Here is a 144,179-nt window from a genome sequence, read left to right as displayed (position 1 = left end):
ACATCCAAAGAGATTGATGCCTGCCTTTCCATTACTTAGGGACAAAGGTGGTGCTTCAGGAATGAACACCGTGGTTATGGGACGTGGGTTTGGTGGGCAAAGGACAGATGAGGCAGTGGACTTGAGCCCTTTAGGTGGCTGTATCCTGGACCAAAGCCCAGGAACACTGTCCTAGTAATATCTCTCATTTAAGCATTGGGAAGAAACTCAGTCTTCCATTAGGAAGAATGAAATGTCCTATCTATTAGATAGTTGGTTTGAGGGAGTGAAAACTTCTAGGACCATTCCACCAATGCTTTTAAGCTCTGATTCCCATTCATGTCTCTATGGAACACATTCCTACTTAATCTTTGTATCAGACAAGCCAGACTATTTATTCTATGGGGGCTTTGATTACATTCTGGGGTAAATGGTGGCATGGTGCTAAAGCACTAGAGCTGGAGTCAGGAAGAACAGAGTTCAGATCTGGGGTCTCAGACACTTATGAAATGGGAGAGTCTGGACATGTCACTTCCCCCTCTTTAGCTAATTCAGTTTTCTCATCTATAAGGTGGGAATAGTAGAATACCTTGCCACCCAAAGTGTTGAGGATCAATGGTGATATTTATAAAGGACTCAATCTGGGAACTGGAACTTAAGTGAAGACTTTTCCCTTTCCTTCCCTTTCTAAATTCTATGTAACAGGGGCCCAAAAGGAATGTCCCTCCAGGAGTGTCTCTGAATCCTGCCCTCGGCCCTGCCCCTCCCATTTCTTCAATAGCTTCCTAAGGAGTGACCATGGAGAAGGAGGTATCAGAGGCATTTGGGGAAGAGGGGGATCCAAGCGAGTGGGAAGATAGGAAACAGTCATTAAATCCTTCCTCTGGGCCAGACCCTGTGCTGACTGCTATATAGATGTCATTTGATTCTCCCACCAACATTGTAAGGGAAGTGCTATTGGAATCCTCATTTTACAGATGAGGAAACTGAGTCAGGCAGGATTGAAACTTGTCTAGAGTCACATAGCTAATAGGAGTTGGAGGCCAGATTTGAATTCATGAAGATGAGTCTTCCTGACATCAAACTGAGTGTTCTAGACACTGTACCACTTCAGGAGAACAGAAATCATATCTTCCTCAAGCTCTCCATCTTCTGCCAGTGCCCTCCAGAGAGCTCTTAAAGGCAGTAAGGGACTTTTATCATCTCAAAGCCTGAAGTGAATTATTTTTACACTTTTGGCTGATAGTTTGCTGGACACTGAATTTCAAGTTAGGAAGATCTGGGTTCAAATTCTACCTTAGGAATATCTTCACTTTGATGTGAAACAAGTCCTTTGACTTTGGGGTACCTCATATTCCTTGTTGGGAAATAGAGGAGGCTGGACTTGATGGCTTCTAAGGGCCTTTACAGCTATGAAGAGTTGAGCTTACCTCTAGAATACACTGGATTTCTGTTATTGTTTCTCCTTCAGTCCAGAAGAGGACATCAGGAAGGTGATGTAAGACATGCATATGAAACGAAGTGAAGTGAAGTCAAGCTGTGCAGTCTCCAGCCTCACTTTCTCCTCTGGAACCCTCTGGCTCCTGTACCTAGACAGAGATCAGTAGGACCGGGGATGGCCCGGGTTGCAGTGGGACTTCGACTTGGACCTCTTAAGCTCAGGTTTTCCCCAGGTCTCAGTTTGTCTGAGGCAATGTCCAGTCAGTGATTATTGCTGAGACAGTTGAGCAGCCAAGAATCCTTTACAAACTTGCCCTCCTCTACCTTTCCTTCTCTCTTCTCTTCTCTCTCTTTTCTCTCCTTTCTTTCTTTTTTCCTCTCTCCCTTCTTTGCTATCCCTTCTTCACCCATCTCTCCATATAAATCCAAACAAACAACACACTGAAATATATAATAAACATCTTAAAAGAAACTAATGTGTTTATTCTGCTCTTTAGTGTACTCTCACCTCACTAGGAAAGTCAAACAACAGACAAATCCTAGGAAACTTAATTTGCTTTCATGTCTTTGATTTCACAGACATCAGCTTGATAAAAAGACGGGTGGTAGACCATGACAACTTGAAGATAACGATTAAAAAAAGAGATGATATGATGACTGTCGAATCTAGTGCATTCCGAACAGTGGATATAGAGTTTCAGTTTGGAATCCCATCTGTGTACATCATGGATGTTGGACTAGAACTCAAGATAAGTAGCTTATTCCCAAAAACAGCACCATATTAACCTAAGTCCCACAAACTCTTCTACTTTCCCTTCAAACCCTTCACAGTCAGCCAACCCTATCTGTTCAATCCCATTCTTTCCTACTCCCTTTTTTATGGAGTTTATTTAAAATTTCTCTTGTTTCAATTAATAAGCATTAAATATTACTCTGTCATACCCTAAGAAATAAAGACAATCCAAGATATAGGAGGAATTGGAGCCAATTTCATTTGTTCACGAAATACTCATAAAATTCTCATACAATAAAATTTCCCTCCTAGGATCCCTGGTTGTGGTGATACCTTGAAATTACATTACTTTTGAAACGCACTAAATTGACTCTTATCTCCTTCTATTCACTGCATGTTTGTTGAGTGTGTTAGGGTTAGTGTGCTGGCTATGATGCATAGCACCAGAGATACAGACAAAAATGTCAAATTCTGCCCTCAAACAGCAGCCGCTCTTCTGAGAGAATGCAGCGTTTACCTTGACAGGAAGGAGCATTGGAGGATTCTCCCTCCATTCCATGGAAACCCACTTCCTTGTTCCCCTTTATGTTACTGAATCCATCAGGTAATCCCATGGACTCTCTTATCAGGCAGAAGCAATCCTCATTTGGAGGAGAGCCAAGTCAAAGGTTTCTTTGTAATTAGCAAACAGCTAAAACCATGGAACCATATTCTTTACTTCCAATTATGCATTTTAAACCCTCAGAAGAGTTAGTTTCTCTTCTGAGTGTGATCTTTTCCAGATTCTTCTTTTGGGTATCTTCCCATGGAAACATCAAATTGTGCCCCTCAGAGAATCCCAGCTATTCAAGAAAGCATTGAGAGACTTGGGGAGGAAGTCATCTGCTTTCATCCTGTGAGGAGCTTTCCAGGCTTCATTTGAACCCCAGGCTTCTCTATATATGGCAGAGTCATCCAGATTGAGTAAGAAAAAGGCATGTCTAAGAACACAGAATGGTCAAACTGGGCCTCAGACTGAGGCCTCCCAATTTCTAGTTTAGTGTTCTTTCTAGGATGCCCCACTATTCATTTCATGGAAGTATGTGAAAAGAACTCAGTTTTCATTCACCAGGAAATTCTATTTACTCTTCCAATATTTTATTTGCAGGATCAAAGATATTACTGTATCAGAAATATGAATATTTGCAGTGAAAAACTAGCTTCAGTGTTGATTCTCCATGATTCTCCTTGAGTTTAAATAGAAAGTATTCCATCTACTTTCTAAAGTTTTATATACTTTTTCTACCTTTATTAAATATTATTCCATTTCTAACGCTCTCTGATATAGCCAAACTTCTCTTCTCTCTGCTCCTGACCTAAGACACTCTATCTTCCCTGTGTGCACCTCTGGATTCACCTTTCCCTATACAAGGAGTGTACTTGCTCCTTATCTCTGCCTCATAGAAACCTCCCTTCCTTAACTTGAATGATTTATTAGATAAAACACTTGACATGCATTCAAAAACATCAGAGTCCAAATCTTGATTCAGACTCTTAAAAAGTTGCTTTCTCTCCTACATAATAGGGAAAATAATAATGGTTCTGCCTTGTCAGGGTCATAAGGGGGATGAAATGAATCAGTTCTTTGTAATGCTTGGTAAATCTTAAAACAGTAAATAAATGACAATGATTACCCATAGAGGTAGCTCAAGCACCAGCTTCTGCATTGGGTCTTTCCTGATTTCCCCAGCTACTAGGACCATCTTCCAACTATGTTTCATCTCTCAACTTTGTATTCATTTTGATTTATCTACTTGATATTTGTGCTTATATGTATATATGTGTCTGAATATAGGTGTATTTGTGCATGCAAAAACATTTATTGCTTGTCGCTTCCATTATCATGAAGGTTTCTTGGGAATAAGAACTGATTCACTCTGTTTGTTTTCCCAAGATTTAGTGAATGACAGACACTTGATAATTCTTTGTTGATTAATTTATTAACCTCATAATAATATTTCATGGGCAGCTAGAAAAGTTACTGTCTTAATTTCTGAAATAAACCTGGGACCAAACAAGAACATAAACTTGTAGGTGACTTTATTTGAATGGATAATAAAAATGAGGTTATGATTAAGCAAGAAATTATATATGAACTAGTCCAGGTGAGTTATTTTAAAAGTTTGTAATACTCTAGAGAGAACAGAGAAATCTTACCAACTGGAAATCATAATGCTCATGCATGGTGAATTGATTTATTCTTTAAGAGTACCTAATAAGGGAAAGTCTTCTCTGATTCTTCACTGGGTTATAGTAATTCTGTATTCTTGAGGGCCCTGGAAAGTCTTTACTTTTGTATGTAACAAAGTCTAGCTACCAATCATTTGCAGCTCAACCAGAGTGTCTCAGTGAGACTAACTGTAGATGAATTTTTCAACCATGAAGACTCTTCAGAGTAATTAACTAATGGGATCTATGCTCATCAAAGTAGTGCCCACCCTGACAAAGCCCAGGAGACTTGGAAGTCACGCAGGATTCAATGGAAGTGATGGTTTCATCCATAAAAAGTGTGAATTAATGCAGTCATTGCATTGTGTCTGGTCTAAGAACACTTATTTGCTAATAACACCACTCAAAATATTTAACTTTTACCTAATTCACTTTTGAATCCATCAGGCCCTGGAGATTTTTTCTCAGGGAGCTCAATGATGGCTTGTTGAATTTCTTTTTCTGAGATAGGGTTGTTTAGGTATTTAATTTCCTCTTCATTTAACCTGCGCAATTTATATTTTCATAAATATTCAGCCATTTCACTTAGATTGCCAAATTTATTGGCATAGAGTTGGGCAAAATAATTCTGAATTATTGCTTTAATTTCCTCTTCTTTGGCGGTGAGTTCACCTTTTTCATTTACAACACTAGTAATTTAGTTTCTTCTTTCTTTATTTAAAATCAAATTGACCAGAGCTTTATTAATATTATTGTTTTTTTTTCAAAAAAATCAGGTCTTGGTTTTATTTATTAGTTCAATAGTTTTCTTGCTTTTGATTTTATTAATTTCTCCTTCAATTTTTAAAATTTCTAATTTGGTATTTAAATCAGGGGAGGATTGATTTGTTCTTTCTCTAATTTTTCAGTTGCAAATTTAGTTCATTTATTTCCTCTTTCTCTAATTTATTCATGTAAGCATTTAAAGATATAATATATCCCCTGACAGCCACCTTGAGTGAATTCCATAGGTTTTGGTATGTTGTTTCATTATTGTCATTATCTAGGATGAAATAATTCTTTCTATAATTTGTTGTTTGATTCACTCAATATTTAAAATGAGGTTATTAAGTTTCCAATTAGTTTTGAGTCTATATCTTCCTGGTCCAATATTGCATATGATTTTTATTGCATTATGATCTGAGAAAGATGAATTCACTATTTCTGCCTTTCTGCAATTGATCATTAGGTTTTTTTAAAACCCCAGTACATGGTCAATTTTTGTGTAAGTGCCATGTACTACACAAAAAAGTATATTTTTCCTCTATCCTTATTCAATTTCCTTCATAACTCTATCATTTCTAGGTTTTCTAACAATCTATTTACCTCCTTAACTTCTTTCTTGTTCATTTTATGATTATACTTATTTAAATCTGAGATTGAGTTCTCCCACTAGAAGAGTTTTGCTGTCTATGTCTTCCTGTAGCTCTTTCAACTTCTCCTCTTAGAATGTGGATGCTATACCATTGGGTGCATGCATATTTTGCATTGAAATTACTTTAATGTCGTAGATGGCGACATGAAGGGATCAAGTCTTAGGAGCTCTCTGATAAAAACTCATAAACTAAGGACTCTAATTAAACTTACAAGAGACAGAACCGACAAAGGGACCCAGTGAGGCAATTCTACTCAAGGTAACCTGGAAAAGAGCAGAAAGGCTCTGCTCCCCAGGGTCGGAGGGGTGGCCCGCCAGAGGGGTGGCCCACCAGAGCCAAAGAACTTCAGCCTCCTGGAGGCAGCCCCAGGGTGCTGGGAGCCATGGCTCACAGCAGCGGGGCATTCTCCTGAGTTGCACCCCAGGGAGCACCAGGCACAAAGTGGGGGAACAGCGGGGGACCTCTGCCAGATCGAAGAGATGGAGCCCAGCCCCCAGGACAAACAGCAAGCAGCTAGACCTGGAAACAGAAGCAGGCGGAGCCAGTAAGCAGGAGCCCCCAGGGCATGAGCCCATTGAGCTGAGGGAGGGGAGTGAAGAGAGAGAGACTGCCTAGCTCTGTCCTCTGCCTCTGGACCAGGACTCTGGGGCTCTGAACACATTCAGATACTGATTGCAATCTAGGACCCCCCCCACAGAACAGCAGAGCCCCCTCTACCTCAGCCCCGTGGCAGAGGGGGGGGTACTTATGGTCATTCACAGACCAGGAGGGAGGACAGAACCTCACACACTGAGACCCTTGTGGGAGTGTCACAAAAGCTCAGGAAGCACCCCAAAAAACAGGCTTAGGTTGGGAAAATGAACAAGCAAAGAAACAAGAGGAAGACCATTGAGAAATATTTTACGAATGAGCCCAAGAAGGATCAAAATACTCGGTCTGAAGATGAGGAAGCACAAGCTCCTGCATCTAAAGACTCCGAGAAAAACAGAAATTGGGCTCAGGCTATGATAGAGCTCAAAAAAGACTTTGAAAATCAAATGAGGGAGTTGGAAGAAAACTGGGAAAAGAAAGGAGAGAGATGCAGGAAAAACATGAAAATGAAGTCAGCAGCTTAGTCAAGGAGATCCAAAAAAATGCTGAAGAAAATAGCATGCTAAAAACCAGCTTAGGTCAAATGGACAAAACAGTTCAAAAAGTTATTGAGGAGAAGAATGCTTTAAAAAGCAAAATTGGCCAGATGGAAAAAGAGATAAGAAAACTCTCTGAGGAGAACAAATCCTTCAGACAAAGAATAGAATTCAGGGAGATTGATGAATTAAACAGAAATCAGGAATCAATACTTCAAAACCAAAAAAATGAAAAATTAGAAGAAAATGTGAAATACCTCATTGAAAATAAACTGATATGGAAAACAAACTTAGGAAAGATAATTTGAAAATTATTGGAATACCTGAAAGTCATGATCAGTAAAAGAGCCTTGACATCATTTTGAAAGAATTACTACAGGAAAATTTCCCTGATATTCTAGAAGCAGAGGGCAAAATAGAAATGGAAAGAATCCACCTATCCCCCCGAGAAAGAGATCCAAAAAAACCAACCCCCAGGAATATTATAGCCAAGTTCCAGAACTCCCAAGTCAAAGAGAAAATATTACAAGCAGCCAGAAGGACACAATTAAAATATCATGGAGCTGCAGTCAGGATCACACAGGACTTAGCAGCAACTACATTGGAAGTTCATAGGGCTTGGAATACAATATACTGGAAGGCAAAAGAGCTTAGAATGCAGCCAAGAATGAACTACCCAGCAAGGCTGAATGTCCTCTTCCAGGGAAAAAGATGGACTTTCAATGAACCAGGGGAATTTCAAAGGTTCCTTTTGGAATGGCCAGAGCTGAACAGAATGTTTGATCTTCAGATACAGGACTCAGGTGAAGCATAGAGATTGGAGGAGAGGGGGGAAATATGAGGTACTTAATGAGGATGAACTGCATGTATTCCTGCATAGAAAAATGACACTGATAATACTCATATGAACCTTCTCACTTAATAGAGCAGGTAGAGGGAGCTTTTATTGTTGAAGCACAGGAGAAAGCTGAATTTGAAGATAAAATATGGTATAAAAATGGAGTCAATAGGAAAAAAGGGAAATGGAATGGGAGAAAGAAAAAGGAGAGGGGGAATAGTCCAAGATATTTCACATAAAATAAGATTTTTTTTATTACAATGAGCTATTGCAATGATATGGAAGGGGGGAGGCAAGGGGGAATGAGGGAACCTTTGCTCTCATCAGAGATGGCTAGGAGAGGACACAGAAAATATACTCAATGGGGTATAGACAACTGGAGTAAGAAGGAGGGTGGAGCAGGGGGAAGGGGTGGGGATATGAATAAAGGAGGAGAGGATGGACCATGGGGGAACAGTGGTCAGATATAACACATTTTCTTTTTTACTTCTTGCAAGGGGCTGGGATTAGATGGCCTGCCCAGGACCATAGGGCCAGGTGGATTCTGGGCCTAAGGAGTGGTATGGGGTCTCAGGGCTTCTTGGCCCCAGGACCAGGGATCTGTCTGCTGTGCCACTCAGCGACCCTACAGCAGAGTCAGAGTGAAAGGAGAAAGAAAATATAGTACATGGTAGTGGAGAAATATGAAAGGAGAGAGTTGCGATCAGCAATGGCAATGTTGGAAAAATATGGAAGTAACTTTTGTGATGGACTTATCATAAAGAATGGGATCCACCCACAACAGAGTTGATGGTGTTGGAACAAAGACTGAAGCACATTTTTTGTTATTATTATTTGGGGGAGGGTACAGGGCAAGTGGGGCTGGGTGGCCTGCCTGGGGCCACACAGCAGGGTGATCTTTGGATGTCTGGGGCCGGATTTGGACACAGGTGCTCCTGGCTCAAGGGCCAATGCTCTGTCTGCCACCCAGCCACCCCTACTATTATTACTATTTTATTCTATTTTGGGTCTTTTTTTTTCCTTCTTCTTTTTGGTTCTTGTAGGGCAGTGGGGATTGGGTGGCTTGCATGTCACATGGCTGGGTGATTATTGGGTTTACGAGGCTGGATATGTACTCGGGTGCTCGTGGCTCCAGGGCTGGTGCTTCATCCATTGTGCCACCTGGCCATACCTACAATTATTACTATTATTTTTTTAATTTTAATTTTTTTTCTCTCCCCTTTACTTTTTCACCCAAGCAAGTCCATCTATATTCATGGGGGGAGGGGTATTTTGTTTACTTGTAAACAAGTATATTTTATTAATATAAAAAAAACCATTTGTACAAAATGAGAATAAAAATAAATTAAAAAAGAAAAAAAGACATGCTATAAAATTTTTTTAAAAAATTTAAAAATAAAGAAATTACTTTAATGTCTATGGTACACTTTAGGAGGATATAGTTTCCTTCCTCATCTCTCTTAATAAGATCTATTTTTGAAGCTGCTTTGTCTGAGATAAGGATTGCTATCCCTGCTTTTTTTCACTTCAGCTGAAGCAAAATATATTTTGCTCCACCTTTTACCTTTGCTTTATATGTATCTCTGTTTCAAATGAGTTTCTTGTAAGCAGCGTATTGTAGGATTCTGGTTTTTAATCCACTCTGCTATTCAGTTATGTTTTTAAGGGAGAGTTCATCCCATTCACATTCAAAGTTTTAATTACTAACTCTTTATTGCCCTCGATGCTATCTTCCTTCTGTTTGTATTTTTCCACTTTTTTTCCTTTAACCACATTGCCCAGTGATTGGTTCTGAATACCACCACCTTCAGTGCATTTGCCCTCCTAAATCAATCCCATCCCCTTTCTTTCCCCTTTACCTTTTTCCCCTTCTTCCTTCCCTTCCTTCTGTTAGTTCCCCTTTTTCTCCCCTTCCTTTCCCCCTTCCCCTTTCCCCCTTTTAATACTTGAAAGGTAAGATAAGCTTCTTAACTTAATTGAGTGTGTGTAAGGCAACTTTAAGCCAAGTCTGATGAGAGGAAGGTTCAGGTGGTTCTCACCTCCTCCTTTCTTCCCCTCTATTATAATAGGTCTTTTCTACCTGTTAATATGAGATTTACCCCATTCAGTCTCCTCCATCATCCCGTCTCCCTCCTGTCCCCCCTTTTTAAGGAGGTATTGTTTTTAAATTGTTCAATCTGAGTCACAGAAAAGTCATGAGTGACCAACACTTCTGGCTAAGTATATTCTCTCTAATATAGTTATAATTCTCAAGAGTTATAAGAATCTTTCTACCAGGTGAGGATATAGCCAGTTTCATCTTATTGGATAGCAGTTTTTTTTCTTTACCTTTTATTTTTAACATTTTCATGTGTCCCTTGAGCCTCCTGTTTGATGTCCAGATTTTCTATTTAGCTCTGGAGTCTTTTCATCAGATGTTGAAAGTTTCCCATTTTATTAAATGACCTTTTTTCCCCCTGTAAGAGAAGGCTCAGCTTTGCCAGATAGTGGATTCTTGGCTGCATTCCAAGTTCCCTTGCTCTCTGGAATATGTTATTCTAGGTTCTTGGATCCCTTAATGTTGATCCAGCCAGGTCCTGGGTAATCCTTACTGTGGCTCCTTGGTATCTAAATTGTTTCTTTCTGGCTGCTTGCAGGAATTTCTCTTTTATCTGATAGTTCTGGAATTTGGCTACAACATTCCTTGGTGTTTTCATTTTAAGATCTCTTTCCTAAGGTGATTGTCGTATTCTTTCACTAATTATTTTGCCCTCTGGTTCCATGATATCAGGGCAGGTTCCCTACACTAAATCCTGTAATATTAAGTCCAGACTTTTTTTTCTCTTCAATGTTTTCAGGAAGACCTATAATTCTCAGGTTGTCACTTCTAGATCTGTTCTTGAGGTCAGTGGTTTTGCTGATAAGGTATTTTACATTTTCTTCTATTTTTTTTATTTTTTGGTTTTGTTTATCAAGCTCTTGCTGTCTCAAGAAGTCATTAGCTTCCACAGACTCCATTCTTTTTTTTAGAGAAGAATTTTCTTCATTTACTTTTTGGAACTCCTTTACCAATTGGTCAATTCTATTTTTGAAATTGTTTTCTGTTTGACCAATTGAGATTTTGAGAATATTATTTTCTTTTTTGCATTAGTCCAATTGTATTTTCCAAGGATTTGTTTTCTTGTTGCAAGTGTCAATTTTCTCTCCCAAATTTTCCAATTGATTTTTAAACTCCTTCCTGATTTCTTCAAGGAAGTCTTTCTATTCTGGAGATCAAATCATATTCTCCTCAGTGGTTCTAGTTCTCTCTGAGTTAGGGTCTTTGACTTCTAGGAACTTTTCTATGAGCCCTCCTTTCTGCTGGTCTTTCTTCAGTTTCCTAAGACCTTGTTTGGGGGAGGGGCTGGTTCACAGAGGGTTGGTATTGAGATTCCCTAGAGGCTTTACTCATTGGGTTTAGGAACTCCAAATGGGTCAGCCAGTAGGCTGTTTTTGTTGCTTTCTCTGGAGTGTCTGTGACCTTGATTTGAGTCCCACTCCCTTGACCTGGAAGGGGGTGGGGTAGTTGATGCTGCTGAATACTTTCATCTTTGAATAATGGTGGGCTATGCCTTAGGGCAAGGTAATTACTCTCCCTGAGGGAACTCTGCTGCTCACATCTGAGGCTGAGGAGGAGATGGGTTATAATTGTTTATGCTCTGGAAAATGGCTTCCGCTGAGATCAAGGTATGGACTCAGAATTCCTCCATACCAGAGGAGCCCAGAGCTCAATGTCTGCAACTCTCCCACATTGGAATTCACACTCCAGTCTTGCTGGTAAGCTCCAGACTGACAGTGCCACAACCAATGCCTCTGTTCCCCATTTGGCTCATGCCTCTGATACTGATAAGGTTAGTCCTGCTCTCAGGCTCTAACCCCATCCTGTGCTCCTGTGCTGTCTTGAATGTTGTGTAGATGCCATTTGATTCTTCCACCAACACTTAGAGAGAGGTGCTATTGTAATCCTCATTTTACAGATGAGAAACTGAGTGAGGTAGGATTGGGACTTTTCCAGTCACACAGCTAATAGGAATTGGAGGACAAGTTTGAATTCATGAAGATGAGTATTGCTAACTTCAGACTGAGAGTCCTAGACACTGTACCACTTCAGTAGGAGAAGAGAAATCACATTTTCCTCAAGCCTTCCCCCTCTGCCAGGGCCCTCCACAGAGCTCTTAAAGATTATAGGGACTTTATCATCTCAGAGACTGAGGTGAATTATTTTTACATTGTCAGCCAAGAGCTTCCTGGGCACTGAATTTCAAGATAGGAAGATCTGGATTCAAATCCTGCCTTAGCAGCATCTTTGCTGTAATGTGGAACAAGTCCTTTGACTTCTATGTGCCTCAAGTTCTTTGTTGTGAAATAGAGAAGGCTGGACTCAATGGCTTCTAAAGGTCTTTCCAGCTGTAAAGAGATGAGCTTATCTCTAGAATACAATGGATTTCTGTTGCTGTTTTTCCTTCAGTCCAGAAGAGGGCATCAGGAAGGTAAAGTCAGACATGCACATGAAATGAAGTGAGTTAGGCTGTGCAGTCTCCAGCCTCACTTTCTCCTGGAACAGTCTGGCTCCTGTGCTCAGATAGAGATCAGGAGGACTGGAGGTGCCCCGTGATGCAGTGAGAAACCTTGGCCTTCTTAAGCTCAGTTTTCCCCAGGTCTCAGTTTGCCTGAGGCAATGCCTATTCATTGATTACAGCTGGAAAAAACAGCTGAGCAGCAAAGAATCCTTTCCAAACTAGCCCTCCTCTCCCTTTCCTTCTCCTTTCGTCTCCTCTCTCTCTCTCTCTCTTCTCTTCTCTCAATTTTTCTCCTTTCACTCTTTTTGCTCTCTCTTTTTTCTGTCCCTTCTTCCCCATCTCGCCATATAAATCCTACCAAACACACACAATGAAGAGTCTAATAAGCATCTTATAGGAAATTAATGCCTTTATTCTGCTCTTGAGAGTACTCTCATCTGACTAGAAAAGTTGAACAATATACAAAGCCTAGGAATTTTAATTTGGATTCTGTCATGTCTTTAATTTCATAGGAGTCAGCCTGACCATAAGGCAGAAAATAGCCCACGAAAAATTTGAGATGATGATAACAATGACAGATCATGGGATGACTATCCGTGAATCCTGTTCATCCCAAACAATTGAGATTCAATTTGGAATCCCATTTGTGTTCATCATAAATGTTGGAATAATACTCAAGGTAAGGAGTTTGTTCCTGAAAACACATCCTTCTTTCTGGACCCTATGAGACTAACTCCCACAAACTCTTCTACTTTGCCTTCAAACTCTTTCAATTTCAATTCACCCCCACCATATCTGTTCAATCTTACTATTTATTATACCCTTTTCATTGAGTTTATTTAAAATTGAACTTGTTTCATTTAACAAGCATTAAATCTTCCCCCATCATACCACAAGAAATAAAGGGAATCCAGGCTACAGAAGGGTTTGGTACAAGATTCATTTGTTCCTGAAATACTCATAAAATTCTCATACAATAAAATTTCGCTCCTAGGATCCCTGGGCATGGTGATACCTGGAAATTATATTACCTTTTAAATCCACTAAATTGATTCTTATCTCCTTCAATTCACTGCATATTTGTTGAATGAGTCAGGGTTAGTGCGCTGGGTATGATGCATAACACCAGTGATAGAGACAAAAAATGTCAAATTCTGCCCTCAAACAGCAGCCACTCTTCTGAGAGAATGCAGCATTTACCTTGACAGGAAGGAGCATTGGAGGATTTGCCCTCTGTTTCATGGAATCCCACTTCCTTATTCCTCTTTATGTTACTGAATCCATCCATGAATCCCATGAATTCTCTTATAAGGCAGAGAAGGTAGTAGGCTCTGTTATTATCCTCAGCTTATAGATGAGGAAACTGAGTTAGAAAGATGAAGAGACTTGTCCAGGGTTTCCCAGTTCATAATTGTCTGAGACCATATCTGAACTCTGATCTTCCTGAGTCCAGGCCCAGTGCTCCATTTGGAGGAGGGCCAAGTCAAATTTTTTTTCAATTAGCAAACAGCTGAAACCGTGGAACCATATTCTTAATTTCCAATTACGTTTTTTAAACCCTCAGAAGGGTTAGTTTCTCTTCTGAGTTGTGTCTTTTCTGGATTCTTCTCTTGGGTATCTTCCCTTGGAAACATCAAATTGTGCCCCTCAGAGGGGCCCTCAGCTATTAAAGAAAGCACTGAGAGACTTGGGGAGGAAGGCATCAGCTTGCATCTTCTCAAGCAACTTCCAGTCTTCATTTGAACCCCAGGCTTCTCTATATATGGCAGAGTCATCCAGGTTGAGCAAGTAAAAGGCATGTCTAAGAACACAGAACACATACACCATGCCCCTGATTTCCAGTTCAGTGTGCTTTCTAGGATGCCCCACAATTCATTTCATGTAAGTATGTAAAAAGAACTATGTTTTCATTCTCCATTGCTATCTCAATATTTTATGTAAGGGTGGAAAGATAATTACTATAATATAAATATGAACATTTGCATTGAAAAATAGCATCAGTACTGATTCTCTGTGCTTCTCCCTGAGTTACCATAGAAAGTATTCCGTCTACTTTCTAAAGTCTTATAATCTCTTTCCACCCTAATTAAATATTATTCCATTTCCCAAGCTCTGTGACTCAGACAAACTGATCTTCTCTCTGCTCCTCACCCAAGATACACTATCTCCCCTATTTGCACCTCTGTACTAACTTCCCCATACAAGGGATCTACTCCCTTCTTACTTCTGCCCCATAGAGACCTCCCCTCCTTGACCTGAGTGATTTATTGGAAAAAGCATTGAACCTGGATTCGAGAAAACCTGACTCCAAATTTGGATTCAGACTCTTAAATAGTTGTATGACTCTGGACCAGCTACCTAAACTTTTGTAGCTTCCTCTCCTATACAATAGGGATAATAATTATAACAGTTCTGCCTTTTCAGGGTCATAAGGAGGATGAAATGAAGTAGTTCTTTGAAGTGCTTGGTAAATCTTAAAACAGTAAATAAATGACAGTGATTACCCATAGAGGCTTAGCTCAAGCACCAATTTCTGCATTGAGTCTTTCCTTTTTTCCCCAACTACTAGGACCCTCTTCCAACTATGTTTCATCTCTCAACTTTGTATTTATTTTTATTTATGAACTTGATATTTGCACTGAAATGTATATATGTGTCTGAACATAGGTGCATATGTGCATGCAAAAAACATTTATTGCTTGTCACTTCCATTATCATGAAGGTTTCTTGGGTATAGGAATCAGTTTATTCTTTCTGTTTGTATTCCCAAGATTTAGTGAATGACAGACACTTGATAAATCTTGGTTGAGCTCATAATGACATTTCTTAGGCAGGAAGACAAATTACTGTCTTAATTTCTTAAATAAGCATGGGATGCTGTTTTCGACAATATCCCAAATGCATTTTGTTTTTTGTTCAGGGGACCTGGACCAAGCAAGTGAATAAGCTTGTTGGTGACTTTATTCAATTGGATAATAAAAAGGAAGTGAAAATTGTCCAAGAAATTATAGGTGATGAACTAGTCCAGGTGAGTTATTTTAAAAGTTTGTAATACCCTATGATGAATAGAGAAATCTTACCAACTGGGTAATCATAATGCTCATGCATGGTAAATTGAATTATTCTTTAAGAATATATAGTAAGGAAAACTCTTTTCTGATTCCTCATTGGATTATAGTAATCCTGTATTCATCAGGGCCTTGTAAAGTGTTCGCATATGGATATGGAAAATTCTAGCTACCAATCATTTGCAGATCAACCAGAGTATCTTAATGAGGCTAATTGGGGATGAGTTTTTCGGCCATGATGATTCTTTAGAGTCCTTAACTAATAGGATCTGTGTTCATCAAGTAGTGCCCACCCTGAAGAAGCCCAGGACACTTGAAGTCCCCAGCATTCAATAGAAGTGTTGCCTTCATGCATAAAAAGCCTGAATTAATGCATTCATTGCATTCTGGTCTCAGAACGCTTATTTTATGACACCACTCAAAGTATTTAATTTCTACCTAATTCAGCTTCCTCATTCATGAAATGGGGATGGTAACACTGAACTAAAAATAAGACAATAATTATTGAACTTTTAGTTTGATTCCCAACACATTGTACATGTTTTCCTAAAGACTTCTTTCCTTTTTCCTTTCCTAATCAAGGTATTTTGGAGTTCAGGTGTCTATTACATTGGGCATATTAATTAATATCTAAATAAAACCAAAGACAACAAACCATTAATCATTTAAGAAATGAATTTTCTTTAGTAATATTCATTTTAAAAAACTTTTCAGTGCAGCTGTATGGTACAGTGGATAGATAGTGGAGTCAAAGAGGAGCTGAGTTCAAATCCGGTCTTAGACATTTAATAATTACCTAGCTGTATGAACTTCAGCAAGTCACAACCCCACTGCCTTGCAATAAATAAAAAAATAAAAAAAAGTTTTAAAAAAAACCCTCTTTTCATAAAGACTAACAGACTGCCATCTATGAGGGTGGGGGGGAGGGAAGCAAGATTTGGGGAAAAATTGTAAAATTCAAAATAAATAAATAAAAACTTTTCTATGTTGAGCTACTTCCACAAAATTAAAAGAGAAGTTTGACTATTAACTAACTTTTAAGAATTATGATCAATATTGACTTTTCCCTTCACTTGTTAAAATGCAAAGTTTTAGAAGAGTCATTTCCATATTTGTTAACTTTCAGATCTACAATTATGAAGGAGTAGATGCCAAGAGAATCTTCAGGAAACTTGAAAATTCCACATTTAAAACTAGATAGTTCCTGTTTAACTCTTTGTCCTGTATGCATTGGCTGACTATTGTGAGGTCCAATATCACCAAAGGAAAAGAAGCACAAGCCAATTAGACTGGACTGGATTTTGCTCACATACTCCCAGACCTCCCATTGGCTCAGTTTATCAAGGAAATATGTCGAATTTTCTTAAGAAAATAAAGACATCCAAATTCCTTCCATTTTGACTTGAGTGCCACAGAAACACACGGGGGCCATGTTCAATATGTGAAAAAATGAAAAAATATTATATTATATATCTACAATATTATACCATATTATATATGGTATAGGCCATACCAAAGCATATATAGTATAGACCAAATATATCATATTATATACTGACATACCTTCTTCCCCCAAAATGCACCTTTACCCTCACCCAACCCCCACCTTTGCTCATTCGTTCCCTATAAAAACAATATTTTGCCTCCCCTTCTCTACCTGCTGAATCCCAATCCATTGTCCAAAGGCTGCCTCCGATGGCATTTCTTTCAGGAACTCACAAGGAAGGCACCAAGAAAAGAAACATTCATTTCTTAGTATTACTCATCAATACCTTAGATCCTGGGAGGGAACCAGCCAAACAGCAAAACTCTGCCAAGAGCCTGAGGACTCCTCTCAGGGTTATTAGACAAGCACACAGCAATAGTCATGTGATTCAAGCTATCGCTGTCACTGCTGGAGAGGTAGAATCAAGGGGATGAGCAGACTGGGAAAAGGAAGTTCTCTCCTCCCACTCCTGATATACAGTCAGTTAGTCAACAAACATAAAGTAAGCACCTTAGCACTGTCCTAAATATTGGGACCATAAAGAATAGTATTTGACCTCAAAATCTCCTATTCTATTGGAGGATACAGGAAAATGACATACAAGATGTGAGCTTGATAGATGTCCTAGTTTGATAGGAGAAGTACTAACAGCTGGAGAGGGACTGTGAAAGACCTCTTGCCCAATGTGTGATCTGAAATGAAGCTTGAAGGGAAATTAAGAGTACTCCAGGCATGAAAAACAAAACAAAGGCATGGGAATGAGAGAGATAGCAAATAGAATAGATATAACAAATAGGATAATATAGCAAATAACCTTAGCAACCAAGGAGGTATGAAAAGTGATGGAAGCTTAAAGAAAGAGTGGAAGTGAGCAGGGGGAATCCTGCTGAGGAGAAGGAAAGACTATGAACAAGGAAACATGTACAGGCTTTTACCTTGTCAAGGAAGATGACCAGCTCATAATGCATGGCAAAAGAGAAGGAAGAGACAAGGGGAGAAGATGTCTGAGTGATGTGGGCCAATTAGAAAAGAAGATAGAATTCTCAATGGTCTCAATCTTTTCAATGAACTATGAGACAAACTTTTCTGTTACTGGGGTGGGAGGAATGGAGAGGGTGCTGTGAGAGGCTTCAAGAAGGAGGGGAAAATATTCACTATGAAGCTAGGGATAGCAAATCCAAGGTGAGATGAGAAAACAAGTTTAGTGAAATCAGTCGATACTCTTTTGGGATTTCTTCCAGTCCTGTTCAGAAGTATTGGAATAGGCCTGAAGGAGGAGCATAGTGTGAATGATCCAAGATTGGAGTATGATAAAGGGAACCAGCAATAGGACCAGGGTTCTTGCAGTTCAAGATGAGAAGGGAGAAAAGCATAGCCTGTTTAGGAAGAGGGACCTTGGAAAGAAATGAGAGATGGAGAGATTGGAGGTCATGTTGAAAAACAAAGAACAGGATTGGGGGGTTGGGGGAGGGTTATGGCAAAAACATAGTATGAATAGAATTATAAATGATTATAACTTCCAAATAAAGGGATTGTGGAGTTAGTGAACAGGAAAACAAAGCACTCAGGAAGACTGAAAGAATTCCCAAACTAAGTCTACATCTGTAGATCTGAGATTTAGAATCCATCCTCCTTTGACATAACTTCTTTGTTATTTGGACCATCCCATTCAGAGTGTATTCCTTAGCAAAAGATATGGTATCCAATCTAGGAAATCAGGTGGTCAACTTGTACATCCCTCTTTAATTGCCAAGAACTACGGATATTCATTGATTATTCTTCCTTCTCTAAGGTACACCTCTCTACCCTCCTTTGATATAGGTAAGAATTCAATCTGCCCCTTCATATCAGCTTTCTTCTTCTATTTTCTTGCAATTACATCTTCTAATCTTACAAAAAATTTCTTCTTTTCCCTAATACCTTAGAGAAAATGTATGCATAAAATATTCAAGAAGACTGGCACCTCTAGCATGAAGGATTGCTCAGGCTTGTTCATGTTTTTTTTTTAGGTTGGTTTTTTTTTTTGCAAGGCAGTGGGGTTAAGTGGCTTGCCCAAGGCCACACAGCTACATAATTATTATGTGTTTGAGGCTGGATTTGAACTGACTCCAGAGCCATTGCTCTATCCACTGTGCCACCTAGCCTCCCCTGTGCCACTAAGCCGCCCCCTGTTCATGGTTTTTAATGACTACCTATGTGTCAATCACTTAACTCTCACTATGGCTCCAAGAAGTTGTAACATGTGTAGTAGCCATACCCTGGAAAACAGTGTCAATAGACAGATTTACACAGGTTGAGGGTAACTAATGATCTTCAAACCTGTCAATGAGTTAGGGGGCTATCTAGCCTAAACATTTGAAGACTTCCCCTGTTGGAATAGGTGGATGAGAGCAATTTGTTCCAACAGTTGCAGCAGACACTGTGGAATTTGGTAAGGCATTAAAGACACAAAGGTGCATCCCAGGCATGACTAGTCACCTTGACTTTTGTCTTGTCATTGGACTTTGATGACTCTGTAAGGGAAAGCGAGGCTGATGACTTTGTGAAATTCTACCTCACTTAAGTCCAATCCAGACACAAGTCAAGACATTTCCTCATGATGGCATTGGTCCTTTAATAAAATGAAGGATAAACGAACAGAGGCTTTCTTCCAGGCCTCATTCCTCCTTCAGCACTGATGGAGACCTCCTGTACATCTGACTCTTTTTTTTTAACATAAAGAAAGATTTATTAGCAATTAAAGGTGTTCCTAAGTAGAATGAATGAGAAGACAGCAAATAGATTATTATTCTCATCAAGGCAGGTTTTTAAGTAGAAAAGAAGTCTTATCGTCACAGTTCTGTCATTTCAGTTGTGATTGACTTTTATTTTTAGAAAGATTTTATTTGTTTTGAACTTTACAATTTTCCCCCATTCTTGCTTCCCTCCCCCCCCTACACAAGGCATTCTGTTAGTCTTTACATTGTTTCTGTGGTATACATTGATCTCAGTTGAATGTGATGAAAGAGAAATCATATCCTTAAGGAAGAAAAATAAAGTATGAGATGGTAAAATTACATAATAAGATAATGGGCTTTTTTTCTAATTTGATGGTCTTCGTTCAAAGTCCATAATTCTTTCTCTGGATACAGATGGTATTTTCCATTGCAGATAGCCCAGCATTGTTCCTGGTTGTTGCACTGATGGAATGAGCAAGTTCATCAAGGTTGATCATCACCCCCATGTTGCTGTTAGGGTGTACAAAGGTTTTCTGGTTCTGCTCATCTTGCTCAACATCAGTTCATGCAAATTCTTCCAGGCTTCCCTGAATTTCCATTCCTCCTGGTTTCCTAATAGAACAATAGTGTTCCATGACATACATATACCACAGTTTGTTAAGCCATTCCCCAAATGAAGGACATTTTCATTTAATTTCCAATTCTTTGCCATCACAAACAGGGCTGCTATAAACATTTTTTGTACAAGTGATGTTTATACCCTTTTTCATCATCTCTTCAGGGTATAGACCCAGTAGTGGTATTGTTGGGTCAAAGGGCATGCACATTTTTGTTGCCCTTTGGACATAATTCCAAATTGTTCTCCAGAAAGTTTGGATGAGTTCACAGCTCCACCAACAATGTATTAGTGTCCCAGATTTCCCACATCCCTTCCAACATTGATCAACGTCCTTTCTGGTCATATTGGCCAGTCTGAGAGGTGTAAAGTGGTATCTAAGAGATGGTTTAATTTGAATTTCTCTAATAAGTAATGATTTAGAGCAATTTTTCATATGACTATGGATTGCTTTGATTTCCTCAGGTGTAAATTGCCTTCGCATATTCTTTGACCATTTGTCAATTGAGGAATGGCTTGTTCTTTTGAAAATTTGACTCAGTTCTCTGTATATTTTAGAAATGAGTCCTTTTGCTAGTTGCAAAATTTTTTTCCCAATTTACTACATTTCTTTTTATCTTGGTTACAGTGGTTTTGTCTGTGTAAATTTTTTGTAATTTAATGTAATCAAAACTATCTAGTTTGTTTTTAATGATATTCTCCCATCTCCCAAAATTTTTGTTGCACTCTAGGAGGCAGGAGACATCCTGGGTCATAAACTGCTTCCCTTTCCATAGATCTGACAGGTAAACTACTCCTTGATAATATTGATTTTTATGTCTAGATCCTGTATCCATTTTGATCTTATCTTGGGAGGCAATGATTGCTTGTATTCCCCCAAGCCAAAATGAAAACAACAGAAGGATGCAAGAGGAAAGAAGCTCAGGCTAATCATGCTCCCAGAAGTGTACAGAGTCCAAAATTAACATAAAGTCCAAAGTAAAGAAATATATTGGAAAGTTGAGCAAACCAAGAAATGAACATGATCAGCAAAAGCTATTAAGACAACTAGGAAGTTCACAAATACAGAAGAGAATGATTAAAAACATCTATTAGTAAAATATGAAAGAAAAATGAAACCTGATATCTGGGAGGTGACGCTATGACAAGCAAGTATACTGAATTTGAGTGAGGGGGTAGTCACCAGCCTCACTTTCCCCTCCAGAGACATCTGGATCCATTGTAGGGCTTGGAATAGTATATTCTGGAAGGCAAAGGAATTTGGATTGCAATCAATAATCATCTACTCAGAAAAACCAAACATACTTTTTCAGGAAAAAAAGATGGACATTCGATGAAATAGGGTATTTTCATACTTTCCTGATGAAATGACCAGGACTGAACAGAAAATTTGATCCTCATACCTGAAAAAGATAAACAGGAAAGACAAATCATAAGTGACTTAATGAAGTTGAACTGCTTATGTTCCTACATGGGAATATGAAACAGTTACACAAAAGGCACAGGTGGTAGTTGAATTTGAAGGTATAATATGATGGTGATGATGATAATGATGTTTGTCCTGCATTCTTTTTGTTTGTTTGTTTTTGGTTACGTGACTTACTCAAAGTCAAACAGTATTAAGTGTCTGAGGTCAGATTTCAACTCTGGTCCTCCAGACTCTAGGAGCAGTGCTCTATCCATTGCCCCACCTATTCACAAGGTACCACTGCCCCTTGTCCTTCATTCTTAATGAGGCCAATGACATTAGAGAGGTGATGCCATAGCTTGGTGAACCCAATATTATCTCCTCAGAATAATATCTTTAAATGAATAAAAATGAAAAACATAGGATTACAAAGGAAATCAATAATATTTAAATAAAGTGAAAAGAATCTTCAATAACACCAGGTTCAAAATATCTGAACACAATTTTAACAGAGTTTTGGGGAAGAAAATGGAGAAATAGAGATTAAATGATAATGCAATCAAATGGTTTCAGACCCAATTGGATAGCTGGTTTCAAAGACCAATTGTTAATGGCTCAGTGGTAAGTGGTATAGGACATTTCAAGTGGAGTGTCTCAGGCATCTGATCTTGATCTGGGTTGGTTAATAATTTTATTAATGGCTTGGATAAATAGATTAGTATATATTGCATGCAATTCAAGCTCTTGTCTGACAAAAAAACTGGGAGGGATAATTAGCACATTGGATGACAGAATCCACAAGCATCTTGACAAACTAGAGCATTGGGGTAAATCTATTAAATTAAAAATACAATCTATATGAAGTCTCATACATGTTTGCCAAAAAGTCATGGCAGAACCAGAACAATGCATGAAAGTTGCATCATGGACTACCCAGAGAAGCAGTGACCTCTCCCTTTTTAGAATTCTTCAAACACAGTTGTGCAGTATGTTGGGTCTTAGTGATTCCCTTTTGTTTAACTTGGACCAAATAACTAATGAAATCATTTCTCAAATTCTGTGATGCATTTTAGCACCATGCCTGAGTCATAGCTTCTGGTTTGTAAAATACTGGCTGAAATGAAAGAAATTGAATTGTAAACCTTCAGAATCTTTTCTCTTTCCCCCTAGTAGTTCTAGTGTGGGATAACTGAAATTACAATAGGATATGGGGGGGGGTGGATATAGGCAAGGCTATATTAAGCCAAATAGTGCAAAAAATCATTGCTTTCTGATTTTCAAGTTGTAAATGCTCATCCTAAAATATTACCAGTTAGCCATTATGGGGTAGTTCCCTGGTTCCAGCATATTCCTGGATATAGGCATTTTCTATTGATGAGGGAATATCCCATCATGTTCTAATCAAAAAAGGCTATTGATCTTTGACCTTCATTTCCTTCTTTCCATTCACATTGGACAGAAACTACTCTAAATTTGCAGCCAGAAGACCCCCCCAAATTTCAAAGCTCCAACAAAATACCTTTAACTTAAGTGACCTTGAGTAACCAATAACCTTCTTTTGCTCTCCATTCCTCTACTTACAAAATCAAAGAGTGAGACTAGATGTATTCTGAGGTCCCTTCTCAACACTACCTTCCATGATCCCATGATCCTTTGAGGCAGAAAGAAGTTCCCCAAAGGAGTTAATAAATAGTGACCAATTCCAAGCACTATAAGTTCTTTTGAGATTGATGCCTATGTCTATCCTTAGTCTGGTTCCATATCTCTAGGTCTGACCTAGAAGCAAACTCTCCTCTGAAACATACGATTAGAGACAAGATTAACTTGGAGAACAGTGTGATGGGACATCTCCCAAAATTTTTGTTGCACTCTAGGAGTCAGGAGAACTGGGGTCTTGACCTGCATCTGCACCTAATTAGTCATGCTCATCCCACCTTCTGCAAGAAACCACTGCCTTCTGTACCTCATTCACTCCTCTGAGAATATCATTCCTTTAATCTGAGATCTTGTTTGTGACTAGTTGTTTGTATGTTATGTTCCTCATTGGATTGTAAGTTCTTTGAGGGAAGGGAATGACTTTTGTCTCTTTTTGTATCCCCCAGAGCTTAGTATAGGCTCAACACCTTAATGCTTATTGAGTACCTGGAATATTCTCCATCTCCCTCTTCATCTCTACCTACTAGCTTCTCTGACTTCCTCTAAGGTGACATAAAATCCTACCTCCTACAAGAAGCCCTCCCCAGCCCCTCTTCATTCCAATGCCTCTTCTCTGTTCTTTGCTTTAATGTCTTCCCCCATCAGATTATAAACTCCTTGAGTGCAAAGACTTGAGTTTTGCCTCTTTTTCTCTCTCCAGCAGTTTTAATACAGTGCCTGGAGAATAGTAGAGACATAATAATGGTTTATTGACTATTTATTGACTGAATTCCCAAGATAGAATTTTTATGTCTCCATGAATTGGTGTTGCCAGCAATTCAATCCTTTGTTTAAGCAATTGTAAAACAGCTAGTGGGAGTTCCCTGGTAAAGAGGCCCATCAAGGGAAAGTGCAGTGACTGGATTCATAAAAGATGGTATCATAACCTGCCTCTGACACTATCTCTGTGTCCCTGGGTCAGTTATTGAGGCATCTTGGACCTCAGTTTCCTCATCTGTAAAAAGTAGAGCTTTGATTGATCCTCTCCAGTTCTAGAGCTATGAGCTATGTAGGTATGGGCAAGAGCTGAGAGAGCTAAATAGAGGCAAAAAGCCTGGAATTTGGAGCCCAGAGGACCCACATTACATTGACATTGACCTCCCTCTCTGTATCTGGGCCTCACTGTCCTCTGCTATAAAATGAGGAGGTTTTCTAGGTTTCTGGGGCCCTTTCCATTTCTCTATTCTGTCCTGTGTGCATATTATGTGGATTCTGGAAGCCAACAAAAATGTCAGTTTTCTCTAGAGCCCTCTGCTGTCTCAAACTGGAATTTTTCCCTTAGAATTGTTGGATAGAAATGCCATCTCCTAACCAAACAACATAATTGGAAAAGCCTTGTAAAGCTTAACAAGTCAATCAATTGACATCCATTATGGATCTATTGCACATCAGACATTTTTCTAACTGCTGGGGGTTCAAAAGAGTCAAAAGAAAGTCCTTGACTTCAAAGAGATTAAAGTCTAATGGGGGAGACAACAGACAAACAAATATATATGCAAAGTGATCAATATACAGTATCAATAGAAAATAATGAGTAGAGAGAAGTTCCTGAAATGAACAGAGGTTGGGGAAGGCCTTCTGTATGAGGTGAGATTTGGGGTCTTCAAGGAAGCCTGAAAGGACACTAGTTGGAGTGGAGGAAGGATAGCATTTCAAATATAGGGCATGACCAGATAAAATGCCTGGAGCCCAGAGATGGAAGCTTTTAGTTGTGGAACAGTTAGAAGGTCCATGTCACTAGATCCAAGATTACACATGGATATTAAGGCATAATAATATTTTCACAGAGGAAGGGGCCATGTTATGAAGGACTTTGAATGCCAAACAGAACATGCTGTATTGAATAATGAAGGCAACAGGGAGTCCCAGGAGTTTATTAGTAGTGGACTGAGGGTGATGTGATTGAATCTGCATCTTGGGAAAATTTGGTGACTGATTCTACTGTACTAAAGTGAGGAGAGACATGAGAGAGGCAGCCTCCCTGCCCCAGCACCTATTCCATTAGTCCATCCATGAAGTGAAGTGGGCCTGTACCAGGGTGGAAGCCATGTAAAGGAAAAGAATGAGGAGTTTAGGTGAGATGTTGCCGATGTAAAAATCAATAGGTTTTTTTTTTTTGCAAGGCAAGTGGGGTTAAGTGGCTTGCCCAAGGCCACACAGCTAGGTAATTATTAAGTGAGTCTGAGACTGGATTTGAACCCAGGTACTCCTGACTCCAAGGCCAGTGCTTTATCTACTACACCACCTAGCCACCCCTAAATCAATAGGTTTTTAACAACAGATTAGATAATGTGGAGAGACAGTAAGGAATCCAGGAATAGGGAATGTTGGGCCAGCATGCACACTATTTCATTGCTGGAACTTTGAATTAAATTCCAATTTGGTATAATTCATGCAAAGTAATTAATCTGCAATAATGCTGTGCTATAAGAAATGATGAGCTAATTCATTTTAGAAAAATATGAAAACACCTGTATGAAAAAATCATGAGCAGAGCTAAGAGAACATAGCTGTACATAGCAGAAATGATTCCCTAAGGACAACTTTGAATGACAAATTCATCTAGAGTATCATAAATACTAAAACTGAGTATTAGTGATTTATGAAGGAAAATGCTATCCACTTCCAGAGAAATAACTAAGAAATAGAAGTGTGTATAGTATTCTTTTGTCCATATATAATATATAAAACCACATATATACATAAACATTTATTTGTATTCAACTACAACCTTCTTTAGCGTGGCATGAGGAGGGAGGGAGAAAGAAAATTAAAAGAGTACTACAGAGAATAAAAGAAAGCTTAGATGGAATCAGAGAGAAGCAGGGGAGCATAGTTTTGCTTTTGTTTTCATTTTTTCCTACTACTTTTTAAAAATGTTTAAAAAATATTTGTTTATTATTCCAACTACATACAAAGATAGTTCTCAACATGTATTTTCTTGTAAGGTTTTGAGTTCCACATTTTTCTCCCTTCCTCCCTTTTCTCTCCCTCCCCTTGATAGCAAGTAATTTGATATAGGCTATACATCTCTAACTATATTGAACATATTTTCAAATTAGCCATGTTATAACAAAAAGAATCAGAACAAAAGGGAATTAAAAATCCTTGAGAGGCCAAAAAAAATAAAACAGCAGCATAAAGCATGAGATGAATTTTTTAAATGGAACATAGTATGTTTTAGTTTGCATTCAGACTCCATGGTTCTTTCTCTGGCTGTGAATGGTATTTTCTATCACAAGTCCTTAAGAATTGTCTCTTAACTTTGTACTGCTGAGGATAGCTAAGTTCATTCTAACTGATCATCACACAATGTTGTTATGAATGTAATATTCTCCTAGTTCAGGTCACTTCACTCAGCTTCAGTTCATGTAAGTATTTCTAGGCATTTCTGAAATCCAAGAATTCATGATTTTTTTTTATTATTTAAGGCAGTGGGTTTTAAGTGACTTGCCCAAGGTCGCACAACCGGACAATTTTTAAATGTCTGAGGCCAAATTTGAACTCAGGTCCTCCTGACTCCAGGGCTGGTGCACTATCCACTGTGCCACCTAGCTGCCTATCAATTCATGATTTCTTACAGTATAATAGTTCTCCATCCTATCATAATTTGTTCAGCTAACCCCCAATGTTGGACATCCCCTCAATTTTCAATTCTTTGCCACTCTGAAAGAGAGATGCTATGATTATTTTTGTACTTATGGTTCTTTCCCTCTATTTTATGATCTTTTTGGGACACAGACTTATTAGTGGAATTGCTGGACCAAAGGGAATATTTTATTGTCCTTTGGGCAAAGTTTCAAATTACATTCCAGAATGGTTGGATCAGTTCACAACTGCACCAACAATGTTTCCAATATTCTAGTCCACATTCCCTCCAACACTGATTACTTTACCTTTTATCATATTGACCAATCTGACTGGTGTGAGATGGTACCTCAGAGTAATTTTATTTTGCATTTCTCTAAACAATAATAATTTAGAACATTTTCCATATGAATATAGATCACTTTAATTTCTTCATTTGAAAATTGCCTATTCATAATCTTTGATCATTAATTAATTGCAGAATGACTTGTATCCCAATCAATTTAACTCAATTAGTAAATATAATTAAATTATGTAATTAAATATATTTTTAAAAAGAGTCCTTTATATATTTTATCAGAAACAATATCTATATAAATTATTTCCCAACTTTTGTATTCCTTCTAAACTTGGTTCCACTGGTATAATTTGAGCAAAATCTTTTTTTAATTTTACATAATCAAAATTAACCATTTTGCATTTTATAATGTTCTCTATCTCTTGTTTGATCATAAACTAGTTTCCGTTCCATAGGTCTGATAAATATATTATTCCTTGTTCACCTAACTGGAACATGGTATCACCTTTTATATCTAAATCCTCTACCTATTTCAACCTTATCTTGGTATAGGGTGTGAGATAGTCTATGCCTAGTTTCTGCCATACGATTTTCCAATATTTCTCGCAGTTTTCGTCAAATAATGAGTTCTTATCCCAGAAATTACAGTGTTTGGTTTTTATCAAGTATTAGATTACTATAGTCATTTCCTACTGTTTCTTTTGTACATATTGTATTTCTCTGAAACACCACTCTATTCCTTAGCAAGTACCAAATAGTTTTGATGACTGTTACTTTATAATATAAATAAATCTGATGCAGCTAGACCACCTTCCTTTGCATTTTTTATTAGATCCCTTGATATTCTCAATCTTTTGTTCCTCCAGATGAATTTTGTTACTATTTTTTTCTAATTCAAAATAATTTGTTGGTATTTTGATTGGCATTGCACTGAATAATTGACTTTATTTAGGCTAAATTATCATTTTACTTGGCTTACCCTTGAGTTATTGGCAATTTTCCAATTATTTAGATCTGATTTTATACCTGGGCAAAATTATTTTTTAATTGTGTTCATATACTTCTGCTTTTGTCTTGGCAGATAGGCTACCAAGTATTTTCTGTTTACTTCAGTTAGTGTAAATGAAATTTCTTTTTCTGTCTCTTGCTGCTGCACTTTGTTGATCATATAAGAAAAAGCCCATGATTTATGTGGCTTTATTTTTTATTCTGCAATTATGCTAAACTTTGTTTCAAGTAGTATTTTAATTGATTTCTATAGTTCTTTAAATATAGTATCATATCATCTGAAAAGACTGAGAGTTTTCCCTTCAGTATTCTAATTCCTTCAATTTCTTTTTCTTCTCTTTTAGCTAAAGCTAAAATTTCTATTATAATATTGAATAACAGTGCTGATAACGGACATGCTTGTTTCACCCCTGATCTTATTGGGAATACTTCTAGCTTGTTCCTACTACATATAATGTTTACCAATGGTGTTAGAAAAATACTGCTTATCATTTTAAAGAAAATTCCATTTATTTCTGTGTTATTTTGTGTTTTTAATAGTTCTATATTTTACCAAAGCTTTTCAAGCATCTATTGAGATGATTTCAATTAATTTTGCTATCAGAACAGTCATTTATGCTGATAGTTTTCTTTATACAGAACAGCTCTATATTTTTGGTATAAATCTTCCATGGTCATAGTATATTATTCTGGTGACAAATTGATATAATATTTTTGTTAATATTATATTTAAAATTTTTGCATCAACATTATGGAAATTGTTCTATAATTTTCCCCCTGTTTTGATTCTTCCTCATTTAAGTATCAGGAATATATTGGTGTCATCAGGAGAATCTGACAGGACTTCTTCAATTTTTTTTCAAATAGTTTATATAGAATTGGAATTAATTTTTCTTTAAATGTTTAGCAGAATTCACTTGTAAATTCATCTGACCTTGGAGGTGTTTTGTTTCTAAATTAGATCACTGATGAATTGTTCAGTATCTTTTTTTCTAAAATGAGGTTAAATATTCTATTTCCTTTTCTTTTAATCAGGAAAATTTTTATGTATGTAAATATTCACCCACTTCACTTAGATTTATTGGCATACAGTTGAGCAAAATGGCTGCAAATTATTACTTTACTTTCATTGGTGGTTAATTCACTCTTTTCATTTTTGATACTGATATTTTGATTTTCATCTTTCTCTTTATTAATCAAATTAATCAAAGATGTATCTATTTCATTGTTTTGCTATCAGTTGTATTTATTAATTCAGTAATTATCTTACTTTCAATTTTATTAATTTCTCCTTTCATATCTAAATTTCTAATTTGGTATTTAATTGGAGATTTTAATTGGCTCTTTTTCTAGTTTTTTTAATTGCATGTCCAATTCATTAATCTCCTCTTTCTCTATTTTATTCATGTAGCAATTGGAAATATAAAATTCCCCCCAAAAAACTGTTTTGGCTACATCCCATAAATTTTGGTATGTTGTCCCATTGTCATTGTCTTGGATGAAATTTTGATTGCTTCCATGATTTAATTAACCTATTCATTCTTTAAAATTAGGTTATTTAGTTTCCAATTAAATTTTAGATTATTTTTTAATGATCCTTTATTATACATAATTTTTGAAGAGGTTATTCCCCCAAGAATTCAAGGATGCCTCCATTGTTTATCTCTATAAAGAGAAAAGAAATAGATTGTCTTGTGACAATCACAGGGGTATTTCTCTTTTAGTTATTGTTGGTAAGAATCTTGCCAGAGTCTTCAACTGACTGATCCTTGACCTGAAAGGTGGTCACCTCCCTGAGAGCCAGTTTGGCTTCAGAAAGGTTTGGGGAAGAGTTGATATAGTGTTTGCTGCCTGACCACTCTAGGGAAAATGCCAGAAAACAGAACAGAGGTCTGTTTACATTTGTAGATCTGATCAAGGTCATGAGGGTTTATTGAAAATTATGTCAAAATTTGGTTGCCTGGAGAAGTTCATCAGTATTCTATGTTGATTTCATGAAAGCACTCATGCCTGGGTTCTGGATAGTGAATGATGCTCTCGAGATTTCCCAGTCACCAATGGAGTGAAACAAGGATGTGTCCTTGCTATTATATTTTTTAACATGATGTTTTCAGCCATGTTATCAAATACCTTCACCGAGGATGAACATGGACCTAATGGCAAATTCTTCATCTTGAAAAGACTGTAAGCTAAGACAAAAGTAGAGGGAATATTAGTGCATGATCTTCTGTTTGCAGATGATTGTACACTCAGTGCAGCCTCTGAAGCTGAGATGCAGCAAAATATGTATCGATTCTATGCTGCTTGTGTTAATTTTGGTCTAACAATTAATGCCAAGAAAATAGGTGCTCCATCAGCCAGCACCACACATTCCATATGTGGAATCTTCGATTATAGCAAATGGAGAAGTTTTGAAAATTGTGGACAGATTCACTTACCTTGGTGGTGTTCTTTCTATTGCTTTATGCCTATGAAACTTGGACAGTCTACAAGCACCATGTCAGGAAACTGAATCACTTCCATTTAAATTGTCTTAGGAAGATTCTGAAGATCACCTGGCAAGAGAGGATATCAGACACTGAGTTCCTTTCTCAGGTTAAAATGCATTCAAACATTACTACAGAGAGTGCAATTATGGTGAGCTCGACATGTTGTTAGAATGTTAGATGTACACTTGCCAAAAAAAAATTATTTTATGAAGAACTCACACAGGGAAAGCATTCACAAGGGGGTCAGAAGAGAAACTGAGACACACTAAAGGTCTCATTGAAGAACATTAGAATTGATTGTACAACATGGGAGACTCTGGTACAGGATCATCCAACATGGTCTACCCTCATCAGTGAGGGTGCTGCACTCTTTGAGGAAGGAGGAATTGAAGCAGCTTAAAAGAAACATGACATATATAAGTTTAGTATACCCACTCAAGGTGTTCACATGGACCATCTGAACCTAACCTGTGGCAGAGCATTCTGAGTTAGTATTGGTCTGATCAGCTGCAGTTGGACACACTGTAATTTGTCTCAAACAAAGTAATGTCATTTTGGTCTTCTTTGATAACAAAGGACAAGAACCAGTCAACCAATCAACCAATCATTTAGTTTTCAATTAATTTTTAGATTATCTGTCAGTGGTCCTTTATTACATGTACACTCATTTAATATCTCTGCCTTTTGATTTTTTGTGCCCTAATACATGATCAATTTTTGTGTATGTGCCATGTATATTCCGTTCTGTCCTCATTCAATTTTCACCAGAAGTCTATCATATTGAACTTTTCTAAAATACTATTCAGCTCCTTAACTTTTTTTCTTGATTATTTTGTGGTTAAATTTCTCTAATTCTGAGTGTGGGAAGTTGAGGTTCCCTACTAGTGTAGTTTTGCTCTTTATGTCTTCTTATAATTCATTTAACTTCTCCTCTAAAAATTTGAATGATATACTACTTGGTACATATATCATTAGTACTGATATTACTTCATTGTCTAAAGTACCTTTATAGCTTTTAGTACTTTTTTCTGTTTTTCTTATTTTTCTGTTTCTTTTTCCGTTTCTTATTCATTAGCCTAGTTTGTGGTTTAAAAAAAATCTATAAAGGTACTATATAATTTTTATATATGTTTTCTTTCTTATCTCTTTTAAATAGCTCTCTCCAATTTTGCTTTTGCTTTGCCTGAGGATTGCCTCAAGGTTACTACTCTTGCTTTTCCCTCCTAATACCCCATGAGGTAAGATAAATTTCTTAACACAACTGAATGTATATGTTTTTCTGTCTTTGAGTAAAATTCAGTGAGAGTAAGATTCAAGAAATTCTCACCTATTCTCTTCTTTCACTTTACTGTAATAGGTGCCTTATGCCTCTTCATGTGTTGTAATTTTCCCTATTCTGCCTGCCCCTTCTCCTTTATCCCCACAAAATCCTATTAATTCAGACTTTAATTTTTTATGTCATCACATCAAAATCAACTAATACCCACATACTCTGTCTAAGCATACTCATTCTAATACAGATACATGGGGCAGCTAGGTGGTGCAGTAAATAAAGCACCAAGTCTGGAGTAAGGAGGATCTGAGTTCAAACCTCACCTCAGACACTTAATAATTACCTAGCTGTGTGACCTTGGGCAAGTCACATAACTCTATTGCCTTGCAAAAACCTAAAAAACAAAAACAAAGCTAATACAAATACAGTTCTCAATAGTTAAAAATATCATTCTATCCTATTTAGGAGATATAAAAGTTTAGTCTTACTGAATAACATCTTTTTTCTTTTCTGTTTATCTTTTTAATGCATCTCTTGAGTCTTATGTTGGAAGATCAAATTTTTGGTCCAGCTCTGGCCTTTTTATCAAGAATGCTTGATAGTCCTCTATTTCAGTGAATGCCTATTTTTTCCCCCTGAAAGTGTATGTTCAATTTTGCTGAGTACTTGATTCTTGGTTGTAATCCAAGTTCCTTTGCTTTCTGAAATATAAAATTCTGGGTGCTCCAGTCGTTTAATGTTGAAGCTGCTAAGTCTTAACTAATACTGACTGTGGCTCTTCAGTGTTTGAATTGTTTCTTTCTAGAAACTTGCAGTATTTTCTCTTTGAACTGATAATTCTGGAATTTGTTTAAATTGGGGATCTCTTTTTTGGAAGTGATCAATATGTTCCTCCAATGACTATTACTTCTGTAATAGAATATCAGGGCAGTTTTCCTTCATAATTTCTTGAATGATATTGTATAGGTTCACTTTTTGATCACTGCTTTCATTGCTCAATAATTTTTAAATTATCCCAATTGGATCCATTTTTAGATGAGTTGTTTATTCAATGAGGATTTTGCATTTTCTTTTATTTTTTCATATTTTAATTGTCTTTCATTGATTCTTGATGTGATGATAGTCATAAGCTTCCACCTAACCAATTCCAATTTTAAGGATTTTCTTCAGTTATTTTTTATCTCCTTTTCCATTTGGCCAATTCAGTTTTAGAGCAGTTTTTTTTTTTACCCAGCAGGTTTTTGTCCCATTTGACCAATTATAATTTTGTTATTTTAGGTTTTTGCAAGGCAAATGGGGTTAACTGGCTTGCCCAAATATGGCTAGGTAATTATTAAGTGTCTGAGGCCAGTTTTGAACTCAGGTACTCCTGACTCCAAGGCTGGTGCTCTATCCACTGTGCCACCTAGCTGCCCCCAATTATAGTTTTGTAAGAGTTATTTTCTTTTTCCATTTGGCCAATTGCAATTTTGTTGAAGTTGTTTTCTTGAGTCAATTTTTGTGCTTTCTTTTCCAACTTATTGACCTCCTCTTACATAACTCATTTGTTTACCCAATTTTTCTACTTGATTATTAAAATCATTTTTGAACTCTTCCAAGAGAACTTTTTGGACTTGAGATCAATTCACATTCATCTTTAGGGCTTCACACATAGACCATTTTTGACTGATTTCTTCTGAGATGCTATTTTGGTGTTCTTTGTCACCATAGCAGCTTTCTCTGGGCAGGGCTTTTTCTGTTTCTTATTTGTTAGCCTAGTTTATGGCTTTAAAAGTTGAGTTCTGTTTTTGGAGCAGAGGGGGCACTGAACTAATATTCTTATCTGCTGGGAGTCAGAGACATACTGACTGAGTGTCTGAGCTGGGGACTCAGATGCTACGAGCTTGCCCATTGGACTGGAGTTTCCCAATCTATTCAGGCAGGTTGTGCAGGATTAGAATCAGGTTAGAATTAGTCATGCATGTATAGAATCAAATTCAATAAAGGGGGGGGATAGTGGAGTTCTCTAAACCTTGAGAATTCCCTAAAGAATAAGGACTTTTTTCCCTAAATACTTCAAGTTAATTAAAGTTCTCCAATTCATGAATTGCTACCCAATTTTTAAAACCAAACTCCTTGCTCCACTTTCTTAGGTGACTTGTCACCTTTACCCTTCCCTACAGGCCAAGACAGATTGCAAGAATACCACAGCAGTACCACCCCAAAACCTTTTTTCAAGTGGCATGTTAGCACAATGAAGTCCTTGTCATGACCTAATAGACTAAATGAGAGTAAATGACTTTGTATTTAATAAATGCAAAGTTCTTTGAATTCCACTTCTTGCTAAGTGTGCAATTTTTGTACAGAAAAGACTTAACAAATGAATTACTATGGGGAGTATAGATGGAATGGAAAGGTTAATGGCAATCTCATTGCCAAGTTTCCCTGACTTATACTGGAAATTATGCTAATTTGCTTACAAAGGTACAAAACTTGGATAGCCACATCTGGTAGTAGAAAAATATGACTCATACAAAACATTATGTTGAGACTCAAAAAAGTGCTTCCTTTTTAGGTCTAGAAGAATACAGGAAGTCTGTGATGTATATATGTATTATAAACTATCAGCTGCTTTATACAGAGGATAGAGTGCTGAGTCTGAAGATGGAGGCCCTGAGTTTGGATTCTGTTTTTTGAAACTCATTAGTTAAGTGACATGAGAAAAGAACATCAGATTCAGTTTCCAAATCTGTAAAATATGAGTCATAGATTTAGAACTAGAGGGTCATCAAATCTGACTCCCTCACTTTACCAATGAAGAATCTGAAACTCAGAGAATTGTTTTAGCATAATCCTTTCTGGTCATATTGGCCAATCTGAGAGGTGTGAGATGGTACCTTAGAGATGCTTTGATTTGCATTTCTCTAATCAATAATGATTTAGAGCAATTTTTCATATGACTATAGATACCTTTCATTTTTTCATCCAAGAATTGCCTTTACATATCCTTTGACCATTTTTTACTTGAGGAATGACTTTTGTTTTAGAAATTTGATTCAGTTCTCTATATATTTTAGAAATTAGTGCTTTGTTATAAATGCTAGTTGTAAAAATGTTTCCCAAGTTAGTACATTCCTTCTAATCTTAGAGTGGTTTTGTTAGTGCAAAAACTTTTTAATTTAATATGATCAAAATTATCATTTTTTATAATGTTCTTTATCTCGTTTTTGGTTATGAGTGCTCCCCTTCCCATATATCTGAAAAGTAAACTATTCCTTGTTTTCCTAATTTGCTTATAATATTGTCTTTTATGTCTAAATCCTGCACTTATTTTGAACTTTTCTTAGTATAGGGTGTGAAATATTGATCTAATCCTAGTTTCTGCCATCCTATCTTCCAGTTTTCCGATCAGTTTTTATCAAAAAGTGAGTTTTTATCCCAGAAGGTGGACTCTTTGGGTTTATCAAATAGTAGATTACTAAAATCATTTCCTGCTGTCTCTTTTGCACCTAATCTTTTCCATTAACCCACCACTCTATTTCTTAGCCAGTACCAGACATTTTTTTTTTTGTAAGGCAAACAGGGTTAAGTGGCTTGTCCAAGGCCACACAGCTAGGTGTGTCTGAGATCGGATTTGAACCCAGGTATTCCTGACTCCAGGGCCGGTGCTTTATCCACTATGCCACCTAGCCGCTCCCACTACGCCACCTAGCCACCCCCCCCCCAGACAATTTTGATAACTGAGACTTTATAATATAATTTTAGATCTAGGATGACTAGGCTTCCTTCTTTTGCATATTTTTTCATTAATTCCCTTGATATTCTTGATTTTTTGTCCCTCCATATGAATTTAGTTACTATATTTTCTAGATCACTAAAGTAGTTTTTTTGGAAATTTGACTGGTATATCACTACACAAGTAGTTTAATTTAGGGAGAATTGTCATTTCTATCATATTAGATCAGCCTACCCATGAGAATTTGGTATTTTCCTCAGTTATTTAGAGCTGATTTTATTTGTGTGAAAAGTGTTTTAAAGTTGTTTTCATAGTTTTTCTGAGTCTGCCTTGGCAGATAGACTCCCAAGTATTTTATGATGTCCCAAGTATTATAAACGAGATTTCTTTTTCTATCTCTTGCTGCTGTATCTTGTTAGTTATATATAGAAATGTTAAGAATTTATATGGGTTTTTTATATCCTACAACTTTGCTAAAGTTGCAAACTGTTTCCAGTAGTTTTTTGGGTGATTTTTTAAGGTTCTCTAGACATACCATCATATCATCTGCGAAGAGTGACAGTTTTGTTTCTTCATTCCCAATTCTAATTCCTTCAATTTCATTTTATTCCCTTTCTGTTAAAGCTAACATTTCTAATTCAATACTGAATGAATGATTGTGGTGATAGCAGGCAGCGTTATTTCACCCCTGATCTTAGTGAGAGTGCTTCTAGCTTATCCCCATTGCATAAAATGCATGTGGGTGGTTTCAGAGAGAATCTGCTCATCATTTTAAGGAACAAGTCATTTATTACTGTGCTGGCTAGTGTTATTAGTAGGAATGTGTGCTATATTTTATCAAAACCTTTTTCAGCATCTATTGAGACAATATTATTGAGATAACCATATGATTTCTGTAAAGTTTGCTATTGATATAGTCAAATATGACAGTTTTCCTAATATTGAACTAACCCTACATTCCTGGCATAAATCCTTCTTGATCATAATGTATTAAACTAGTGATAATTTTCTTTAATTGCCTTCCTAATATTTTATTTAAAATGTTTTTATCCCTATCCATTAGGGAAATTGGTATATAATTTTCGTTCTCTGTTTTGACTCTTGCTGGTTTAAGTATCAATACCATATTGGTGTCATAGAAGGAATTAGTCAGAGTTCCATCCTCACCTATTTTTTCAAATAGTTTATATAGAATTAGAGCCAATTGTTCTTTGAATGTTTGATAGAATTCACTTATGAATCCATCTGACCCTGGAGATATATTTTTTTAATTTAAGCAATGGGGCTAAGTGACTTACCCATGGTCACACAGCTAGGCAATTATTAAATGTCTAAGGCCAGATTGGAACTCAGGTCCTCTTGGCTCCAGGGCTTGTGCTCTATCCACTGTGTCACCCAGCTTCCCCATGGAGATATTTTTTTAGGGAGTTCAGTGATGGCTTGTTGAATTTCTGTTTCTGAGATAGGGTTATTTAAGTATTTAATTTCCTCTTCTTTTAACCTGGAAAATTCATATTTTTTTCAAATATTCATTCATTTCACTGAGATTATCATATTTATTAGCATACAGTTGGGCAAAATAGTTCCAAATTATTACTTTAATTTATTGTTCACTGGTGGTGAATTCACTTTTTCATTTTTGATATTAGTAATGTGATTTTCCTCTCTTTTTTAATCAAATTAACCAAAGGTTTATTTATTTTATTGTGTTCCCCACCCCCCCAAACCAACTTGCTTTTATTTACCTGATCAATAGTTTTCTTGCTTTCGATTTTATTAATTTCATCTTTAATTTTGAGAATTTCTAATTTGGTATTCAACTTTTTTAAGTGCATGCTCAGTTCATTGATTTCTTCTTTCTTTATTTTAATCACAGAAGCATTTAGAGATAGAATTTATCCCCTTATAACTGCTTTAGCTGCAACACATAAGAATTTGTTTGTTGTCTCATTACTGTCATTTATTGGATGAAATCATTAATTCTGTCTATGATTTGTTGTTTGATCCACACATTCTTTAAAATTAGGTTATTTGATTTCCAATTTGTTTTAGATCTATCTCTTCATGGCCCTTTATTGCACATAATTTTTATTGCACCATGATCTGAAAAGGATGCCTTCAATATTCCTGCCTTTCTGCATTTGATTATAAGGTTTTTATGCCCTAAGTGCTATAAACTTCAGGAAAATTTTTTTCCCTTTCTATGCCATTCAGTTTTATCCAGAGGTCTATGTTTTATAACATTCTATTCACCTCCTTAACGTCCTTCTGGTTTTTTTTATGGTTAGATTTATCTAATTCTGAGAGAGGGAGGTTGAGGTCTCCCATCATAGAATTTTGCTGTCTATGTTTTCTTGTAACTCATTCAGCTTCTCTTCTAAGAATTATGATCCAACACAACTTGGTACATACATATTTAGTATTGTAATTACCATGGTACCTTTTAGGAGTATACAGTTTCCTTATTTCTTTTTTAAAAATTTTTTTAGATTTTTGCAAGGCAAATAGGGTTAAGTGAATTGACCAAGGCCACAAAGCTAGGTAATTATTAAGTGTCTAAGGTCAGATTTGAACTCAGGTACTCCTGACTCCAGGGCCGGTGCTCCATCCACTGCACCACCTAGCCACCCCTCTTTATCTCTTTTAATGGGATTTTTATTAATCAAATTAAATGAAATTTTATTTTTACAGCTGCTTTTTCTGAGATAGGGATTGTTACCCCTGCCTTTTTCACTTCACCTGAAGCATAATATATTCTGCTCCAGCCTTTTACCTTTATTATGTATGTATCTCTCTGATTCAGATGCATTTCTTGTAAGCAATATAGTGTGGGATTCTGGTTTTTAATACACTCTGCTATCCACTTCCACTTTATTCACATTCACATTTGAACTTATAATTACTCTCTTTATTGTCCTCCATACTATTTTCCCTCCATTTGTATTTCCCCCTTTTTTTCACCTTTTCCCTATTCCCCAGTATTTTGTTTTTGAATATCACCTCCTTCAGTGTGTTTATCCCTTCTATCCAATGCCCTCTCTTTTATTTCCCCTTTCCCTTTACCCCTTCTTCCTTCATTTCCTTCTATCAATCTCTCCTTCCATCTTTCCCTTTCCCCTCTTAATCCTTGAAAGGTAAGATAAATTTTAAAACTCAACTGAGTATGTGGGTTAATCCCTCTTTGAGCCAGATCTGAAGAGAGTATGATTCAGGTAGTTCTCACATCCTTCTGTCTTCTCCTCTATTGCAATAGGTTCTTTGCACTCTTCATGCGATGCATTTATCCCATTCAAGCTCTCCCTTCCTCCCATCTCTTTACTGTCTTCCTTTTTTAATGAGATATTATTTTTAAATCATTCCATCAAACTCATGGATATATCTTAAATGTCCAGTTCTTCACCATAAGTACATTCCCTCCAATAGAGTGACAATTCTCAAGTTATGAGAATCTTCCTCCCAGGTGGGAAAGTGTTCAGTTTAATCTTATTAGATAATAGATTTTTCTTCTTTTCCTGTTTTCCTTTTCATGTATTTCTTGAGTCTTCTGTTTGAAGACCAAATTTTCTGCTTAGCTTTATTCTTTTCAACAGAAAAGATTAATTCTCCTATGTCTTCAAATATCCATTTCCCCCCCTGAAAAAGAAGACTCAATTTTGCTGCAGAGTGAATTCTTGGTTGGGATCCAAGCTCTCTTACTTTCTGGAATATTATATTCCACATCCTTCAGTCCCTTAATATTGATGCAGCCAGGTCCTGTGTAGCTTTGACTGTGGCTCCTTGATATTTGAATTGTTTCTTTCTGATCACTTGGAGGATGTTCTCCTTGATATACTGATGACAATATTCCTTGGTGTTTTCATTTTGGGATCCCTTTCAGGAGGAGATCAAAGTGTTCTTTCAATTTCTATTTTTGCCTCTGGTTTTAGGTTATCATAACAATTCTCATTAACTATATTCTGAAATAAGGAGTCCAGGATTTTTTCACTTCGAAGTTTTCAAGTAGTTCTTTGATTCTTACATTATGTCTTCTGGATTCATTTTCCAGGTCAGTTGTTTTGTCAATGAGGTATTTTATATTTTATTCTATTTTTTCATTTTTTAAATTTTTGTTTAACAGATTCTTGGCATCTCATGAGGTCATTAGTTTCCAAAGATTCCAATTTTTTTTAAGAGAAGAGTTTTTTTCATTTACCTTTTGTGTCTCCTTTTCAAATTGGTCGGTTCTATTTTTGAAGGAGTTGATATCTTTTTCCATTTGCCCAAGTGCTTTTTTGAGAGAATCATTTTCTTTTTTGCACTTGTTCAATTATATTTTAAAAGGATTATTTTCTTGTTGTAAGATGTCAATTTTCTCTTGCATAGTGGTTTCTTTTCCCAATTTTATCATTTGATTTTAAATTCCTTTCTGATTTCTTCTAAGAATTCTTTCTAGGCTGGAGACCAATCCATATTCTTCTCTGAAGGTCCATTCCTTTCTGTGCTAGTCTCCTTATCTACAAAGTAACATTCAATGGACCATGCTTTGAGTTGGTCTTTCTTCATTTTGGGTCCTTTTCCTAAGGTATTGTGTTGAGGGAGGGACTGGTTTTCAGACCTTTGCTGTTGAGATTCCCAGAGATCTTGCTCACTGGGGTTAGGAACTCTAGGGGATTCACTCAGTCAATCCACCAGTAAGGAATTCCAGATGGTTCTCTGAATTGTTTGTGTTATCAGCACTGGGGAAAATCTGGAGCTCACAAAGGGGGTCCTGGGGTAAGGAGCAAACACCTAGATTTTTTATGTGTTTGTTCTGGAGCAAGTCAGGCCCTCCCACAGGAACAAAGGGTTGGGGTAGCTCAACTGGAAACACAGAAGCTCCTCCACTAAAAACTCAGGTCTTTCAGACCAGTAGGACTGGCCAGAAACATATTTGGCCCACTCTGCTGGAGCTCTCCCTGTCCACCAGCCATATACACTGCAAATGCTTCTTCTGCAGTTCTCAGATTTATCCTACACTTCACCAACCCTACACTAGGTCTCTGCTCTCTGCCCTGGGCATGCCACACTCCCCCTGCAACAGACCTTTCTGGGAGATGTTTCCCTCTGTTCTTCTGTGGATTGTGTGAATCAAATCTGTTAAGAGACTTGATTCATGTTAGTTCAGAGGGAAAGCCAGAAAAGCTTAAAACAATGCCTGGGTTCTCTCCACTATCTTGGCTAGAAATATTAGACATGTTTTGAAAAAAAATGTAGACCAAAAAACTCAAGAAAAATAAAGTTTTAAAAAGTATGCTTGAATCTTTATTCAGATACTATTAGTTCCTTGTTGGGGATGGATAGCACTTTGTATTGTAAGTCCTTCAGAGTTGTCTTGGATCATTGATTTACGAAGAATAACTAAGGCATTCTTAGTTGGTCAACTTACAATATTGCTGTTCCTTTGTACACCATATATTTCACTTTACATCAGCTCATGTAAGTCTTTCCAGCATGAGAATGAGCATTCTGCTCATCATTTCTTATCACACAAGAGCATTCCATCACAATCACATATTACAGTTAGTTCAGTTATTCCCTAGTAGATGGGCATCCGCTCAATTTCTTCTTATTTGCCATAAGAAAAGAACTGCTATAAATACTTTTACATAAATAGATCCTTTTCCTTTTTTAATTTTTTTAACTCTTTTTGGATTCAGGCCTAATAGTCATATTGCTAGGTCAAAGGATATAAAGGGTTTTACAGCCCTTTTGCCAAAGTTCCAAATTGCTCTAGAATGGTTGATCTATTCACAACTCCACCAATAAGTCATTAATGTCTTATTTTCCCATATCCCCTCCAAGATTTGACATTTTGCTTTTCTATCCTAGTAACCAAGTTAATAGTTATGAAGTAGTACCTCAGAATTGTTTTAATTTGCATTTCTCCCATCAACAGTGAGTTAGTTTCATACAGCTAATGATAGATTTGATAAATTGATCTTTTATCAAGTGACCAATGGCTCATATTTTTTATAAATTTAGCTGAGCTTTCTATATATTTGAAAAATGAGGCCTTTCTTAGAAAAATTTGCTTCAAAATTTTTTCAGTTACTATTGCTAACTGTATTTCCTTCTCTTCTATTTCTTTTCTCCGTGTTTAATGTATTCTCTCTCTTCTTTCTGATTGCTGCCTCCCTTAATCTTCTATAACTCCCCCTTCTTTTATTACATTCCCCTCCTACTTTCTTGTATGATTATTTTTTCCTTTTTTTGGTTTATTTATTTTATATTATTATAATAATCTGGTTGTGAGAGTAAACATACCCCTCCCCCCACCCCAAGAAAGATGAGAAACCTCAAGAATAATGAGGTATACTTCAGTCTGTGTTTAGATTCCAACAGTTCTGTCTCTGGGATGAGTTGCCTTCTTTATCATAAGTCCACCAGAGAAGATGCTTCAATATTTTTCCCACAGCTGCTATTACTAACTGTATTTCTCTCCAATCTATTCCCCCACTCTCATTTATTCCATTTTCTGTCTCTCCTTTCAACCTGTGCCTGTTCAGAAGTGTGTTGTATCTGAGTACTCTCTCCCACGATCTTCCCTCTCTTCTATTACCCACTCCCCTGATTCCCCCTTATACCTTTCTTCTTGTTTTTCTCTAGGGTAAGATAGATTTCTATGTCCTATTAAGTGTGCATATTATTTCCTCTCTGAGTCATTTCTGATGAGAATGAAGACTCACTCATTCCCCCCTCGCCTTCCCCATTCCACTTCATTGTAATAGATTTTTCTTGACTCTTACATGAAATTTCATAACCCCTTCTTCCTCTCCTTCCTATTTCTCCCAGTAGTTTCCTTTCCATATTTTTACTATATTATATCATTACATTCACCTTCTTCCTGTGCCTTGTATTTTCTAACAGCTCTTATAAATGAGAAAGTTCATATGAGTTATCAATATCTTCTTCCCATGCAGGAATACAAATAGTTCAACATCATTAAGTTCCTCATAATTAGTCCTTCTCGTCTACCCACTCTATGGTTCACCTGATTCCTGTACTTGGAGATCACTTCTGTTCAGCTCTGGTTGTTTCAATAGGAAAGTTTGAAAGTCCCCTGTTTCACTGAAAGTCCATCTTTTCAACTGAAAAAGGATGTTCAGTTTTGCTGGGTAATTGATTCTTGGTTGTAAACCAAGATCTTTTGCCTTCTGGAAAATCATATTCCAAGCCCTATGCGCCCTTAATGTAGATACTTGTAGATCCTGTGTAATCCTGACTATAGAGCCATGGTAATTGAATTGTTTGTTTCTGGCAGCTTTTAGTATTTTCTCTTTTACTTTAGGAATTTGGATATAATATTCCTGGAAGTTTTTCTTTTGGGATCTCTTTCAGAATGTGATTGGTGAATTCCTTCAATTTCTATTTTACTGTTTCTAGGATCTCTGGGCAATTTTGCTGTATTATTTCCTAGAAAAATGAAGTCTAGGCTCCTTTCCTGGTCATGACTTTCAGGTAGTCCAATAATTTTTAAATAATCTTTTCTGGATCTGTTTTTGAGGCTGGTTGTTTTTTTTCCAATGCAATATTTCTCATTTTCTTCTAATTTTTTTTCATCTTCTGAGCATGCATTTGGTCCTCCATGGGAACAAAGTAATTTTCTATGGTCAGATTCTTCTTTTTCTTTTGTTTACTCATTTCCTAAACCTATGACTGATTTACCACACTTCCAAGGCTTTTGGGGGTTTGAGGTCAATCCACAGGGCTCTTAATTCCTCCAAGGTCTTATGAGACTCTGACTGCTCTCTTGCCTGTGCTCTGGGATGTGGATGAACACAAGCCCTCCCCTTTGCCCTGGAGTTGTGAAGAGAGTCCCTGCTCAGCAGGGAGAGCAGAAAGACTTCTGCAGACTCTGCCAACTCCCCTTACCATCTGTGGGCTGAGAGCTTTGGAAGTGCTGGGTGGCTACAGGTTCTTGCCACAGAGCAGCTCTGAGGCTGGTGCTCCACTCTGCTGCAGCAGAGTTCTCTCACCATCCCTTCAAGCTGTCCCCTCATTCCCCAAAAAACTCCAAGAGCCATCAAATTATCACTCCAGCCAAAATTTAGAGGGGAAGAACACACAAAAAGACTGAGGATACAATTTTCCAGTTCCAATTTTGTAGTCTCAGCACAGTGCAATCAGGCCAGGCGCTTTTGGAGGTGGGGGTGGTTTCCAGACCTCTTGACCCAGGGATCACCAGGAACAGATGGAAGGGGTGATGAGAGAACTCTTGTGTTATTCTTAAGAGAAGTTCCCCCTTGGCAGAGAAACATTTATTCTGAGATTGTAGGAAAAACCCATATGAAAATTTGATAGAGGAGTTCCTGTTCAGAGTAGGTCCCTAAAATAGGCAGACTAGAGCAAAGTTGTAACTAAGATGGTCAGAGTTTTTTCCAGGCCACTGAACTTTAGGGACTATAAGAACTTCAGGTCCTTTAGCTGGGGAAAAACTGAATTTAGCACCTCACTAGTCAGAATAATTATATAAAATAAAAAGTTTTCTAATGGTGAGCTTCAGGGCAACTACATTCTAGAGAAATTGCTTTCTAACCTGCCTTCACACCCAGATTCCAAATAGTCCAAGGGCACTTTTGTACTTTTTGCCCCAGAATTAAACATTGTTGGATACAGTTCTGAGCTTGAGGGTTAGGCAGAAGTTATTTAAGGACATAAGAGTGTTTAAGGTACAACTAGATAAAAACCCAGGCCTTGAATCAGGAATATTGATCTTCCAGAATTAAATCCCAGCCCCAGACACTTACTAGCTGGGTAACCCTGGGTAAGTCACTTAACCCTTTTTGCCTCAATTTCCTCATCTATGGGGTATCCAGGAGACTCATGGCTGATTTGAACACTATTTTTTTCAAAGTAATAATTTCTATTTTGTTGGTTTTCAGAACTGAGGCCATAATTAAGAGGGACAACTTGGGGTATGCAAATTGTGCTGCTAGAGGTATTATCTGGGACCAGTGTAAGAAAGACCAAAGTGAAAGAATGTTTTCATTAATCAAGAACAAAAGTTGGAGGTTAGAAGTTAATCAGATATGGCCATAGTTCTGACCTTAAAAGATGCCAACTTGTAATCCAGCAGCATGAGTCCCATGACCCCTCAGGCAGCAGGGGGAGTATGGTTGCAGACTTGAGAGAAAAGTTCATATTGACAATTAGATCATTGAGTGACAAATTTGGTTATATTACATTATCGCCAATTTGTCACCAGAAATTCACATACTGGTATTTTGCTGGGTTGCTGGAACTCAGTGGGACCTCACTGGAATGGGAGGGAACCATAGCCATAAGGCCAAGGAATCCCGCAGCATCCAGACCATGACCAGGAGTCCTATTTCCTAATAAATCTGGTCAGGGGCAAAACACTTCTGGAAAAGGCAGGGAGAAGGATGTACAACATTCCCCTCACTATAATTAACATGAGGTGAAGGTCATGCATGCCATCATTCATATGATTTCATGGTCTTCTTCAATTACAAAGGACAACTTCTACTCTCTTCTACAAAATGAGTGGGAGAAAAAAATGAAAAACCTCTCCAAAAATCTTTGTCAAGAAAACCCGGGAAAGTGATCACAGTCACACACAACTGAAAATAACTGAACAACAACAAATAAGGAATGTTTTTCCTTCAAAATGCCAGCAATAAATCATAAACTCTAACCTGTTTTCTTCCTCCTATGATGAAATGCCTGGTGTCAGGATTTTCCTGTTAAGTTTAATATATTTCACATGACTCAAAAGCCTGGAGCCATTTGGAGAGATTTCTTCACTATTGGCTCATAGATTCCATCTAAGAAATTGGGGAAACTTTATCCCTGGATCCCATCTCTATACATCCTCTATGTACTGAGACTTATTCCCTATATAAAAGCACTTCAGACCCAATCCCACAGCCTAACAGTTTCTTCAGTCATATTGTGAGAGATAGACTAAAGAATTAAAGCTGGAGCGGCTAGGCGGTGTAGTGGATAAAGCACCAGCCTTGGAGTCAGGAGTACCTGGGTTCAAATCCGGTCTCAGACACTTAATAATTACCTAGCTGTGTGGCCTTGGGCAAGCCACTTAACCCCATTTGCCTTGCAAAAAAAAAAAACCTAAAAAAAAAAAGAATTAAAGCTGAAAGAATTCTCCTGTAAAGGTCATTGAGATTAGCCTCTTAATGGCAGTCTCTAGGTTCCTCCAGACTCTAAATGCCATCTTGCAGGGGTGGGACAATAGAAGAAATTCTACAATCATCTTTCCTCCAGCTCTGTTGTCCCTTCCCTTTATCTGGAAGAGAGGATCGTTTGCTATAACAATATTAACAATAAATAAATAAGGTAATGTGGTACAGTGGGTAATGCATAGGAGTAGGAGTCAGGAAGTCCTAAGTTCAAATCCTACCTAAGGCACATGAATGAACAAAAGAATGGGAAAACATATGCATTATTTTTATTATTATTATCACTATGTGAAAAGCATTGTGCTAAGAACTGAGCATTCAAATAGAAAATATGACAGTCCCTGCTCCTAAGTACACATTTGAATAGGGAGTTGCAGCTGATAGAAAGATCTCACAGGAACAATTGCAAACAAGATAGTAATGTCTCTTCTTTAAACTCCTCTAATTTTCATAAGGCAGCCATCTGCTGATGCCAAGGATTTGAGTGAGAAGAACTTTCTTTCTTGGATCTTCAGGAGCCATGGTCCAGGGGAACCATTGCCAGATCCCAGCTCCACCAGGATTGGCTCTGTGAATGATGTTTATGCAGGTGCGATGCCTGTGCAGGGGAGATGAGGGAAGCAGTGACTCAAGCAAGAGGAAAGTGGTACGCCAAGTATTGTCTAATCTTTACAGGTCATCTTCCTGTGAAACAGGAGGACAAGGTTCTTCCATGTTTTCCTCCTTCCCCTCCTTCCCCTTCTTTCCAGTCTTCCTTCCTTTTTTCCTCCTATCTCCACCAGGTACTACTTCACTCATCCCCATGCACACCTCTGATTATTACTATGTATTCTTCCACTTTTCTCAAACTGGAAGTGAATGGGAGAGGGAGATCAGAGCTCTCAGGCTCAGATAAGAACTCTGTCAACTGCTTTCCTTTCAGTATTTGGCAGTGAGTATAGCTCTAAGAGAATAGGAAAGAAATTGTAGAATAATGCATGATGTTTTGGGGAAGGGAGAATAATATTTATTATGCACCTATTGCTTATAAACAATAACTCATATGATTCTAATGTGCATCAGCAAGACCTGGGTTCAACTTCTGCTTCTGAGAACCTCCTAGTTATGACCATGGGCAAATAACATCCCCTCTCTGTCTCAATCTATCCTAACATTTTAGGTGAGATGTTAAGGTCTGAAGGAAACATCACTGGGTTGTTTGAGGCTCAGATGGAATCAAGTTTGTTAGATACTTTTCAAACTTTCAAGGGGTGCATATAAATGTCTGTTGTTTATAGTTCCATCTCCTGGGCTCCTAGTTAAGGTATAATTAGTATTGGAAACTAGCTACTCAAAACCCCATTTGTAATTCTATCTCATAATAAATGGAGATCAGTTTTCTCTATTGTCACCTTTCCTTTCTCTCCCTCCTTTTCAAAATCAGGTGCCTTCTCTTCTCTTCCACCTTCCTGTCACCAGGGCAGCTAGGTTTTGTGATGGATAGAGAACTGAGCCTGGAGTCAGGCAGATTCATCTTTCTGAGTTCAAATCCAGCCTCAGACACAGCACCTACTAGTTTTGTGAGCAAGTCAATTCACCAGTTCGCCTCAGTTTCTTCATCTGTAAAATGAATTGGAGAAAGAAATGGCAACTGCTCCATTATTTTTATGAAGAAAACTCCAACAGACAGGACTGAAATAGCTAAATATCAAAACCTTCTCTGAGCTTCATTTTCCTTATCTGTAAAAGTAGTATATTGGACAAGATGAGCCCTAAAGATCCTCCCTCTTCCTCAAATACCACCAAAAGTAAAACTCATAGACTCATAGAACTTGAAGAGTCCATCAGAAGCCGTTCAATACAACCTGAACCTGAAAATGAATTACTTCTAAAATATTCCTGACAAGAAGTCATCAAGTCTCTGCTTGGAACCCTTACAGTCAGAGGGGTGCTCACTACCCTTTAAATTAATCCACTTTCTCAAGGAGAGTACTATTGGTTAGAAAGTTGTCCTTATACTGAATTGAAATATCCTCCTTCACCATTCTACCTATTACTCATAGCATTTAATCAATGTGAATATTGATGAATATGTAGAATGTAAGCTCCCTGCGGGAAGGGAATGCTTCATTTTCTTTTTTGTATGCCCAGTATCTGGCACATAGAAGGTGCCAAATATATTCTTTGGAATTTTTTGTCTGTTGGCTTTTTGAATAATTGATTGATTGATGGATTGAAGTGCTCAGGGCCTAGGGCAGTTCTTTAGAGGCACTCTTCTTCCAGATTAGAACTGATGACTCCAGAATTCAGCCAGTTCTGAATCTAAAGTTACTCTCACACAGTCTAATAATCTCTCTATCTTGTCTATAAAAATAGTAAAAATAGAAACTTCCAGGGTCCATCCTTAAATAAAATATTCCTCTGATCTACCAGGCTGGTCTCCTTGTCCAAAAAGGAACAACAGAAATGAGGCTGGAATATAGTGCTTTTGATGAAGCCAGGTTGACTCAGTGATGGTTGTGCTCCTTTCTCAATAGTCAGTAATACATGAGGTGACTTCCAGTTCTTGCTCATTCCTTGACAAGTTTTTCTGTTGAATATCCACACAATCCAGTCCAGTCTCGCTGAAAATCCTTAGCTTCTGAATCCTCAACTATTTATCTAATGCTCTTGGTCCATCCTTCTCAGGCAATGTGCTGTGTGTGTGTGTGTGTGTGTGCTTTCTTTTTCGATCTGCAGAAGGTTATTGATAGCCTTTCCTACTCTCAAATTCTCTGGCTGTCAAGGAGAGTAAATGGGCTGGGAGGGTAAACACCTATTTGTCTGCAGATCTAGAGTTAAGTACTATTGGCAAACCAGGAAGCAAACAATGATGACTTGGTTATATGATGTAGGTTCATTCAGTTGACATCAATAAAGATTTCTAAATGCTCAGTGGGAACAGAACATTGAGCTGGGTGTTAGGAATATGAGTATAGACACATCTACTTATTCTCAAAAGGGTGATCATCTAATGAGAAGAAGGGAAAGGTAGATAAAACAAATAGGTTTGATGGGGGAATGTGAGATTAGGAAAGAAGAGGGTTAATGGCCGGCTATGAAGAAACTGCAAAGTTACAGGGAGTCTCCACAGAGATGGCTCTGGGGTGGAGGGCAGCCTAGAGATGGTGGTGGTGGTGCCTGGGATGGGTTAGGTTTAGAGACGGGAGAGAGAAGATCAGTGAGACAGGTTGGAGGGTGACATAGTTTAACTGGAAGGTAGCATACAGCAAGGCAAAGCTAAATGGTGAAATGGGCAGAGTGTGGGGTCTGGAGTCAATAAGACCTGAATTCAAATCTGGTCTCAAACATATGATCCCTATGATCCTGGGTAAGTCACTTCATCCTGTTTGCCTCAGTTTCTTATCTATAAAATGAACCAGAGAAGGAAATGGCAAAGCCCTCCAATATTTTTGCCAAGAAAACTCCAGATGGGGCCACAAAGTCAGACATGACTGAAATAACAAAACCAAAACTTTCATAAAGGTCTACAGGAAGAGGAGAGCAGGGGGAGCTCCCATCTCCAAGAAACAGCAAAGGGAGAGGATCTGAAGAGCCCCGGGTTCCAACCTTACTTTAAGGACCAGTCAAACTGAGGCCAGGAAGGTTGAGGCTTGCCCAGAGTCATGGGATCATAAGCACCAGAGGAGACGGGCTTCCTTCTGCCCCTCAAAGACAGCTTCATCACAGGAGAGTTTTCTCTTTTTTCTCCTCTTTCCTTTTCCTTCCCCCTCTCTCTCCTTTCTCCTCTTCCTTCTCTCTCTCCTCCCTTCTCTCTTTCTGCCTCTTCTCTTTATCTCCTTCCTCTTTCTCTATTTTCTTTCCTTTTTTCTTTTTCTCTTTTCTGTCTCTCCCCCTTTATCTTTCTTCTCTCCCTCCATGTTGTCTTTTTCTCTCTCTCCTTTCCTTTTTTCCTCCTCTTTCTCTTTTTTCCCTGTCTTTCACCTCCTTTTTTCTCTGTCTGCCTCTTTGTCACCTTTTCCTTTTTCCTCCTTTCCTTCCTCTCACTTCCTTTCTCCTCTCTCCTTTCTCTTCGTCTCTCCCGTCTTTCCCCTCTTTTGCTCCTTTCCTTCCTCTCACTTCCTTTCTCCTCTCTCCTTTCTCTTCGTCTCTCCCGTCTTTCCCCTCTTTTGCTCCTTTCCTTCCTCTCACTTCCTTTCTCCTCTCTCCTTTCTCTTCGTCTCTCCCGTCTTTCCCCTCTTTTGCTCCTTTCCTTCCTCTCACTTCCTTTCTCCTCTCTCCTTTCTCTTCGTCTCTCCCGTCTTTCCCCTCTTTTGCTCCTTTCCTTCCTCTCACTTCCTTTCTCCTCTCTCCTTTCTCTTCGTCTCTCCCGTCTTTCCCCTCTTTTGCTCCTTTCTTTCCTCTCTCTCGTTATCTATCCTTTTTTGTCTCCTCTTTCCCTTTTATCCTTTCCTGTCCTCTTCATTCTTTTCTCTCCGCCCTTTCCCTCTCTTTTAGCCTTTGTTTCGTCTCTCTCTCTCCCTCTTTTTTCTCTTTTCTCCTGTCTCCCCTTTCTTTGCTCTTTTTCTCCTTCCTCCCCTCTGGGGGTGGGGCCTCAGCCCGGGAACCTGGGCGAGCGAGGCGGGGGGGCGGGGCCGGCCTGGAGGGCGGGGCCTGCCGCGCCCCGCCCCGCCCCGCCCCGCCGCGCCGCGCCGCTCCCCCAGAGGCCTTGCTGCGCCCGCGCGGGCTGGGCGCCTGCGCAGTGCGTCGGGCCTGCTGCGGAGCTGCGAGGATGGCGGACCAGCGCGGAGCCCGGGCGCGGGGCGGCGGCGGCCCCGAGCGGAAGGAGCGGGGCCCGCCGTGCCCGCAGCACCAGCTGACCAAGCACTCGTACTGGTTCGACCTGTGGCTCTTCCTGCTCTTCGACCTGGCGCTGTTCGTCTTCGTCTACCTGCTGCCCTGGTGAGGGCGGGGCGGCTGCGGGCTGTCGGGGGGGATTCGGGGGCACGGTCGGGCCCTAGAGAGCAGCTTCCCTTCCCGCCCCCCACATGTACCGGCTTTCTGGCCGTTTCCCCGCAGCCCCGAAGTCAGGAGAGGTTTCTTGGGCGGTCGTGGGAACCCCGGGAGGGCCTGCAACGCCCCGTTGTTTCCGTGTGGCTTGGCTTTTGCAGAAGGACAGGACCGGTTCCTGCGAGGGGCGCTGGGGGACCCCGCCCGCCCCGCCGCGCCCCTTCCCGCGCTGCGACCTGCCCAGCTGTTGACCCGCCCGCGGCTTAATAGAATGGCACCTTTGCCCCTCCTCCCTGCCTCGGCCTCATCTTTGACACTTCGGGTGGTCCCCGGCGCCAAGGGTGACACACTATCGCCCAGCCTGGTGTTCGACGGCAAAGCGTTTTAGAGATGTTCTAGGGCGGCTAGGTGGCGCGGTGGTTAGGGCACCGAGTGCCCTAACCTGGAGTCGGGAGTACCTGGCCTCAAATCCGGTCCCAGACACTTAATTACCTAGCTGTGCGGCCTTGGGCAAAGCCGCTTAACCCCATTGCCTTGCCAAATAAATAACTGTTCTGAAACAGTAGCTGACATTTTTAGCTTTTAAAGATACATAAAATTGAAGGCAGCAGAGCTCTGACCTCTCCTCACAGCGGTTCAGGTCATTGGCGAGGGGGTGGGGAATCTCTCCCCTCTACCTTTCCCTCAGTAACCTAGTTGGAAGATGAACCCCTAATCCGGAGTAAGGCCTTTGAGCTGACCGAGGGGAAGGGCCCGGACCATAGGCAAAGATGAGGCACCCGGAGAGATCTGTACAATTCAGTCCAATTCAACCTTTCTGAAGGATCTATAGTTTATAAAAGGGGCTGTGCCAGGTGTGCCGAGGATAGGAAGCTGGCACATGCCTGCCCCTAAGGAGTTTGCTTTCTACTCAATCAATACATCTTTCCAGGTGACTGATAGAAAGGGAGGGCAGAGAGAAATGGAAATGTTCTAGGAAAATGTGGAAAGACTTCATAATGGTGATAAGGATTCTGACATGTCAGACTAGGAAAGAATGTGTTCCACGCCTAAAGAGATGGAGAGTTGGTATTCTCTTAGGAGGAATTTAAATGTTGCTTGAAGGATGAGCTATTCATCCAGATTTTGGGACTCTTTAAGGAGTCTTAAGAACCTCTCTAAGGAGGCAGCTAGGTGGCGCAGTGCATAGAGCACCAGCCCCGGAGTCAAGAGGACCCGAGTTCAAATCCAGCCTCGCACTTAATTACCTAGCTGTGTGGCCTTGGGCAAGCCACTTAATCCCATTTGCCTTGCAAAAAAAAAAAAAAACCTAAAAAACCCAAAATTATGTAAGATCCTTAACTTTAGGTATAGGAAGTGACAAACCCCACCTTAGAGAATTTATTTTGTCACTTTGAAGGATTAGGAGGGTTGGGTCATGTATAGGATTTTCTGATCTAGACTGAATTCTGAGATTGGCCACAGCTGTACCTACAAGGAAACATGGTAGGGAGGCTGGTTGAAATAATGTTGATGATTGGGAGTTCTTCACCAGGGAATTAGAATCACTCTAGTACCTTTCCTACCCATTCTACACATTGCCCACCTTCTCAGGTATGGGGGAAGAAAAGATGGGAGTCTTAATTTATACTAAGTGTATAGTGCTGCTGGGGCTTGAGGAAACTTCAGTTTAGTTGGGGTAGAGATAACCAACCACAGCAGCAGTAATACAGGCTCTGAGTAGTGGGTAGTAGTTTTTCCCTGTTCTGAGAGGCACAAGGAGGGATTGCAACCCCAAGACTTGAGAAGAGGTTAGAGTTTCAGTCACTAAGAACCTATATGATGTTGGACCAATCAGCCATATTTCACAGCCCTGGTTTATCTGTCAAGAGAGCATTGGTTTAGATCAAGGGCCCAAGAACTGAAGTGGGGAAAAATTTACATTTCTACTAAGCTCTTAAATTGTGTGTGTGTGTGTGTGTGTGTGAGAGATAGAGAGAGAGAGTGAGTGAGTGTGTGTGTGTGTGTGTGTGTGTGTGTGTGTGTGTATGCAATGTACAATAGACCTCTGAGAAAAGGTTTAAAGGCTTTTATCAGGTTCCAAAGGAGTCTGACACACACAAAGGTTACAAAGATCTGGTCCAGATTAACAATTTAAACTCCGGGTCTTTCCCTTTCAACTGTAAATTCTACAGTAGAACTGGGTAAAAGGCCTCAAGTTTATGGCAAACATTACATACTTAAATGAATCCAAGGCAAGGTCCTTTAGTATTGAAAAATTGATTTTGTTAACAGAATTAAATATTTCCCAGGAAGTAGGAGGATTTTTAAAAAACAATTTCAATTTAATGAGACTGAAGGGGGAGAACCCAAAATTAAAAAAAAATAAAAATGGTTTTTATAAAGATTTGAATTTATATTGGATTTGGGAAAATGAGCAGGAAAATGTTACTGAACATCCATTAGGTATTCTAGTATTAAGCAATCCAAAAGGATTTTTTTTTTCCCTCCAAGGACAGAGGTCTTCATAGCTAAGCAATAGTCTGGTTTACTTTTCCCAGTTAATGAGACTAAGTTATACCATCTCACTCCAAAGCCTACTTTCTGTCTTAGTTTAGCTGGTCATCTTCAAGGACTTCCCTGCAATGCAATTCTCACCTTTGTTTGTTAGTCTTAAACTTACCCATTCCCCAAAAAAACCCAAAACACTCAAGGCCTTAGGCATGTAAAAATGAAGAAAATATTAGTTTCTTTGCAACAGATACTTGTTATGGGGTGGGAAACCAGCTTGAAAATAATTCTTTTCATAGACTGATTCTTTTGACTCAATTTTTATCATTGGTAAAACAAACTAATAGGTTGTTTGAAGTGTTGTGGCAGCTCTCATTTGGTATCTGTTATTTCTGAAAGATGAAATGACTCTTAACAAATAAACCTCTTACTGTCTTTAGATGTTTAGCGCTTCTTCTAACTCCAGGGCCATTGCTCTATCCACTGTACCACCTAGCTGCCCCATGTTTAGGGTTTCTGTTAATTGATGGGTATTATTTAGATTTTTGGAATACTGGGGAAAGTTGGGGGAGGGGCAATAAGAAAAAAACGCATCTCCTTTGGCCCTCCTTTTAGGATGGTTTAAAAAGGGAGTGCCCCCCCCCCCCCCCCCCCCCCCCCCCCCCCCGCCTTTGGTGACACTGAATGAACTCTTTATGGGAAACTTTCTATTCAAGCCACCATTCTTATTTCTACCTCCTTTGCGGTTTCTTCTATTTTTATTTTCTCCCTTATATTATTCTTTACTTCATTTTCCCTTACCATCTTCTAGGACACTCTTTGGCCTGCAAGTCAGTGCTGACCTCTGATCTAAACACTGCATTTGGGAGAGGAATAAGATGTTCAAAAGCAGTGAAATATCTCCAAAATCAAATTGTTGTAAAGGTTCCCCCTTTCCCAGAACTGGAAGTTAACTGTATGGAAATGCACAACCTCTGCACCAGGAAACTGGCAGCAGACTTTTTTCATAACCTTTCTTAATTTGCCAGAGAACACCAACATTGCTTTCAAGGCTACCTGCTCTGATGGTTCTTAATAAACAGTACTATGAACAGATCAATTAAATTAAAGCGCAGCACATGGAGTGCTGGGCCTGAAGCCAGGAGGACTTATCTTCAAATACGGCCTCAAGACACTAGCTGGGTTACCCTGTTTGCCTCAGTTTCTCATCCTGGAGAAGGAAATGGCAAAGAACTTTAGGATCTTTGCAAGAAAACTCAAGGGGTCACAAAAGTCTGATCATTTAGGATTTAGTTGTCCAGCAATGGACAATCTGAACTGTTTACATTTCAAAAAAAACAACCAACCAAATTATTATAGTAAAAAAATAAAGTACAATCCATACATATTAAGAACACAAGTCCACAATTCTAATTTAAAAGTTGTTTAAACACCTTTTAACGATTTTGAACCAGAAGTAAATGATTTTCCAGGAAAATAGAGCTTTCTAAAGATAGTAGTTTAAAACATTTTGTTCATTACAAGAATTGTTAAACACGTTACAAAAATGACCATGAAAACTTCATATTAAATCAAAACACTTATAAAAATAGGCACCCCAGAAATCAAGTTTAAAATGTGCATGATAAATTAGCAATTAGCAATTCTGCCTGCATGAGGAGTGTACATTCAAAGGTAAGTTTTGCCATTGCTGTGTAATTCAGTAAATGCCATAAACCAAAGGTTCTAACTGAATAGATAATATTTAAGGGAGCTAAACTAGTACCTGAAAGAATTTGCATTGGAGTGTTGGTGCTGATAAAGCACCAGTAACAAAAACCATTCAAATATCTGGAAATCGGGTTTGCTGTCAAGTTGAAAACAACAATACCACTCTGTGCAGACTCTTTGTCAAACAGATTAATGAATGAATCTTTTGTAATATTTGAAAAGGCTCTATTATTGCTGGTTACAGTTAATGCAGGCAGCAAAGTTAAATACATTGGGTTATGTCAAATTAGAATTTTAGACACTTGACTGAATGTCAAGAACTAAAATCTTACAGCTTTAGATAAAGGATAAAATGTCATTTGTTCAAGTATTTCTAAATTGTGTAATGATACAAACTAACAATCATTCAGAGGAGTAGCTAGGAAGAATTTCAGACCCTTGAGAACTCTGAGAATAATAAATGAAAGACAAACATGTCAGGCCAAGCAAATACACAAACAAAAGTCATTCTTTTTCATTCTTATGTTAAAGCACTGCAGTTTATATTGTCCATATTTCAAAATATTCTCAAATGCCATCATTTAAAATGCTTGTCGGTAGAAGAAAAAAGGTCTGCTTTGTAAATTTTAAAAATAACACATTAAATTTGATGTAAGAAAACTTGGGGAATGACAATTTTCCATTTCAATTATTTGCAGCCAAATATCTTTCAGTTAAGTAACCAGATTTTTTTTTACGTAGAATTTGATATACCTCTTGGAGGTTCCTCCCTTCTCACCATGTAACAGATCCAAGAAAGGACAGCAGCAAGAACCTGATGATGAATTTTACTAGACATATAAAATCTTGGTTATTAACTATTGTGAGGGATCTATTTTATCTTTAGTACTTTAGTTCTCCCAATCTAGTCTTTTCCCCTTAGACATTCTGACAAGCAGTTCCTCAGTTCTTCTTACCTTAAAATAAAGGAAGAAGTAAAGATCTTCACAGTGAGGAAACAAAATGTAGTTCACAGGGAACAGTTGCAGTCAGAATAGGGGCATAGTTACAACCATAGCTCGAGGCTCATTAGTTCTCAACTAATGGACAAACTGCAGGTTTAGCAAACAAAAGCAGGAAAAGTAGGAACATCATCACATCACACATTCTTTTAAGAGTTCGGTTTCATTGCAGTTTGGTTAACAAATGCTCCCTTCTATCTCCTAAGGCGGCCACTGGCTTAGTGCAAAAAGAATTGGACTTTTGGAAAATTGCTCTACTTTTTATGCAAAGGTTCACTGGAAAGAGAAGACAGCTGCTTTAAAATGTTTGCATAAACTGAAAACATGCTTGAAAATAACATTTTTATTAACACTGAATTCCAAGACAGAAATCCATTTTCTGAGTAGACAGTTACTAAATGAAGCTTAGTTCACAATCTCTGGGGCAAAGATTCAGGCAGCCATGGAAAGTATTCATTTGGTGACTTGCATAAGGGCCTGGTGCCACTTCCTAGCATTGATTATTAGCTCCCCAAATACAAAACAAAAACACCTTCAGGCTTCACATAAAATTAGAGACAACCGTTGCTAAATGCAAATGTACTGAAGGCTAATATTTGAACAGTCTTAGCTTACATGACTGAAGTAACATTCATGGCAGACCCAACTCATTGGCTCAGTGTATCTAGGCTACTGCTGAAGAGGCATTCTCAATATGCAATGAAACACAAAAATAAAGCTCCAGGAGGGAGAGATTACTTCCCTTCTGATCCTGATTTTGAAATTTTAGTGTCAAAATCACTCATGATTAAGGCTTTTTCCCCTCCCAAATGCTATAAAAGGAAAAAATTTACATATTAATGTATTTAAGACACTTGAAGGTATCATAGGTAGCAGACTATCACAGAAGTCAAACACAAACAAGACTATGGGTGAAACCTCTGGCTGTTTCCCCCATGAAAAGTGCTTTCTCATAGGCAAATACTGCTCTGACTAGCCCTGCCATGCTCCAGATACACGGCAGCATTGATCCAGTCTATGTAACTGCTGGTGAGTCGCATACACATTTCACTAAGGACGCTGAAGGTTCTGCTGCAGCTTCAGAGGCCTGTGTGCATAAGACAGCCCAAGGAGTTGCACTTGGGAAGGCTCAGAAGGCTGGAACATAACCACCATCCACAAGGAAAAGCAGACCCTGAATGTCAGGGTCTACAAGCTTCTCCCCTAACTACCCTCCACCCCGAGTCTCACCACCTGCCTGTGGTCGGCTCCCCATTGGTCCCATCTGAGGAGGGCCTGCCCACTGACCTCAGAGGAGTTTGTCTCAAAGGAGTTGCTCACAGGGCTGCCCGGCCTAGACATCGGCTGGCTCCAGATCTTCATGGAACACAGCTTTCAGCCTTGTTTCAGTTTGGGATAGAGGTTTGTTCCCATATATATCGCTGCTCTCTGGAAAATACAGCTTGGGTCTCTGGCAGTATTTCAGTCTGTATGTATCAGTCATGCAGCTGTCTACAGAAAAGTAGGTGGTCAGGGAAACTATCCCATGTGGCGGTGGCACGTTGGGCCACGGTTCTGTTCTAACCACGTCCAGAGGGCTCTGGAAGTCTGTAGAAGGGTTAGATCGAGACCTGGCTTTGGACTCAGAAGGTTCTTTCCCTTGGCCTGGTTCCTTCACTCTTGTATCTGCCCCCACCTGGGAAAGGGCACTGATGGTGTGCTTCTGGACACTCAGAGGCTTAGTTTTCCCCCTCCCTGAGAGTTCCAGCTCAGGGATGAACTCCTTGTCTGACCGTGACACTGCCAGGGCTTTAGCATACTTCTTTGGAGGCAGAGGAGGTGGCAGACCCTGGCAGGTGGCAGGTCCGAGCACCCCACAGTTATCAGAGGGGCTGTCAGGCTGCATACGGTGGGGGATGATGGGCTGCTTGGTGGAGCTGCCCAGATCCCCCAGACTTTGCTGGACAAAAGTCTCACCTGCTTTCACATATGTTGGCATCTGGGACAAGGAGACTCTATCATCACTGTCAACTAACTTTGCTGAGGCAGAATGTTCAGGGATGTGAAAGGGGACAGATCCCCTAGCACCGAGCAAAGATGGACCATTTTTTTCAGGCCTTTCTGGAAAACGACATTCAATAGAACTTTCAAGCTGCTTTTCATTTGGATGGGAGACCTGTTCTCTTGACTCATGGTCCTTGAAGATCTGTGGATTCGATGAGGACAAAAACTTCTCCCCAGTATCATACATGTGAGATCTAAAAAAATGAAAGAGGGAATATTATATATATGGATAGAGGAAAAACCACTTTCAGACTCACTTATTCCATATTTTTTGAGTTATAACCCACCTAGCTGATTTTCTTAGACACGAAACATTGAAATACTTGGCATCACAGTAAAGACCCAATTGTTGCAACCTGAGTACTTCTGATCTGACTTCATAAAGATCATACTAAGAGATGGGAGAGTATCAATGACCTCAGGGGTCCAATCCAGTCCTCTCACTTTACAGATGAAGATAAGGACCCAGAGGGACTCTTAACAATTTTCCATTATAACCCTGACTCAGCAATCTGAAAAGTTGGAATCAAGGAAAACAAACTAAAAGTTTAAAGTTTTCTTTTGAACTGAAATATGGCATATAAGGGAATAAAGGAAACAATCACCCCTAAAACACAGAGGCAGCCTCGTGTGGTGGCTATAGTGCTGGCCTCAGGGAGTCAGCAAACCCGGGGTTCACATCCCTCCTTCTTAAACATCCTGGCTATGTGACTCTGGCCAAGCCATTTAACCTGTTGGTGCCCTGACAACTCTCAGACTCTTAAGCTGCACAGATGGGCAACCCTCTGTCAGTAATGAGGACCAGGGAGGAAATCCTCAATCTTCAGTTTGAGGGGCTTAAAACTAAATAATCCAGTGGTTGAAGAGCTGAATCTTTCTAGAGGCAATAGTAAGACGAACACTGTCTTACAGTCATTCAAGAAAAGATATGTCCTTGATAAGAAACAAATTCTATGTGCCAGATAGTGTGCTTAGATAATAAAGGAAGTACAAAGAATAAACGAAACTCATAGCAAAAGGAGCTGACATCCTGGATGTCAGGCTTGTTGGGTTTCACCCCATGGAGCACTGGATGGCCAAGGTATTTCCCATCTCCTAATGATATGCTTTGGTTCTCCTGGGTGATAGTGCCTACTCTTAAACACTGCATAGCTATCTGTTATTAGGAAATGATAAAAGGCATTTATAAAGACTATTTGCTCCAAGATTAGAGAAAAGAATTTCAACAATAAAATCATTTCAGATCTATTTTTTAGTATCTTTATCATTACCTCTTCATTAAAGAATTATCTACTTGTAGATGCAAATCAGAGGATCCACAGGCCACTTCTGAAATCTTAAGGTTTTCTCTCAAATCTAGAACACAAACAAAACAGCAGCAAATGTTTGAAACTATTCCTGTTTTTTTCCTTTGTGGGGAATTTTCACAATCACTAGGAGCCTACACAAGACACTGCAGGACCTCATTTGATATTAAGAGGCAGCATGGTGCTAGGTGGGGGCCTGACCAGGCAGGAAAGGCCTGATTCAAAATGAACTTGGCCCCAGGCATGCCAAAGCTTCCTGTTTTTCCTGTTTTTTTTTTCTCAGCTAAAACACAAAGAAGGTCAGTAGGAGATGTAAGTGAAATTTATACAAGATGTTTTATAAAACTCTATAGTTATTTAACAAGTGTCACCCTTCAATCCCCCCCACCCTCCACCAGGGGCCAAGCTCCCACCTCCCCTGACCTCCAGCTTACCAGGGCCTCTTGGCAATTTCCATACTCCTATCTGAGGCCAGCCACAAGAGATCGGACTCTTCCTTCATTGAATGTCCTTCAAATACTTGCAAAGAGCTAGCATGTGCCTCCCCCAACCTCCAAATCTTCTCTTTTGCAAGCTAATGTGTTCGGTTCTTTCCATCAATCCTCATGGGTCATAAATTCCAGGCTCTTTCTGCTGGCCTTCCTCTGCATGGATCCTAGTTTATCGATGATTTTTCTTAAACTGTAGTGACCAGAGCTTAACAGAGACCTCAGATGTGGACTCTGCAGTGGAAAGTGGACCTAACCCCTTCCTACATCTCCAAGCTCTGCACCTTTTAATGGAGCCCAAGAGCTCATCATCAGCTCTCTTTGGGTCGCCATATCACATTACTGACTTCTTTGGAAGGTACAATCCACTACAACTTCAAATTTGCTCTCCCCAAATCACCGACCTACTTTATGAAGTTGTGAAGGACTTGGATTCATCCTGAATTACATTAGATTTAGTCTGGCACTATATATAGCCTGTCAAGAGTCTATTTTTCAGCTGAAAGTGGCCCTAATGTTATTGATTCTCAGAATGTATTAACTGGTTGCTAGGTGACCACATGTAGCATCAATGTTCAGAGGACAAGTATATTTATTTTTCTAGTAACAAAATCTTTTTTACATAGTTCCTAGAATTAAATGTTGTGAAAGCCTCCAAACTGAGATTTTAAACCAGCAATCTGCCTGATTTAAGTAGTGAACTCCCTGAAAAGGTCCTGATCATCCCTCGGGCTCTCTGGGCCATCTGCCTTGGGCCTCCACACAACAACCCCAAGCTTTAAGGCTCATCCCAGGCGCTACCTTGGAGAAGGCCTTTTCAGGCAGCATCTTCTCCCTTTCCTCATGACTGTGTCCTCATTTTGTGCCTCTTTTACTTGTCAGTGTAGGGTGCCGATCTTTGTGTTCATAAGGTACTGAATCATAATGTAAAGCTCTTCAGTGGGTAGGATTAGGGGCTGGAAGGAGTCTTACTGAGAACTTACAGGAGAAAAACAGATGCTGAGACCAGCAGAGGGGCTTGCTCAGTCATATAATAATGGAGTTGGGATTTGATGTCAGGTTTTTGACTTGATTGTGAGATAGGCCATTTGTGTTGGGTGCCTGGCTATCCGAACTGGGCTCAGGCATCCTCCATTTGTAACTGGAGAAGAGGTAGCCAAAAAACCCCACCCTGTACTTGGCTGGGAGGCAACTGGCAGATTGCTGCACTCCAGCTTCTGGGTGGATATACCTTCCTAACAGGGCATACCATAATGAACATATTGGAGAAATTGAGGATACCCCTTTATTTATTTATTTGTTTTTTAGGTTTTTGCAAGGCAAATGGGGTTAAGTGGCTTGCCCAAGGCCACACAGCTAGGTAATTATTAAGTATCTGAGACCGGATTTGAACCCAGGTACTCCTGACTCCAGGGCCGGTGCTTTATCCACTGTGCCACCTAGCCGCCCCCACAACATTTATTTCTGAACATACTCCTCCCTCCTCTCTTCTACCCAATGACCCATCCCTAGAATGGAACCTCAAAAAGCAGAATAAAAAAACGCTTCATCAAATAAATTAAGTCTAACAATGTTAACCTACATTCACAGACCTGAGCCCCACACCAAGGAAGGGAAGCCCATGCAGATTTTCAATTTGGCTATAGGCTCAAATCCAGATCTTATGGTCATGCAGCAAACACCAAGCAAATTCAAGAACAATAAATACTACAGAAGACTAGATTTAGCTTTACTAACTCACTGTTAACAGGCCTCCCTTGGCTTGAGTCTCTCCATTGTTTTCAGGGAGCCCAGTAATTACAGCTTAGAGCCTAAACTAACACTGGATAATTGGATTTTGGAGCCAGGTTTCACTCTGGACAAATCCATTTTTTCAAAAATCACATCTACCTTCCCAAAAGACCAGTACATTTAGAGAAACTTTTTTTTTTTAAAAAAGACTTTTACCACCTTCAAAGACTTATAGCAGAAAACAGACAGAAAGAAGGAAAGGAGAAATGTGGGAGGATAGAGGAAAGAAAAAAGGGAAAGAAGGACAGAGGGAGGATTTAGTGTCTAAAGACCCAGCAATCCTTTGCCCTCGAGCGCCACCTGCTGCTTCTAGAGATAGAGCAACACTATAAAAACACTTAAGAAGCATTTATCAGGCCCCAGGGTGCATTTTCCTGTCAATTGAAGATTATTCTTTAGAGCACTAAACTTTTAAAAAAGGTATTACTATTCTGATGGAACTCTAATTATAGTAGACACCACCTTGCTTTAAGAAAACACTAGTATTCATCAACCAAAAAGGTACTCCAATAACCCTCTTCAGTGAAAATTTTCATTTCCAAAGGTAGAAAAAATACACCGTCTTGTGTATGTGTAACTGCCATGTAACAGGAAGAGATAAGGGAGTAGAGATGTGGTTTAATACTAACAGAAATCATCTGTCAACCAAAACAAAACATGCACTTAGATAGTCAGGGAATCCCAAAAGCCCTGGCCCGTTTCTCAGGGTAAGAGGGGAAGGACAGAAGGCAAGGTCCTGATACTGAGACAATTTGTTCCAACAGGGAGATTAAGGCTCTGTGACCTCTAACAGTTCAAGTAAACAGACTTTTTAGTGAGTGACCCTCAAAGAAGAAAGGGAAGAAGGGTCACAGGAAGAATGAATAGGAAAGGCAGTAAGTCCAACCCCAGCAGATCTTGTGCTTCCAAACCAGCCCTCCTCCTTTCACCCCCGTGCCCACCCCAAAGGCTAACAGCTATTCCCTGCCCGTAACATATCTTTGTTCTTGATTAGTTGATCCTTCAGACATAGAACTGTCCCCATTCCAGGGTCACCAAAGGGTCAATGATTGAAATGTTGAAGGGGGGCGGGGAGGGAATCCCCTGTCCTTTGAGCTAGGCTTTCTTACATGGGAACAAACAAGCAGGATCCAGATTTCCCTCACATACCTCTTTAAGACTCAGGCTTTTAAAAGAGTTACCTCAAATTTTCCTGGGAACTATCAGCAAGAAAGGCAAAAAAGCACAGATGGGGGGTAGCTAGATGGTGAAGTGAACAAAGCAGTGACCCTGGAGTCAGGAGGAACCCAGGTCAAAACTGGTCTCCAACACCCAATGCTTACTTAGTTGTGTGACCTTTGGCAAGTCACTTAACCCCTTTGAATATCCCTTTGAGGAAGAAGGATGGGCAGGAAGGCACTGCAACTTTCTGCCAAGGTCAAGTCTACAGTTATTGCCCCAGGGGCCCAGGTCCAAGGGCAAAAGGAATCCCCCCTCCAAAAAAAACTCTTCAGGTTACCAGACAGAATGAAGCTATGATTGTCCAAAAAATGAAAAAATAGGCAAGCTGCCTCTATTCGAGCTACCTTTCCAGTCCCTTCCCTGAAAATACTTTCAGGCTGGTATAGCTGGGGGCCTTGTTGTCTTTTCCTCAGGCTCCTGGCATCTTCACTGTAAACTCCATGGCCCCTGGGAACCAGTCCCCTGTCCTTGCAGCATCCCTCACCAGTAACTTATGCTTCTTCCCCAAGCGTTCAGAGAAGCTGCAGGGGCAGGATTCAATTAATTCCCCCCAGGTGCTAGGCACAGGCCAGTCCAGAAGATTGACCTGACTTTGTCTCCTGGGGGCTTCCAACAAGAGTCAGGGCCATGTCATTGAGGTGGCTTCCTGTCCAAGCAGAAAGTTCACCCTGAGTCTGCTGCTAGCCTTGACTGACTCTGACCCACAACCATCAAAAAAGAACAAGACTGGAGGCAAAAGGAGAAGTCAGGCTGGAGGAAGAGGACCCAAAAGGCTGGACAGCTGCAGAACCTTCCTCTGCTGCCATTTCTCAGAGACCTCTACGTTCCTCATGAGCTTCATTCCATTTCTATCTGTTGAACTGGATGTCTCAAACCAGACATAGTGATGCCTCAAACTCAGGGAGACCATACAAGAGCTCGTTATCTCTCTCCCCAAATCCTCCCCTATTCCAAAATCCCCTCTCACCATTGAGGGTACCACCAGTTTCCTCACAATGTTAATCTCATCCACAGCTTCTGTCACACCCTCCAATCCAATCCAATGTCCAAGCTTGTTTCCACCTTTTCAATATCTCTTAGACATTCCCTTCTCCCTATTCATACAGCCATAGCCCCAATTCAGGCCTCCTCACCTCTTGCCTGGACCTGACTCTGGGCTTTAAGTCTCTCCCACTCGAACTCTAAGTCTCTCCAGCTCGAACCCTTCCTCCATTCAGATGTCAAGGGGATTTTCCTAAAGAATAGGGCTGACATGTCACCCCTCTATACAAGGAGTTTCACTGGTGCCTCTATGATGAAATCAAAACAATTTCAAGTTTTTCACAATCTGGGGTAACATCTTTTGAGACTTTACTCCCACAAACTCTAAAACTTCAGCTAGGCTAGTCTATCTCCAGTTCTCTGAACATGCTAAACTACCCTCTGTGTCTTTGCACTGGCTTCCCCCCCATACTTCCAATGATCTCTCACCCGTCCCCTTCTCCATCTCTTGATTTCACCAGCTCAAATGCCCCCCCCCCCCAAGGCAGGAGACCTCTTCTGGACCCCCAAGGTACTAAGGACCTCCTCCTTCAGACTACCCAGATGTTACTCTTCTTATCTCTAGTCAGCACTCCTTCAAACAATCCTTCAATCATATGCCTCAACACTTCAAACACAGAGCAGCTGCGTGAACCCGGGCAAGTCACTTAATCTGTCACTTGATTTTCTCATATGTAAAATGAGAAATAATACTAATAATAAATAATAATAATACTTAACTCCCAGGATCCTTGTTAGGGCAAAATGAGATATTTATAAGATGACCAAAGTAAGAGTTACTCCATGAGAATCAAGCAAACTCTTTTCCTAACTGAGCTCACAATGTTTAACTTTCTGCGAAAACAGTAGCACAAACACTGGTTTTATATAAACCAGTGTCTTTACACAAACAAGAGACCCAGAAGCACTGCTGTGTACCTCTCGGGCCAATGTCGTCCTTCTTTTTGATGACCTCTGGATATGAAAGAGTAATTCTAATGTTCTATCCCATAAAAATAGAATGGTTAACTTTACTTTAGTGGTATTTCAGAGGCAGTTCCACTGAGCCAATTAATCCTGATGAGGGTTTCTATGATGGGGGGGGGGGGGCTTTACCTGTATCCATTGGAGATCATATTGCCTATGTTGAGGTGGTGGAAGGGGTCTCGAGGCCAGCTGGTAATATCTCCTCGTTTTACAAAGAAGGAAACTGAGACACAGAATGGTGAGGAGACTTGTTCAGGGTTGCACAGGCAGAATTTGAACTCAGGACTCAAAACTCTTTTACTTTGGTTAAAGGGACTCTGCCTCTGAGCAAAATGAGTTAAGATTTAAACTTCACTGGCAATGGGAGGGGTGGGAATCCAGGTCTTTTCTCGTGTTATCATTCCTTAGGCTAACAACAGATAATCATGGTGAGCCCCTGAGTTCTGAATGTACAATCATTAAAGATGGAGACAAGGCCAAGAAAAACATGGAGCCTCTCATTTTGCCTGGTGTTAGGTGTCCATCTCAAGATGCACTGCGGGGTCCCATGCAATGACCTCCCTCCCCAAGCCTTGGCAGAAGCACCGGGATTCTATGGTAAAATCTGTTAAGTAATTCTTCTAAGTGGCTCATTTTATGGACAAAAGAAAGTTACAGAAGATGTACGTGTCAACCCTGGGAGCATGCCAAGAAGACAGTGAGATGCCAGATTTTCTTTAGAATGGTAAACTTCTTTCTAGTATTTCTGAGGGAAAGAGAAAAAAAAAGTTTTTCTTTAGATTCAAATGGAGCCCCACCTCTCATAAAGAAGATACTGCTTCTCATATTAAAGTTCTGTCTTTTTCAGTCAGTACTTTGAGTCCATAAAATCCTATTTAAAATTATGAAATGAGCATTTATTTCATGATCTCTTCACAACACTGTCACATTCCCTAACAACTGCCAACCAAGCACTGTGAATCAACTCCCAGTATGAGCCAGAAAGAGCCTGAAAAATGAAATGAAATAGTTCAACATTTTATATAAAAAAGGAAAATATATAATTTGGGCATGTTAATGCAGATAAAAGTCTTCATACAAGTCACTGACAAGGAATCCAAGGCTCACCCCTGGAGTAATCTTCTCAAGTAGAACACTAGCTGGGGGAGCTTCCCAAAGGCCGGGCAGCAGGAGGCAGCAGAACCTTATAAATCCAGTCCAGTCTTTTTAGAATTCCTGGGGCTCAGGGGCATCAGAATTCCAAGCAACTTAAAAATAGATATGTTCTTTTTCTCTTCTGCTGACACAGACATACATGCACAGTTAAAAACACAGATCGGTCTTTCCTGGGAATTTTGGCTCTGGGTGCAAGGCAATACTAAATATGACCAATTCAAATAAGTTGCCCCAATCAGCTGAGCAGAACAGCTGGAATGTTAAAGTAATGAAAACTCTGATATGGCATTCCAGAGAAAAATGCCAAAGTCTGACATGTTACTGTTTGCAAACTTTAATCTGAGCAACCAGGGCTACTGGGAACAGAACGCAAGAGTAACACTGCAGACTCGCTACATGAAATGGTTTCTCGCGACATTTTAAATTCTATACTCTAGGTAAAAATGTACAGCAATTCTGGACAAGGGAACAAGGCAAAGAATTCCAAAAGGCATTCCCACGCTGCAACTGCTACTTCTGTTTCTAAGATTTTCAAAAGGAGAAATGGAGAAAGCTGCTTCTTTGAAAAGCTACACTGGAAAATACAACGAACTGAAGAGAACTTTTACATAAAGGTCAATAGCTTCTTTTTCCATTTTGACACCTGGGAATTAGTCATGTGAATTAAAAAGAGACTTTAGAACCATTTAACAATTATAAAGAGTATTGAGTCTTCAAATGATGTAGAATATCAGGGTAAAATGTGGTTTCATGACCAAGCCACAAGTCTTTCTTCCAATAGGCTTGCCTTTCAACATTTTTAAAGGGGATTAGGGAAAAGTGGCCAATGTTTATTATTTTTGTTTGTATTTATATAGTTCAATGTTTGTTTTTGTTGGCTGTTACTAAGTTTAGGGTGCACTAACCATGGGTAGATTCCCAACTCCTCCCCAGATTCTCCCAAATCATCCTTTGTAATACTGTCCAGGCCTATTCCATCATCCTGGGTGCACAGTCCTGGGCTGAGTTCAAAACCTTGCCTTAGCATGCAATTTGCTTTATCTTAAGTAAAATGCTAATGCCTCTGTGCCCCCTGGACACACCTCTGTTGGCCTGACTCTCTCACCTCACTGCACCCTGGTCATACTTCACTATCCATAGTCCATTCCAGAGTCCTTACAGATGTCCCTGGCTTTCCTTGTTGCCCTTCCTTCTCTTCCTTAAAACATCTCAATGAGCCACCGCCATGCCAGCTTCTCTATAGCCCACCCAACAAATGGTGGTCTAAACACCCACATAAAGAAGGAGTCACATGGTAGGACTGCCCAGGCCACTTGGGATGACTCAAACAGTGAACCAAGGGTTGGCATTTTCCATCCTGAAATCAAAGCTGCTTCTTCTGGGGGTGAGCCAAACAATCCTAACCCCTCTTCAAACCAGCTCACAGGTTCTTCCTGATGCCCTTCACAGGACACTTGACATTACTAGCTGTGTGACCTTGACCAAGTCACTTCACCCTGATTGCCTCGCATCCAGGGCCAACTCTAGTCAACTTGATTCATATCTGGTCACTGGACCCAGATGGCTCTAGAGGAGAAAGTGCGACTAGGGACTTAGTGCAGCCCCTCCCCCCACTCAAATCCAGTTCATGTGCTTGTCATGGGATCACTTCCCTGATGATGTGGTGTTCTTCAAGAGCCAAGGACAAACATCACATGGAGGGGTCTCCAGGCTTTTCTCAGGAGAAAAGATTCTTTCCCATGTCAGCCTCTCCCAGCACCACTCAGTGGAGGACAGTTTCATAGCTTTCTATTTATTTAGGACCCTGAGGCAGAGAGGGCAGAGCCAAGAGGTTTTTTTTTGCAAGACAATGGGGTTAAGTGACTTGCCCAAGGTCACAAAGCTAAGTAAGGTTTTTTTTTAAGTGTCTGAGGTCCAATTTGAACCCAGGACTTCCTGACTCCAAGCTAGTGCTCTATGCACTGTGCCAACTAGCTGCCCATGAACCCAGAAGTTGTAAGTTCAAAGGTCACTTCAAGTAGTCTGAAAAGGTCTCCCCTTCTATGGCATCTAGCCAACTCCAAGCTGTCAATGACACCAAGTATAATCACTAGCACTTTTCGGAGCACTTTAAGGTTTATGAAGCTCCTACCATGTGCTACCTCATGTGGTCCTCACCACCCCTAGGGATGAGGTGCTTTTGTTATCCCCATTTTACATATGAGGAAACTGAGGCAGAGAGTAGATAAGACTTGTCCAGGGTCACACAGCGAGTTACCATCAGAGGCTGGGTTTGAATTCAGGTCTTTCAGCACTCCATCCACTGAATCCTCCCCCATCAGCTGCCTTGATGCTCCTTTTTCACATCCTTCACCTCACTAGAGGTTCAACAGCTTCATGGTAAGGCTGGCAGAGCAGCTGTCACCAGTTTTACAGAAAGAGCCAATACCGCAGACCAAGCTGCTGGCCACACCAGTGTAAGGTCCAAGAACCCAGGCCTCCTCGCCCACAGCCATGCATCCCAGGTGCTGTGGCAGAGGCCACCCTGTACCTGACTCGGTTTGCAGCCCCCACTCCCCAAGCACCTAGTAAGAGGAACACACCAGAACCAGACCTGTGAGCTCCCCTCTCACCATCCACTCTGGGCATTGTCTTTGGTTTTCTCGTTCCAGGCACATGGAAATGGCTCCAGGGGAGCATCTCCAGGCATCCACACACATCCCAACTGCTCTGTTTTGGCAGCTGACCCAGGGTCCAGTGCACAGTAGGGGTCCTTGGGTCCCATCTGATAGCTAAGGTCTTTCCCAACCAGCTGGAACCTCAGGTCACAGGTCCAACCTCCAGACTCTGAGAATCCAGAGGCCTCAGGTCACTGCTCCTCACCATGAGAACAAGGCAGAGGCCAATGCACATAAACTGGACACAGCTTTCATTGCTAATAGTTTTCATTTGTTTTAACCCCTGAAAGCGAGTCAGCCAGCAGGAAGTGCCTACTATATGTCTGACAGTGCTGGGCCTTAGAAATACCAATACAGAGAATGAACAAAGAGCTAATGTGTTCACGAGGGTCCATCTAAGCAGGTACAGAAAAACCAAAGGGACACCCCCAGAGCAGCAAGGGAGGCCTTGGGGAAGGGTTAGGAAAGGCTTCCTAGCACAAGACAGGGCTTAGCAGTTCTTTCCTGATCCAGGAAAGGGTCAATCCGGCATCACATGCAAGGAACAGAGTAGGCCAGAGGGAGAAGGATGAGTGATGAGGCCGGAAGGAGGGGCTGCGGTCAGGCCATGAAGGCTTTCTAAATCAGAGGCATTTCTCTTCTACCTCTGATGCAATGGGGAACCACTGAAATTTCCAGTCACAATCTCAGAAGCAGGCATGTGAAGAAGAGCCTGGAATGGGAGGTGAGGGGCAAGACCTGATGCAAGGATTCAAGCCTGGAGACCGGTATAATGATGAAAGTGCTAGCTCTGGGACCAGAGAGAGGGCTGGACCACAAGAGAGGTCCAGGAAGGACAAAGGACCTGAAGACAATGCCAAGGTTATAGACCTGGAACTGTGAGGATAAGGGCTGTCTGACAGAACAGGGAAGTTAAAAGGGGGAGCTAAGATAATAAATGAGCTCTGTTCTAGACATGCTCAGGAAGTTTCCCCAGCAAGTCTCACTGCTCAATGGGGAACCACTGAAATTTCCAGTCACAATCTCAGAGGCAGGCATGTGAAGAAGAGCCTGGAATGGGAGGTGAGGGGCAAGACCTGATGCAAGGATTCAAGCCTGGAGACCGGTATAATGATGAAAGTGCTAGCTCTGGGACCAGAGAGAGGGCTGGAACACAAGAGAGGTCCTGGAAGGAGAAAGGACCTGAGGACAATGCCAAGGTTATAGACCTGGAACTGTGAGGATAAGAGCTGTCTGACAGAACAGGGAAGTTAAAAGGGGGAGCTAAGATAATAAATGAGCTCTGTTCTAGACATGCTCAGGAAGTTTCCCCAGCAAGTCTCACTGCTCCAAAGGGGAATTATTAGAGGATAATCTTTACAGCCAACAGGAGATTGGAGGGCAAGTATTGTAGGGTCTGAGCACCGACACTGCCCTTGTACCCCCAAATCTCATTTCAGCCAGTCACTGGGCTCAAATATATCAAAGGATAATTTTGAAAGCAATGGTAATAGAGAAAAAGCACCCATACTCCCAGCAATCGCCATGGTGTCCAGAATCTCCAAAAAGGCAGAAGCCTCCCCACCACCCAGCAGTCAGAGATGGGGCAGTCTCCCTCTAAAATAAAAGAGAAGCCACAGTGGGGGAAGTTGAGGCCAATGAGGAAAACTGGAGTTCCTTCTCCCCTAGCCCCACCCCATCCTCTCTAACAAATCACTTTTGGCCATGTGTATCTTATATGGCAGATGCAGTTTACCACATAATTTCTCATGAGGAGACATTTGCCACCAGATGGAATGGAAATGGAGAAGAGACATTGTAAAACTCCTAGACCTCAGCTACAGCCCTTCTTCTAAACGTGCTGAATAAATTGTGCAAATGATCTATCCATTCCCATAGGGAGGGGGAAAAACCTATGCCCTGGGATGATCAGGGAGACTTCAGGAAAAACTCAGAAGAATCTGAGCTGGCTCAGCATCTGTCAGGTAGATGCCAGGCAAAGGAAGAGGGAAGTCAAATTAGGTGCAGAAAATGGCAGTAGCAAAGGCATGAAGCTGGAAGGGAAGCAGCAGGAACTGTCACAGGGACCATCAGCCAGCCTGGAGGTTCCCTTTAGAAAAGCAATAGGAAATACCCTGGGAAAAGCAGCTTGGGACCAGATTGAAGGAAGGAGCAAACCCTTAGGATGCTGCAATGGGGTGTCCCGAATAAATCTAGAAGTTTAGGACTGCAAGGGACCTTCAAGTAATCTGCCCCATGTTCATTTTGCAAGCATCTTAGAACGTTTTCAATTGGCAAATTCTGCCCTAGAACACCCCCAAAGAAGTAAAATGTTTTAAAAGAATCAAAAAAACAAAACAAAACAAAACAAAAAAAACCCAGACTCCACAAAGAATTTTTAAAGAAAAGGTTAATGGAAATTCAAATTGGGAGTATTGTGATTATTTCAATTTCTTCCAACTCCTCCACCCTGAGGCCTCACTCTCTAAGGCCCCTGACTCTGGCTCATAGGGATTGGAATATGATATTCCAGAAGGCAAAAGATCTTGGTTTACAACCTAGTATCAACTAAACATCCTCTTTCAGGGGAAAAGATGGACTTTCAATGAAACAGGGGACTTTCAAACTTTCCTACTGAAACAACCAGAGGTAAACAAAAGTTTGATCTCTAAGTACAGGACTCTGGTGAACCATAGAGGGAGTGGAAGAGAAGAACTAACTATGAGGAACTTAATGATATTGAACTGTTTGTACTCCTGCATGGGAAGAAGACACTGATAACTCATATGAACTTTCTCATTTATAAGAGCTGTTAGAAGGAGCATATATAGACAGGGCACAAGAAGGAGTGGAATATAGTGGTATAATATAGTAAAATAGATGGAGTCAATGAGAGATAAAGGGAAGTACTGGGATGAAGGGAAAGGAAGTGAAGAAGAAAGAAGGAGGAATGAGTGAGCCTTCAATTTCATCATAAATGGCTCAAAGAGGAAATAACATACACACTTAATAGGGTGAGGAATTCTATCTTACCCTAGGGAACAATGAGAAGAAAAGGATGGGATAAGGGGGAATGGGGGGAAGGGATGGGGGGAAGGGAAGGGGGAATAGGTGATAGAAGATTGAGGGAAAGGGTACTCAGATGCAACACACTTTTGGACAGGGCCAGGATGAAAGGAGAAAGATAACAGAATACATATGAGTGGGGAGGAATAGAGTGGAGGTACAGCTAGTAATAGCAACTGTGGGAGAAATATTGAAGCAACTTCTCTGGTGGACTTATGATAAAGAAAGCAATTCACCCAGAGACAGGGCCTTTGGAATCTGGACACACAATGAAGTACATTTTTTTTCTTTCTTTCTCTCACTATTTTTGAGGTTTCTCATCTTCTTGGGGGGGGAGGGGGGTTTATGTTTATTCTTATAGCAAAATTATTGTAATAATATAAAATAAATAGAAACAAGAGGGAAAAGCATTAAAAAAAGAAAATAATTGATAGTAGATTGTTGTCAGGGAGACTTGAATTCAAACACTTTTTGATATTTTCTGGCCATGTGACCACAGGCTTAACCTTAATTTCTCTGACTCAGTTTTCTCATCAGTAAAATGGGGATAATGATATGTTTGGTATTATTTCATGGAGTTGTTTTAAGGTTCAAATGAGATAAAGTATGTAAAATGTTTGGCAAACTTTAAAGTGTATCTAATTGAAAAAATAAATAAAAATAGGATTCTCAAATAGAATTATAGAAGGCTTTACAACTAAAGCATCATCAGATGCTTCCCTGGAGTATTCATGGAGGTAAATTGATCAGTAAATTTCTACGAGCAGGCCGAGGCCAAAATGAAGAGCCCTGATGATATCTATGTCTGTTTAAACAATGCATTAGCAGAAGACGAGGCCTCTGTCCATCCAAATGTTGACAGGAAACGTCAGGGGAATTCTTGCCTAAGCAGCAAGCAACCTTGCTAAAGTTCCAAGATGGTTGGCCATGAGTGAATTGTCAAATTTTGGTCACAGTGACTCTCAAAGATTCCATCAAGTCTGTGGCAGCAGAGGACAATGTTGTATTATGATAACTAGAAAACAGTTTTGTACAAGTGCCGAAGTATAGAAATTTTTAAAATACAAATCAAGAAAAAGGTCACACAAAAATGAAATTTTAACACCAACCAAAGTTTTGTGCTCTTCCATTTATGATGATGAGGAGGCAAATAAAGCTTTGAAGCTGGGAATCAGTTTGTGATTTTTTTTCAAATTCACTGGCTTCTGGGGTGATTTCTAACCAACCTTTTAAGTGTTTCCTTTGATATTCCATAAAAGAAACATTTATCAACCCTTGTAAGACTCTATGAGGCATTTTAATGAGGGGGGGAATTAATTTCCTTCATGTAAATGTGTTCTCTTGATAATCACACATCTAATGAAAACAAAACAGTAAAGGTCTCCTCACATTCAATGATGTTATCTATGAATGTCTACAAATCTAGAAACAAGGCCCAAGACTTGCTTTTTTCAAAAGTCTAAACAAATTCACCTATTTTTTCCATTATGAATAAAAAATAACTAAAAGAGGGAAAACTTGACTAGGAATAGATGTTCTTTGGAGAAAAAAAAATCAGGTCTCACATCCTGTATTTTTTGTAAAAAACTGTAACTGAATCAACTCTAGAAATATACATTTTATTTTGGTAACCTGGAGCTGACTATTGTCTAATGGGTTGAAAGATGAGTAACGGTTGATGTACTTCAGGCACTGAGGTACTACAGAAGAAGGGCATCTAAAACACCATTATAGAAAGATTAGGGAATTTCTCCAAGCCACCATTTTTATCACCTGCTTCCTCTATCCTTAACTTCCTATCCTGTTTTAGCAACATGAGGACTGAAGAATCTGGGAGCCCCTGGCATGGTGCCTGCTGCTATTTAAGGTCTGAAAAAGCCCAACCAAACTGGACTCTTGATGTAAATTCACAACACCAACTTGGGGTTCTAGTGAGTAACTGAGTGCCCCAGGAAGCGTCTTTGGCTGAGGACATGTAAGCATCCATTGGAGATCTTTTTTTTTTCTTCAGTTTTTGCAAGGCAATGGGGTTAAGTGACTTGCCTGAGACCACACAGCTAGGTAATTATTAAGTGTCTGAGGCTGCATTTGAACTCAGGTCCTCCTGACTCCAGGGCCAGTGCTCTATCCATTGCACCACCTTGCTGCCCCCATTGGAGATGATCTTAACACAATTGTAAAATGTTTGCGTTAGAAGAGCCTTCCATCTAGTTCGCCTCTCCTTTCATTTTATAGATGAGAAAAATGAAGCCAAGGGGGCTCCTCAAGTCACCTCCCCTAGTCAGATGTGGCACCAGGCCCACATCCTGCATCTCCTCATTCTCAGCTCAGGGCTCTTTCAGTCACCATCACATATGTGGAACAACTTCTCACTTCCCTTCCCTCACTAAAATATTTTCATTAAATATAAAGTAAGTTATTTACCTTTATCCTATCTATCTACAATATTTTTTGGGAACTTTGAAGACACGCCAAAAATAACTTTATTTATGTTGCAAAACTTCCAGCAATAACATAAAAGAACATAAGAAAAGAAAATAGAAATCTTGAAATTCTCTTGTCCTGAATATTCTAAATTAAATATAAATGTGACATTCAATTTTTATTGCTACTAATAAATGAAGTTCCTACCTTCCAGATGGTCTTTGCACTGCCGGGTGCTATGCTGCAAACTGTCAACATTCAGTTTACTTGACTGCATCTGGTTACTGTAAAAATAAAAACATCTGTCTTAAAAAGCACACAAATGCATTAAGAAATTCTTTTATTCATATCATTTCCATTTTTTTTTAGATCTTCCCTATTCCCAACTAAATAGAAATCCATGACTCAGTTTACATTGTTCATGATAGACTCTAATTACTACAGAATTAACATGTATGAAGGATATTGCCCTGCCAAATACTTGAAATAAAACAGGAAGGAGTTAAAACTAGAGTCCTCACCTTGGCCAGGGATGATGTGGATTTTCTTCTCAAGAAATCTACTTTATAATTCTACTGTGAATAATAAAAGTTTCTGGAGATACTGTCAATGAAGAGACACTTCCTGGATATTACCTTTCAAGAGAGAGCAGCAGTGTCACCTGGCCTGGCACGCCAGCTGGACAGCAGGAGTGACCACACATACTTTGTCCCCAGAAATGCTGACCTTTTCCTTAAAACTACCAAACAGGATTCAAAAGAAACACTTGGCAGAATCTCTGGCATTTATATTAAGAACAAATATAGAAAATCTTATTGTTCCCAACATCTTTCTTTAAACTGTGACCTACAAAGTGATCACATCATGGCACATTTCCATAGAGGCAGATATGTGTGGCTTACCCCTCACTTGATTTGTTAAAGAGTACTTATCCTTCCCAAGTCATTTTCCTTCAGTTAATTCAGTCCTCCCCAAACAAGCTCTGTCCACAAGCCCTTCTATGAGGCCTGCTCAAACCCTGGCTGTGCCAGCAGAAGGTAAATCTCAAGCTGTGTGGGGCCAGAAAGGCTTTGAGCCCTGGCTGGGAGATCTTACTGGACCGACAACTGAGACTGGTACTCTATCCAAGATACCAATAAAACAAAGGAAAAATGCCCAAGAGTCCTGGATCCCATGAAATCCGACTTCTGCGACTTGCAGGGATGGCAGCAGAGGCAGTAGAAACAAGTTTTCAGACCACCTTTCAAATAACTACTAGTACCAGTAATGAGATTCTTTTTCCTCTAGCCAATGAGTGATATACCATTAGTGGGGACCAGAACCCTAACAATTAAGGACATTCTAACCATGAAGGTTCAAAGACAAGTATCACAGAGACATGGCCTCAGAAAAGCAAATGAGTTGGTGATGTCTCAGGATTAGGAATAAAGAGCGGATGGGAGGCTTGTGACTTAGACTGGTGACAGTGAAACATTCAGAGACCTGGAGGAAGGCCTCCAGTACAGTGTATACAAGACCAATGGGAAGACAGGGTGCCCAGTCATGGTTGAGCTTTCTGTGAACCACCAAGCAAATGGATGAGATCATAGATCCAGCAAAGGTTGAAATCCAGGCAATGACAAGAAAAATCATGACGGCAGAGGCCTTCTGCCATCAGTCCAGCTAGGCTGTCAGATTGTTTCTCTGGGGATTAAGGGTTATAAAGCACCTTCTCTACTATAATGCCATAAAGCATATCAAGCCAGTAACATCACCTCCATTTTATAGGTGGAGAGAAAGACGTTCGATTCAACACAAGGAACCAAAGCTCCTGCAACAAGAGGCTGAATCCCAGAGCACTGAGCACAGGTACATTATCTTTCTTACTATTGAAACCAGTTCACACCTGTTGTTTAAAACCCTGGGAAAAGTCCAAAGAGCTTCAATATCACTAAGAAATTTCCAGAAGTTCACATTATTGAAACGCATAAGGAATAATTCATTGCCAATGTAAATTTATTAAGTCCCATTAATTCTAGGAACCCTGCCAGCTGGTACCTGTCAGATGATGGGTATTCAGAATGAACTAAAAGGTGAGAAAAGATGCATTTTTCTGCTATTGACATGAAAAGTTTTATGAATCAGAAAATGAGATATGGACTAGACCTTCCAGCTTCCACTCCATTCGTTTTACTTTATAGGTAAGGAAACAGGTCCAAAGATATTTACTGATTTGCTGGTTGGTTCTAAACCCAGATATTTTGACTTTAATTGCTGAATTTTAGTTATCCTTTCCACACTGGGGATCAGGGACATGGACCACAATCTGGAAAATCCACATAAAATTTGTTGGCTCTTCCTTGGATCAAAGAAGTCTGAATTTTTTCCTTTTTCCTTTACAGAGTATCTAAAGTATCTTAAAAGTTGGGCTAAGTACTTGGTCACAAGCTCTGAGTGACCTGTTGCCCTTCACATGTTATCTGCACCTCCTGCAAACCTTGCCCAAAATTCCCTTTTAATTTCTTAGGCCAACCCCCCCAATATATCAAAACCATGATGGGGAAATTTGCAATATGAAACAGATTTGGATAGATGCTTCAGAATATGAAGAAAATGCAGATCTGTATTTCTACATAAACATTTGTGGAAGGGAATACAGAGTGCAGACAAAATGGTTTCATCTTAGCCACACGTCTTACCTGCCAGGCCGTATTTCTCTCATGCCATTTGCTAGGCTGTGCCCTTCCAAGAGTGGGGAGTCCAAGCTGGCAGAACCATTGCTGACCCGATCGCTGCTTTCATATCCCGACTCAGTCCTTTGCATCTGCCCACCGTCACGAGGCACCTTGGTCTCCACTGGGCCTTTCCCTTTCTCGGGTCCTTTCCCAGCAGATTCAAGGGAACTCCGGCTCCCTGTCTCCTGCTTTCCTTCATCCTCATAGATGGTCATCAGCCCTTTCTGCTTGGACGTCTCTTTGGGCCAGTTGTGCCCTCGCTGATCCTGGCCATGTTTGGATTTACTATTTGCTTTGTGCCTTGGAGCAGAGTGTCTCTTCTCAGCATCGCTGAACACGCTGTCCACATTCAGAGTCTCCCTCATTGGCTTCCAGCTACGTGCCCGGCTGCGGCCACTGCTGCTGCTACAAGTGCTGCCCCTGTCCCGAGAGTCCTGGCTGCTGTCCGTGTCATATCCCGTGACACTGTCACTCCTCCCTTTAGTGGCCACCTTTTCCGGCTGAGGTTTGAGTGAACTTGGCACTTGTGTGGAGAGCCGGCCCTGAGGTGGGACTCGCTCATGGCGGGAAGACGCTCTCCCTTGGCTAGAATACCCAGACTGGCTGCTAGACTGCCGGAATCCATTGGCCGGGGCAGTGAGAGGTTTGAAGCGAGATGGGTCCTCACTGGACAAATCTGAAAAATGAAAAAACACCCTGAGCTTCAGGTGGTCACTTCTTAAGACATGAATGGAGTGTGCTACTTGCTGGGAGGCTCAGGCCCCTCTGAGGCTGATGCTTGGGACATCAGGCACATAGAGGGGCCTGGGTTTCCTAAATGGCACTGCAACCCCAAAGGGTATCTAAAGCATGAGCATCACAATCAGAGGGACATCAGGAAGTGGGGAGGGGAAGGAGAACAACAGGACATGCTCACCTGTCTGAGAACCAGAGCCAGGCCCTCAGCCAGAATGGGATCTTCAGGCCCATCTCCATCAAGTGTCTACTTCAACACTGGTCACTCACCTTGTTGTCTCCCCGACTCTTTCCTCTGTTCCCTCTCCAATTCTCTTCTTTGGGAAGAAAGGAAGTTTTTCTGCTCAACAGCTCTTTGGGCACATTCTCTGGAAATGTCCTTGAGTTTTTCCCTCTGGTCATTATGACCAAGTTTAACTGAAAAAAGAATCATAAAGAAAGTTGCCTATTTCTTGAGCACTGAAAAAACTGGGGAAAAAAAATCTTAGCAACAAAAATATTTAAAACTAGCACATGCCACAAGAGTACAAGGGCATCATTTCTTGTATCCTAACTCCAAATCTAGAGGTGGTAACATTAGACATAGCCCCATGTGTGTCTCCAAAGCCAGTCACATCCAGCACCTGGAAAGAGTGTGGCTTAAAACAAGTCTTAGAAGCAATATTCTTGAAAGATAACAGCTACATCAAATGCTAATGTAGATGATTCCTGTGTCATAAAAGAAAAAAAAAACTTTAGGGAGTAGGTATTAACAATCTGAAGGAGAAAAACCATAGGAGCCCTTTTCTCATAGATACCATCGAATTTTGGCTCCTATCTTTGGTGAGACTAACTATTCTGGAGATCAAATAAGCAGAATAAAGGTACTTACATATTATGTTTATGTCAAAATCAAGGTGAACACAATCAAGCTTTGGGGTTTTCCAACCAAAACTAAACATTGCACTCTTAACTGGTTTCACTTCAAACTGAAGTCACATGAACTACAAACCTGACTATGACTGTGGAATCAAAGAGTAACAAAGCAGAGCCTGAATCTAGGCTCTAGGAATCAGGTCAAGAACAAACAATGGCTCTAAAGCCTCTCTGCTCCCCACAGTACTAAGTGTGCCCCACTTCCTGGGAGATTTCCACATGACAAAGTTGTCCACCTCCAACTCAATACCTGAGATGGCTCTTACAAAATCCATGGTTACTGAACCACAGGAGAGAGTGGGGAATGTGAGAAAGACCCTCCCTGGCAGCCCACAGACCCTATAATGTATGGGAAAACACAGACAAGAAGTGACCAGGCTGAGGCAATGGTTGGGGCAGGGGGATAATCTGAGAGGCCATGCCTATCACTGAGATCATGGGTCAATCCACTCATGTCACCTAGCCAATGAAGATTACAGGGTTAGGCAGCCCATTCAACTGCTAATACCTGGTAAGATACTGAATTCATCACTCAAACAATATTGCTGAATGAAAAATAAACTTTAAGAACACATATATTAAAATATAATTAGATTGTGAAATCCTGAACCTTGCATTCCACTGGTGGTAAGACAACACTAGTCAGTGCCTACCCTTGGAACTGTGGGTTCCATCAAAGAGTTGGGCTGAATTCCAGATTTTAAAATGGCAATCCACAGACATCATGTGCTCACATACCTACAGAGATGCACATACACAAACACACATACCTGGTCCTTTCCCACCACTCATCAGGACAGGGCCACGAGTCAAAGCCACAGTGTCATCCACATGCACTTTCTGATTGACTCTCTGTTTCACCTGATGACCAACTCCTTCTTCTTTGCTACTCTCTGATTTATGAGTAGAGGGTCTTTCAAAACCTTTGAAAGAGAAGCACTGAAGTTTTTAAAGATGGAATGTGTCTCCATTAACTAAAAATCGATTATTTCCTGGGCATTCTTAAAATTAGCTTCTGCTTTTAAAAGACTAGCCCTCTTCCCCTTTTACAATGTGTCCCCTTTATAACAGGAGGTGTTAATAGAGATCCTTTCCAACCCAGTGACCCAATCAACAGCAACAGTAGGTGGAGAGCTGGAGGCTAGTCATGATTTCTAGGTTTAGGGACTTCAGATAACCTGCAATCTCTATGAATTTCTGGCACTAATTCAGATTTTCACAATTCCTGCTCCCAATCCCATCAATCATTTCTAAGAGATTCATCTGATGACACCCTGACCTTGGTACCATAATTAATGAGTCTAGTAAACACCTAATACAATCTGATCTTCAAAACTTCACACTGATAAGTGAAGACACTGAAAAACTTACCCATGTCTTCATCGGCAGTGGTTTTATGATAGGACGAGTGGACGACATGCCTGAGTGCGTCTTCAGTGGACACGGCTGAACCATCCGGGTTTGCATAAAACAGAAGCAGTGGCTGAAAATGACATCTCGTGCACTTGGAGACCACGTCTTTCCATTTAGTCCCAACCTAAAAAGGTTTCAAGGTCAATGATCTACAGGACAGTCATTAGATGAACCAAGTATTAATGATCCTTTGGAAAAAACCCCAAAAGGATAGCAGAGTTGCCCAGTCGTCTGCTGCTTTGACACAGAGACACCTCTCCAGGGTGGAATCTCATGTGACTTCTGAGAGCTTTCAAATTTGTCAGTACCCTAATGGGGCAAGGGCATGTAAGTCAAAAGGAATGAAGCAGTTGATTACTCTATTATCAACTGAATTTTTTTTAAAGAAAAAAAATAAATAAAAGCCAGTAGGAGATTACAGGGCTTTTGGAATGTCCAACAACCATGTTATTTCCATTATTAAAAATGAAAACCAACAATACATCAAAGTGCTTTTTTAATCTTTCATTTACCTAGTTTACTGTGTAGGGACAGCTTTAGGGAATGACTCATACTCCAAACAGTTCACAATTTTAAAGCAATTCTGTTTTGAATTCTTCCATGACAACTTCAGTCGGATGCCCGCCCCTCCCTTTTCCACCTTGGCACAGTGGGAAACTCGTGTTCCTCAAGTCCATGCCAAGGGGTGCCACGTTGTGTCAGAGCTGACCTAGTTTGGTTAAAAACCAGGCCCCACGACTAAATGACTCCTCCTGGCCAATGAATATCTTAATTAACTCAAAGAATTCCACATCCCCAGAGAGCTGGTCAATGGGGAAAGGATTGGTTTTCTCCAGTAAACTAGTCAAAGAGAAGTTCACATCCAGGTTGACATAAAGAAAGAGAATAACCACAATGATAAAATTGGAATCAGCTGAAGTCATTTTCATGAAAAAATTCACTCTATCAAACAAGGCTGTTTCTGTGAATTGGGCAAGCAATAAAGTACACAAGAACAGACTAGCCTCAGTCCATTGCCCTCATGAGGTGCTGGGCACCTAAAGACAGACTTGTGAGATAGTCCTTCATTATGTCCCCAACCCCATGTTGAGTAGATGTTTCCATGAAAACATACTTGCTACTCTGAACACTTGCAACTGCCTCAAGATATGTGCCTGTAGGCAATGGACCAACATGCTGTGTCTAGGCCTCAAGGCATATCACCACAGCCCCCTTACTCCCCGAGACATGGCACAATAAAGGTTGGCAGACCACAGTTTTGTATCATCTCAGAGATCCATGTTTTCCAATTTATTTTTTAAAATATTTAAACTTCACACAAAGGAAAATGCTTCTATATCTACAATTCTCCCAGAATAGTCCAAAGGTCTTCCACACTTTTAACAACTAAATCAATTAGTGCACCCTTACCTCTTTCACATTGGCATCATCAAAAAACACCCATTTGGAAGTCTTAGTATGAAAAGCGAAGGCACAATAATGTCGGCTGGTGTAGCAGATCATGCCAACAAGATGAAGCTCACTAGTCTTGGCATTTTCATCAGTTACCCTATAAAACAACTGTACAAATGGATTACTTATTAGTAATTGTGGTTTGGCCCAACAGCTTTAAAAAAACTGGAAAACAGAGACGTGCTATATCCCTTCCTTTATTCACCCACTACGAGAAACTTTGACCTTCTCTTGTCACAATCAAAATCACTACAAATCTTCCTACCACCAATACATAGTGGACATTACTGCTGACAACATTAAACCCAAATATCAATTCTACTAAAACTAAGTGCCTCAGGCAGCACTGGTAAAGCAGATAGAGCACCAACTCTGAAGTCAGGAAGACCTGGGTTCAAATTTCCATTCTGAGACTTATAAGATCAAGGACTAAGGAAGTTCCTTCACTTTTCTAAGCCTGTTTCCTGATCCATAAAATGAGGAAGCTTGACTCAAGGACCTCTGAAGTTCCTTTCAGCTCCATCGATCCAAAACTAACCAAATTTCTAATGAAGTAATGAAAAATTTTTGAAAAAAACTCAAATGAGACATTGCCCAAACTCTACACTTTCTAACACTGTGTTTGTCTCTCTAGTCCACCTATGGTTTTCCACTCACATTAATATTAACAGTTGGGTCAGTGTAGTGAGACAAAATTAGTTAACCAAAACCTACACTTATTCAGAAATATTGATGACCTCCCCAAAGTTCCGTGAGGGCAGGCAGAGGCTATTTCATTTTGTCTTTGTACTACTGCCACCACCTAATACAAAGTCTCACACATAGAAAGCATTTATTAAATCTGAATTTTAAAATTCTAGGTCCAACTTTTCCAAATTCTCTAAAATCAAAATGGTCTGAGAAGCATTATACTTACATATATACATATGCCTGAAGAGTAAGTAAAATCTTTTATTAGATTTTTATGAATTTGGGCTCATCTACAAATACTGAATCAAAACATTTCAGTGGAAAATATTAAGACAATAACTTTATAAGGCATCACTGGGTCAAAATCTTAGCAGGAGTCCTGGTATGTGGGAAGACTAGGACACAAAAGTCAATTAGGTCTTATTCCAAACTCATTTGTAACATTTCTGTTCTTGAAAACAGGACCATGTTATCATAGTCAGTCTGATTTTAATTACCTTTTATTCATGTCACAGAGTGGCCAGCCAAGGACAATGAAAAGAGCAAAGGCTCAGGAGTCAGGGGATCTAGGATCAAGCTCTACCTCTGATTCTATCTGAAAGAAGTTAACTTCTATAAGCCTCAGTTTCCTTATCTGAAAATCAAGGGGGTAGGTGGTGTGGTTAAATGACCTCTCTGATCCCATACGATCCTGTGTAATCTGCAATTTTATAGCATTTCATTGAGGATGGTCCCCTCATCTTAAAGAATAGTACAGGAAGGAACCTCAAAGGTCATCCAATTCAGCCCCCTCACTTTATTTCATTTCTCTATGAAGACATTGAGCCCAGAGAGAAGTATGTTGACCAAAGAAACAAACACAATAAATAAATGAATTAGGACTCAGTTATTTTACTTCAAATCCAGCCATCTTTCCCCACTAGATCACATGATACCTCCCAAATCAGAATTAAATCCAAAAGTCCTCCGTCAAGACAAAAACAAGGTTCGATTAAGGAAACAAAATCAAGGGTGTCCACTCTGAAAAGTCCTTTAAAATAACTGAAGAGCTCCCAATCACAAAAGGCTTCCCTGGGAAGCTCATCTCCTTTCTAAGATTTGGGGCACCCCAGGGCCACAAGTCAGCATCACACCCACCCCAGTGACCCATCACATGCAAGGCTCTGCTGCAAGAGCCCATCCTTGCTTCACTGGGATGCTGCTCATATAGGGGAGAAACCAAAGATTAACAGAAAGATATTAATGTAAATAAATACCCCAGGAAGATAAAGGTGTGTGGCTAGATTGCGAACAACTTCCTCAGTCAGATCAGAATGCTCAGAATCCCAAACTAAGCCAATTGTGACAATCTCTGGGCAATTCATTAAAACGCGGCGGATTTTAATTTTTTGGCCACAGTTACTCTGGAGAGGAAGAAAAAAAAGACAGTTATAAAATAAATGGAAACAAGAGTTTCACCTATATTTTTACATACTGTTTTATTATAAAAAGTGAAGCTCATCTTGATAATACTTTAATTAGAAAATTTACTTTTTATTCTAGGCTAATAAACATGCAAACTTTTGAAGTGATGAAGAACTTTATTTTCTAATCAATATATTTCTCATCACATGGGAGTTAATCAGGAATAGATTAAACTCTTTAAAAGTAGCAAAATCTAAGACTGGCAACCACAAAAAGAGACCATTAAAGTTTTCAAAAGAAAACTTGACATTCACATAGATTTCAAAAGATTTTACTCTGAAATTAAATGACAAACTTCAGGAACCAAAAGAGAATGACATAGAAAGCCAGGCCCATTTTCTCAACTGATACTTACAGGACATTTCCTAAAATCATCAGTGGTGTTTGCAGCTTGCAGCAGTTCTGCAAACTTTTCAGGTTTCAGACGTTCATGCCTTTCAATCATTTTTTCCACTTCATTGCTATAAATAAAAAGAAATATTTTCGTAATAAGGAAAAAAATTGACTGGAAAAACTAGACACCATTACTTTATAACAATAGTTGTTTACCTAAAAATTTCACTCTCAAGTTTATTCCCTCAAATTAAAATTGTTTCCTACTGACTTTTTTTTTTAGGTTTTTGAAAGGCAAATGGGGTTAAGTGGCTTGCCCAAGGCCACACAGCTAGGTAATTATTAAGTGTCTGAGGCCGAATTGGAACTCAGGTCCTCCTGACTCCAGGGCTGGTGCTCTATCCACTGCACCACCTAGCTGCCCCATCCTATTGACTTTCATTAGAAGTTATAAGAAAAATGATTTGAAGAACACAGAAAAGTCTTAAAATTAAGACCACTTTACAGTTTTCCTGTTCATACAAGTCACCCAATGAAACCTCTGAATTTGCAGATTCTTAGCATGAAATGATATTCCATTACACTCATATATCTGTTTGTTTATTTTCCTAACCAATGGATACCTGCCTTTTTAAGTTCTTTGCTACCACAAAAAAGGGACCTTTTGATCTTTGATTTCCTTTGGGGACGGACACACACACACACACACAGATAGTGAGAGTCCTGGGTCATCATCACCACACTCTTATCCCTATCTCAAACTGCTTTCCAAAATGGCTCCACCAACCCAGAATCAGTATGCCCATCTTTCCACAATGGTTCCAACACTGGCTGTTTCTACCTTTTCCTTCCTTCACAGTATGGACATCAACTCAAGGCATCAGCTAAATCAGCTAATCAAATTGGTCTGGGTAAACATTGTTTTTAATACATTAAAAGGTGATTTTTACTTTTTTTTTGTTCTCCCCCCCCCCCACTTCCCCAGGAACTAAGGGATGACACAATGGGGAAAGTGGACATGGCTTCTAATCTTGGTTTTGCTCCCTGCATTTAGTGTCTATTCACTATAGAGTCAGACAAGGAATTTTTAACTACTGGTGATCACCATAGCCCTTTCTGACTGGGTAGTCAAGCCTATATATAGATTCTAAAAATGCTTTTAAATACCTGAATAAAATACCTAAGATTACAAATCCAACCAAGTCAACAAGTATTTACGGAGGGCCTATTATTTTCCAGGCACTGTGCTAAACACAAGAGTATTCTGCTATGTTATGCTTAAGAACAGTTAGCAAAGTACCCAAAGTTCAAAGCTCAAGGACTCCCAGGACCAAGTCTAGCTAAGAGCCCACGTTGAGTCTCTTACCAAGGACTTTAGAAAGGTCTGTGGCCACACATTGGGAGTTAAGCTGCCATCACTTTCCTCAAGGTTGGTTTGCTATCATGAGTCCTAGGAGCTATGTGCAGTGAATGACAGCCCTTGTGAACTTCAGCTATTACAATTTCAACTCCCCCTAAAAGAATATAAACACCTGAAGGGCATGGGCTATTTTGTTTAGTCTTTGTCCCCTCAGTGCCCACCAGTGTTAGGTACAAAGAAGGTGCTTAATAAAGACTTATTGAAACAAAACTGAAGCCACTTGGAACTTTGCCCCCAAATCTGCAAAATTCTGCATAGCCACTACTAGGCCTGTACCCTACAGAGATCATGAAAAAGAGGAAAAGAACCCAAAGATACAAAAATATTTTATTAGCTCTTTTTGCACTGGCTGAGAACTAAAAACTTCAGGAGTGTCTGTCCATCAAGTGGGGGCATGGCTGAAAAAAGTTTTGTACTTAAATATAATGTAATTTTCTGAACTGGTGCAAAGTGAAATCAGTGAAACTAAAGAATTATTTATAGTTTTGAAAAACTTAACTCTGATCACTCAATAACCATGACTCCAGAGGAATGGCACCCACTTCCTGCAAGAGGTGCTGAACTAAAAAGCAGAATAAGGTGTATCTCTGGACAAAGCCCAACGAGGGAATTTGTTTGGCTTGACTGTACATATTCGTGATAAGGGTGTTTTCCTTTTTGGGGGAGGAGGGAAAGGGAGAGAAACTATGTTCTATTTAACTTAAAAATATTAAAAACAACAACAAACAAAAATAAAATGAAGGCTGCCCAGTAAATTTATTCAAACTAACTCTGTATGTCTCTTTGTGTGTCTCCTCCTCCTCCTTCTTCAGCCTCTACTTTTGCATTTACCCTATTAGGAGTGAACAAAGAAAAGAAACTCCATCCTGCCTGCTCGAGCCTCAAGTTCCTGAACTACATACTTAAACCTCTTAATCGTTGGGGTACATTCAGCTGATGGCTGTTCTCATGAGGGTTCCACTTCTACATTTTGTAAACCAAGAAGGGCAGCATAGCAACCTTGTTCTTCTAGCTTCATGATGTAGACTCCACCCCTAGAATAGGCTATCAGAGAGGAACCTCTGGCCTATGGTTACTAGTTCTGTGATTGTCACCTCAAGACTTCAAATTTCTAAGACTAGGCTACAAACCAAGTGCCCATTTTTTACCGGTGAAGGGAATATGCATACTAGGATCTCTCTGGTGCAAAATCTCTCTTGTAAAGACAAGACACACAGACACACACAATTGCATACTTTATCCATTGGCTTCCAGGGTGGGGTGTGTGTTCAACTCTAGTTCCTCATGACTTCTACCATTCTCTAGTTTATAGAGAATTCTTGATTCCACACACAGGGCTCCTAGTCCTGACATCTGGGGGAGCTCATACATTACACACCTGACATCTGAGCATTCACTCAGTGTCACCTGATGAGAGCTCAGAACCGCTGAAGTTTTCAGTGTGTTGTCCATTTCCATTTCTGTTTGAACTGGTTCATTCCATTAGGTGTTTAGCCTCCTGGTTAGCTGTCTGTGCCCTACAATCTAGCCCAAGGAAGACAGCTAATATATTGTTCATCACCCTTACTCTGCACAATGCTTAACATTTAGAGCTCATGGGCCCTATCTTGCTCGGTCCCCTAAGTTTATGGGGCCTGCCTGACATCTCCTCAAACAACAGCTTGCTTTGAGAACACCTGCTAATTCCTTGCTGTGGTGTTTTCTTTCTATTGTGGATTTGATGACATTGAGCCCAGTCCCCAGAATGTAGCAAGCACTTCATAAATGATTTTTTCTTTAAGTGGTGCTCCTCAGGGCAACACTGTAGGTGAAATATTCCTGTCCAGATCTTCACAGCACATCATCCTTGGTTCCCACTGCCAAAATGCAGAGGAAAATCAATCCACAGTTTTACATCTCTAATATGTTCCACACTACCTATTCCCTAGCACAATGAATTATGTTTCCATGGCCATGGAGGACCTATAATGGGAATCATGCCTATTAGAACCATACTATAATAAAAAGAAAAGAGCCCACTTTATATTGATCGTCACACATAAATAGCCACCAAGGAAACAGCAGATCACATCTGAAAATTTTACCTTACTTTGAAACTGTCAGTCCTACTTACCTAAGGGGATGGAGATTTGGTTTTAGTTTCCCACGAAAGCTAAGACATCTCTCTTTATGTGGTTTTTGCCATTTCACGACTTTCTCCCAAAAAGAACAATATAACTCATTTTAATTTTGCTCATTTTATTTCCAATAAAGTTTAGTAATATTACTAAATTAAAGAGAAGCAATGTGGTGTAGGGGACAGAACTTGGCTTCCAATGGAAGCCCTGGGTCCACATTCCTTCTTGTTGACATATATATTGGCCTGTGGCCTTAGACAATTCTCTTTCAGGTCCAGCTGCAGAGAAGCCCCCCCCTTCATTGGACATGATGAGAAACCCTTATCCAGAACTTCCTCTGCTGATGACAACACTGGGCCAGCCCCTCACAAATATAAGTGATAAATATCAATGCCAAACAAACTGTCCCCAGATAGGCCATGACCAAACAGTGATGTCTATGGCAAGAGAGTGAGAGTGGGAGAGAGACAGAGACAGAGAAATGAAGGGTGAGGGAGACAGGGAAAACAGAGAAGGGGATGGGGGGGGGGGGTGAAGAGTGAGATTGAGCAAGTGAGAGCGCACACTTTCTTACCAAAGGGCTGTTGTAGAAATATACCGGACAAACTCTGTAAAGGGCAGGGGATCTGAGGATGCTCCACAGGTCCGGCACACACACTGCAGATAAAAAGTTAGGTGGCTTTTTTAGTCTTTGAAGGTTTGACTGAGGAAATGTCAGAATGCCAAATAAACAAAAGCAGTCCTACCTGTTCATAGAGAGTCATGGCAAACTTCCGATGAGGAATGCAGGATTTGGAGGTACACATGTCTGAATCACTATTTGGCACAATATGAAAATGAATCTTCTCAAGGATATTTTCCTTATTTGGTCATAAGCCAAAAAAAATGACAAAAGAAAATTTGATCAAACCAATGACTAAACTTAAGAGAGTCTAGTTTTACTTTGTAAAATAAAACTCTTGTCACAAATTTACTCAAGAGTAATGTAACGTCATCCATAGAACTTACGTTTCATTGCTGAAACAAATACTACAGCAAACTGACTTGCAAGTTAAACTTTTTGTTTTGTTTTTTTTAATTGTTCCAGTTATGTTTTTTCAACTGAAATTCTATTTTATTTTTCCAATTACATGCAAAGGAACTTTTCAACATTCATCCATTGCAACTTTATGAATTCCACATTTTTCTAACCCCTTTACTCCTTTTTCCCCCTTTCCATGGCAGAATTAACCTTGTTGTAACCTGCAAATAATGACTGAATGAAAAACCATTTATGAAGTACTGTTCTCAGGGTCAGGCACTGTCCTGAGTTCTGGGCAACAAATCTCAGTCAAAGAGGCAGCCTGCAGGGGACCCCACAGGTTACAGTCTCAGGGTAGGGGGGTAATCATAGTGTGGATGGTGGAAAAACAAATAAAGGGAACAGCGCTTAAAAGGAGAGTAACTATTTCAACTCAATGAAGTAAAAGTGGTGACGTCTTTAACAAATATTTAAAGATAGTTTTGGCAATCCACTTCTATGGACCATAAGTGACAAGTACCAGATCTCCAGACTTGAAATAAAAATATGGCTTCCTATTTCCACCACATTCTCATATTGAAAAAAAAAAGGGGTGATCAAATCTAAAAGTCATTTCCTGGGCAAACATTACAATCCAGGGGAAATAAGAATAAATCTCAATAATACTATCATTAATATTTAAAATATGGGTATTCATAATACCCATAGTAGCAGATAAATGAGAGAGACAATTTCCTTTACAAAAAGATCTTTTGATTTACAATACCATGTTTTTAAAGATAGAAAACTTATTTTCTACTCTAACACTTTCCTAGTGCATTCAAAACATGTTTTTAAAAAAAGTGACTTTTCAGGAATACATCAATTATTTCTCAATAAAAGTTTTAAAAGTGATGTCTAAGGTCAAAATGTCAGACCAAGTCAAATGTATTCTATGTCCATTAAATCTATAAGCAGAGTGGTTTACTTATTAGGGAGGGAAGATCTAAGCCTGTGCTAAGGAGGGGAGGAGGTGAAAAGACAGGAGGTAATTTAAGGAAGTGGTAAATAATATAAATAAAAGTACAAGAAAATATTACAAAAAGCACTGAACTATTGACTAACTGGAGACTGATTGGAGCAAAGAGGGTTATGTCAAGAAAATGACTCGGGTTGAATCATGACAGGCCTTAGATACTATGACTCTGCTTTTTAGTGGGTCAATGACAATGAAAGGATTAGTTTAGGAAGATTCATTTCTATCCGTTCTCAAGATGGAGAGCAGGAAGAGAAATGGAGGCAAAGAGATGGCTAAAAACTTCTGCAATAATCCAGGAATTGGGGACTGATGTAGGGACAGTTGTAGAAATGGAATTAGGAGACAATAAGATGTAGGAACATCTTTCATGAAAAAAAAAAAAGAAAATTTTGAAGCTCAGTGACATTTTTAAAAAAAATTTGGTCCTTTCCCAAGGCAGAAAGTTGGTTCAAACTCAACTCTAAAGGCCCTGAAGGCATATACAACCTTAGAAAACCTCAAATTAACACTATATCTGTTGTATTCTTATTTACTTTGGCAAATATTTTCCACTTACATTTTAATCTGGTTGGACCTACTGGGGGATGCAAGTCCTTGGGACCCTCTAGCCACTATTTCTTAGGTCATTAAAATATTGTGGAATTATTTAACAAGCAAAATTAAAATGCTTCCTTGAAAAAGTTTTTGAAATGAATGTTTGTTTTCAAAAGCTCACTAAGCATGTTTTCCATATTAAAGAAACTGAGTCTATTTACGCAGCCATAGACACTGATGGCTCTATTTGTTTTTAGGGCAATTCAGAACTAGGACCAGGTTTTCCAGCTTCTCTTCTGTCCAACCCGTCAGCATTTCAGAAGTGAATGCAAACAAACATTCAACCGAGGCCAGGCCACACAGAACCACCCACCGGGTCTGGTACTCTTCCATAGTGTAGCTCCTGTTGGAGCGGCCTCCCAAATTCTGGGTGAGTCACCCCTTCAGAGTCTGGTGGCACATCCATGCACCTCAGAAGAATACTCACAAAGCACTCGGCAGCATCGTCCATGAAGCCAAGCTGAAACCTCTGCTCATCTCGGAAGCTCTCCGCCAGAGCATGCCTGATGTTATCGGAGGGAAGTGCTTTCTCTCGACTATGTTGAAACTGTGTAAATATTGTCTGGCCCAGCCAGCACACCAAGAAAGAAGAACAGAAGATGAGTCTTGACTAACCCTCTCTTCTTCTCATTTAATGCAATCAAAAACTTGCTTAGAAAGCTGCCCCAAAGTGGAAATTCCTTTTGGAGCTCTTTATGAACAGCACCACATACTATTAGAATTTAGAACTGTTTACATTAACACTAAAGTTCCAAGACACTTTTTGGTATAGTCAACTAGGCAAGAAGACTTATTTAAAAAAAAAAACTTCAAGAAATACTTCTTTTAAAATAAATTCTCCAAAATCTAATACTTCACAAATGAATGAGCAATGACTTCTGTATAAGTCTTATTTTGAGAAAAAAAAATTAACACAATAATGTTGAAATTCCTGACACCTTGAAACTTCAAAGCTCTATTTTTTAAAGTTGGCAGTCACTTCTGTAAGAGTTTACAGACAAAGCATGCTACCAGATTTTGACCTGAAGCTGCAGATGCTCATGGGAAATCAGGATGAGGGGGAAGGAAGGGCCTGGAGAACTTCTCTGGAAGCAAAAAAGAGAGAAAGTACACATGGAGGACTGAGAAGCCAAACTTGCCTGTGTGCACACCTCCTAATTAGAGCCAGCATGAGCTAAGTTGTGATAATATCAAGAACATTTTAGCCTCTGCAAGCTGAAAAGACTATAAATGAACAAAATTTTAATATTTAAAAATGTCTGTGGTCAAGAAAATAAGTGAATGAGAGGCTTTAAAATAACTTTTCTAGGTCCTAATTCGACCCATGCTTTGGTTTTAGGTGTGTGCTCATTAGCAGAAAATTCACTGTGACAACTTCTAGGCCCATGGAGAAATTGGAAGCACAGACCCAGCGGGTGCTCGCCTCGATCCTCCTTTCTTACACACACTCCCCAAGTCGACTTTTCAGATACTGCAGCTCCTGCCCTTCTCCTCCTCAGTTCCCTGCTTCAGCACCTCTCCCCCACCCCACTCTTGAATATCAGAGAACAGGGGCTAGCCCTCATCTCCTCCTGGATCTCAAACATCCAGCCAGGCTCTCCTATATCTCCAATCTTTCTGTGTCTTTCTCTTTCTTAAAAAACAACCCAAAACTTAAGCTCTCTTCCTCTCCCCGTTCTCTGCTGCCAAACTCCTGCAAGAGATGATCCTAGCCTCTGTCTGCATTCCACTTCTTTGACTCCTTACACTCTTACAACAGCCTAGCATCTCCAGCCCTCTCCTTAAGCTGACTGACATCCCCCAGGTCATGGATGAACCCCCACACTAACTCCAAAAGCCTTGACTCACTTGGCAGACTGCCTGCAATACCGCACAGAGCCCCCATCCACTCTTCTTGAGACTCTGCTGGTGACATTCCCTGACTCCTCCTGCTCCATTCTGACTCGATTCTTGCCCCAAGGGGCTTACGTTCAAATAGGGGAGAAAACATGGCAAAAGGAGATAGACAAGACAGATGGTAAAGGGACCTCCTACAAGGGTAGGACTTTAGAAAGTCAGGGAGGCCCTTGGGGGGTGGGGGGGATACCAGCCAAGTGGACATGCCCAGAGGCCAGGTCCTAGAGGGCCTGGAGGAGAGCCAGGAGCAGAAGGAACCTGCTCCCGAAGAGCTACAAGAGCCAGACAGATGATTCTGTATTTGGTCTAGAGGGGACAGGGTAAAGAGCAGGATGACCCAGTCACACCCACAATTCAGGAAGCTCCTATGGCAACTGAGTGGACCAGGCTAAAGAGGCCTGAGGAAGGAAACCTGCAACCCCGCCCCCCCCCCCCAAGCAGCTCACTTGCAAATGGGAGAGAAAACACAGCAAAAGGAGAAGAGGACACACAGAGTGAAAAGACTTTCTACAGGGGCAGTCCAGGGTGGGACAGAGTCACAAGAGAAAGGGGGATGTTTCTGAGCGATGATGTGGTAGTGGAAAAGGCAGGAATTAGCCAGACTGAATCTGAAGGGTGTGAGGAGTCATCAAGGATGACCCTAAGGCTGGCGATGCCCTCAAGAGTGACAGGCAGCTGAGAAGAAGGGAGGGCTTATGGGGGGGGGGGGGGGGAGGGACACTTTGGAAATGCTCAGGTTGAAATGTCCAACTTGAAACTGGTGAGTGTACCTATTATAGTTGTGACCTCCTCAAGGCCAGAGCTGGGACCAGAGAGAAGGAGATTCAGACAAAGTCTTGGGGAACAGCCACGACCAGTGACTAGGCCCTGAACCAAAGGAGCAGAAAGACAGACAGAAGGAGCAGGAACAAACAGTGCCCCCAAAGCCTCAAGAGAACAGACTTAAGGACCACCAGGATCAGAAGGTAAACAGAAGGCTTGAGAAAAGGCTGTTGGATCTGGCCATGCAGAAGCCCTGGTAAATGAAGCAGGGTACAAAGAACTCAGAAGGACTTCCAATCAGTTCTCAAGCTAGGGATGCATCTGGAAGAAAAATTATCCAGGATACATATTTTCTGCTCTTCATGAAAAGGAAACTAAACATAACTTTTACTTCTAGGAGTCCTAGTCTTGACTTTTTCCAGTATCTTAATTTTGTGTAATTTTCCAAAATGGCTTGAATTTTAACACCATAAGTTTAAATGAAAATTACTAACTAGTTGCTTCAAAATGACTCCAATTCCTCTGAGGATGTGCTTATTTCTGTGTTTCTTTTCCTTTTCAGTTACTATTATTTAAGAACTGAGAGCATCCATTCAAACCTGAATAAAGCAGAGATTCCTAAATAAATAAAAGACCAATGGCTGAAATGACAGGTTGAGAATGCTATAAAACCAATCATTTCCTCCAAAAAACAGAGGAATGGCTACTTAAGCTCCACTTTCCTAAGTATTATTGTATTTACCTTTAAAGCACAAAAGATGCAGGCATCTCCCTGACAAACATGTCCAGACAAAATGCGTAAACTTCGGCGAAATATATCCAGCTGCCATAAAACCTAAAAGAAAAAAAGTCAAGATGTTAAGAGGAAGCATCCAAAAGGCAATTTTTCTACAAAGAAACAGTTTGGAGTTGAGTATTTTATCCTTCCCTAGGTCATTTATTCTTTGTTCTTTTTATCAATAATAAGAAAAGAGGTACAAAGCAATACTTTGCATAGAAAGATATTTGAAGCGAAACAAATAGGACAATTTGTAGCAAAGGTCTGGGTGCAAGGTGGTCAGAGGCCCCCCTGGGCCCTGCCCACCTGCAGGGGCAGGAGAATACAGGGCTGAGACTCCGGGGGTAGGAACCAGCTCAAAGTGAAATTCCAGAAGTGAGGCTTCCCACAGGCCAGGCTCTACATCTGTCTGACAGGTAAGATAATGTTTTGTCCTTCATTTTCGAAGAAGATCCTGGGGGGGGGGGGGGGGGGGGTAGTGTCATGACAAGCACATGAATCAGATTTTGAGCAGGGGGTGCTATGCTAAATCCCCAGCCTCACTTTCTCCTCCAGAGTCATCTGGGTCCAGTGGCCAGATAAAGATCAGGATGTCTGGAGATGGTCCTGGATGGGAGGCAGTCAGGGTTAAGTGACTTGCCCAAGGTCATACAGATTTGAACTCAGGTCTTCTTGACTCCAAGGCCAGTGCTCTGTCCACTGTGCCACCTAGCTGTCCCCTAGAATTGACAAAGCACCAACAGGAAGAAGATGCTTGCCAAATTGCAATTCTTCATCATGAGCAGGGGGACTGGAGGAGAAATCTTGACTACAGAAAGTCACAAAGACCCTCTTCCTCTATCATGGAGCCTGGGAAAAACTGAAAACTCCATTAATGGAGGGAGTGGCTTGGTCAACAGAAATCACAGATCATTTATGAGAAGCTTAGTTTACTGAAATGATTATTTACTTTTTTCAGATTAGCATAAAATCTAACAGATTACTAAAAAGCATTGATAAAAACACAATTGTTGACAATGTGAAGTATCTTGTGCATAGAGATTAGAGTATTTTATGAGTCATTAAAAACTAAGTAAATAAGACCAAGAAAAAGCTGACTCCTCAGCTATAGTATCTGATATGAAGACATTAGGGGAAAGTTTACAAATTGGACAAAATATTTAAATTTTTGGTCATTTAAACCAATGCTACACTAGATCAAGTCTGAAAAGTAAAGAGAGCAGTGCTGCTGTGGTCAAGAAGAGAAAGAAAGTTCCCATCAAGTCCAAAACTCTAGACCTTCAGTACCAGATTGACAATTGTGCTAATGAGGAAAGGGAAAAAGCCAGGCAACCAGGAGGAATGCCAGGGAAGTTGTGACACAGCAGACAAGGAGCTCCAGGTGTCGCTCTGGTTTTTGTCAAGGGAAAGAAAAAGTACACATGCCCACATTAAAGTTTTTTTTTTTAAACTGGAGCACTGGAATCTTAGCACTGGAATCTTAATAAGTAACATTGTTTTTAAAATAATTTTTTTAAGTCTCAAATTCTCCTTAATAATTCTGTGGGCTTTTAACTCACATTATGACCAATTAAGTTGTTGTTCAGTCATTTCCAACTCTTCATGTATTCATTAGGGATTTTCTTAGCAAAAGTACTAATGAACTAATGAAGTTTGCCATTTCTTCCTCTATCTCATTTGACAGATGAGGAAACTAAGGCACAGTTAAATGACTTGTCCAAGGTCACAGAGCTAGTAAATTTCTGAGATTAGATTTGAACTTAGCATTCCATCCACTGAACCATCATGATGACCTATTTAATCTTACAATTCCAACTCAAAATCAGGTGAATTTATAGAAGTTTTCTTTTAACAGGAAGTTTCTATTTTGATTACTTTGTATTCCAAAGGATGATCTGCTTTTAATGTTGGTAAAAGAATTTACCCTGCATTTATATAAACCCACATCAACCATCAGCATTTCTATATATTACCAACAAAGCAAAGCAGCAATAGATAGAAAGAGAAATTCCATTTAAAGTAACTGTAGGGGAGGCTAGGTGGCATAGTGGATAAAGTACTGGCCTTGGAGTCAGGAGTACCTGGGTTCAAATCCAGTCTCAAACACTTATTAATTACCTAGCTGTGTGGCCTTGGGCAAGCCACTTAACCCCATTTGCCTTGCAAAAACCTAAAAAAAACCCCAAAAAAATAAAATAATAAAGTAACTGTAGACAACATAAAATACTTGGGAGTTTACCTGCCAAGAGCAGTCTGAAACAATACAAAAGCAATTACAAAATACTTTTCACCAAAATAAAATATGATCTAAATAATTTGAAAAATGTCAACTGCTCATGGGTAGGCAGAGCTAATATAATAAAAATGATAATTCTACCTAAATTAAATTATTTATTCAATACAATATCAATCAAACTACCAAAAATTATTTTATTGAACTAGAAAAAATAGTAACAAAATTCATCTGGAGAAACAAAACTTCAAGAATGTCAAGGGAATTAATGGAAAAAAAAACTGTAAAAGAAGGTGGCCCTACCTGTACCAGATCTAGGTCATCAAAAACTGTCTGGTACTGGCTAAGAAACAGAAGTAAATCAGTGGAATGGATTATGTACAAAGGGAAAAGTAGTAAATGACCACAGTAATCTACTATTTGGTAAACCCAAAGACTCCAACTTCTGGGATAAGAAGTCACCATCTGACAAAAACTGCTGGGGATACTGGAAAACAATATGGCAGAAACAAGACATCTCACATCCTACATAAAAACAAGGTCAAAATGGGCATAAGATTTAGACATAAAATGATGATTACTCTAAGTCAGTTAAGAGAGAAAGGAATAGCTTATCTGTCAGATCTATGGAAAGGGGAGGAGTTTATGATCAAACAAGAGTCAGAGAACATTTTAAAATGCAAAATGGATAATTTTGATTACATTAAATTAAAAAGCTTTTATACAAATTAAATCAATATAACCAAGATTAAGAAGAATGTAGTAAGTTGGGAAACAATTTTTGCAACTAATGTTTCTGACAAAGGATTAATTTCTAAAATATATAGAGACCTAAGTCAAATATATAAGTCATTCCCCAATTGATAAGTGATCAAAAGATATGAAAAAATGCTTTAAATCATTATTGATTTGAGAAGTACAAATCGAAAGAACTCTCAAGTACCACTTCATACCTATCAGTTTGGCCAATATGACAGAAAAGGAAAATGATCAATGTTGGAGGGGATGTGGGAAAACTGGGACACTAATGCATTGTTGGTGGAATTGTGAACTGATTCAGTCTTTCTGGAGAGCAGTCTGGAACTATACCCAAAGGGCAATAACACTGTGCATAGTCTTTGATCCAGCAATCCTACCACTAGGTCTGTATCCCAAAGAGATCATAAAAAAAGGGAAAAAGATGCACATGGATAAAAAAATATTTATAGCAGCTTTTTTTTGTAGTGACCAAGAACTGGAAATTGAGGGGCTGCCCATCAATTGAGAATGGCTGAACAAATTATGGTATATGAATGCAATGGAGTACTGTTCTTTTAAGAAATCATGAACATGGGGCAGCAAGGTGGTGCAGTAGATAGAGCACCAGCCCTGGAGTCAGGAGGACCTGAGTTCAAATCCAGCTTCAGGCACTTAATAATTGCCTAATTATGTGACCTTGGCCAAGTCACTTAACCCCATTGCCTTAAAAATAAATTTAAACAATTAAAAAAAAAAGAAATCATGAACAGCTAAACTTCTGAAAAACCTGACAGGACTTGCGGTGAGGTGAGCAGAAGCAGAAGAACACTGTACACATTAACAGCAATACTGTGTGATGATCAACTATGATGGACTTAGCCCTTCTTAGTGGTTCTAAATTCTAAAGACAATTCTAAAGGACTCATGATGGAAAATATCTACAGCCAGAGAAGAAACTATGAACATAAACCAAAGCACACTATTTTCCATTAAAAAATTTGTTTTATGCTTTATGGTTTCCCCCCCTTTTGTTGCAATTCTTCTTTCACAACATGACTAATATGGAAATATGTTTGACTTAGTTATACATGTAAAATCTATATCAGATTATTCACTGTCAAGGGACTGGGGGGAGGAAAGAAAGGAGAGAAGGAAAAAAATGTTGAACTTTAAACCTTACAAAAAAATGTTAAAAACTATTTTTGCATGTAATTGGAAAAATAAACTTGGAGAGAGAAAAAGAATTTAACCTGAAAACTGCATTATCTTTGAAGAATACAAAAGTATTACTCTCCTTACCTCATATCATTATTCTCCCTCCTTACCTCATTATCATTACTCTCTATTAGGATTATTTAAAAACGCTGAATGTACACAAGCATCTGAAAATAATAGTTAAATGGATACCAAGATCTCCCAGATAAATTAATGCTTTCATCTCCATTTTACAAATTAGAAAAATGAAGACTAATAACCTACCCTAAGTAACTGAAAGAGTATGTCACCAGGTCTTTTTTTTAAATACAATCTTAATGATCTAAAAGGGCAGCTATTGTAGTGGATTGAGAGATGGGCCTGGAGTCATGAAGACTCATCTTCCTGAGTTCAAATCCAGAATCAGACACTCAGGTGCATGACCCTAGGCAAGTCACTTCACCCTGTTTGTCTCAGTTTCGTCATCTGTAAAATGAGCTAGAGGGGGAAATGGCCATTCACTTTAGAATCTTTGCCAAGAAAATCCCAAGAGATATCTTGAAGAGTTGGACATTTACTGAACAATTGATTTAATGTATCCAATATTTTGGGATTTTTAAATATTTATTTTTGTAGTTTTTTGAAATTATTTATTTATTTTCATCCATATGCACATGCATTATTTCCAAGTTACAAAATTTCCCTCCACCCTCCCTTCCCACCCCTCCTTACCTCAGCAGGGAAAATTCAGGTTAGCATTTTACATACATATTTTGTTAAACATATTTACAAATTAGTAATTTTTAATATAAGGAATTAGAATTAAGGGAAAGAATATGTGAGAGATAATTTTTATAGTGTTCATCAGATTCGGAAAGATTGGGGTTTTGTTTTCTGTGTGTTTTATTTTGTTTTGTTTTTCTTCCTCTGGATGGGAATAATATAGTCCATAACCAGTCTAATACAGTTTTCCTAATTCTCTGAGCCATCGAGAGGAGTTGCATCCAACAGGGTTGTTCATTTCATAATACTGTTGTTGATGTGTACACTGTTCTCTTGGTTCTGCTCCCTTCACTCAGCATCAGATCCCATAAATCATTCCATGATTCTCTAGAGTCCAATTATTTATGGTTTCTTATAGAACAATAGTATTCTGTAGTATTCCTGTACCATAACTTGTTCAATCATTCCCCAACTGATGGGCATCCCCTCAGTTTCCAATTCTTTGCCACAACAAAAAGAGCTGCTATGAATGTTTTGGAACATGTGGGACTTTTCCCATTTTTTTTAATGATTTCTTCTGGATATAGACCTACAATTGGAATTGCTGGGACAAAGGGTTCATTATGAACAGTTATACTGCTCTTTGGGCATGGTTCCATATTGCTCTCCAAAAAGGCTGGATCTGTTCACAACTCCAGCAGCAATGCATCAATGTCCCAATCCTCCCACAACCTCTCCAACATTGATTAACTTCCTTTTTTTATTATCTTGGTTAATCTAATAGGTGTGAGATGATATTCATTATTGTTTTAATTTGCATTTCAAAGATCAACAGTGATTTGGAGCATTTTTTCAGATGATAAGTCAAATATTTTGAAATGTATAAAATGATTTTAAAAGAACTAATATATTCTGCTCACAAGAAGCACACAGGAGGCCCAGAGGGGAAAATTGTGGTCCTAAAAATTGTGGCTGCAATGAAACGTGGAGAATGACATGAGCTAATAACCAAGATCTCCAAGAACAATTTCTGAAGAGTTATATAATGATCAAAAGGACTCTCACCTGGGAGACAGGAGGTTGGCTTTGCAATGTTTCTACCAGACCTCTCACAGTGAACCTGAAGCAATTTTGAATTTTGTTCTAGAATATACACAGAACAGCACATTCAGAAATCATTACTCCCCAGAATTTCCTAAAAGGTTAATGAAGCTCACAAAACATTTTGGAATCTTCAAATCATGTATTCCCAACTCTTTCCCCCTCTCCTATCTCCCAGGTTTCCTCTTCCATCCTCTTCATCCTGTCCAGAATTGTTTTGTTCCTTCATCCATCACATTCACTGCCAAGTCTTGGGAAGAGAGCTTTCCCATCCTTCTTCTCCACTTCCACATGGTCACTCCAGTTTCAGAGGCCTTCATCACCATCATGTTGCAGTAGCCAGCCACCCAACTAGTCTTCCTGTTTTGAGGTGCATCTCCACACAATTGCCAAAGGAATCTTCCAGAAGGCAAAGGTCTAAGTCACTTTGTCACTCCTCAGTCCAAAAGTCTTCAAAGATTATGTTACTTCTGAGATAAAATGTAAACTCCTTAGGACATTCTGGCTCCAATTCCCAAAACACTTTCCTTTCTATGACTTTTACAAAGGAGGGGGCCTGTTAGCTATTTGCCAAACCCAACATTCAGTCTTCAGCTCCACACCCTTACACATTCCAAGCCAAGAATGTCTGCTGCTCCCTCACAGATTTCCATTTCACTTTCACAAGGTTTAGCTGCCTTCCTCGAAGGTTCAACTCAGAGCCAAAAAATGTTACAGGTTACTCTACCTAGATCTTGGGGAAGCATATTCTGCTATTCCCTTTGGAAAAGACTGGAAAGATTAGAACTGAGAATGGGCTAGGTGAAAATATAACTCGGTCTGGAATTATTTGAATGACCAGAATCAAGTGTTACGGATTTTGCTTAGGAGACCAAAGAGTGTCCACCTGGAATCTCTGCAGTTTAATATTTTAGCAAAGACTTTGCATGAAAGCTAAGCTCCTCAAATGTGCAGATGGCAAAAGGAATAGTTAAGAGACTTAAAGAGTGAATCACTGAAGTCAGTGGAACAGGCCCAGGCCAGGAATGATGATAGGGATCTCTGCTGTTTAACATTTTATCAATGGCTTGGAAGAAGGCCAAGAATGCATGTTCCTCTATTCTAAAGAAGACAAGGGAAGAATAGCTAACACTAAGACAGTAGTAGCTCGGTCAGGCAAGAGCATGGGTTAAATCTATGAATAAAAGTCCCAAGTTTGGGTCCCAAAACCTGACTTTGCAGGTTAAAGTAGGGAGAGCTGTAACTGAACAGTCTGACAAAGGCCCGGGGCTTTCAGGGGACTGAACAGCAAGTTTCTTTGAGAAAGGTCTCATTTCCATGATCATTAAGGAACTCAAAGAAATGACTAAGAAAATAGCTACTCCCCACTGATAAATGGTGTAAGACTATGAATAGGCAACAGGGAAGCAATCCACAGATAAATGAAAATACTGCTCAAATCACAAATTAGAAAAATGCAAATGAAAGTCACAAAACTTCATTTCCCACTTATTACTCAGACAAAAATGGAAAAAAGAAAAACAAGGAATAAATATCAGTACAGTTAGTGGATTAATGAAGGGATACAACTGTGTCCAGAAAACAATCTCCAATCATACATAAAAAGTCACTCAAGAGTGTGTGCCCCTTAACACTGGGCTCAAACCCCAAACACTTACACAATTTTTTTTAATAAAGGCCAAAAATCCCCACTCAAAACCATCCTGGAAGCTAAAGACAGGCTATATTGGTATTATAAAAAGAATGCTGCTTGACTGTGTATATTTATTATGAGAACCTGTTTTCTTTTCTCTTTTTCCTCTATAGGATAGGAAGTGGAAACAGATTTGCTATTTTAAAAAAATGTTAAAATGCTAGTAACTGTTAGATGTACTTTCAGATGAGGTCATCATACTGTTAGTCTTACTTAACTGTAGTACTTTGCTATCAAATACCTTTCTTGGAGTGGGATAATCTATGAATTTTTGTAATATAAAATCAAAACACATCAATACAACTGTTTGATTTTTTTTTAGGTTTCCAACTAATTAGCTCTAGCCCAAGTGAAATGGACTGCCTCCAAAGTTTGTGGGTTCCGTCTCCTTGGAAGTGTTCAAGCAGAAGCAGAATGACCAGAGATATCCTCCACCATGCCGCCTCCAAGATGTTCTCATCTAAGTTTGTCTTCTCAATGTAGAGTTACACTGTTCCTCCATGTTCCTGGCCCTTTTTCTTCACCTATCCTGTCTCTTTCCATTCATTTCACTTCTCCTAGATCATGAATGTCCAACCTTATAATTCTTCAGGCTGCATTATCCAACAAAAAACTTGTTGAGGGTTTGCACACAGAGTTTAATATTTATTTATGACTTTCATTGCATGACTATAATATAGAATTTAATATTTAATTATTTTTATTGTATATGACTATACAATACAAATTTAATATTTATGATTTTTATTGTAATAAAAGTAATAAATAAGTATTAAATTCTCTACCCAGCCCCTTGACAAATTTTTGTTGGACAATGTGGCCCTGAAGAGCTAAAGGTTGGATTCCTCTGCATTAGATGTCCACTGAGTGTTATAACTATAGAGTTCTGAGAGATGATTTAAACCCTGCAATATGCTTTTAAATTCTAGCCACCTCTGTAATCTTAGGCAAATCCCTTTATTTCAGAACATCATATTCTTCCTCTAAAAATGAGGGTACTGGACTAGACAATATCTAAATTCTTTGAGCCCTAAATCCTATAAGTCAATGCCAAAATAAATATACTGGTAGGAGAAGACAAGAAAGCTGAGCAGTGCAGGGAGATTTATTCATTAGGCACTTATTGAAGGGCCTCAGAAGGGGCCAGGCAGCCCCTGTGGGAGACAAAGTCTAACCTAAAAACAGGAGAGGCTGATTAAGCCCTGAACAGGGACAAGGGAACCAAACAATAGGATGGCAGTACCTCCCAATGCCTCATTATCTCTTCAAGGGGGCTGCCTCTGGCAGAGCCTGCTAAGAAGCTACCAACAATTCAGGGCTGGATCCTCGAAGGACCACCCTCTCTGAGGACCAAGAGAGTCAGCTCAGAGGCTCTGTTCACTTCCCATTGTAGGGCGCAGTCTGGTGAGAGGTCGGGATCTGTGCCCTCCTTTAATACTATCCAATACAGTAATTCTCCTTCAGCATCTCATCACTGCACAGAAGTGGAAGCCTCCCTGAAAGTGGACCACCTCAGGGCCACACCAAACTTGGGTTCTTTGCAAACTCTGATGGTCTCTGATGCAAGGCCCTGCCCTGCTGCCAAGGGCCTATCTGGTTCAAAAAGGAGTTAGCTTGTTGCGATCAGACAGGGAGGACTGAAGCTCAGTACATTCTCCCAAATGCAAACAAGTCTCCTTTTTTTCCTCTTTCTGGACCAAATTCAAGGTCATTCTGGCCCAGATATGCACAATGAGCTATTATCTTAATGGATTAAACATCCATGGCCCAGCAAGCTAGACAAAAAGGCATTTTCCATACATTGATTTTTCTTCTATAGATTGTATAGGTTTAGTTTTCAAGTAATGGAGGGAGTCTTGGAATGTTCCAGTGTTGACAGCACTGCTATCAAGACAATAAATATCCCTTGCAAACAAATGAATATGAAGACTTGACCATATCTAAGGAATCCTTCCTCATAAGTCATACTCCAGAGGACAGAGAGAAGGAGACAGAATCAGAGAGAGAGAGAAAGAGAGAAAGAGACACACAGAGACAGAGAGAGAGAGACAAAGAGACAGAGACAGGGAGTATAGGTATACGTAGAGTGGCCATATGGCTGGCAATGGAATTCCACTTTTTCCCTCTTCTTTTAGGTCTCTCTCCAACAATTACTCCCTCACTGCTTTTACTCCTGGGCCACCCACAGCCCAGAATCCCTTCACACTCATGTCCCTGGCCTGGTCCAGCTGCCCTTCCTGACCCTGCCTCCATTGGAGACTAAGGCTGAAGAGAGGCTACCAAATTCAGGGCTTCCATAGTCACCAACTGGAAAAATCCATCACAGTGACACTGACAAAATTCTGTGCCAACGATCTTCTGACTACATGGCTCCCTGCCCTCTCACACCAAAGTCTCAGGGACTTGTTCCTGCTGCTCCCTGCAGCTGCATTTTCCTTTGATGAGGTGATACTGCTGAGGTTCCCTTCTGGTCACTCTCCTTAGATCCCAAAGCATAGCTGTACTTGACTGCTATCTCTCTGCTTGGTAAAGAGAGCAACTATGGATACCCAAAGCAGCTTCAGGCTTATCTTGTCCCTGCTTCTTTTTCATGCCTTCTGTGGTAAATGGTTAATCATCGAGGCTAATATTTTAGTCTTCTATTTTCCACCTTTCATCCTGATGGAGAGGATAGGCCAAGCTGAAAAACTGCTCCAATCCAAGGTTCCATCTTTGGCCTTTTTATCCAATGGGATGTTATCAGACCTTTGCTCTAACAAAGGGGCTCACCCCACACAATTATTCTGATCAAGATGATCACCCAATGTTACATGCTAGACACTAGGATAAGTGTGGGAGATTCCAATAAAAGCAAAAACACCTTGTCTTCAATGGGCTTCCCTTCTACATTCTAATGGGGGAAGACCATACTCTTAGGGTAAAGGGGAACTAATGGGAGGTGGGAAAGGGTGAGGTGGGTGGGGTGCTCTGAACAGGGGAGTGAAGATTGGTCAGCCCCAGCCTTTTCCCCCCAAAACTGAGGGCTCTCTGGTCAGGACTGATGGGAAAGGAGCTGGACAGGGGTTCCACTGAAGGGAGGCTACAGGAATGAGTGGAGGGAAGCTGATGCTGAGACTCAGGAAGTGTTGAAATCTGCTACGCAGAAGGGATATGGAAACTGTTGGCTTGGGTCCTTCCCCTAAATGGGGCTGGTATGGCGGAAGGATTTTCCACTGTGAGCCAGCAGCAGACAGTAGAGTGAGGAAGCCCCCAAGGACCACCCTCATTCCCAAAAGAAAATATGCCACAAGACTAGGTTCGGAATTTTCTGATTTCATTTGTTGACAGCTTCTATTTTCCTAAAGAGACTAACAACTTCATAATATTCCTTATGCAAAGGAATAAGCTGAGATGCATCTTCAGGATTCCTATTCTCCCAATGGGACGGCCCAGATCTAATCAGAAGCAGCAAAGTGGTCATTTCCCAGTAGTCCGATTCATTGGTTTCATTGGTACAAAGTTTACCCAGAACTAAATTTGGAAGTTGTCTAAAAAAAAAAAGTGGGCATGCTCCAAAACTTTTTCTTAACATAGTCAAATGAATATTAAACGTTGGGATCTAGCTGAAATATGGGCCAATTTCCATATTTTGACAAGTAAAACTAAGCCATGATATATCACTTATTTTTGTAGAATTCTGCTTTGGGAAACACTGATGGATTCTTGTCCCACAGGCTGAAGGTCAGAGAGCATGGGGGTTACCAGGACCTACTCCTCCCCCACCTGGCAGCCAAGGCAGCAGCCACCGTGTATCATCCATTAGCAATACAAGGATGAAGATGAGAAGCCTGCCTTCAAGGAGCTTATCACTGAGAATGAAAGCCAGGAGAGGAGAGGTTGGTTCTCCATTTCTGTCCCCAGTCCCCAGAGCAATTACAATGAGGGAGACGTGGCAGCGGGGTGGACGTATCATGATAGGTAATCTGGCAAGAAAGTCTGTCTTGACCAAAATGAAGACAAAGGGAGAGACGAGGACCAGAGAGGCTGAGTGAGAACTGACAATCAGCAAGGTGATAGAACAGAACCTGGAGCAGCATGGGTGTCTTCTGATTGGTTATCGATGACATCGAGTCAGAATTGAGGCTACCTCCCCTTCAGAAAGCTCCTTAAACCACAAGGGAATCTGAGTCACAAGTCAAGACTCCTAGGCAAAGGAAATCACAATAATTTAGGGCAGCTAAGTGGCTCTGCAGTGGTTGCAACACCAAGCCTGGAATCTGGAAGACTGATCTTCCTGACTTCAAATCTGGCCTGGGACACTTTAAGTGGCCAAGTCACTTCACCCTCTCTGCCTCAGTTTCCTCATCTGTCAAATGAACTGGAGAAGGAAATGACAAACCACTCCAGTACCTTGGCCAAGAAAACTCCAAATGGGGTCATGAAGAGCGCAACATAAAGACCCAAACAACAAAATCATTTAAACTGATAAGACTTCAGGTTAATCAAGTTTCTCTGGAAAATGGGGGCTAAATGGGGTTACAAAGGTAGAGATAAAAGCTTGCAGTTAGAACAAGGGAAAGCAACACTGCCTTAAATATCTCCAGTAAGCCTTTATTAGCTATGGAAATAACACCAATATGTAAGAACAAGGTCTATTATCCAAAGAGAAGTGGAAGGAAAGAGATAATGCATATATTATAAGCACCTACTGCTAAATATTTAATGAAGTTATTTTTTGTCTTTCTGGAAACTCATAAAAAATTAGTAACAAGATGAAAGAATGTTCCAACTCACTAAAAAAAATGCAATTTTTTAGAAAACCTCTGAAGCTCCATCTTCAACTCAAGAAACTGGCGAAGAACAAAAGATGGAAAGAGGGGACAATGTGGAATATCAAGCCCACAAACACTCTGGGAAATGTGAATTCATCGGTCCAGTCATTCTGAAAAAAGCTGGATTAAACTTAAAAAAAAAGTAGCCATCCATTCTCCTTGCCTCAGACATTCCTAGGTATTTACCCCAAAGATTCAAGGCAAAAAGCTCCCTTTCTATGGACAGTATCCAGTCCAGAAAAATCAATGTTCACTTGAGAACAACTATTCAAACTATCATTCAGGAATATATAAGGGAACATTACGGGGCCCTAAGGAAAAAGAAACACAAAGAATCAGCAAAGCAGAGAACATGTTATGGGAACCAAGGGAGGGTGAAGTCAGAGGCTTCTAAACAAAATACAAAAAGAAAGAGGTAAAAAAACGCCACATGTTGCTGAGACAATGGTGCCTGACCAGGCCACTACATGTAACAGTCAGACTCTATTTCTGGGAATTTTGCTGAACTTGTTTTTTTTCCCCTCTCTCTTTTTTAAACTTTATTACAAAGAACATTTTGCTAAATAGAGAAGCTGGGTAAATTTAGAAATGGAACAATGGAAATTAAAAGTCATTAATAAAAATTTCTAAGTGAGGCTTTCAGATTTTGAATTCTCTATAAGACCTTCCACTCCAGTCCCTGAACTAGACTAAAGCAGGCAGACATGTCAAGGCAGCAAGTGCTGGGCCAATCAAAGCAACTCCCCACCCTCCCCGGCCAATGTGGACCATCATTTCTTTTCAGTCCCTGAAGGAGAAAGCCCAGGACTCTGAACCCCAAAGCCCTGGGAACAGAAATATCCCCCAAAGCACCAGACCTGCTTCCAGCCCAGCTCCTTTGCCATCGTTGAGGGGAAATCAATCATCATCCTCACCACCACCAGTCACCAACAGGCAAATGAGTCCCAAAACCTGGGAGTGGCAGCTGGCCTCCCAGACTACCCACCCTGCTTCCAGGCCAGACCTCCTAACCATCACAGTCATCATCCAGAGAGAAGGTTCCTGCAGAGAAGGGGTCAGCCATCCCCAACAGCCACCACCCAGTGGACTGGAGGAGGAGCCAGGAGGCAGCCTGGGCCACGTAAGGCACACTAGCATCTTGAATCAAACTCCCCTCAGATCCTAATGGAGATAGTCCAGGACCTGACCCCAAGACCAGACATCTTCCCAGGAAACAGCAGCCCTTGGGAGTATGCATCTTGGCTACAGCTCCTGGAGGCCCAGGAAAGCATCAGACTATAGCATTGCCCAATGGTACAACCACTTTATGAATGGAAATGACACAAAAGAAGAGGCAGCAGCACCAGTAGCTGGACCACTGTCTCTCAAGCACCCTGGGTCCTTTGCATATGAATTGCAGCAGAAATACTCTCTATGTATGTTCCTCCCAACAGAATGTGAGCTCCCAGGGAGCAAGGACTGTCTGACTTTTCTATTTGCATCCAAAGAGCTTTGGTTTTCAGTTGTGTCTGACTCTTCAAGATCTCATTTGGAGTTTTCTTGGCGAAGAAACTGGAACTGTTTTGCCATTTCCTTCTCCAGATCATTTGTCTGATGAGAAAACTAAGGCAAAGAGAGGAAGTGACTTATCCAGGGTAACACAGATAGTCTGAGGCCTTAGTAAATGCTTAATCATTCATTCCTTTGTTGCCTTTCTTGGCATGGGGTGACCCTCAATGACCACATCCAAGATCTCTGCAGGCCCCTTCTGTTGGAAAGCCTTGTAGTGGTTTGTATTGCATTTATAAAGAAAGGCTCACCAATAGGTTAGATTCTAGATCATTGGTGTTTTTGGCTACAGAAATTCCCAAAGTTCATTTATTAGGTTACAGAGGAGTTGCAAACTGTATCAACAAAGAAAGAATGACACTAAACCAAGTACAGACAGCAGAAGTATTAAAGAGAAAATGTACAGAAAGGGCCATCCCAATCAATAAAATCTTCATCCTTGACTATACCTAGAAACAATGAACCCAGCTTTTCCTGTTAAGTGTTGTCCCAAAACTCATGATGCCTTTTTAAGCTTTCAATGATTATTATTATTCAAAGAGAATTTTTATAGCCAAAATTATCTGGAAGTAAATAGCTTATTTTTATTAAGTTATCAAAGCTTAAACATGCACTGAGGCTTTTGGGACATCATGGATACAAACCACTTCCCACCCTTTAAAGAATCACATTCAAAGAATGAGTTCAAAAGGACTTACCTGGACAGCACTGTTTAGGAAGCAACTGTTTTGCCCTGGTTCGTTTAATAAGCCCTTGGTAGGGGCGAGTGATAGCATACTTCCAGGCTGATACACTTTTCCCAGGTTGCTCCCGGGTTTCCGTAAGAACTTCACCCAAGCCATGTTTTGATCAGTTTGTCATGTAGAAGGTACACAATCTATTTCCAGACACTATCTCCAAAGATGAACCAGGCTAAGGCCTTAACAATCCAGTCCACCTGGATTCACAACAGTCTGATCCACTAGTCTAATATCCTTTCTCTTTGGAGTTTCCAAGTTAATGTCTTTCTTGATGCTCTGACTTTTACATCAAGGCAGTTTCTCAGTCTTCTTACAAAGCCCATGAAATTCAGAGGCTCTACAAAAACTAAAAAATAAACCCAGGGTCTTCATCAGATGACAGGGCCTTGCAGAAGACAATGTATTAGAAAGAGAAAATCACTGTAAGAGTCAAGTGGATCCAGCTGGAGAGTAATGGGAAAGAAAAGCAAAAGGTAGATCTCAGAACAGAAATCTGTAAAGCACAATCTGCTTATCTTAATTCGGTCAAAAAAAGTTCCTTGTCCCTTAGGACAGGTTCTAGAATCCTGGTTCAGCCACATTCCTTTGGTCTTCTAGTTGGCTTGTGGGTTCCTTTTGGGTAAGAATATTCTGTCCTTCACACACGAAATTGTCCTCAATAAAGCCATGCTTCATATCACAGGCAGCCAATCTGCAAGAGAGGAAAAAATAAAAACATTCACATCCAAGTAAACCACTAGAAAATTCTACTTTACAGAGCAAAGCAAAAAAGTTTCAATATGCCAAAATACACAGACACACAAATGGAAGCTTTTTTGTCCGTAATGGACTGAGAACAGCTCAATGTATTACAGTTTATATTGTCACAAATATGCATATATGTTACAACTTCAATGCAGAAGTGAAAAAAGGAGCCTAAAAAAAGCTAATAGTGAGTGATATTTAAATGCTTTTGTAGAAATGAAAGTCTATCCCATTTCAAACAGAAAAGGATTTCAGTGACAATCTTATTCACTGTCTACTTCAAGCTTTCGGAGTTCAAAGCAGTTTCAATGAAAAGGCAATGTAGAAAAAAGTCACTGGATAAGATTTCAGGTAGAAGAGTCTCTTCTAGTATGAATATTTCTATTTTACATAAATGCAAACACATAAAATAATATCTCACATAATCTATTTCCACTGTCCTTGAACACTAGTGTGGAACATTTAGTTTTTTAGGAAATCAAATGAGGTAACATTAAAAATAAATGTCAAAACTGGACCTCAGATTCACTGGTTTGGCTTAAAAAAAAAAAACCTTTACCGAGGCCATTTGGCACTTTCCCTGCAATTTAGTCTTAGGTAGTTACCTAAAATGAGGCAGTGAGGTGGTATGATGGATACAGAATTGGACTGGGCCTGGACTCAGGAAGACCTGAGCTCAAACTGGCCTCAGAGACTTACTAGCTTGCAACCCTGGGCAAATGCACATACTCTCTGTTTGCCTCAGTTTCCTCATCTGAAAAAAAAGCTGAGAAAGAAAAGGAAATGATTGTATCTTTGCCAAGAAAATTCCAAGGATTCTACTTGTGCAACATGGTCCACTGGGTCACAAAGGGTTGGAAATGACTGAACAACATCTGGTACCAGAATACTAAAGAGATTTACCAAGGGTGATATGGAAAGTAAAAGCCAAGTATCTAGATAAGTAAAACTTACCTAGATCATGTAAGGGTACTATTCACTAGTAAGCATATAAATCAAAATAATCCCAATGGCACTCAGGAATTGAGCAAAGATGATAAAAAAAAAAGACCAATGATAGAGGGACTGTGAAAATATGGACACCTGAATACATTGTTGGTAGAGTTGAGTTGGTCTCCACAGTGGAAAGCAATCTGGAATTACGTGAAGAGGGTGATTAAAATATCCATATCCTAAACCAAAATATTTTTAGCAGCACTTTTCAGTTGTAGCAAAGAATCAAAAATAAGGTAGATGCCTCTCCATTGAGGAATGACTAAACAAATTATGGTTTACAAATACAAGGAAATATTAATCTGCTATAAGAAATAAGGTGATACCACTTAAAGAAAGTCTGATATAAATGATATAAAGTGAGGTAAACAGTAGCAGAAAAACAATATAAAAGAAAGATAACCAAGTAATCAAAATGAAATACTGAGAAATTTTAATGGTTAACCTTGATCCAAGGAAGAGATCTAAGAAGGAACTTTCACCAATTCTCTGCAATGTTAAAGGATTATGTGTAGGGCACACCAGCAGAATTTTGGGTTAATGTTGGTTAATATTGTTCTACTTTTTTCCTCTTTTTAAAAGATTCTTTAATGTAATATGGATAGTTGGGGGGGGGGGGGAATACAGTAGGAAATAGGTAATAGTACTTGTGAAGGTACCATCACCTTTTCCTTCTCCTAGATGAAATCCCTGACTTCTGCTCACCCCACTTTTTTAATTGTCCACCAAATCCTGCTGTTTTATACCTCTGGAATGCCCTTCTCTCTATTCAAACAGACAGGTAGACCCTTTGGTTCAGGCCTTCATCTCTTCTCCTCCTCCTAACTGACCTCCCTACTGTCTCTCAAGCACTCCAATCCCACACTTCTCTCCAGGTCCTTTTCTTTAAGCACAGACCTACCTATGACAGATTCCCCTACTCAATAAATTCCACTGGCCCCCTATTCCCTCTAATATAAAATATAAGCTCTTATAGCTTTTAATATTCTTCACTGAAGATCCAACCTGTCTTTTCAACCTCATTATCAATTTTCCCCCCCTTCCTGCATGTCAACCTTCTCTGTTCCTTACAAGCAACATGTCATCTCTGGTCTTTTTGCCTTGGCTGCCTGTCCCCCCTACTTTTTACTTCTGTTTCAAAGAAGCCCTCTTTCTTCCTTCAAGATGAAACTCAATCAGCATCCTCTATATAAAATCTTTCTCGATTCCTCAGTTACTAGCATCCCAACTCCCCCAAATTATCTAGTATTCAACTACTTTGTATTTGTATTAATTTATGATATATATATTTATAACCACATAAACTTCCTATCTCTCCTACCAAACTTCGAATTGCTCTGAGTAGTCATTATTTCATTCTCTGAACATGTCATATTCCCAGTTGCCTAGCCTAGAGGAGGGACTTCATTAATGCTTGCTGACTGCTTGTCTCCACTGACTGTCCCCTGGGTGTCTCAAATGCAACATGTTCAAAACACAATTCATTGCTTCTTCCCAGATTGTCCCCCTTCCAACTATCTCCTTGTCAGCTTAGGGCATCATGATTCTTCCAAGTCACCCAGATTCCTGATGTCAAAAGATCTTTGGACTCATCTTTATAACCTCACCTGGAGCACAAAGACCACAGGCTGTGGTCTGACAGTTTTTGACTCTGCCTCTCCAATGTCACTAGCCTTTTCTTCTTTGCCCATGGACAGCCACCATCCTCCTTATGAGCTCAGGTACTCATTCCCTGACCCCTGCAATAGTGAGAGATTCCTTTCCCAGACTCAGGCCTCCAACTTATCCTACACACAGCTGCAGAAGAGATACTCCTAATGTTTGAGTCTAAAAGAGTCAGGGCCCTGCCCTCCAAGACCCAGCATCTTTCTCTTTCTTCCAACTCCTGTTTGGTTTTCAAAGTCTTTTCCAATCTGATCCTGACCTACCTTTCAAAATTAATTGCATACTGCTATCCAAAATGTACTCTATGGTCCAGTCAAACTGGTCAACAATATGATCCTTCCTGACAGCACTCTCTCCCATTGCTGTGCCTCTGACTGGACTGTCCCCCATAACTTGAAAGTACTCCCTTCACCACTTCCATCTTCAGAAACTGTAGCTTCTTTCAAAGTTCAAGAAAAATAAATCGATATGTGACTTAGATATAAGAATTATAACCAAAAAAAGTGTAGAAAAGATAAAATTGGTTGCAAAGTTGAATATACCTGGCTAATTTGGGTTATACGAAATTTCGCACAAACAAAACCAACAGTTAACATTAAGAGGGAAGCATTTAGCTGGGGTGGGGGGGAGGAATGCTACTCACTGATATATAGATAGATATATAGATAGAAATTATAAAATGATCAAATTTATAAAAGCAAGAGCTATACCCAAAGATATATGGTCAATGGAGATGAACAGGCAGTTTTCAAAGAATAAAATACAAGCTATCACCAACCACATGGAATAAATGCTCCAAATCACTAGCAGTTAGAGAAATATATGAAAGCAACTCTAAGATTGCACCTCACATCAGTGAGACTGGCCAAGAATACAAGAAAAGGAAAATAGGAGTTGCTGAAGAACCACCAAACAGGTAAATATCACCAGCACAATGTTGATGAAGCTGTAAATTGGTAAAGACATTCTGGAAAGAAATCTGAACTATTCCCCTAAGTCACTAAACTCTATCTTTGAGTCAGTCATTCCACTTGTAGGTCTATTTCCCCCACAAGATGAAAAGATGGATGGAAAAGTTTCATATGCCAAAATACACAGACACACAAATGGAAGCTTTTTGTCTGTAATGGACTGAGAACAGCTCAATGTATTACAGTTTATATATATATATATATATATATATATATATATACACACATATATATATTGCAATATTATTATGCCATAAAAAATGACAAGAGATGATTTCAGAGAAGCCTAAAAAGATTTCTATGAAGTGGTACACAGTGAAGTGAACAGAACTAGGCAAATGATTTATACTACAATATAGTAAAAATGAACAACTGTTAAAGACTTAACTACTCTGATCAAGGAAGGAAATGACTAATCATGATTCCATAGGACCACTGATGAAAAATATTCCTGTCAAATAGGTAATGAGAAGTTCAAGATGCAGACCAAGACATACATTTCCAGATACAGTCAATATGAGAATTTCTTTTGCTTAACTATGCATATTTGTTACAGTGGTCTTATTTTTCTTCTTCTTCAATGAGGAAGGAAAACTCTAGTGATAAAAAGTGAAACACTTAAGCATTTTTCAAAAATGCATTGATGATATTGGAAAAAAGAAAGACTCACAGACAAGCCAGATATTATTGAAAGCTACATACTGAATTACAGACTTAAAATAAAAACGTAAAAAGCTGTACATAGCAGTGATTTTCAGGTTTGTGTACAATACTATATTGACTTTGTATATGGAAATGCCCACTTAATTTGATAATTATTAAGGTCAACATTTTTAAAAAATTAAGTTCAGGAAAAGTTCCAGCTGCTTGTCCAAGATCCAACCTTCTGCCTCACAGCCCACTGCCCACCTGCCACCATACAAGGTAGAAATTGCTCTGCATCTACTTCATATTTAATTTTCCATTAACACATTCTGTTAAGTTTATGTCTTCTATTCCCAACTCCTCTTCTTTTAGTCCTTCAGTGTTCAGGAGGAGCATACCAACCAAATTAGGATGGTCTAAGATTAATGTTCTTTTGCTACAAGTGTAACTATCTCTAATCAAGAAAAACACAAAATAACCAAAAACCCTTAGCCTGAGAGCAAAGATAACTGAATAAGCATAAGGAAATTGCCTGTCCTCCAGAAATCAACCTCACTCTCCAAACTGGAGGCTTCTCTTCCATCCTCTTGCTCACTGACTCCCTGGAGGCTTCTACTGTCCTTAGAGGAAGGTAGCAGTTGGATTTGGTCTAGACCAAGCCCCACCTTAAGCCTATGCGTTGACTTTCAACAAAATATATTTTAGGTAAGTCTTTAAGAAAGTGTTGCCTCTCAAAACTAGGACAGATGGCCAATATTGCTCTTTGGGGGATAATTTTTATTAGGAGTAGGCCTAGAATGCTTCAATTAACCAATCACTCTGAGGAGACTTGAACCCTGGGCTGAGACAACTTCAGGGATGATAGGGAAAGGAATAGTGGGTGCAAGGCAGTCTCCCAAAGATCTCCTCTTGAAAGTGGGCCAAATGTTGAGATTTGCATAGACTACAGAATGTGGGAAAAAAGCATCAAGCATGAAACCTACATTATCTAGGCATCACTGGAGTAAAACCTTTGTTACATTAAATCAGTTTGTGTTCTATTTAAAGGAATCTTCTCTTCTACCAAGAACCATAATCTGGCTGGAAGTAAATTCCTCAATGTAAAACAATAAAAATTGTGTTAATAATTGACTCCAGAAAAAACATTCTTTAAAGAAACAATAAAGAAGAAATGTTAACTATTACAATCCAGCTGGTCACTATTTCTTTTTTGATACATTCTTCTACAACTATGGCCCATTGAAGAAAATACATATCGAAAAACACCTTAATTTCAGAAACAAGCAGTTTAGAAAGAGTAACTTTAGCAAAAGGATTCACTGCGGCACTTGCTAAAACATAAAATTCCTATTTCAATTTCCAGGCAAACATTAATACATCAATCAACACTTCATACCCTTTCCTGCCAGCCATTATTCTGGGTATGTGGGGTTCATCATCTCCTCTGAAGGAGGGACTGGAGAGATAGTTGAAATTAAATTTTCCTTTCTTTTTAGAGCTGAATTCTCTCCCTCTTCCTTTCCCCTCTACTCCATGGGAAAGCAGCTGTGCCATTTTCATTTTTGCATCCCTAAGACATGCAAAGAAAGGTTTTGCTGAACTGTGTTTCATCTTTTAAATTCATATGCAGTGATTATTATAAATAATGCAAATGAATAAACAATTATCAACTATTTAATAAGTGGTTAAAAAGAGTACAGCCTAAGACAACTCAGATACCTAGTCCCCCTTCACCCCCCCCCAATGTATCTGTGTGATCTCACACACACACACACACACACACACACACACACAAAGTCATGTTACAGAATTGTCAAACAACCTAAGAATCTCTCAAGAAGGCATTAAGGATATAAGACTGCAAAAACAGGAAAAACACTTTCAATCTATCCACACTTGCAGTCAGCTTACAGGACCTCCTCCAAAGTCTTTTCTTCTCCAGGTTAGAGTCCTGGTTCCTGGGACATACGATATGAATGAATTACAGTTTCTAACCAAAGTCCTTCCTAAAAACTGGGGCCCCTTTCAAGGGAACCCAATAATTACTGCTGTGATCTGCCCAGACTGAACAGATACAGCAAAACTCTCATCTCCTGATTTTCTCTCCTCCCAATTCCCCCCCACTTCTTTTGAGCCTTCTCAAAGTCAGCTTGTAAAAATCCCCTTATAGTCTTCTTATTCTCAATGTAGTCTTAAAAAAATAACAACCAGCTTTTTGTTGTCTTCATCTTTCCTTGCCATCCTCAGGTTAGTCAGAGTTTATCAGTAGAGGCCTCTTAAGGAATCATGTCATAGGTTGGTTATTGTTTTATTATTACCTGAACTTGCTTCTAGCAACCAATTCCTACTGGGTCAAGGAGAACAAGACTCAGCACAGAACTTCCCCTTTTGGAAGGCAGATTAAGAAATTAGAAAAGGTAATAGGGAGAGGAAAAACAAAAACACAGAGGGAGATAGAAGGAGTGGGAATGAATATCCTAAAGTTGCCCAGCTCCCTCAAGTCCCCTTCCTTTACTAGTTCCTGCTGGGAGGCAGGTGGGGCTGTTCCCCAGATTACCAGTTTCCTCCTTGGCCTAAGCAGTCTATACTCTATCTCTGTAACAATCCTGCTTTTGGGTCTCCTACCAGTTCCTCACTCTACTAACCTAAGCTCGTTTTGGAAGTTTCCTCCCTAGGAAGCTTTACCTTCCAAGCTGCTCCTTACAATTCCACCATCTGCTCCAGCCCTTCCCCAAACCTATCTGGGTTTCAGATTAAGGGGGGAATGGACATACTTTAATCCCAATTATCATTCAGGAGGACCCCGGCCCTGCCCCACACCCAGGCACACATTATATCTTTAAGAAATGCTGGTGTAGAATTGAAATCCTCAGTTTAAAGGAACTTCCACAGTCAATGTGACAACCTGGGAGTCTGGGGCTAAAGAAGGCCATTTCCTGAGCATTTGAATGGATGCATTTACAGAGGATCTGCCTTGTAAAAAATCTCTGATACTAAAATAAACAATCTGCTATCCACTAGACTGCTTTTTCAAAAATCAGATTTTAGGATTTCTAAAATTAATCTAAGAATACCCACCATGGTTCAGAAAATACCATTTACAACTAGTGTCTATTAATTATGCAAATATGCAAGATAATGTGATTTTTCTAGAAAAGTAGCACACCAGCTTCAAACCAAAAATACACACACTTAAACATACATCCCAGTTCCAATAAGTCAAGAATGACTGAATTAGAAAATTGTGCCTCACCACAATCAGATCAAGCTTCATACTCCAAGTCCTCTATGGACAGCACTAAACTCCAAGAATCCTGAGTCCCCACCCAAGACCCAAGGGCCCGAGGTAGGCAGGCCACAAGAGTCACACATCACAATGCCAGGTCTTAACTTGTACCAGACCATAGGATGGGCAATACTGTAAATGAAATAACTTTCGTTAATTACTGAGGCAAATCCAGGCCGTAGAAATAGTTTACAGGTACCTGCCTTTCAGCAAGAGACCAGTTCAGTATTTCAATAACAGCATCTAGGGAGGTTAAGAAACTGCATTGCAGGGCAGCTGGATGGCACAGTGGATAGAGCACCAGCCCTGGAGTCAGGAGGACCTGAGTTCAAACCTGGACTCAGGCACTTAATAATTACCTAGTTGTGTGACCTTGGGCGAGTCACTTAACCCCACTACCTTGCCAGAAAAAAAGAAAAAGAAAGAAACTGCATTACATGACATGGATCCAGTTTAGAAGGAAAAAGTTTTAGTGAAGTCAGTACTGGTCCTAAACAGAGTTACAAATCGTTGCAGCAACAAATCAACTGAGCTTACTGCTTACATCCCCATAAAATAAATTAGCTCAAACTTTAATTTTCCTCCAACTTTTGGGGGTTTGGGGCTATAAACTTTCCAAATCATCTAGAACTGAGATTCTAGATAATCCTTGGGATTTTATTCCTGAATATGACACAAAACTATTTACCTGTAAGATCTGATATCAACTATACCAACTCTGGTTTTAGAAATTATAATAACTGAAATCAATTAATTTGGAGAGACTATGTTGGAAATGCTTTATACTAGAAAATAGTCTTATCTAAGTTACTCATGTGCCAAACTGAGGAATAAAGACTTTAGGGGATGAGAGGGAAAACTCTTCAAGGCAATTCCTTTACTAAAGAAAAAAAAATTCCCTCAAAGAAATGCTTAGTACATTCACTTAAAGAAGCATGTGCCAGCTCAGAGCAAGACCCAAGGACCAATGGGCAAAGTCCCTGTTCTCAAGAAGCATAAATGTTAACGGGGTAGAGAAAGAACATGCCCTGGCTGACATAAGACAGAAGGTAGAGATGCCTGGCTGTACAGCCTCAGGAGGTGGCAGCTCCAAAGTTAAAGCTCGCCAGCAAATGAGGCTCAGCAGAAGCCTAGGTGAGAAGACAGTGTTTTCCAGATCTGAGAGTCCAGTCAGCCCAACTGTGGGTGGAAGAGGGCAACATGGGGCCAGTATGGCAGGAGCCCACAAAAGGGAAAAGAAGCTGGAAAAGGCTGCTGAAGCCAGCCCAGAGAGGCCTCGAATGGCATGTAAAGGCCTGCTTTAGTCTAAAGACAAGTAAAGAGGTCACTAAAGGTTCATCAACAGGGAAGGGGCAGATCTGGACTTTAGAAAAATTGCTCCCATGTGGATTCACTAAAGAGAAGAGAGGCTAAAATCTGAGAAAATCAATTAGAAATTGGCTGGAATAATCCAGCCAAAAGTGGCATCCAAGCAATGATGTCAGAAACAATAGGACTAGAAAAACTGAGCAAGTCATTTCACGAATAACCAATATTCTATTGTCAAATGGATGTTCTACTGATTGAAATAAATCAAATCTGTCCCTCCCTCCATAGCTTTGCTTAGAATTTTGTAGCTGGAGGTAAAATAGGACATCCTTTTTTTTCACTTAATTAGCTGGGAAAGTTTATTCTTTAAAATATGAAACTTTATCTGTCCAATCACTATCATCTAAAGAAAAACATTTGAAAAGGATGGAAAATAAATGACTATATTTGCTTAAAAATTGATTTGTTTTATACCTTTAAATAACAAAATACTCAACTGTGCTGTGGTGGTGGTGGTGAGTGTTAGGTCTGTGCCCTCCAAGGAAGACAAAGCTGAAAATGTCCCCAATACACCCAAATCTCCATCACAGTCCTTCTTTGTGGCAGGAATGAAGTGAGTGGAGAGGACTAGAAATGGGGGTGGCTAGGTGGCACAGTGGACAGAGCACTGGCCCTGGAGTCAGGGGGACCTGAGTTCAAATCCAGCCTCAGACACTTAATGACCTGGCTGTGTGGCCTTAGACAAGCCACTTAACCTCACTGTCTTGCAAAAAAAAAAAACCCTACAAAAACTACAAAAAAAGGGCAAAAAACACGAGACAAAAATGGAATCAGTTGAGAAGACTAGAAATGCCCCAAGATTGGGAAATAGCAAGTGAACGGAATAGCATGTAACTGCTCCAAGAAAAGATGAGTAAGAACTGTATAGGCAGATGAGCGGATAAGTAACACTGGTGGCCTACAAATCAAGAAAACCTGGTTCAAATCTAGCCTCATATCTATTTATTTGCTTATTTTTATTTATGTATATTATTTATTAACTGTACATTCCTGGACAAGTGTGAAAGTAATGGCTCTTAGGTTCAGTTTCCACACCTTACAAAATGAGGCTAAGAAGGGCGGCTAGGTGGCGCAGCGGATAAAGCACCGGCCTTGGAGTCAGGAGCACCTGGGTTCAAATCCGACCTCACACGCTTAATAATTACCTAGCTGTGTGGCCTTGGACAAGCCACTTAACCCCATTTGCCTTGCAAAAACCTAAAAAAAAAAAATTAGGCTAAGAGGAAGACCTCTCTCCCCAGGTCCTCGGGAGGATCAAATGAGATAATACAAGTCAAATGCTTTGCAAACCCTGGAGAAATGCAAGCTCTGATGATTTAGAAGTGGGACAGGATTCAGGTGAACCAGCACAGGAACCTGGAAAGCAATCTGCACAGGAGGGAGAACCAATGCCCAGAAGCAGCTGCCTGGGCACCCCAAGGGGCAGCAGCAGCAGCAGTAATGATGACGATAAGTCTGTAATCACGACGGTAAGGTAACATTTCCCTAAGGCTTACTATCCCACCACAACCACCCGGTGGGCTAGGTGCTTGTGGAAAGCTTGCCCCAAGTCACCCGACGGGTGGCCAAGCGGAGGGTGCCCAGCCGGAGTCTGGGAGCCTCCTCTCCCTGAGTTCGCGGGATGGGGCCTGGCCCAGTCCGGCGACCCCGTGACCCCGCGGTCCTCATCTGCCCAGGGGGGCGGAGAAGGAAGAGCGCCCCACATGGGGGGTGAGGCTCAGGCTGAGGGGCACTTCTGGAGGAGGGGCGGCCTCCGGGGCCTGGCCCGAGGTCAGCCGGCCTGCCTGCTGGGGCAGGCCTCCCCGGGGCGCAGGGCGCCCTCACTGCCACTCGGCTCCTTGGCACAAGTGGAGGCGGCGCCGTCCCCAGGTCAACAGCTCTCAGGGGAGATGGGGGCGGCCCAAGCCCCGCGGGCAGGCACAGGTGGGCGGCGCCGGCGGCCCCTGCCCCCCCCCCGTGCTTCCGGCTCCCCGGGGCGGCCCCTGCCCCCTCCCGTGCTTCCGGCTCCCCGGGGCGGCCCCTGCCCCCGGGGCTGCCCGCGACCGGCTGCCTGTGCTCGCCCGCCCGCCCCGGGAGGCCGCCGTCCCGCCTGGGTGGCCCGGGCCAGCTTCTCGGCGGCCCGGCCCGCCCATTTCCCGCCTCCGGCTCCTCGCCCCGCCGCCCCCCCCAGGTGCGCTCCGCGCCGCGGCCCCCGGCTCCCCGCCGAGGGGTCGGGTCTCGGGCCGCCGGGCGCCGCAGCCCCGCCCGCCCCCCGGCGGCCCGGGCCGCTCCCCGGCGCTCACCTCGCCGCCGCCGCGGCCCCGCCCCGGGCACCGGCCGCCGCCTCCGCCCGCGCCCCAAGCACGCGCGCCGCCTCCTCCCCCGGCTCCGGGCAGCGCCGACTGGGAGCGCGGACACCTGCGCGACCAGACCCCGCGTCGCGGGCCCCGCCCCCTCGCCGCCGGGCCCCGCCCCCTCGCCGCCGGGCCCCGCCCCCAGCCAACGGCCCGCCCCGACGCCCGGCGGCGGCTACGCGGCCGCGCCGAAGATCTCGCGAGATCCCGGACGCCTCCGCCTCCCGGCGAGTCTGGGCGGATCTATCGGAAAGGGAGGGGGTGGGGCGGGGCCGTCCGAGGCGCCGCGCGGCGGCCGGAGGAGCAGGGAGGGGGCGAGTGCGCACGCGCGGCGTCCCGGGCCCGAGGCGGGGCGGAGCCGCGGGGCTCGGGCCCGCCCAGGAGCTCCTGCTGGGACCTATTTCACCGGGGGAAAGCTGAGGCAGGGGGGCGGGAGCGGCGTCCGTGGAGCCCCGCACACTCGCGCAAGCCCCGCTGCCTGGCGCGCCATTGCTTCCGAAGGATGAATGGCCGCTGCAGACTTTTTTAAAATTTATTTTGAGTTTTGCCATTTTCCCCCTCCCAGGCAGCCTCCTAGTCTTCACATTGTTTCCTTCCATTGGCTTTGATTCATCCTCCCCAAAACAGGGATTGAAACCGCCAGGCGGAGGGCGCCCCGTCGGGCTCCCGCCCCGGCAATGCCCTGTTGGCATCTCCCTGGGCAAGTCACCCGCTGCCCAAAACCATCAGCCAATCACCGAGTACCCAGGAGGTCTCTCGTGCGTGCCAGGCCCCGGGGAACGTGCATGTTGTGATCCCAGGCGGGCCGCGCGTAAGTGCGGCGCAGGCACGTGGCGAAGGCCTTGCTTCCTCCCCTGAAGTGAAGATCTGGTGTCGCGGCAGCTCTCCAGCCTGTGAGCTGTGAGGAGAACCAAGCTCAAAGCTCCGGATTGCCGCAGACTCGAGTAGCCTCATCCCGCCACAATCCTTGCCTGAATCCTGAGATTTGCCAAGCATCTTATTCCCTTTATCTATTTAATGCTCACTGCCACCCTGGGAGTATGTCTGGGAGGACTGGAACAACTCAGGAGAGTGCTGTTCAGTCTGTCCAAATCCATACTCATTGCTTCCCTGACACTATCTATCCCTCTGATTCCTCTGCCATCCCCTTTTCACGTTGCCTTCAATCTTTCCCAACATCAGGGTCTTTCCCAAAGAATCCTGTCTTCTCATTATGTGGCCAAATTACTTAAACTTCAGCTTCGGTAATTGCCCCCCCAATGAAGAAACTGAATTAATTTTGTTTGACTATTTACCGATTTGTCCTCCTTGCTGTCCAAGAAACTCTCAAGTCTTCTGCAGCACTATGTTTTAAGAGAATCAATTCCACAGGGTTCAGTCTTCCTTATCCAACTCTCGCAGCCATCCGTTGTTGCTAGAAAAACTATAGCTGTGACTCAGAAGAGCTGCCAACTGGACCTTGATTTATTGTTTCCTTGATTGTTCTAGCATTTAGAAACTGACAGAAAATTGTTCCATGAACTTTATTTTCCCAAATACATTAAATATTTAAGCTTTAATTGGTTATGGGATTTAACCAGTCTGATTACCCCCATTTTACAGATGGGGAATCTGAAGATTAGAGAGGTCATAGTGACTTGCCTAGAATCACACCTGAGTTTTACTTGAAGACTTGTAGGAAGGAGATCCTTCAGAGGTAGTGCAGTACATCTCCTTTGATGGCTCAAGATGTTGATTTCCCCCCATATGTTAAACCTCAAATTTTCCACTCTGTAATTTGCTATGAGGACTGCCCTCTGGGATGAATAAGTGCAAGTAAAATGGAAATGTACTGGATTTGGAATCAAAAGTCAATATTTTGAATCTTCACTGTACCCTTGGAAAAACCTGGGGACTTTCTTAGGGAAATAGAAGCAAGAGATGACCATTGGAAAGCATCATATTTCAATTTAAGGGGGAAAGCTTTAGCAACTGCTTGTCTAAAGGTAGACGACTGCCTTTTAAGGTAATGAGTTCCTTTTTATTGGAAATACTTAAACCAAAACCTATTATCTCTGCCTTACTTGAATAATGTCTGGAAAACCCCAGATGCTTTACAAAGGAATATTTACTTTAAATAGTATTATCACAAATATACAAACTTACTCCATTCAGCACATGGGAGACATGATGCTGTGATCCTCTCAGTCTTTGAAGAGGGAAAGGGGAGAGTCATAGATAAGATGTGAGTCCAAAAAGCACAGTCCATAGTCTGAATCCAGACCCTCCTTCAGGCTTTATCCAGGCATCCTGACTTCTCTGAGCCCCATGTCAGAGTGATTTGATGTACAACTCTTGTCTGCAATCCTGGTTTCAAAGTCACCACTGCTTTGATTTCTAGATCCTAAGAGAATAACTTTTGTAACAGTTAGAAAATGAGAATAAAGCACCCAGAATAAAACAAAACACAGAACACATGCCCAGACCCATGCTGGGTTAACATGCCAGGTGGGCATCCATGCTATATTGAGTGGGCATCTAGACCAGGTGGATGTCCATGTTGAATGGCATTCATGTTGAATGGGCATTCATGCCCAGTGGTATCCATGCTGTTTGGACATCCACATCATGTGGGCATCTATGCTGGGTGGGCATTCATGCTGAGTGGGTGTCCATGCCAGGGTACCCATGCTAAATTTGATAGACAAGAATCAGAGAAAAGACCAACAGTTAAAAAACAATCATTAACTTATGTTTACTACTTTTTTAATTGGGTTTTTTCTTTTTAATTTGTTTTTCACATTTCTACAATGATCTTGTTGTAAAAGTAAACATAATCTCTTCTCCCCCCAAAAAAGAGAAAACCTCAACAAAAATAAAGTGAAAGGAAAAAAAAGTGTGCTTCAATCTATATTCAGATGCCTTCAGCTCTATCTTTGGGATGGATTGCATTCTTTATTATAAGTCCATCCTTGAAGTTGCTTCAATATCCCCCCCAAAAAAATTGCTATTATTATCTGTATTTCTTTCCATCTTATTCCTTCCCACCATTTATTCTATTCTCTCTCTCCTTTCACCCTGTCCCTCCTCAAAAATGTATTGTATCTGACTACCCTCTCTTCTATCTTCTACAAGATCTTCCCTCTCTTCTATCATCTACACCCCTGTCCTCTGCCTCTGTCCTCTTTCTCCCATCCCTTTCCTCTCCTTTTTTCCTCTAGTGTAGGACTAATTTCTATATCCTATTAAGTGTGTATGTTATTTCCTCTCTGATCCACTTCCAAAGAGAAAGAAAGGTTATTCATCACCCCTCATCTTCACCCCTTCCACTCAACTGTAAAAGCTTTTCCTTGTCTCTTTTACAAAAATATCTTAGCCCATTCTACTTCTCCTTTCCCTCTCTCACAGTACATTCCTTTCTCACCCATTAACTCCATCTTTATAACATATTACCTTCATATTCAATTCCCTCCTGTACCTTGTCTATATATACTCCTAACTGCTCCAATAAATGAGAAAGTTCATATGAGTTATCAGCATCATCTTCCTATGGAGGAATACACACAGTTCAACATCATTGATCCCTCATAATTAGTGCTTCACTTGAGTCCTGTACTTGAAGATCAAATTTTTTGTTCAGCTCTGGTCATTTCATCAGGAAAGTTTGAAAGTCCCCTATTTCATTGAATGTCCATATTTTCTCCTGAAAGAGGATGTTCGGTTTACTGGGTGCTAATTCTTGGTTGTAATTCATGTTCTTTTGCCTTCCAAAATATCATATTCCAAATCCTACAAGCCCTTGATGTAGGCACTGTTAAATCCTGTGTAATCCTGTCTGTAACTTCACAGTATTTGAATTGTTTCTTTCTGGCTTCTTGTAATATTTTCTTCTTGACTTGAGAGTTCTGGAATTTGACTTATAATATTCCTGGAAGTTTTATTTTGGAATCTCTTTCAGAAGGTGAATGATGGATTCCCTCAATTTCTATTTTACCCTCTACTTCTAGGATATAGGAAATCAATTTTCCTGGAGAATTCTTAAAAAAATAAAGTGTTGACCATTTTTTTTAAAATCCTGACTTTCAGGTAGTCCAATAATTTTTAAATTATTTCCTCTGAATCTGTTTTCCAGGTCAGTTGTTTTTTCAAATGATGTTTCCTATTTTCTTCCAGTTTTTCATTCTTTTGGTTTTGTTTTATTGTTTCTTGATTTCTCACAAAGTTATCAGCTTCCCTTAACTCCATTCTATATTTGAAGGAATTATTTTCTTCGGAGAGTTTTTTCCCCTCCTATTCCATCTGGCCAATTCTGCTTTTTTAAGGCATTCTTCTCATTAACCTTCTGGACTGCTTTTTCTATTTTACCCAAACTGGTTTTTAAGATGTTATTTTCTTCAGCATTTTTTGTATCTCCTTCACCAAGCTGCTGATTTGGTTTTCATGATTTTCTCACATCACTCTCCTTTCTCTTTCCAATTTTTCCTCTACCTCACATTCTTGATTTTCAAGACCAATTCATATTTTTTTGGTGGCTTTGGAAACAGAAGCTTAGATTTGATCATCTTCTGAGGATATATTTTGATCCTTCATAGGCTCAAAGTAATTATTCATGTTCAAATTCTTTTTCTTTCATAGTTTGCTCATTTCCCCAGCCTATGACTTGATTTTAACTCTTTGTTAAGGTAGGACTCTCCATCTAAGGTGGAGGAGGCTCTTTCCCATGCTTTTGAGGGTTTTGGAGACATCCTCCAGGAACCTCAATTCCTTCAAGTATTATGACAGGCTCTGACTGCTCTCCTGGCCTGTGTTCTGTGGACGACCACAAGCTCTCCTCTCTGCCCCAGAGCTATGAGGAGGGTCCTTACTTTGCTATGGCAGTAAGAGACTCCAGACTGTGGCCTGGATCTAAGTGTGGGCAAAGCAACAGAGTCCTGCCCCAGGGTTAGCAGAGAGACCCCTGCAGTCTCCCCCCACCCCTTATCCTCTGTGGACTGAGTGCTCTGGAAGCAGCTGCTGGAGCCTCCACAGGCCTGCTTCTTGTTCCTGGTCCCTGGGTTCCCCTCTCTGATACAGCAGGGTTTTCCTGCTGATCTTCCAAGTTGTCCTTGGCAATCCCTGGGCTGAGAGGCCTGGAAACTACCCCCACTGCCACAGACCCAGTCACCCCCAGGGACCCAGACACCTCAAGAGCTGTTCCTGGAAGGCTGGAGCACCACTCAAATGTGGTGCAGCCAGGGCTGTGCTGTGGCCCTTTCCAACCCTGGTGGAACCACAGATCTTCTAGGTTGCCTTGGGCCAGAAAATTCCTTCATTCAGTCTTTCTGTGAGTTCTACTTCTCTAGAATTTGGTTAGAGTCATAACTGGTCTGGGGGAGCTGCTGGGATTTCCCACCTTCACTCAACCATCTTGGTTCCACCTCGAGCTTACTACTCTTAAAGACACCAATCAAAGGCTCCCCACCACCCATATAGCAGGGATCCATGTTGGGCAAGTGAAAATATTCAAAGGTTGGCTCCATGTCAGAACTGGACATTCCTAGAAGCCCAAATTACCCATCTATAGGTAACTAACACATTCATTCAAGTATTTGTCATATTAAGACAGTCAAGAGCTTATATGGGAGAACTAGGCTAAATAGTAGGGGATAGGCTTAGTCCTGTTACTTCTACCCCTAAAGTTCCTAATCTATTGGAAGCCTCACCCACACCACTTTTGTCTCCTAGCATCTATGTACCACAAGCTCTGATGTCTAGTTCCAGATCTCTAGCCATCTCATCAGCCTAGAACCTCATGAACTTTTAAAACAAGCTCAAGTTCTTCCCCTAAACCATACCCTAAACATTGCTTCTTTCTTTGCCAGTGTGATTCTACTAATCTTGTTGTGATTATCCCTAACCCCTGGAAACATGATAGCAGTGCTTCCAGTCTGAGGGTTGCAAGTTTCAAATAAGAATGGATGGGAAAGCAGTTTGCAAACCTGAAAGTGTATGATTATAATTATGATATTATTATTATTAGCCATCAATCACCAGGTTTCCAATCTAGCGATGACTCCATTCCCTGAGCCTTCTACTGCATTCCTACCATGCTCAAACAATAGAGAAATATAAGGGTAATGCTAGTAAATGTTTAACAATTGGGCTCTCTAGAAAGAAAGAAAAACACACACACACAAGTATAATTTGTTTTATTAACACTTTCCTAAGTCTAAACAATCAATAAAACAATAAATCAAGCCCTAAGTGTAACACAGATTTCTGAGGTGTAAATGTTCACACTGAAAATTTAATGATCAGCCTCTTGGTTAGATCTGTTAGATCTGAGTCCAGCATAACCTTGTCCATACCTCCCCATGGCCTCCCTCTCTGACACTAATGTTGAGGCAACACTTTGTCTCAGATCACTGAGAATAATTGGTGTTGTTCTTAAGGGAATGCTGAGCTTGGACATGTAATACTGCTCTAGTCTCTTGATGTGGGGAGCTCATGTGCCAGACCCTTTACCACAAAGCATTCTTTTTAATGTCAGATTTCCAGTCCCACTGGCTTGTGATGGGCAGGGCTGCCAAGCCAAACAAATGGCTCAATGAAAAGGAAAGATATTGGCAGTGATGCAGAAAGGACAGTCAGGTAGAACAGATAAAGTTCAAGGATATGGGAGTGTTGGAAAGCTGGGGATGTGCCAAGGAGGGAAGAAATAAGAAGAAAAGGGGCAGGACAGTTGCTGATCTTCCAAAAGGCTTAGAAAGGAGAGTGTGATTTGAACTGGTATGTGGGAACAGAATGAATCTCAAGAGCTCTTCAAAATTCATTTCAACTACAGCATTCAAGGGGTTTTAAGGTAGAAGAGAACTGTATAACTGTTCTATGAATGATGGAAGGAAGGAAGGAGGAAGGAAGGAAGGAAGGAAGGAAGGAAGGAAGGAAGGAAGGATTTATAAAATGTTTACTATATATGAAGCACTATGCTAAGCACTGAAGATACCATAAAACAACAGTCCAGTTCCTGCTTTCCAGGGCTCACATTCCAACAGAAGAGCCAACACTGGGGTAGCTAGGGGGTACAGTGGATAGCAAGCTGTACCCTGAGACAGGAAGACCTGATTTCAAATCTGACTTCATCCATAAAATGGACATATATCTCCCAGAGTTATTGTGAGGATCAGATGATATCATATTTGTGAAGTTCTTAGTGCAATATCCAGTAAACAGTAGACACTATATACATACTTTTGCTTTTGTTGCTGAGTTATTTTTTCAGTTGTGTCCAACTCTTCATGACCCAATTTGGACTTTTCTTGGCAGAGATCCTAGTTTTCCATTTTGTTCTCTAACACATTTTACAAATGAGCAAATGGAGTCAGGCAGAAGTAAAGTGACTTGCCCAGGGTCACACAGGAAGGAAGCTAGATTTGAACTCAAAAAGATGAGTCTTCCTCACTCCAGTTCCACTGGTCTATCCCTGTGCCATAAGCATGATTTCACCTTCAAGTCCCCTTAGGGGGAAGTGACTTCCTCTTTAATAGCATTTCTATTTATAAAGTGATATCAGTTTCTGATGTTGAATTATTGGACAGGGCCAAAGATTTAGGTGTTCAGAACTTTTCAGGTCTACATTGGTGAATCACCTGCAGGATCAGTGGCCAGGTGACATCTCGCTAGGGGCTGCTTCCCAGAATGACACCTGTAGACTCTGGTCTGGAAATATGGGTATTCACAAGGTTCTTGGGTTCAGAATCTGTCAAAAGAGGAGAATCCAAGTTGTTGAGTGGTCTATCTTGTCTGGCACATACTTCCACCTATCTCTCTCCCAAGATGCTTTGCTGTCTCTGTTGACTTACCTGTTCTGTGTGTAGCAGCTGGTGGGGATGAGTGATCCTCAGAAGTCAGGCCCCTCATGAAGTGGTGATTATGTAGACTGAATTGGAAACAAGTTTAGTTTTGTCAAGGGAGTATCCCCCTCTCCCCAGCGGTCCTAAACCTACATGGGCTTTTTCAGCTGGTTGTGGAAAGAGCCTGAGGTTTGTAGTTTGGCTTCCCATTTTCCCTTGGGTCTTTAATATATGTATGAGTTTGAACAAGGATCTTACCCTTTCTGATTCTCAGTTTTCTTAGCTATCAACAGAGGGCAATGGGTTGGATGGTCTCTAAAGCTACATCCTATGCTGCTTCCTTCAAGATGGAGTTCATGAATCATATCCTATAGAGAGACCTTTTGCTGATCCCCTTAGTGCTGAGTGTTTGATCACCTTCTCAGAGTATTATGTATGTAGTCATCAGTGAACATATATGCCAGGAGCAACTAGGTAGCTCAGTAGATAGAGCACTGGTCTTGGACTCAGGAGAGCAGGAGTTCAAATCCAGCCTCAGACACTTGACACTAACTATCTGTGTGACCTTGGGCAAGTCGCTTAGCCCCGACTGCCTCACATCCAGTCATCCTGATTTCTCTCTGATCATTAGACCTAGATGGCTGTGGAAGAGAAAGTGAACTGATTGACTTAGCCCCCCCCCCCTTACTCAAATCCAATTCACTTGCTTGCTATGGCATCACCTCCCCTATGTCATGATCTTCTTCTTCAAGAATGAAGGACGAATATCATTATTATATCCCACCCCCTGCCATCATCAGCAAAGCACTATACTTCTTAATTTAAGATCCAGATTTCAGAGGGTCTGTGATCTGGGATAAGGAAAGAAAGTATTCTATTTTCACTAAGCTCTAACAAATTTAACATGTGTTGGTATACAAACACACATATATACATATCTATATTGTAAATTCTGATTTCACAAAAATATCAAAAATATATCTTATTTTTACCATATTTCTGGCAGAAAATGATCATTTCCTTCACTTTATATATGCATATATCTATTTATAATATGTGTGCATCTGTGTGGTGGGTATGTGTGTATGCATGTGTATTCTGAGGAGTCATAATACAAAAAGATTGTCTAATAGATCCATTGCACAAAAATTGTTTGTATCATGGATCCCACTATAGAATGTAATCTCTTGGAAGGCAGGGATAGGTTTAGGTTTTATTGTTGTATCTATCCTCTCTCACACTGGGCACTCTATTCAATTCAAAAGATAATTTTGGTTATTGTAGTGTTCTTTCTTAGGTCACAATTCCTCCAACCTCACTGGAAGGGAGTGAGGTTAATTATATCTTTCCATCAATGTTCTAGGTATGCTTTTGGAGGGTTGTGGTGTCTCTCCTCTATTCTAATGTGTTCCCACCACTTTTAACTGACAGGGATAAATTCCTGTTTTGTTTAACCAAGCAACATCAATTAAGCCATAGCATTCACCTAATACTAAAACTAATGTTTTGGAGAAGCTAAGTGGCACAGTGGATAGAGCCCTGACCCTGGAGTCAGGAGGACTTGAGTTCAAATCTGATCTCAGACACTTAATAATTACCTAGCTGTGTGACCTTGGGCAGGTCACCTAACCCCATTGCCTAGCAAAAAACCAAAAAAAAAAAAAAATACTAATACTAATGTTTATTATCTTCCTTGGTATATTGCCTAGTATATTGCCAGTCTTTACCCTAACACCTCTTCTACTTCTCTGCCAAATTTGTTTGTGCTATTTGAAGTTATAGCTGTCAGTTTACTGAAGACTTCATTTTTTTTCTCTAGTTCTCATTATATGAACTTGTTCAATCATTTTTAGGTATATGTGTAACTCTTCATGACTTTATTTGGGGTTTTGTTGGAAAGATAACTAAAGTGATTTGCCTTGGCCTTCTCCATTTTACAGATGAGGAAACCAAGGCAGACAAAACGTAAGGACACATAGCCAGTAAGTATCTGAGGCTAGATTTAAACTCAGGAAGATGAGTCTGGTCACCCATATGAAGTTAAGCAATCTCATTTTTCTCTTACACCATTTTTCTCAACAATGTCCTGGTTCCCTATCTACAAAATTGTAAGGAGAATGTGTTTAACCTTATAAAGTCCTTTGAAGTCACCAGATGAAAGGAAGCACAAAGTCTTGTAATGTATTATTAATTTTATTGTTGTCATTGTTAATGTGATGCTTCATACACCTATGGATTCTTCCTCTTGAAGTAATGTTTATTTTTATAGACTCTTAGAAGTGGATTGAACCTTAAATACCAAATAGTTCATCTTCTTACTATGTGAAAGGAAACTTTTTTTTATAGATGGTAATCTAATCTTGAATACTGCCAATGATATGGAAATCACAACATTTCCCAACACCTCATTTTGTTTGGTCAGGAGACATTTTGGTCCCTGGAAAATTCTTTGTTCTATAGCAGTTGCTTTGGACTCACTAAAGAGGCTAGCTCTGACTTCCCCTCAGATTTCTAGGTGTAAACCTGAAGGGTTGGGGTGTCTCTCCACTACTGCTATTGACCAGAGCTTCACTATATATTTAACCAATTTCATTTAACAACTCATTTTTGATGTTATAGTTCAGTCATTTCAATAGTCTTTGAGCCTTCTGTACCCTGTTTGGAATTTTCTTGGCAAATATCCTAGAGTGTTATACCATTTCCTTCTCCTTATTTTTTTACAGATGAAGAAACTGAGGCAATCACGAATAAGTGATTTGTCCAGAGTCACATAGCTAGTGTCTGAGGTCAGATTTGGACTCAGGACTTCCTAACTCCAGACCCAGCACTCTATTCATTGTGTTACCTAGCCATCCCATTTCATATCCACAAAGGGGTATTTACTTTGAGGATAGAGAAAGAAGCATAAATATCTCTGCTCCCCACACCTTAGGGGCTCTTTCTCTTCTTTATCAACCTGATTCCTGGGGGGAAATGTGATTAGATATGGCAAACAAAAGAAGTATATGCATTTCTTACCCCCAGCTCACACTGGGGGGGAGCCATTATCTACTAGACCACTTCAGTCTTTGGAGTGAGACTTAGACTTTACATACTTAATACAATTTGTTCATAATATTGACCCAATGGGAGTTGACATTACAAGGCAGCACGGCTGCTGAATGGGTCCCTGTCTTAGCTAATGATGAGTTGGGTCCTCAACATCCCTCCTCCCCTCCTAGCCTCAATGCTTGGCTTACTGGCACTCAGGAAGGACTCTATTTTCAGATTTCTTAGTAGCCCTCTCTTCTGATCTTCTGAAATTCCCAAGGTCAAAGCCATCTCTAGTGTCCTCACTCTAAAGCAATGGGGGGGGGGGGGCTTAGGCCTGTCTCCCTAAGTATTATCTCTCACCTCACAGAGCTAGACAGGACAGAGTAAGAACAAAAGGGACAGGCCTGGATGTTCAATGTCTTGAAAGCACCCCAGCCAATCAGACTTTCCTTCATTATGTGGTTTGCAAACTGGAACCAGTTATAGGCTGTCTGCACTTGCTTGAGTCCACAAAAGAATGTCATCTGGTGAACTCTGCCCATGCTTCTAGGGGGCGAGGCTCCTTGAATGGTCTTATTTTACTGGGTCAATACTTGCCTCCCTATGGGTAACCTCATCTATTGGGCCCTTGTTCTTCAATTCCAAAAATAAGTCCTAGCTCCCTTTTAACATGACAGCCCTGCACATATCTGAAGATGGTAACCATATTTTTCACCATTCTTTACTTCTCCAGGCTAAATATTTCCACTTCTTTCACTCATTCTTCATAATGCTGCTTCTCTGACCAATTTGACTTTTTCTGAATCTCTTCTAGCCTATAAATACAATTTATCAGGTGTGGCCCAACCAGAATAAAGTACAAAGTGCAGAGGGAATATTGTTTCCTTTTATATAATCACTGCACTATTAAATCACTCCCAAGTTCTATTTGTCTTTTTTGTTTTTTAGCAGCTCATAGTCAGCTTGTGATCAATTAATCCTTGACTCTTTTTCCCTGTATCCCCTCACAAATTGCTTTTAAATTAAACCTCCCTCATCCCATACTTAAACAACTATTTATCTTTAATGAACACTCTTGTTAGTTTTGGCATGTCATTATAACCCATCAAGATGTTTTTGAATCCCAGTTCTTTCATATATTCCAAAAGCTATTCCTTTATAGTTTTAAGCAATTTGAAATTCTGATGAGCATGCCTTCATTATTCTTTGTTGCCAAAAGGAAGACTGTGCCACTTATTCATCATGGTGGAAAGATGTCATTTAGCCTGTTTCCTCATATGTAAAATTGGGATAATAATCCATCATGCTTAGTGATTGTGAAAGTATTCTAAAAACTTTAACTGACTATACAAACAAATCATATATAGACACACATATATGATATTCAAGTTATTAATAAAATTTTGAAATTTTGTCATTCATCTCTAGCCTTGTACCAATCTATGTGTATTGGAGTATTCAGGCAGGGCTAGCACCTCTGGTGTGAGGACTTGCCAGTTGCTCATCCACTTTTGGTGTCTACCTGGCACTCAATTCTCACCTGTGGCTCCAAGAATCTTTAGATAAATGGTGACCATATCTATATAAAACCTTCTCAGCTGTAGGAGGTTGAAGGTAACCAAAGGACCTCCCAACATATGAAGACTTCCTCTGATCAAATAAGTAGATAAGAATTTTTGTTCCAGTTGCAGTGAAAATGACTGAGGTGGGCCCTGTAGAGCAGGTCAGACATCAAAGATGGCAGGATCATCCACTGCATCCTGTGCCATTGCCAATCCCCTTGACTTTTGTCTTGTCACTGGACTTCAACATAGGAAGAAAAGAGTAAGACTGATGACTTTGTATAGTTCTGCCTCACTATAATCCAACTGATGCTCAAGTGAAGTGAACCCTCTGTGATGTCATTGGTCCCCTTTGAAAATGAAAGACAAACAACATTATGTGGTCATTAGAGCTTGATGGCACATATGGCTGATATTGTTGGAATGGTTGACCATCTAAAAATCAGTCAGAACTTTGAAATTCACTTAAAACATTTTACAAAGCCCAGAATAGAGTCATTCTAAAAACAAAATAAAAGGAAATGTGATTGTAGGTTTTCAAAGGGAAGGCAACGCCTAATGAACATCCTTTCATCTGGAATGGAAAGCCTAGCTATATGGATGTGGTAATTCATTAGGAGAAGATGCTGTGCAGAGTGCAGTTAATGTTCATATCTGCCAGTCAGTCAATCAATCAATCAACATTTATTGAGGGCAATAATCAACAGGCTCTGTGTTAAGTGGTGAGGATACAAAAGAGGACAAAAGCAAATCCCTCATCTCAAAAAAGCTGACTGTCTAAATGGTGGTCTGATCTTCCTATGGAAAGAGTAGCTCAGAATGAATAAGTCCTAGAGATTACTAATCAGAGCAAGTGGCTTGGTCTGGCTGTGTCTAAAGCATTGTTGGTTCAGGGTCAGGCACAAAGAAAACACTAAATAAATCTTAATTCCCTTCCCTTTTCCTCCATCCCTGCCATGTATAAGTGATGACAAAGAAGTAGCAGAATTCTTGTTGTTTAATTGTATCTGACTCTTTTTGACCCCAGTTGGGGTTTTCTTGATGGGATACTGGAGTAGTTTTCCATTTTCTTCTTCAATTTATTTATTAAAGATGAAGAAACTGAGGCAAATAATTAATTGACTTGCCCAGAGTCACCCAGATAGAAAGTGCCCTAGGGAAAATTTGAACTCAGATCTTCCTGCTTCTCAATCCAGCTCTATTCATTTCACCACCTAAATCATTGAATCAAAGGAGCTTAGAACTGGAAAAGACAATAAAATATCCTCTCTTTCTCTCTTGTTTTACAGATGAGAAAGCTGTGGACCAAAGAGGTTAGTCCAGTAACATGCAGTCCCTGACTAGTTTGTGGTAGAGCCGGTATTATAGCTCACACTTCAGTGTTTTTTCCACTATTCAAGACTTAACATTTGTACATGGATGGGATAGAGTATAGAACTTTAAAGCCAGAAAAGATCTTCAGGTCTAATTCCTTCATTTTTCACATTCCGTGGACATTTTCTATGAAACAACCTGAAATTCTTCAGTAGGGGCTGGAGATATTTGTGCCTACTAGAAATGTGTAGGTTTTATTTATTCAACACTTTCTGATCAATGATAATGATGGTTGTGAAATATGATCTGTGTGTGCATTGGCTCTGAATATGCCATAAAAACAAGGAAAGGGAATATGGTGAAGAGTAACTTATAAGCAACTATTTTCTTTTCCTGTACAATGCACAGTATAAGCTGGTACCCTGATGTTATTAGGCAAATAGTCTTGTTTGGGAATTCATTAAGCCTATTTTCCTCCACCTCCTTGGAATTCAACCAACCCCAAATCTTGCAAAACATACAAAAGAGCTCTCACATCTTGGACTAATTTGTTTTTCAAGTTAGTCTTTTAAGAAATACAATAGTGAAATAACATGGTCTTGTTTTTTACTTTCAGGATACTGGCCAAGACAGCTGAATACTCAGACCAAAGGAAGTTGCCCTGGAGAGAACATTTCTTTGTAGAAAGGACAAAAATATTCAGGCCAGCCTTGCTTTCAAGTTTAACTTCCTTGATGAAATTCACTACGTGGACAAAAGAAAAGAATAAATCAAGTTAGTAAATAATAAAGTGATTTGAAAATATTCATTGACCTCAGTAATGTAAATTTAAAATAAACATAGAAAATAATAACTGGTTGGGGACTGAGCAAAGCTCTTGATATTATTGTTAATGTTCCATGCCCAAATCTTCTCTTCCTCCTTCAGCTTCCTTCTTTCACACAGATTACCTCTATGCTGATGACTCTTTCATATTCAGATCAAAAGAAGACACATAGCCACTGCACACAGGCACACTCAGAGTGGGAAATAGTGATCCAATAAAGAAGTAGACAATTAGAAATACACCAAGAGTGAGAAGCATAACAGAAGCCAAAGAAGGAAACTTTCCAGAAAGAGGCGATTCCCAGCAGCATTAATGGCTACAGAGAGAGATCTAGGAGTGAGTGTAAGACATGAAAAATAGTCAATGGATTTAGCAGTTTAAAAATCTCCCTCTCTAGATCCTCTTCTAGCTATTGTCCTAAATCTCTCCTTCCTTTCTCAACCAAACTCCCTGAAAAAGCTACATACTACATGCTACTAGCTATAACAAGATATACTGTAAACTAATCACTATAAAACCACATACTATATATTAATCACTATTAAAATCTATCTTGAATACTAATTGCTGTTAAAGACACAGCCTATATACTAATCACTATAAAAAGATATAATCTATATACTAATTGCTATAAAAAGATAAGTACTCTATACCAGTTGCTATATATAAAAAGTTATGCAGCATATGCAAATTGTCTCCTTTTCCTCTCTTCTCACTCCTAAACCCTCTGAAATCTAATTTCTAATCTTATAACTCAACTTTCCAATTGACCTTTTTATAGCATTCAATAATGTTGATAACCTTCTCCTTTTGGATATTGTCTTCTCTTGGCATTTTCATGTTATTGCTCTTTTTTTCTTGGTCCTTTTCCTATCTATCATAAAATGTTCTTCAGTTTCCTTTGCTGGCATGTCCTTCAAGTTTTAGCCTAGTTGATGTACCCCAAACCTCTTCTCTAGATCCTTTTCCCTTTGTCCTCTACTCTTTTCTTATTTAATGGATTTATCAGTGCCTATCAGTTTACTTATCATCTTTGTGTTGATGACTCCCATACCTTTATGTCCAGCACAGGTCTCTCTTTGAAGCTTTTAATCTCAGAAAAAGTTCCTTGAATAAAAGGGAAGAGGCAGCATTAATAAGAAAACTAAAACAATCTATAGGAGACAACAGACAATCTTCAATTAATAAATGATCAAAGGATATGAGAAGGCAGTTTTCAAATGAAGAAATTAAAGCAATATATAATCTTATGAAAAAATGCTCCAAATCATTCTTGATTAGAGAAATGCAAATTAAAACAGCTATGAGATACCATTTCACACCTATCAGATTGACTAAGATGGCAAAAAGGGAAAATGATCAATATTAGAGTAGATGTGGGAATATTGGGATATTAATGCATTGTTAGTGGAGTTATGAACTAATTCAATATCCTGAACTAATTCAGTATCCTGAAGAGCAATCTGAAACTATGCCCAAAGAGCAATAAAACGTTGACCCAGAAATACCAATATTAGCTTATGTTCAAAAGAAATCATAAAAATGGGAAAAGTTCTACAAGTTCAAAATATTTATAGCAGCTCTTTCTGTAGTGGCAAAGACTTGGAAATTGAGGGAATTCCCATCAATAAGGAAATAGCTGAACAAGTTAGGGAACATGAATGCTGTGGAGTATTATTGTTCAGACTTTAGAGAAGTATATAAAGAATTTGTTCACATTGACAACAATACTGTGAGTTGATCAACTATGATGGATGCAGCTCCTCTCAGCAATTCAGAGAATCTAGGACAACCCTGGGAAATCTGTTATGGACAATGCCATCAACATCCAGAGAGAAAACAAAATACAGACTCTGAATGGATACTATATTCACTTTTTAAAAACTTCTCATGTTTTTTTTCCTTTCTATTCCATGGTTTTCTTTTTTTCCCCTTTAGTCCTAATTCTTTAAACAGAAAACAACTAATTTGGGAATATGTTAAACACAAAAATACTTGTACAACTTTTAACCAAGTTGAGGGAATGGGGGTGGGAAAAGAAAATGGTAGAAAAATATATAACTTAAAAATATGCAAGTGGATGAATGCTGAAAAACTTCCATAACCTGTAATTAGAAAAATCAAATCAAATATCAATTTAAAAGGAGCTGAAAACCCAGCTGGTGCAAGTCTTTTACCCAATGTTCCCAATATGGAGGAGTTTTACAACTCACAGTTCTGGACAGCAATGGAAAGAAGAGGTATTATGAGAAAAGAAACCTGAAGATCAATGGTTAGGTGAGAAACTGAATAAAACCATAGCTTACAATCAGATAGAGTGTCAGAAAGAGAGGAGGAAAGAAGGTGTCCACAATATAATCATTAAGTATTATATTTGAATATTAAAAGAAATGAATTCAAAAAATTCATTTAAAAATTCTTTGAAATCCTTAATGATCCTTGAACAATGTCAAGAAACACCAGAATGGTCCAAAAGAGAACTTAAAAATTTAAAGGGAAAAAAATGAAAGAATTGGTGGTCTGAAAATGAGTGCTCATACAATCTTTAAAAGAACACAAATAACAGAACAGAGAAAAATGAACACATGTTGAATAATATCTTCAAAGAAGCAGAGACCCTGAAAAAGATTTAGAGATTGAGAAATCCTGAAATGGAAGAAAATTTTGTAGAAGTGGAGCAAAACACAAAATTCTGAAAAAGAATATATGAATTCTATTAAAGCCAAAGCTACTATCCTTGAACACAGGTTATGCAGTAAACTTAATGATCAAAATATCCCAAAAGATATAAAATAAAATACTCAGAAACTCTACTAAAGAAATAATATAAGGAAACTTCCTTTATTTTTTGAATACAGATGGAAAACAATTATTGATCAAATCTTCAGACTAATTGACTGAATCTACAATTCATCACCAGAAAATAAAATATTCTAATCCAAATTCTAGGACATAAAATAGTTAAATTTCTCAATTGCAATATCATACAACAAATTATATAATAATCCAATGAAAGACATGCATATATGAATGAGAAGACCATCAAATAGTCCAGAATTATTCCACAGACAAAGGAAATTGTGACAAGAAGAAAATAAAATATGACAAAAAGCAAAGAAACTCAAGATACAATTCAGTATGACACATCTTGTAAGCCTAAGTCTAGTCACAACCCCAAAATATAGACTTTCAACAAAAGAGAGGTATTTGAAGTATTCCTGTCAAAAACAGAGATGATGATCAGATTACTTAATTTACTCCAAACCAAACACAAACATAGATAAATTAGTTCAATTTTTATTTAAAAAATAAATAAAGAAACCAGTCATTTCATATTTATAAACTGTTGCTTAAAAATGGATCTATGGGATAAAATAAAGTACAAAGATGGATCATTAAGGGACCAAAACCTAAGAAATTAAATAATTAAGGAAAACAAATTAGGAGAAAGGAAGGAGAAGTGGTTGAAGTAATAATCTTTTAACTAAATCCCAAGAAGGAATAACAGAAGGGAGAGTTATACAAACAAGGAAATGGGGGGTAAGTAACAACTGGGGTCAGTAATGCAACATGAGAGGGAACATAACACCAAAGACTGGATAACATAGCCTGGAGATCAGAGACTGGACATTGTTAGGATTAGCTTTGATAAACTGGGGCACAGAGAGATCCCCCTTCATGTTACTTTCCCCCTGACATTGCTTTATTTATGAACTGATATTTCTAAGCCTAAAACACAACAGAAAGTAGAGAAGATAGAGGGAGATCTACAAAGGAATAACATAGAAATAACATATAAGGAAGTTTAAATTTGCTACTTTAAAAACTTAACCCTTATTACACAAATTAAGAAGAAATGAATAAACACATGAATAAGAAATCATATAGCACATGAATCAGAATATAAAATTCAGAAGAGACTGGAAGGGAAAAGAAATTAGGTCAAAGCAAAGGAAAACTTTGAAAAGGGTGTGGCAAAAGACTGTTACTTAAAATAAGAGGTTTGTGGAGAGGAAAAATTTTAAGCTATTTGGTTGACTTGATGGGGGAAAAGAAAGATAAAGGGAAGGGAGAGAAATAGGGAATAAAAAGAAATTAACAAAATAAATTCAGAAATTTTAGGACAATTAGGTAAATAAGAATGAGAGGTTAAGGTTGAGGGACAAATCCTTAGAAGATATTATTTGAATAGCCTAGTATCAAAGTGTAAGCCCAGCTAATTTCAGGGACAAAGTACTGACTTAAAAGAGAAAAGAGATCAAAAATGCAAAATAAAAAATAGAACAAAAACCACAAATCTAACAATTATAACTTTAACTTTAATAGGTTAAATTATCCACAACAAATAAAAGAATGTCAGAATTGGGAAGAAAAAAATCTAATAGTATGCTGTATACAAGAAATATTCTCCCTATCCCACCTAGGCTTTTAGAGAATGAAGAGATTTTTACTATGGGGGTTATATTTACCACACATCAGGTAACTTAAAAAAACATGAAAAAACAATAGGAATTCAGTTAAAATTATGCTATCAGTCAAAATGGACATAAATATTGGGTTTAATCAAGAGAAAAACATAAAATACAAGTATAGAAAAAACATTTTCAATATGTCAAATGTGTACATTTAAAAATAAAAGCATTATTTATAACAAGGAAACACTACAAGCTTTATCAATAAATACAGAAGTCAAACAGGATGCCTCTTTTTCTGCTACTATTTAGCACAGTTCTGGAAATGCTGGCAATGATAAGACATAAGGATAGTAAAATTATGAAATGGTAGAGAAGGAAAAAAATGCCCATTTACTAAGGATATGGCAGTTCATTTATAATACCTCTAGGGGTGGCTAGGTGGCACAGTGGATAGAGCACTCTGGAGTCAGGAGTACCTGAGTTCAAATCCAGCCTCAGACACTTAATAATTACCTAGTTGTGTGGCCTTGGGCAAGGCACTTAATCCCATTGCCTTGCAAAAACCTATAATACCTCTAAAAAAACCCAGAAAAGACAATAACTTTTACAAAGAACATGACACAAAATCCAGAAAATCATCAACATTTCTATATAGTGATGACAAAACCCAAGAGGAAATAATAGGAAAATTCCATTAAAAATAATCACAAAAGCATAAAATATATGGAAGCAATCTGTGCAGACACACTCAAGACAAATACTATTACACAATATTCTTTAAAGAACTATAGAATGGCAGGAAACATGGTCATTTTTGCTTCTGATTGGGCCACACCACTATAATAAAAATGGAATCATTTAAATCAACTTAGAGATATGATGGTATACTAATTAAATGACCAATAGTATAGTCATTTGGAGAAGCCAAAGGTCTAGAATCCTCTGAGAAATAATGAAAATAGGAATGAAGGTAGGAAAAGGGGGTAGGACTAGCGCTACCAGACTTCAAGTTATGTTACAATGCATCCATTGGATTACTTAAACAAAAATAGAAGGATAAATCTGTGGGAAAGATGAAGATTCAGAAGCAAAGGACCTTAAAAATAAAATCCTGAGAATATATTATTTGAAGAACTCACTATTTGACAATAACTGCTAAGGGAATAAAGAAATTAGCTGAGCAAAAATTATCTTCAACCATTGTTTTAGATCATATAGTAGAATAAGCTCAAAATGATATATGAGTTGATTGTAAGAGAAAGAAAAACAGGATGGGGGGAGAGAGAGAGAGAGAGAGAGAGAGAGAGAGAGAGAGAGAGAGAGAGAGAGAGAGAGAACAGAGAAAGACAGAGAGACCATGGAAGAAGGGAAAGAGGGAAGAGAAGGGAAGAGAAGGAAATGAAAGGGAAGCAAAATAAATTGGGCAAAGTACCTTTCACAGTTAGCAAGGAGGGGGGATAGAAATGATCACAAAAGATAAAACTTTATTTAGATTGAATGAAACTGAAAAGCTCTTGTACTAACAAAATTAATAAAACTAGAATTAAGAAGGGAAAGTAACAATTGGGAAAAAAATCTTTGAATCAAGTATCTTTCATGAATTCTGGTATTTAAGATATTTGAAATTTTAAACTGATTAATGACCATGAATCATTTTCCAATGTATCAATCCAAAGTAGTTCATGAATCAAGAAGAATATTAATGACATTCAAAAATTGCTACTAACTCCTAATAGTAAGAAAAGCACAAATCACAAAAGTTCTAGACTTTCAGTAAATTGGCAAATATGAAAAGTATGTAGAAAACCAGTGTTGGAGAGGAAAAACAGGGATACAAACACATTGCTTGATGGGAATTGAACCAGTTTGTTTTTGTAAAGCAATTTGGAATTATTTTTAAAATAAATAAACTAAAACAATGACTCACATGTCCAAATCCTTTGACCCAGATATCTCACCCCTTGTTATATACTCTAAGGTCAAAATAGAAAGAAAAGACCTATAGAGAGAGACATATTTGTAATAACATTTTGGCATAATTATGGAAAGTGTAGATGCCCTTCAGTTGGAGAAATAGATAAACTGTAATTCAGCAATGTAATAAGATTTTACTGTAGTTTAAGAAATAGATGTGAAGAATTCAGAGAAACATGGAAAACTCATATGAACTGACACAGTCAAGTTAGTAGAATGAAGAAAATTGATACATGGTGAAGCAAAAGAACTGTGAAGGGCAAAATGACTATGATATAAATGAGGGGGAAAAACAGGAAAACAAAAGGGTAACTGGAAAAATAATAATGGCAAACCTGAATCCCAAAGAAAGTTTGAGAAAATCCACATGACTTTTTTCATTGCAGGTTTGAAGGATTATGAGTATAGAATATTATATATATTCTCAGACATTGATGTGTTGGTTTTGTGGAACTGTTTTTTCCTTTATTTTTCAGCCTTTTTAAAGGGAAGAAAGAGGATTATGTTCAGAAATAAGATGCTGAAACAATAAATATATTAATATAAATGATCTGGATATATTTTGTTGCCTTAAGGAAAATAATTTTAGTGATGTATTGGGGCTTATGACCTAAATTTCAGGGGCTGATGGTGAATGAACAGTGAAAAGGTGAAAGTAAGAATGCATAGCTATTTTGTCTAATAATTAGAAAGTAAAAGTAAAGAGATATAGATAAAAACATTAAAGAACTGACAGGAATAAGTAATGGGTTTTGCTTTGTTTTGTTTTAAAGATGAGGGAGAAGTGGTTATGTTTGTAGACAACAAGGAAGAAGCCAAAAGATTCATTGAAATTGAGAGAAGAGAAGAAATGAATAGAGATGGTAGAATTCAGATGGGAAGGGGAGGAATGGAATAAAAGGTCCAAGAAGAGAAAACAAACTGCGAAAAGAATAGTTACCTCTCCCTCAATGACTGGAGCAAAGAATGAGAGGAGGAATAATGAAATAGAGGAAATTTCAAGTATGGAGTAGAAGAGATAAGGGAGGTCATGACAGATAGGCTCAGGATCAAAGGTTTTTTTCATTGTAAGATGTCTGTTTAGTGATGGGACATATGGTGCTGGTAGGGTCTTAAAAAAGGTTGAAACAGCTATTGGGGAAAACAAAATGAAAGGATTAATGTGTGTCATTAAATGATCAGTTGAAATTACGTAACACTATTGCAGTGGACCAAGACCAGGACATTGTCACATGGCCTCCTCAAGAAATATTCAAATCACTAGGAAGAGTAGAATTAGTGAAGGCAGTTTGATGAAGACTAGCAAGGTGTAAGATGATGAAAGGAAAGAGGGTAAAGATTCAAGGCTAATGAATAGATAAATTGTACAATTAAGACTTAAGGGGGCAGCTAGGTGGTATAGTGGATAAAGCACCAGCCTTGGAGTCAGGAGTATCTGGGTTCAAATCTACTCTCAGACACTTAATAATTACCTGGCTGTGTGGCCTTGGGCAAGCCACTTAACCCCATTTGCTTTGCAAAAACCTAAAGAACAAAACAAACAAACAAATACTTAAGGAAGAAAAGTGAGACCAGAGTAGGGGTGATGGATGGATGGATGGATGGGAAGGGCAAAAATAGTGGAAGGCATGCCTACCATGTACAAGGCCTAAGAAATCCTTTACATTGAATCTATTAATTAGCCTGGTCTTCAATGAAAGGAGGTATAATCCTTTTTCTAATACTCCTTGGATCATTTCATACTGTCCCTGGTACCCTGATGAAAGATTTTCTTTAAACTTAGGTTTTGTTTTATGTCTAGGGTCTCCTCAAAGAAGAAAGTAGAAAAAATACCCAGTGCACCATATGAAACAGGTATGGGGAAGGTATTTTTTTCCTACCCACAAAAGTAATATAAAACATAGAACAGTCACAGGCATTCATTTTACAGAAATAAACTTGAATAAGCGGCAATATTGATTCTTAAACTCATATAAACCTGAGGTATTTCCTGGCACTGCTGAAAAGGCACTTTGTATCTTGCCTTGGTTTTGCATTCTTCACCTCAGGGTAGGTGTTTTTGGGAATCCAAGTCCAAGGTTTGGGCTCATCTTTGCTGCTGATCATGTGCTCCAGGAGCACTGGAATAGTTTCCAGGAACTCTTCCCTTTCTTGCCAGTCACCTCTTACCAAAAGAGTAAGACCACCAAACCTCTCAAACTCAAAAAAGTGTCTCTCAAGCCTGGATCATACTAATTCATTCATTCATCAAAAGCTACCACAGAGAAAGCAACCAAAGATCCAGGATCAGGCATACCACCAACCTGCTTGGGTACACCAGCAAACTTCCAACTCCCTAATAGGTAGAGTTAAGTGATGGTGAAGGGTCCAGTCATCCCTATCAATTGCTTACCAACTGCCCCTTATGGGACAGGCAAGCCAACCTACCTGAAATAGTAAGCTACCCTAAGGAAGAGTCAGGAGGAGTCTTGTGCTAATCAGATCGATCTACAACCCTGATCACCAGCCCCTCCTCAAACAACATTGTAGACAGCATAAGCCCCTTAAGTCGGGTCTACATATATTTACATATAGATACTTGTGTGTGTGTGTATAAACACATTAATACACACATATATATGTATATACATTCTCTTTCTAGACATTTAGAGCCTTATACATATGAATTTATAGTATTTTATTTTTAGTTATATATGATAATAGTTTTCAATATTCATTTTTGATAAGATTTTGAGATCCAAATTATTTTTCCTCCTTCCCTTACTCCCCTCCCCAAGATGGCAAACAATCAGATATAGATTATATTTGTATAATCATGTTGGACCCATTTCCACTTTAGTTATATTGTAAAAGAAAAAAACAGAACAAATGGGAAAATCATGGGAAAAAACAACAAAAAAGTGAAAATAGTATGCTTTGTTCTAGATTCAGATTCCATAACTCTTGTTCTGAATGTGGATGGCATTTTCTATCATGAGTCTTTTAGAATTGTCTTGGATCATTGGATAATTAAGA

General features: G+C 39.8%; 1 protein-coding gene and 1 long non-coding RNA gene across 3 annotated transcripts in view; both read right to left on the bottom strand.

The window, feature by feature from the left end:
- Positions 1 to 56,311: 56,311 nt before the first annotated feature.
- Positions 56,312 to 120,265, bottom strand: USP53 (ubiquitin specific peptidase 53). 2 transcript variants are annotated; one of them, XM_074228320.1, is made up of 16 exons: positions 120,179 to 120,265; positions 108,183 to 108,915; positions 93,408 to 93,500; positions 90,435 to 90,569; positions 88,121 to 88,234; positions 87,949 to 88,031; positions 83,860 to 83,965; positions 83,297 to 83,443; positions 81,309 to 81,458; positions 79,857 to 80,022; positions 79,256 to 79,408; positions 77,841 to 77,987; positions 76,800 to 77,511; positions 74,329 to 74,405; positions 59,298 to 59,382; positions 56,312 to 58,220 (listed from the first exon to the last, which is right to left on the bottom strand). In XM_074228320.1, exons 2-16 carry the CDS (start codon positions 108,324 to 108,326, stop codon positions 57,317 to 57,319), a joined length of 3,216 nt encoding a protein of 1,071 aa, XP_074084421.1. In that variant the 5' UTR covers positions 108,327 to 108,915; positions 120,179 to 120,265; the 3' UTR covers positions 56,312 to 57,316. The 2 variants fall into 2 exon arrangements, with proteins under 2 accessions (XP_074084421.1, XP_074084422.1); XM_074228321.1 differs by lacking the exon at positions 120,179 to 120,265 and adding an exon at positions 114,639 to 114,963.
- A 14,256-nt stretch (positions 120,266 to 134,521) lies between these two features.
- LOC141516004 (uncharacterized) overlaps positions 134,522 to 144,179 on the bottom strand; it is an 18,809-nt gene continuing 9,151 nt past the window's right edge. Inside the window, exons 2-3 of the long non-coding RNA XR_012476581.1 lie at positions 135,830 to 135,882; positions 134,522 to 134,693 (exon numbers count right to left, since the gene is read on the bottom strand). This is a non-coding gene — a long non-coding RNA (uncharacterized LOC141516004). The remainder of the gene's footprint in view (positions 134,694 to 135,829; positions 135,883 to 144,179) is intronic.

This window comes from Macrotis lagotis, chromosome 3 (genome assembly GCF_037893015.1).
Source record: "Macrotis lagotis isolate mMagLag1 chromosome 3, bilby.v1.9.chrom.fasta, whole genome shotgun sequence".
Lineage (NCBI taxonomy): Eukaryota > Metazoa > Chordata > Mammalia > Peramelemorphia > Peramelidae > Macrotis > Macrotis lagotis.
The sequence above is the reverse complement of the archived record's forward strand: the minus strand, read 5'-3'. Positions and strand labels throughout refer to the sequence as shown.

Bases quoted from the DNA above. Each gene is read 5' to 3' on its own strand.
- USP53 (XM_074228320.1), bottom strand. From the start codon at position 108,326: ATGGCTTGGGTGAAGTTCTTACGGAAACCCGGGAGCAACCTGGGAAAA. The intron at 74,406-76,799 runs GTAAGACGTGTG...TTATTTTTACAG, and splicing joins AGAGAAATACGGCCTGGCAG to TAACCAGATGCAGTCAAGTA. The intron at 58,221-59,297 runs GTAATGATAAAG...TCATTTTTTTAG, and splicing joins GATAATTCTTTAATGAAGAG to ATCTCACATGTATGATACTG.